This window comes from Rattus norvegicus, chromosome 3 (assembly GCF_021556685.1).
Source record: "Rattus norvegicus strain SHRSP/BbbUtx chromosome 3, alternate assembly SHRSP_T2T, whole genome shotgun sequence".
In the NCBI taxonomy this organism is placed as follows: Eukaryota; Metazoa; Chordata; class Mammalia; order Rodentia; family Muridae; genus Rattus; species Rattus norvegicus.
This window is the reverse complement of record NC_141536.1, coordinates 70,127,786-70,259,888: the sequence shown is the minus strand read 5'-3', so window position 1 is coordinate 70,259,888 and position 132,103 is coordinate 70,127,786. Positions and strand designations below refer to the sequence as shown.

The 132,103-nt window shown below is 36.2% G+C and overlaps 10 protein-coding genes and 2 pseudogenes across 10 annotated transcripts; 3 read left to right on the top strand and 9 right to left on the bottom strand.

The window, feature by feature from the left end:
- Positions 1 to 6,098: 6,098 nt before the first annotated feature.
- On the bottom strand, positions 6,099 to 7,037 carry Or5m5 (olfactory receptor family 5 subfamily M member 5). The gene is given in 1 exon segment (NM_001001125.1): positions 6,099 to 7,037. A coding segment is annotated over 1 exon segment (939 nt).
- An 8,468-nt stretch (positions 7,038 to 15,505) lies between these two features.
- On the bottom strand, positions 15,506 to 16,480 carry Or5m11 (olfactory receptor family 5 subfamily M member 11). The gene is given in 1 exon segment (NM_001000300.1): positions 15,506 to 16,480. A coding segment is annotated over 1 exon segment (975 nt).
- A 6,327-nt stretch (positions 16,481 to 22,807) lies between these two features.
- On the bottom strand, positions 22,808 to 23,782 carry LOC147995557 (olfactory receptor 5M11-like). Its single transcript, XM_087655036.1, has one exon. The coding sequence runs from the start codon at positions 23,780 to 23,782 to the stop codon at positions 22,808 to 22,810; it is 975 nt and encodes a 324-aa protein (XP_087511162.1).
- A 16,445-nt stretch (positions 23,783 to 40,227) lies between these two features.
- Positions 40,228 to 41,151, bottom strand: Or5m13b (olfactory receptor family 5 subfamily M member 13B). The gene is given in 1 exon segment (NM_001000299.1): positions 40,228 to 41,151. A coding segment is annotated over 1 exon segment (924 nt).
- Positions 41,152 to 45,521: 4,370 nt separating this feature from the next.
- On the bottom strand, positions 45,522 to 46,460 carry Or5m13 (olfactory receptor family 5 subfamily M member 13). The gene is given in 1 exon segment (NM_001001124.1): positions 45,522 to 46,460. A coding segment is annotated over 1 exon segment (939 nt).
- On the top strand, positions 64,528 to 65,481 carry Or5m12b-ps1 (olfactory receptor family 5 subfamily M member 12B, pseudogene 1; annotated as a pseudogene).
- Or5m10 (olfactory receptor family 5 subfamily M member 10) lies at positions 76,293 to 77,228 on the bottom strand. The gene is given in 1 exon segment (NM_001000298.1): positions 76,293 to 77,228. A coding segment is annotated over 1 exon segment (936 nt).
- Positions 77,229 to 78,672: 1,444 nt separating this feature from the next.
- LOC147995556 (U2 spliceosomal RNA) lies at positions 78,673 to 78,853 on the top strand (annotated as a pseudogene).
- Positions 78,854 to 86,935: 8,082 nt separating this feature from the next.
- Or5m10b (olfactory receptor family 5 subfamily M member 10B) lies at positions 86,936 to 87,883 on the bottom strand. The gene is given in 1 exon segment (NM_001000297.1): positions 86,936 to 87,883. A coding segment is annotated over 1 exon segment (948 nt).
- A 3,343-nt stretch (positions 87,884 to 91,226) lies between these two features.
- Positions 91,227 to 92,180, bottom strand: Or5ap2b (olfactory receptor family 5 subfamily AP member 2B). Its single transcript, NM_001000296.1, is given in 1 exon segment — positions 91,227 to 92,180. A coding segment is annotated over 1 exon segment (954 nt).
- A 13,479-nt stretch (positions 92,181 to 105,659) lies between these two features.
- Or5ap2 (olfactory receptor family 5 subfamily AP member 2) lies at positions 105,660 to 106,613 on the bottom strand. Its single transcript, NM_001000934.1, is given in 1 exon segment — positions 105,660 to 106,613. A coding segment is annotated over 1 exon segment (954 nt).
- Positions 106,614 to 115,603: 8,990 nt separating this feature from the next.
- On the top strand, positions 115,604 to 116,536 carry Or5ar1 (olfactory receptor family 5 subfamily AR member 1). Its single transcript, NM_001000295.1, is given in 1 exon segment — positions 115,604 to 116,536. A coding segment is annotated over 1 exon segment (933 nt).
- Positions 116,537 to 132,103: the final 15,567 nt, after the last annotated feature.

The following is a 132,103-nucleotide window of genomic DNA, read 5'->3' as shown; positions in this document are numbered from 1 at the left end:
AAGCAAAGAAGTGCAGGCTGACAGGAACCGGATGTAGATCTCTCCTGAGAGACACAGCCAGAATACAGCAAATACATAGGCGAATGCCAGCAGTAAACCACTGAACTGAGAATAGGACCCCCGTTGAAGGAATCAGAGAAAGAACTGGAAGAGCTTGAAGGGGCTCGAGACCCCATATGAACAACAATGCCAACCAACCAGAGCTTCCAGGGACTAAGCCCAAAGACTATACATGGACTGACCCTGGGCTCCAACCTCATAGGTAGCAATGAATAGCCTAGTAAGAGCACCAGTGAGTGGAAGGGGAAGCCCTTGGTCCTGTCAAGATTGAACCCCCAGTGAACGTGATTGTTGCGGGGGGAGGGCAGTAATCGGGGGAGGATGGGGAGAGGAACACCCATATAGAAGGGGAGGGGGAGGAGCTAGGGGGAATGTTGGCCCGGAAACCGGGAAAGGGAATAACAATCGAAATGTAAGTAAGAAATACTCAAGTAAATAAAGATAAAAAAAAATTTTAAAAATTCAACTTCATCCCATAATCACAAAATATTACTTTTCAAAGTAAAACCTGGTCTTAAAGAATAGCTTTTGAAGGGAGAAAGGCAAAACTAAAGCAAAATATAAAACAAACAAATGGCAAATTTTCCATGTTTTCATTTGCTCTCAATCTGGATTAACTACTGAGATCAGGGTGCAATTTTAGTTAGTTTTCTGTAAAATGTGCTTCTCTCTCTCTCTCTCTCTCTCTCTCTCTCTCTCTCTCTCTCTGTGTGTGTGTGTGTGTGTGTTTGTGTGTGTGTGTGTGTGTGTGCGTTGCTTTCTCTCTTTCTATAAATATATGAGTGATAGGTAGATAGAAGATAGATGATCGATGATAGATTGATAGATAGATGATGTATGTGCTTACAAGTATAGATATAAATTTTATTTCAGCATGTATTTGAGAAATGCCTGTATATAAAATGTCAGCTGGCCTTGAATTTACAACCTTCCACTTGGCCATGTGACTATTTATTTAACATTTAAAACACAAATGCCCAGCCCCTGAACCTTGGTACAATACATACACATAGATAAGTCAAAATATACAGGGTTATATAGTAGTTATCGAGCCACAGTTGACACTTTTGAATAAATGCTTGCAGTCCATGAGAAACAAAACAACATGAGCAGTTTATAGAGCAGCACTTTGGCTATTTTCAAACCACTCACCTCTAAAGAACTATGGAGGTAGGAAAACCAAAATGGGCCTTCAATGCTTATAAGGAAAATGTTTGCTTGTATATATATATATAGACTTTTTTCTCTACAGCATTAAAAAAAGAAAAAATCTGAAGTCATCAATCCCTCCAATTACAAGTCCCAGAAGGCAGCTGGGTTATTTTAACCTGGGGGTTAGGAAGAACTGAAGCATCTCTCCAGGGACTTCATCGTTCTGGGTAAGGATCTTAGAACCGTTGTCCTGCATGAGCTGGCATTATGTAATCAAGCAGCCAGCATTAATGTAGGGAAAACATATTCCTTTCAAAATTACCAATGTGAGGTCATTTTAGAAATTTTGTTTGTTTATTTTATATTACTCTGTGCTTAGTAAAATGAAAGAACAAATGAATAAAAATAGAGAAATTTGAAACAATTTAAATTAATTGAGAAAACCTCTTTAACTTGTTATTTTCCTAGGTTAGGTTATACATTCTATAGTCATTGAAGTTCAGAGGTTATGTATTCTTTGTGTTTGTGTGTGTGAGAGAGATATTAGTAAAGCAACTTAGCTTGAAAATATCATAGTTAACAAATTAAGAGGAAATATGTCCACAGAACATTTCACACTCATCCTGTTTAACTCACCCAATTTTTCTTGCAATCTAATAATCCATAGTTTGGATACCAATCAAATTTTCATTAATGGGTTTTTCTTCTTCAGGAAATTGTGACCTCATTCTTCATATGATAAAATTCACATCCCAATTTTACTACACAATACAGACGCTGCATCCTCAGGATGAACATTTTAAAGCATTTAGTATATTAGTTCTCTTTTTTACTCACAAAATACTTCTAAACTGTTCTAATTTTCTCTCTTATCTCAAATTCACATCTGAAAAAACAAATGTGTAGGTTCTGCCTGCTGGTAAGATGGATTCTATTTTTCATAACTGTGATTACTGCCTGACAAAACAATGTCAGAAAGGAAGGGTTTACTTTCCAGTTCAGGTGAAATTCTATCTTAGTAAGGAAAGTGACATTGCTATCCATATAAGGTCAGCAGTCCGAAAGGGGAAGAGAGAAGAATTGAGTGTTATTCTTGCTTCTTCATTTTTATTTAGGATAGAACCATAGCCCACAGATAGACAGTTAGCGCTTGTCTCCTGCCCCAGTAAACCCAATCTAGAAATAACCTCAATAACATGTCAATAGGTCTATCATCCAGTTATTTCCGATCTAAACAAACTATAGTTGCTTGTCTTTTGTAATTATGCATTCCTATTTGGAGAAAAACCACAAGAAAAGTTTACTGTAAGCTAAAACCCCTTTATTCACATACTGAATTAGTTTCTACTGGAAAGCTGGAAGGCTACAGTGATACCTTGAGTTTCATAGAAATAGTGTCTCAAGAGCAGTGCGCTCTCCTGAACATAACATGGCTGTTGAAACTGTGACGTCACAATAGCCGTGTTACCTACACAAGATCTAGTGGTGATCAATTCAGAATAAATCCCAGTATAGAATATCTCCATCCCCTTCTCCCTACCTTACTAAATAGCTGTTCACAGTACATTGTTACCAGGAACATCGTTTCTTTATGGATGGGATAGCAACTGGCAGGATTCTCATCCTCTACTGTATTGCCCACACCCATGTACATATAGGCACCTCTAACTGAATTCACTAATTATCAGAAACAAGTGAAGATGGAGCAAAGTACATTGGCAGACAACACAGAAGGAGTCAGAGTTGTGAGATAAAGGAAGGTGAGATCATATGTGGTTTTATATAAGTCTAATATTTTCAAAACTAAAGAAAATATTAAGAGGGTTTAAATATTTTCCATCCTCCTCCACAAAATAGAAACTATTTCTTTTTTTTTTGTTACTCTTTATTTACAATTGTGAGAGCCAACCTTGGGATTCTTTCTCCAGCTACAGGTCTGGTTGTACCTGTCACTCTTCTTTCTGTTGTCACTGATTCGTAACAGGAATTACAGGGGAATAATACTTTATTTTGGCTTATGGTTCCAGCGGATATCATCATTGTGGCTTATACTTTCAGTTGATACAGTTCATAAAGGCATGGCTCCAGGAGTTTGAAGCAACTGATTACCTTGCGTCCGTAAACAGAAAATAGAGCCAGATGAATGTCTGTGTGCAGCTGTTTTCTCCTTTCAGTCTGGATTCCAGCCCATGGAATGGTGCCGCCTACATTTAGGATTATTTTTTTCTCTTCAGTTATCCCATAAAATTAACTGGCACATTCAGTTTTGCAAAAATCTTATTCTTTCTCCTTCTGTTTATTTGGCAGCTCAAAAAAACCCAAGTGGATGCACCTAATCCTGCAGAGGCTTGATGCCCCTGGGTGGGAAGACACCCAGGGTGGGGCACTTTCTCAGAGGTGAGGTAGAGGTGGGGAGAACTCTGTGAGGGGGTTACTGAGGATGTAAGTGAATAAAATAGTTAATTAAAAACACATAAAACAGATACTATCTCAGTTTTGCTAATGATTCTCTCATTAAGATTATACTATTACCTCATATTTATTAGGTACGATTAAACAGCAAGTTTTCTGGCCTACAGAGTAGTAAAAGCCTTATTTTTTGGTAAAATATGTTCCTGTATAAACTACTCAGCACATTGAGGATGACAATGTGGTCTGTATTAAAATCTAGTTTAATTTTGTCTGAGAAACCACACTGTGGCAAAACACATTGATTTTCTCCATTAATGCTTCTTAATAAAACAAAAGAAAATAAAACAAAATAAAACAAAAACAACTAGACTACTACTAATTCAATTTCCAATACACTTATTGGCAGCCAGATGTGTAGCCCTTTTGCAGTCAAATATCCATGAGAGTTTGATTGAATGAGAATGTTAAGAAGGGGGAAACCAACTCCTGAAATTTGCTGCTGTCACACGCAAATAAAAAGATGTTATGAATTTTAAAATGTATGTTTTTTTCTCTTCTTCATATGAGCATGTATGTATACGTGTAAATGTTTTCACATCAGTCTCCTAAAACATCTGACATAAAATGTATGCTATGCTTATAATATTATATGTACCATTATAATGTGTACCATTAAATTATATGTACCATTAAATAGTGTCTTTACAATGAAAGTATAGAACATATATAGACCCTGAGATCTAAAAAAACTAAAAATTAGGAATAATAGTGTGACTGGTTTTGCAAAATTACATGACTGTTTAGATAGTACTATATATAAGTTTTTAAGGAGAATCAAACGAAATAGTAAATACTGTAAAATCATCTTTATATTTTTCAGAGAATGTATTAACAATAGGATGTTCAAAGTAGAGATATTTGAAGTATATCACTTGGCATAAATAATTGTGGGCCTTAATATAGAATGCCTAAGCTGAAATTGCCACTTTTTTGTTGAGCCCCAAACAGAAAACTTTGAAAAACCAAAAAGAAAGATTACTTCTATTGAACAGAATAAGGACATTCTGTGGGTTTCTCTTTTGTGTTGATATCCAATCCAACAAGTGCAGTTCCAAATTGATGGCCCCGTACACACCTGGTGAAACGGAGCAAGTCTGTGCCTTAGCCATAGGGTTGACTTTACTATACTGAGAAGGAGTTGACACTACTTAAGCACTTGGACATTCTTGCATTATAACACCCAGATAATTGTATCATCTGCTTTCATTCTCCTTACACTGTTAGAATTTCTACAAATAAACTATCCCAAGACTCCTGAAAACTCTTTTGATAATAGTAGCAATGCATACCCATAGAGAGACTTAGGAAACAGTGGCTGTCTTTGTTAGCCCACAGCACAGCAAATTTACCAAAACTGTAACTTAAAAGAAAAATATTGCTTTCTTTAGCATAATAAATACTTTAAAAGAAAATTATAAATCATTCTATTCATGGTACACAATACTGGATCATATTAAAACTGAGGTAAAAAGATCAAATATTGGTCCATTCTAAAATCGATAGATTAGTAAAGAAATAAGGAAAGATGTAAGGAATTTTGGTTCTAGAAATGTGAAATGTCGCTAGTTAATTCTACAATAAAAAGTTTATGAAGGCAAAAGATACTGCTCTAAAGAAATCTTTTCGAGTGCCTGGATCTAGAGTTAATACATAGCATCTGGAAAGGTTGTTCAGCAGTTTAAAAACATATTAGGTCTTGCAGAGGACATGGGGTAAGTTCTCAGCACACATATGGTGGCTCTGGTATTCCCCTTTGGTAGAAAAGTGTTTTACTGAAAGTGATTCTTACAAGTAGGAGGAAGTAGGTAAATGGAAGGCATCAAAACATAAGAGGGTAACTAAGCACACCTACTGAACATCCTGTGATATACTACAATCCCATCACATCTACCAATAATCTTGGACTATACAACGACACTCTTGCAAGAAATCAGCTTTGTCCTTCAAAATATGTTTTGCCAATTTTGTGTCTATGTATACAAACATAATTACACATTTATTTGTGGATATATACTTTCTTTTTCTAAAAGTTTTTAAAACTGTTACTAGTCTGTCTGGGCACTATGAATGAAGATGAAGATGAAGGGCAGAAATACTTCACTCCTTTTCACTTTTATATTTATATTAAAATTGGATATTTTACTGTAATAAATGTATAATTTTTATAATGTAAAACTAATGTATAAAGACATGAATGTAAAAGGGTACAGTAATAGAATAACAGTCTCCCACATTTACACATGTGTTGCACTTCCACACAGTATGTAAACTGTTAATCTTTTATACCTTTTTATTATGTACTTTGAATAAAAGAATATGGATTTTCATCTTGTGTATAAAGTGAATTTCTACAAAAAGTTGGATGTCATTTTCATAAACAAAATTTTTATTTAATTTATAAAGACAGGATGATTTTACTTTGAAAGCACATTTCTTCTGACCAGCTTCCGAAAAGCGTGTTTCACATCCTTATTCCTCAGACTGTAAATGATAGGGTTCAACATGGGACTTACAAAAGTATAGAACACGGCAATTATTTTGGACTGCTCCACTGACTTGTCTGTGGGAGGTCTAACATACATGCAGAATAGAGTCCCATAAAACACAGTCACTGCCACCAGGTGAGACCCACAGGTAGAAAAGGCTTTGCGCCTACCTTCAGCAGAACGCATCCTCAAGATGGCAATGAGAATGAACAGGTAGGAAATGAGGATTATGAGCAACGAATTGGAGAGGTTAAATCCTGCTACCACAAACATCGATGTTTCCTTAATGAATGTGTCAGAGCAGGAGAGTCTGATGAGAGGAGGGTCAGCACAGTAGAAGTGGTTGATAATATTGGAGCCACAGAAGGTCAAGCGATATGTCCACATGGTTTCCATCAGGCCACTAAGAAAGCCATATATATAGGGCCCGGCAATCAGACGCACACATACCCCTTTGGACATCTTGCTGCTGTAAAGCAAAGGGTTGCAGATGGCCATGTATCTGTCATAGGCCATCACAGCTAGCATATAATATTCAGTAATCACCATAGCAATGAAAAAATAACACTGGACTAAGCAAGCCGCATATGAGATGGTTTTCTTCTCTGCTAAAAAGTTTACCAGCATCTTGGGGGTCACATTAGTAGAATAGCACAAATCCAAACATGACAAACTGGCAAGAAAGTAGTACATAGGGGTATGCAGTCGTGAATCTATCCTGATCAACACCATCATGCCAAGATTCCCTCCCACAGTGATCAGATAGATCACCAGGAAGAGCACAAAAAGCAAAGGCTGCAGCTCTGGACGATCTGTTAATCCCAAGAGAATAAATTCAGTCACCATGGAGTAATTGCCTCTGACCATTTTCTTAGGTGCCAGCATGCTGACTTAGATGAGTCAAAGAAGGGTAAAGGAAATGCATGTTAGACATTTTCTCTCTTTTCCCCTTTCTCTTATTATTCGTCCACAAATAGATATTGCTAAGCTCTGAGAATATTAGAGCTAGTACATTAGATTTTTCAAATCTTTAAAAAAACAAAACAAAAACAACCTTTTGTTCTCTCTCTCTCTCTTTCTCTCTCTCTCTCTCTCTCTCTCTCTCTCTCTCTCTCTCTCTCTCTCTGTGTGTGTGTGTGTGTGTGTGTGTGTGTGTGTGTGTGTGTCCGTCCGTCCTTGCCTTCCACATTGTTTGCGACAGGGATTCAGCATCTCTTGCTGTTAAATGATCTGACAAATTTGCTTCTCAGGATTCTACTGTGTCTCTGCTTCTCATATCAACACTGGAACACTGAAGTTTACAGACTGTTATCACAACCAACTTAAATGGATTCTATGGAACAAATGTTTCATATACATGTGGTAAAGTGGTTAAGGCAGGTTCTTTACCCACTGAGTTATCTCTCCAGTCTAGGCTGGTATGCTTAAGTAGATTTCACATTGCCCCAATTTGCTAACAGCACAGGTATAGATCATGCCTACCCAGAAAGGATCACAAGGCTTCCCAGGTTCAGGACAAAACAGAAAGTGTGGTCAAGAGCCTGTTACTATTTTTCTTGTGGAAAGAATGAGCAAAGCAGGGTAAGAAAGCTCAAGATTGACTAGTTTGAATAATTCCCTTGAACTCTGACAGTTTAGAAACTATCCTGGTCCTATATCCAAGGATGATAGTTCAGAGGAGTAGTAGAATACTGGAGGCACTTATAAAGACATTTCTTTAATTTGTTTGCTCACATTCAACTGAGTGTTCTACTCTCTCTGGTAATTAGCTAACCTAAGAAGGGCAAGACAGAGATTTAGGGTGAAAGAGGTAATCATGACCCAGTAATAGGTCCAATTGGGATAAACTTCCAAGTACACATTATAGTTTGTTATGAAACAGTGGTCTCCTTCTTAACAATCAGGAAAGATTTACCAGTGACTCACACTGTGTGTATATCTAAAAGCCCCACTTTGGAGAATTTAATCCCCTTGTGTCAAAAAGAAATAAAGAAAGCATGGAATTAAAGATACCAGAAGTAAATTCTCTCCAGATCTATTTTGCTACTATAATCTTAATGTTTCATAATATAACATTACTGTTGAAATGCAAAAGGATGAAGTTACAGACAGGATAACCAAGACCAATATGAGCTACTAAGTAAAGGGTTTTCATACAGCACGTGGTATGACACACGTGAAGGAAAATTTCACCACAAATACTTAGGTCATGGTTTCATTTTCTTATCAATTTACTTTTTCATTTGTTCTCCCTGCCCCCAAATCAAATGTTTCACAACACATGACAAAATTTGGCAATTCTGTTCTGGTGGTGGAACAGAAATTTGAATTTAACCTTTCTAATTAAATGCAGAAAAAGTTCAACTATCTTTGTTGTAGTAAAGGGAAAATTAATGAAAAGGGATGTAATTACTATCAATCCAGAGGGCAGAATGTGGTTTTGTAATTAACAAATTATATTCTCAGATAGTATCAAGTCAGTATCATCTCTAATTGATAAATACATCAACACATTAATGGTTGGGACACTCTATAATGTATTTTAATTATTGATTTTGGTGCTATTTTTAGGCTTTTTTAAAGTTTTAAAAATAAATTGTATAGAAGAGTAAATTCAATTGACTAGCACAGTTATTTATTCAATCAATCACAGTAAGCAAGGTGGTGGGCATAAGAGTCAACTAAAATGAGCCAAAGAATAGTTTCTGTGTAAACAGTTACTCTGACTATGAGGTATAATTTTTACTATATGCTAATGTGTGTCCCATGTTCTAATACACTATGGCTATGAGGTTACTATTTTAAGTTTCTGAATCCATTATTTTTCAGCAAAATCTACCAAAATATTTTTAGAAATTAATTTTATATTTCAATCTGTCCTCAATCAAAGAATAAAAAAAAATCTGCAGACCTGTTCTACTATGGTACAGTAATTGCACATAGTACCAAACCTACCAGCTATATATCTCAAATACATAATCTGTTCGCGATAGCTGAATCAAACACAAGTACAAATTATGTTGATGGCACACTCAGAATGCTGCATACTTAATTAAAATAAGCTAATACACAAGTGACTACATACTAGAGCACCACACATACTGGAGAGGAAAAACAAAACAAAACAAGATGACCAATAATGGCTTTTGCTTTCAAAAAGGTGGTTGATGTCACACAATAAGGGTGAAGAAAGTTATAGTTAAATGTCATAGTTCAATATTATGTGTTTGATCTAAGTAGGTATTTCTGTTTAAAATAAGGATAGACATTGAGGAATGATGGGGCTGATCTGGGAATTGAGGCATTTTTAATACTTTTCTAGTAGGACAAGAGTAGAACTCTCAAGAAAGTTGACCATTTCATATGGAGGCATTCCAATGAGAAACTTTCAGTTGAAATGGAAGCTATTTGTTTATGTATATGAGAAATATCACAAAGATATCATAATAGAAAACAGCAGACAGCAACATACTTATAAATAGCCCTTTCCTTATGGCATTGTTATCTACCTGAAATTTAGTAACTATTAGTCAGCATGAATACTAATAAGGTTCTTAAATATGCATATTCTTTATGAAATTAAACTAAATAGAAATATAACCCATCATACAATTTTACTGGCACTATAATATCAACTTGCATCTAGTTAGTTAGAAAAATATAAAAAAATGGTAATTTAGTTGTCATTTATGTTTATTTTCTATATTAAAACTAATTACAATATTTGGAAAAATATATAGATTGCTTTTAAATAGAAAAGACTCTTGTGGTAACTCAGTATGTTGTGAATATATAGGTAATACTTCAAGTGACTGATATCGATCCTACCAATGAGAAAGACAGAAGTCACAATCAACAATCAAAAACATCTATAAAATCAGATGTACAGATTACATTTGTATCTGAAATACTACCAGTTGAAATGCACATATCTCTTTTCTGGAACTTGTTTACATGAAATTTTATGGTAGCAGAGTAGCCTAGAATGTTAGCATCACTATTCCATGTGCCCACAGTCTGCTGTACAAAAGCTGTTCTTTAGTCATATTAATTAGATGAAGTGGGAGAATACTGGAAATTTTAGTCAAGAAAGGGGACATAGGAAAAAAAGGAAATAGTTTCTGAATTAAAAATCCAGTAGTCTGGCATCTAACTACCAGGCTGAGCATAGAGATATACAGAAGTTAGTGAAAAGAGTTAAGAAAATGGTATTGTGGGGCAGGAGAAATGGCTCAGGGCTTAAGAACACTGTCTGCTCTTCCAAAGATCTGAGTTCAATTTCCAGCAACCACATGGTGGCTCACCACCATCTGCCATGGGAACTGATGCCCTCTTCTGATGTGCTTGAAGACAATGAAACGATACTCGTATAAACAAAAATAAATGTCTTAAAAAGAAAATGGTAATGTAAGATAGAAAATAAGAATGGAGAAAGATAAGCCAGATAGTTATGCACCATATAGTTATTATTCCTATAAACAACTTCCTGGGAGTGTACACTCTTGTATGCTTTACCATGATGGATTCCAATACCTCCATTCTCTCCTAGTTTTCCACTGCTACACTTCCCAAATAAAGGGCACGATATGCTATTACCTTACAATGAACAATCCTGGCTTCTAGGTCACTTTAGATAATCGAGATTCATATAATTGTCTTTGTTGTTAGTGAAACTCTTTTATTTTTTTTTTTAGATTTTTTTTATTAACTTGAGTATTTCTTATTTACATTTCGAATGTTATTCCCTTTCCCGGTTTCCGGGCAAACATCCCCCTAATTCCCCCCTCCCCTTCTTTATGGGTGTTCCCCTCCCCACCCTCCCCCCATTGCCGCCCTCCCCCCAACAATCACGTTCACTGGGGGTTCAGTCTTAGCAGGACCAAGGGCTTCCCATTCCACTGGTGATCTTACTAGGATATTCATTGCTACCTATGAGGTCAGAGTCCAGGGTCAGTCCATGTATAGTGTTTAGGTAGTGGCTTAGTCCCTGGAAACTCTACTTGCTTGGCATTGTTGTTCAAAGGGGTCACGAGCCCCTTCAAGCTCTTCCAGTTCTTTCTCTGATTCCTTCAACCGGGGTCCTGTTCTCAGTTCAGTGGTTTACTGCTGGCATTCGCCTCTGTATTTGCTGTATTCTGGCTCTTAAGATTTCATTTAAATCACATCATCTCCCATGACAGGGTCACCTTCTTTCCATAATATTTTGAGTTAGCAATTGTGCATTATCAGAGATTGAGCAGTTTTGAAAGTATCTGCCATTTCTACCGTATCTACCTTTCAATTTTGAATCTACCAATTCTAAACTCATACTTTCTAGTGTGCTTATTTCTCTCTTTGACAATTTAAAGGTAAACTTTTTCTTAAAAATATATATTTAAATTTTGCAAGAAAGAATAAATCTTGATGTATCTTTTTTGATTTTTTATTAATTATTTTATTTTTAAGACTGTAATATAAGTACTTCATCCCTTCATTACCTTTCCTCATTTTAAACTCCTTTCTTCTTTTTCAAATTTATGCCCTTCTTTCCTATTAATTTTTGCTGAAAGTGTTTCGGGGATATTAGAGAATTTACTTTAAAATATTATAATATTACCAGTGTAGTGAACAGCTAATTTCTTCCATGTGGCCATTAATTTTTGAACTAATTATTGAAATGCAATTTGGCAATAAGAATGATTATCACAAACATAAATTCAATAAATTTTTAGTATTTTTCAATAATCAATCTAACACACATACTCACTTACTTCAGCAAGATAAGACCCTAGACTACTATTCAATCAGTTTTGCTGGAACTTGACTCTTCATCATAACTATGCAAACTGAAACAAAAAGAAAAATTAGAAATACAAAAGTCATGATATTCCTTCCTACCTGAATTCAGAAAAACTTTTCACAGAAACAGAAGAGGTCCAACCAAGGAACTGCTTAAAATGATTTATGCCCTATTTGTAACTTGAAGAGTTTATTCCCAAAGTATTTTTTAACACACCCCAAAGAAATAATTAAAGAAACGTAGTAATTGGTTTAGACACGTATTCAATAGAACCGTGGGATTTGAGCGATGGAATTGCATCACCTGGTTGTCATCTTGAGCTACATATTTCATGTGTTTATAAATTGATTCTCAGAGGATGCTTTGTTATGAATCACTATTTATTACAAGAAAATAGTTTCAACAATTAGTACAATGTTTTGAAATAATTCATGGACTTTAACTTTTTATGATTCTTTCAAAACAAGAATTTTGTACTGTAAATCCTCTCACGATTATGAAAAGACTAAGTAGTCACATTACAAAATGAATAATTTTATTGTCTTAATGATTTATTAAACCAGCAATATCATATAATTAAACATAATGAAATTATTAAAAAGCAAGTTTATACAACATAGACATCTCCTAGACATATTAAAATTTAAAAGTACCAAAATTTAAAAACATCAAGTCTGTTAATAAATAATACATTCAGATTTGATTTTCTGTCAAGGAAACAAATTATATCAATAATTTTCTCATAAACTAAAAATGTGAGAATAGTCATAGATGTATAAATTTGGTTCCAAACTCCTCAACTTATGATAGATGAGGAGTATCAGCAAAGAAACAATCAGTAAAGTCATATATATATATATATATATATATGTATATATATATACACACACATATATATATATGTGTGTGTGTGTGTGTGTGTGTGTATCTGTGAGTATTGAGAACTCATACTTACTTTACATTCATGAATAATGTTTTGAAGTTTAAATTCAACTTAATGAACAGAGGAAAGAATGACATATGGCAAAGTGCAGGATAGATATAAACTAACCTCTATATACAATAAATACTTATATTGCAATGCCCGTATTAATGTAATATACTGTGTACAATAAAATAATGAATGAAAATTACAAAGTATAGCCAGCTTTAAGACTAGACATATGGGCTGGGGATTTAGCTCAGTGGTAGAGCACTTACCTAGGAAGCGCAAGGCCCTAGGTTCGGTCCCCAGCTCCGAAAAAAAAAAAACCAAAAAAAAAAAAAAAAGACTAGACATATATAAAATATGTATCCCCAATAATGGGGCACAAAAATGGACATCCATGTACAACTTCACAAAATGGCTCTTCCAGGACAAGAATGTTCAACAAGGAAGAAATAAGACCCACGGCTCCAGCTGCATATGTAGCAGAGAATGGCCTTGTTGGAAACCAATGGGTGGAGAAGCCCTTGGTCCTCCAAGGCTGAACCCCCAAGTGTAGGGGAATGTCAGGGCAAGGAGGCAGGAAAGGGTGGGTGGTTGGGGAGGGGGAACACCCTCATAGAAAAAGGGGGAGAGGAATAGGATAGGGGGGTTTAGGGACTGGAACCCAGGATAGTAAATAACATTTGAAATGTAAATTTAAAAAATCCAGTAAAAAGGAAAGAAATGAATGAAATGAAAGTTAAAAAGTTTTACTTACAGATGACATACGAAAATATTAAAAAACCTATAAAATAAATAAACATACTAAAGTCACTAAGATAGACTAATCTTCCAGACAAAGCAGTAGCTGACATTTAAGTGTACCTACAACATATTCTTGCAACACGCACATATGGAATAAGCAATGTGATATAAGATATAGTCCTGAGTGTTTTTTTTTTTGCACTTCACCACTGAGGGACACCCCAGTTCTTCTCTTTATTATTAAAGATTTACTTTTTTATTAACTTGAGTATTTCTTATTTACATTTCTGAATGCACATATAAACTTAAATTGAATTCTGGAGAATTTTATAAAATATTTATAAGAAATTCTGTTTTCTTTGGTATTTCCATAGGGAATTAAAAATTAAGCATTCAAAGTGTTTCTAAATGAGCAATAACAAAACAACATATAATGATCTTAAGGAATAATTACTTAATATACAATGGGAAGATTATATGAGTGATTGGTTTTATCTTATTTTAATGGGGAAATAGAGCTATTGACATACTCATCTCCCTTAGACCACAAGATATTCTGAGAGAAAGAAGATCTGGCCTGCTCCTTTAGTTCATCTTTAGCCCTGATCCTGAAGCTTTGATATTTTATATTGCCAAAGAAAGTGCTTAATTCGTTTACAGAAAAATCATCCCTGCCAACAAAACAAACATTCTAAAACTAGTAATAGAAGAACCAGTCAATGCAGTAACATCACTGCCTGCTATGATTTACAGCTACTCATCTTGTGTGTGTGTGTGTGTGAGTGTGTGTGTGTGTGTGTGTCTCCATTTCTGATTGTAGTCATAATTGTCAGACCAACATATTCTAAACTGTCAGATGAAGACGAAGTCAAAAGTGATCTCCCAACCCTGAATCTTAACAGAAAGTAAGCTTACAAAACTCGGAATCCTGGATTCACAAACATACATACAAAAAGTATAATCTATGAGTTTCATGGTTCTTGCATGGTTCCTTCTCCACAGAAGCACAAAAAATCATTATCGTGATGCATGTTGCTCATTTTAACTACTAAATAGGGGGAGGAGTACAGATCCACCATCATTTCTTAAAAATCCTTCAGCAAAATGGCTGATGGGTCTATCACTGAAAGGTATTTATCAGAGAACCAGTGTGTCCTGTAAACTCTTTTAAATAACAAGTTCACAGCAGGGATACAGGCAGAAAGCATAGCTCTCAAAGTATTTACTTTAAATACTTTTCAAATAGCCTCTTTTCAAATACAATGTGCTGCTTAATCCAGGAGCCTGTGTACAACACAGATTTGAAGACAGATATTTGAGGTGGACTGATTCACTTTTTCAATATGAACTGCCGTGATATCTATGTTACTAGTTTGCATCAATTGCTGTGCTCTTTGTTATGAAACATCTCCCAGGAGTAACTTAATAGAAGAAGGACTTATTTTGGTCGTTATTTAAGAAAGGATAGAGTCATGGTAGGAAGACGAAGAGGCAGGAGAGAGATACATTAGTCACAGTGTGCTCACACTCCGAAAGCATGAGTTGAATGACTGTATATATGACTTCTCTGTTCATTTTCATTTAGTTCATGTGGCAAGCAAGAAGATGGTTCTGTGTACTTTCAACAATTATATTTTTCCTCAGGTTAACTTCTGTAGATGTACGTACACAAGTGTACAAGAGAAAAAGATATGTCTCCTAGTGATTTTTAATCTAATCAAACTGTGAAAATTAAATATTATTGGTCCATGGTACAGGTTACAAATCAGGACAAAAATTAGACTAGATAATTTATTTAAACAAGGAGAGCATTTAATTAGGATATAAAATATATGGCCACAGAGAATATAAAAAATGATCAAAACTCATATTTTTGTCAGGAAACTATTGTTGTCGTTTATTGAATGGAGGAAGAAACAACGCTGTCCTGATAACTTTTTGCCCGAGTATTGTTTTCAAGGCCTGCTTTACGTCTTTATTCCTCAGACTGTAGATCAATGGATTCAGCAGTGGACTCACAAAGGTGTAGAAGACGGCTATTATTTTGGACTCCTCAACAGTCTTGTCAGTGGGTGGTCTCACATACATGCAGAAGAGAGTCCCATAAAAAAATGTAACAGCCATCATGTGGGAACCACAGGTAGAGAATGCCTTGTGCCTTCCCTCAGCTGATTTGATCCTTAAAATGGCAGCAATAATGAAGGCATAGGACACCAGGATTAATGTGAGGGAGTTGGAGAGATTAAAACCAGCTGATATTAACATAGCATATTCTTTAATGTAAGTATCAGAGCAAGACAGCTTAATGAGTGGTGGGTCAGCACAGTAGAAGTGGTTGATGACATTGGATTTACAGAAGGTCATTCTGAAGGTCAAGATGGCTTGGAGTAGTCCATCTGAGAAACCATAGGCATAAGGACACATGGCCAAGCAGATGCAGACTCGCCTGGACATTTTCACACTGTAACGAAGAGGATTGCATATGGCCACATAGCGGTCATAAGCCATGGCTGCCAGTATGTAAAACTCTGTGAGGAGAAGGGCAATGAAAAAGTAGCACTGGATAAAGCAGCCAATGAAGGAAATTGTCTTCTTGTCTGATAAGAAATTGCTCAACATCTGTGGGGTGGCCGTTGAGGTGTAACACAAATCCACAAATGCCAAGTTACTGAGAAAGAAGTACATAGGCTTGTGAAGGCGGGAGTCCAGTCTGATCAGGGCCATCATGCCCATGTTGCCTAAGACAGTGACAAGGTAAACAAACAGAAACAGCACAAAGAGGAGAGGCTGGAGTTCTGTGCGATCTGTGAGCCCCAGTAAAATGAATTCTGTGATTTTAGTGCTGTTTGTGAGGAGCATCTCCTGAGATCTGGGTCTCTGCATCAAGTTGCAGAAACAAGGAAGATATGGAGATGAAAGATGATACTTAAAATCATGCTTTGCTTAAATCCTGTTTTCTGAAAAATATGACATCTAAAGCAAATTATATAGTAATCCTCTTTATATTTCTTCAACGACCCCCTTTACTTTGCTTTTCATTCCTCTGGATTGTGCTGTATACAACTATGAATTCTGTATGAATCCATACATCTAGGAGTGAATTTTTGCTGCATCTGTCCTATCTCTCTGAACTTCTTTTGCTTCCCAAACTATCTGTTCTACAAAATTAACAATATTTAATTTTCTTTGTGAGGTAACTCAGACAGACTTCCTTCATATATGAATCTGATACAGTCTCTTTAATTTCATGTTTCTAGGACATCCCATACACCTATGTATTCCTGTCCAGTTTTTGTATTAGTATTCTAGTTGTAAGATCATGGTCCTGTTAAATATTATACCATGAACATTCAGCATATATTTATACTCTGATTTATGAGTAAAATTTAAGCAAAAGATTTCACGGAAGGAGGAATTTTTGCCAATGCAAAGAAATCCTGGATGGTTTAGTGATGTTGTGTAAATGTGGAAATACTTACAACTTAAATAATCTGTGTGGAAAAGCATTTTTTTGGAAAGCTTAGTATTCAATTAAATTCACAGCTTATTTCAGCATAGCGAATTGAAATAATTTGTTCTTTGATAGAATTTATCATAGGGAAGGAAGAAGTTACTCCATTTGTAGGATAGTATATTGAACTCTAGACATTTATGTTATAAACATTGGCTAGACCAAAAAAATTGCCATATAAATAATAATCTATTCTAATCACTTAATGAAAAGACTTTTGAATTTCGGCAGTAGATTTTTATATATATGAAAGAATAAAATTCTAATTTATGTTTTTTTATTTTGTGATAACTTGATAGGGATATTTTATGGGCACTAAGAAAGAAGTGCATGTTTGTGTACTTTTTTAACAGAAATTATTAAATATTACTGTGATGAGTAATTCGAGTGTTTCTTCTCACATACTTATTTAGTATATAATTTTGTGAGTAAATTCTTAAACTATGACTTGTGAATTAAGATAGTTATTATAAGTGCATAACTCAAATAAAATTTTTATATTTTATGACTAATCTAAATGCCCAATACATATTTCAACTAAATATAACTTTTAACTAACATTAACATTACTTTACTGATAACTTATTGCTAGTAATAAATATCCAAAATGATATAAAAGCAAAGTTGTGAATAAGAATGTGATAATTCATTCCTACCTTGCACAGGAAAATTTTCTCTGACACCCTAGCAACCCAAGCAAGAAGCTGCTGAAAAGTTTCTATATACAATTTATAACCTTGAGTTTTCATCTCCAAAATTATCTTTTGACATACCCCCAAAGAATTAATTAAAGAAATATAATAATTAGTATGGATACACATGAATACACATCATAACCCAGGGAATTATATCACCTTGCAATCACCCTCTGCCAATTGTTTCAGTTGCTCAAGAATTTACACTTAAGGGAGTTTTTTATATGATAAATCAGTATTTCTTTCAAGAAGATGAGTTGAATATTTAATCATGGTATAGCATTACGACATGATTCATGGACTTTGGTGTTTCTGAGATTTCTCTCAACTGCAATGTGTGTTATACAAACATTTTCAAAAATAGCTGGAGCTAAGTTATTAAATTAAAAAATTAACTGAGCTAAATCATTATTTGAAAAGACTATCATAGAGTTATAGTAGAATTAATTTAATGTAGCAATTCTCAACTTTTCTAAAGTTGTGACTCTTTAATACAGTTCCTCATGATATGATGACCCCTAATCATAAAGTATTTTTGTTGCTTGTTCATAAAGTCTTCTACTACAGTGAATCATAGTGTCATATACAGGATATCTGATATGTGACCTCTATGAAAGAATTGTTTTTCCCCAAGAAGTTTGTTAACATACATGTTGATAACCACTGGTTTAATGTGTTAGGCTTAGATATGAAGAATTTATCTTTTATGGACAACATAACATGAATGGAATTTGACAACATTTAATTTATCAGGCAACACATGAATGTAAAAGATAAATAGAGGAACAAAGTAAGAATGAATACATCTGGATTGTTTCCAGCTTCTGGCCATTATACATAAGGTTGCTGTGAACATAGTGGAGCATGTGTCCTTGTTATATGTTGGAGCATCTTTCGGGTATAGTGCAATAGGTGAGTCATCAGGTAGCACTAGGTCCAATTTTCTGAGGTGCCATCAGACTTATTTCCATAGAGGTTGTACCAGTAACCAATCCCACTAGCAATAGAGGTCTGTTCCTCTTCCTCCCGATCCTTGCCAGCATCTGCTGTCACCTGAGTTTTTGATCCTAGCCATTCTGACTGGTGTGAGATGTAATCACAGGATCATTTTGATTTGCATTTCCTTGATGAATAAGGCAATAATAGCCAAAAGCTGGAAACAACCCAGGTTTCCCTCAACACCAGAATGGACACAGAAAATGTGGCACATTTACACAATGGAACATTACTCAGCTATTAAAAACAATGACTTCTTGAAATTCTCAGGCAAATGTATGGGACTGGAAAATATCATCCTGAGTGAGGTTACTCAGTCACAAAGGAACACACATGACATGGACTCACTAATAAAGAGATATTGGGCAAAAGGCTCAGGATATCCATGATACAATTTACAGTCCATATAAAGCACAAGAAGAAGGAAGACCAATGTGTGAGTGCTTCAGTCCTACTTAGAAGAGGAAAAGAACAAAATAATCGCGGGAGGTAGAGGGAGGAAGGGCCCCAGAGGGAGAGAGGAGGGAGAGGGAAATAGTGAGACAGAATCAAGTTTAGGAGGAGAAGGGAGAGATGTACAGAGGATCAGGAAATTGAACAGGTATGTAGCCGTGGGCTTGGGGAATACTAGAAAGTCCCAGATGCCAGAAAAACAAGAGACTCCCAGGATCCGACAGGGATGACATTAGTTGAAATACCAAAGGAGAGAGAGAACCTGCAGAGACCATTTCCAGAGGTTAGGCACGCCCATAGTTGAGGGATGAGGTGACCAATATTAAGCCAGAATTGCTCCTATCTAAAGGAAATGCAGGGACAAAGCGGAGCAGAGATTGAAGGAAAGGCCATCCAGAGACTGACCCACATGGGGATCCATCCCATCTGCAGACACCAAACCCAGACACTATTGCTGATGTCACAAAGTGGTTGCTTACAGAAGTTTGACATAGCTGTTCCTTGAGAGGATTTGCCAGAGCCTGACTAATACAGATATGGATGCTCACAACCAACCATCAGACTGAGCACTGGGACCCCAATGGAGGAGTTTGGGGAAGGACTGAAGGAGCTGAAGGGGTTTGTAGCCCCATAGAAAGAACAACAATACCAACCAACCAGACCCCTCCCCCAAAGTTCTCAAGGACTATACCAAGAGGAGTACACACGGAGGGACCCATGGCTCCAGCTGCAATTTAGGAGAGGATTGCATTGTCCGGAATCAATGGAAGAGAGGCCCTTAGTTCTGTGAAGACTAGATGCCCCAGTGTAGGGGAATATTAGGGTGCTGAGGAAGGAGTAGGTGGGTAGGAGGTTGGGTAGGGAAGCACCCTAATAGAAGCAGGGGCTAAGAGGGTTGTGATAGGTTTGCGGAGGGGAAACGGGGGAGGTGGATAATATTTGAAATGTAAATAAATAAAATAGCAAAAAATAGAATAAATATATTTCCACATATTTGTGGAGATATTATCCTCCATTTATAATATAACAAATAAATATAAAAATACATTTCTAACATTTAAGCTAAGTAATGTCAACTAAAACAATTCTACAATACATGTATCTCCTAATGCACAAACATAGTCTGCTCCTAGAAATAATGTGGAGTGCCACAAAAGTTTCCGTATGATACCAGAGTAAATGGGGACTGCTTTCCCTTGCAGTTTTTAATCTCATAAATTATAGCATATAAGAATAGACTCAAATGAAAGCTTGTGATCAATTTGATAAAATTTTGACAGAAAATCCCTAGGGCAGGTAATATATAAATCCCATTAGCTACCTGGAAGAGAAGAGTAAAAGAGTATAGAAGAAAAACATGCCATATTAGTTAATCTAACATGTAGGTTAGCCACATGGTGCATAAGCAGCCATAGAATAGGGTGTGGAGCTCTAAAGAAAAAGGAAGAAACCCTGTAATAACAGAAAAAAATTCTTTTCCTCTATCCAGTATCTACAATAAAATGACATAGGAAATGAGTAAGGAAAAGACATATTTTTCTTAGAACTCAGAAAGAGGTTCATACTCAAAAGGACCTCTTAGACAATTGTAAGGACTAAGGTAGGGGCAAGGAATTCTAGAAAGGAAAAATACATTATCTCATTGATAATGTATTGGTTAAGATGATTTCACTTTTCTAGGGTCTCCTGTCCCTGGTGATCATTGACCTTCCTAACTGGATTAATTCTTCTGTGAGGAGACATTGATAGCTTTATATACAGGGAGATTTCCTTCTTTGGGATAGGAATGAAGGATATGTAACTTTCTTTAATAGTTACATAGTTTAATCAAAAGTAAATCACTATCTTTAATAGAACTTCAATAATACTGTAACTATTTTCAATTCATTTTCACATCAGGTAGACAAAATATATTAACAAATTTCTCATTAAATAAAATCATTAATCATAGAACCAATGGTACATGGGGAAATTCTATTTCACTATCTATACTCATTGAAATTGAAATGTACCTGAAAGGATGAAAAATCTAGAAAGATATATACGTGTGTGTTTATGAAAAGTTTATAGTGGACCACCAAAGGACCTAATACTAAGAGGAAAAATAAAAACTTGTAAGTAGCAGAAAGGTAAGCAATATTCTCAATGTACATCAACTATTTGTAGTAAAATATTTTGATACAGTACAATGTATCATACATGATGAAAATATAAAATAAAATAATTTTAAATGTGTATTCTGGTTATATATTAAGTATGTACCCATTGTAATGAGGAAAGAGAAATGGCTACCTTCTGTGTCCTCAGCATCATACAATCACTAAAAATGTTCAATAAGGAAGGATAAAGAAATGAAACTAATAAATGTGAAGAATCTGCTCACAAGTGACAATGACAACTGTTAAAAAATTCTAGAGAAATAAATAAAAGTCCTTAGTAGAATTAGTACAAACCTACCTCATTTGCACGACAAAATAAGCATATATTTATCATGACGTTTTCCTCATTTTAACTAGTAAGCAACTGGAGAAGTACAGATGTAGCATTGTTTCCTCAAACTCCTTCAGGTAAAAGTCTACTGGATTTATAAATGGAAGGCACTTAGTTGAGAGCACGCTCATCCTGTTAACTCTTACAAACATGTGACCTGTAGAGATGCAAGCAGACCCTTGGCATAGCACTTGGAAGTTTTCACTATGACTAGTTTTCTCCCAAGTGATCGAAATATGACCCATATTCTCCAAATGTGGTACCAATCTCCTTAGGATTTATTTACAAAACAGATTTGAATACAGATCTGAAGTATAATGTGAATCTATGATTTAACAGCTCCTGCAATGATATCTGTGTTACTATTTTACATCACGGTTGTGCTCTTTTATGTAAGAAAAGGGCTTACAGAAGGACTTATATGGGGTCATGGTTTAAGATGCTATACAGTCCCAATGACCAAAAAAGCATACAGGCAGGAGAAAAGTGGTTTGGTTGTTTTGTGTCCACACTAAGGAAACATAGGTTGAATTACTGTGATGTGTTTTCTTCTATGTTTCTTTCCATAATGTTCAGAATTTCAAGCATTTTGTATGGTGCAACCCCTTTTCTGGATATGTTTTCTTGGCTAAATTGAATCTCTCTAGAGATTCCTATAGTGGGAAATCAAGGAGTGTAACTCCTAGGTGATTTTCAGTCTAGTCAAAGGCACTATGCATATGGTCTACCACTCTTATATGAATAACATGATGATTGAGGTCAAGACTAAATAGCAGAACACATTTTTTCCAAATATTTACCAATCACATTGTGTGTATATGTGTGTGTGTGTCTGTGTGTGTCTGTGTGTGTGTGTGTGTGTGTGTGTGTGGATGTATGTGTTGGTGATGTTATTTTAAAAGGAATGAAGGATATGTGGAGGTGAAAGGTGAAAATAGCTGTTAGATATGAGAATATTACATACATGTATTCATGTACGAAATTATAAAAACAAACAAAATAAAGACCAAAGGAGAAAATACAACTACTTTTGACACAAAGCTATAGTAGTATTTTATTAGAAAATAGAGGCATTGATGACGTCCTGATAACATTTTGCCTGAATATTGTTCTCATGGCCTGCTTTACATCTTTATTCCTCAGACTGTAGATCAATGGATTCAGCAGTGGACTCACAAAGGTGTAGAAGACAGCTATTATTTTGGACTCCTCAACAGTCTTGTCAGTGGGTGGTCTCACATACATGCAGAAGAGAGTCCCATAAAACAATGTAACAGCCATCATGTGGGAACCACAGGTAGAGAATGCCTTGCGCCTTCCCTCAGCTGATTTGATCCTTAAAATGGCAGCAATAATGAAGGCATAGGACACCAGAATGATTGTGAGGGAGCTGGAAAGATTTAAGCTTGCTGATATTAACATAGCATGTTCTTTTATGTAAGTATTAGAGCAAGACAGCTTAATGAGTGGTGGGTCAGCACAGTAGAAGTGGTTGATGACATTGGATTTACAGAAGGTCATTCTGAAGGTCAAGATGGCTTGGAGTAGTCCATCTGAGAAACCATAGGCATAAGGACACATGGCCAAGCAGATGCAGACTCGCCTGGACATTTTCACACTGTAACGAAGAGGATTGCATATGGCCACATAGCGGTCATAGGCCATGGCTGCCAGTATGTAAAACTCTGTGAGGAGAAGGGCAATGAAAAGGTAGCACTGGATAAAGCAGCCAATGAAGGAAATTGTCTTCTTGTCTGATAAGAAGTTGCTCAACATCTGTGGGGTGGCCGTTGAGGTGTAACACAAATCCACAAATGCCAAGTTACTGAGAAAGAAGTACATAGGCTTGTGAAGGCGGGAGTCCAGTCTGATCAGGGCCATCATGCCCATGTTGCCTAAGACAGTGACAAGGTAAACAAACAGAAACAGCACAAAGAGGAGAGGCTGGAGTTCTGTGCGATCTGTGAGCCCCAGTAAAATGAATTCTGTGATTTTAGTGCTGTTAGTGAGGGGCATCTCCTGAAATCTTGTTCTGTGCTTCAGACTGTGGAAACAAGGCTGACATGGAGATATGAGATAGCCCAAGGAAACCTAAACCCCATGATAAGAATTATTGGAATCTAAGGAGTGTTTCCCCCTTGGAAGAACAAACGAATTTGTTATCAAGTAACAAATAGTGAGCTCTGAAATCACACATACCATACTAGGTTACTGACTGAGCAGTTATATTCATGTGTATGGGAATACACACACAGAGAGAGAAAGAGGGAGAGAGAGAGAGAGAGAGAGAGAGAGAGAGAGAGAGAGAGAGAGAGAGAGAGAGAGACAGAGAGAGAGACAGAGACAGAGACAGAGACAGAGACAGAGACAGAGAAGACAGAGACTGACAGACAGACAGATAGAATGACAGACAGAGAGGGAGAGAGAGAGAGATAGGGAGAGAGGGAGAGAGGAAGAGGGGAAGAGAGAGAGAGACAGACCACATTTTGTCATATGTAGGAAAGAAATAATCTCTTTGGAAGGAAAATATATGAATTGCAGGATATTGTGTAAAATTATGTACATACTGTCAAATGTATCAGGCTTTTTCTCATATTTGCAAGCCTAAAGTTCCGACCTGAAAATAGAGCTTAAACACTTAATAAGTGTTGTTTTGATATATTAGTGGCAGTAACCATGCTCACATGGTCTCCAACCACATACCAACTTATGATTTTAAGTTATTTTCAGTACATATGATAACAAATTTCATACTCACAGAACTCTGCTGTGCAAATGCAAATATGTCTCTCATTAGTCTTAAGAAAATCAAGATAATTAGAATGCTGTTCATCTGAGAATGGAGGTAGGATGTGATTTACAAACATAAAATTATTTTGTTTTGATATCTGCTTTATTAAATGTTTGGAACCTGGACCATATTCTGAGATTCTGTGAGATATATGATGTGACCAGAAAGTCCAAATCCAACTCTTTGCAGAGAAAATAAACAGCCATAGCATTCTTGCACAGTACAGGGGATGAACTGCATGGCAACTTCCCTTGTTTGATCATAGAACTACTTTACATCTTTCATTAATCTTAACTTAATATATACATTGTAATATTATAGTCAAAATCAAACTGCTGCTTCTGCAACAACTCTTACAGTCATCATTAATCCCTCAGAGACACAGTGACACCCAACTGAGGCACTGTGAGTACCTAGTGAGACTTCCATGTGCCATGATTTCTCATCTGAAGAAGTGAGTTTATATTAAAGAAGATATTAATGGTGACATTATCTGTTTCTTAACCACTATGTTGTTTCAGACTCTGTTATGTATGAGTTTCTCCATTTTGTCAGAGAGCTATAAAAAGAGACCATGGCTTTGACCCAATATAGGCTAAATCTGTCTCTTCAGTGACACACGTTGTTTCTCTATGGTATTTGATCCTTAACTCTCTTAACCCAAATAATCCTTCTTAGTGTTCCTGTTAAATATTTAACCAAACATTTCACTATAAGCATCAAATGTAGATGATGAAATAAAAGAGTTTTTGATATTAGAGTTGTGGGAATCTGCCTAAAGTGTTGCATATTAAACCTAAAAATAAAACACAACTATATGAGTCACATCATCTCTCAAATTTCAGATTGCAAATGTTGCAGAGGAAAACAGGACCACAGGAAGGAAACTGAGGGAAAGTTCTCCCAGAAGAGCCTGATTAAAATTATTTTATGCTCAAGGTTATAAATACCCATGATAAGACACAGAAAGTGGAAACCCATTAGAGGCCAGGTTTAACATTAAGGCATCCTGTGGGAAAACACAACCTTTGATTAAGTAAAACAGAGTTTCTTAGTCTGTCAGGATTGGAGGATTGGTGAAGGTAAGTTTTATCCTATATGCCCTCGCCTAAGTGCTAGAAGGTATACGGAACAAAGCTAGAAGAAGATACTTTACTGAAAGGTGCAAGGTGACAGCACCTCAAAGAACTTGTCATTAAGAAACAGATTGTTGGAGGATGTGCCTGGTACCTTGAGCTAGAATCAGCTACAGGGTCTGTTGACTGGCATAAGCAGTGATATCTGTTTCCTCTGCAATAACATTGATAATCAACATATTAGGCTATTATAGACTGTAGAACTGAATTGAACATCTTTTAAAAAAAGTGTAGGCCCTTGCAGTTTCTGTAGTGAATAGAAATATATAGAATTCTAAATAAATGAATATCCCCTCAAGAAGCCAATGAGGAACTTAAATGATACTATAAATATATTAGACTAAAGCAGAAGATAGTATACTTTAAGAAGAGATTTCTAGGAAGGAGGTATAAATTACAGAAATACAGTTACTCTTCTTGGCAGTATCAGTGTTGTTTTTGAACTACAGCCTTTGCACCATGCCATGTTCAACCACTTATCCTCAGTAAATCAAATTAATAGTACAATGCAGAAAAAGGTCATTTGTTTACTATAGCCACTATGAGAAGAGCAAAAACAAACAACAAACACTCTAAGTTTTTTGAGGAGTCCAGAGCAAAGATTAAAGTTTAAACAGAGGGTTAAGGGCATACAGATCTAAACAGTCCTGATCAAGATGTTGTCCTGATCACTATTGTCAGTGCCCCTCAAGTTGGGTCATTTTCCTTCACTCAACAGAAGGTTCTTGAGAGAAACTTCCCATTTCTTTAGGGTCCATTGTTTCCATATTCCCAGAGCCAATTTGAGAGACATATATATCCTCCCAGAATATAGAGTGTGAGCTTTGAGTACATGAAGTCAGATACAGAAAATGCAAGCTAAGTGTTCCCAAGAAGCAAAAGTGATTAACCCTTGAAAGGCTGCCAGTTACTGTCAGTGAATTTGTTGAACTTTGAAATCTATTGTGAAAGTGGCAGAGTGACATGGAGGGGCCCATGGCTCTAGTCACATATGTAGCAGAGGATGGCCTTATCAGGCATCAGTGAGAGAGAGGCCATTGGCCTTGTGAAGGCACAATGCCCCTGTGTACCAGAATGCCATGGCAGGGTGATGGGAGGGAGTGGGTAAGTGGGTGTGGGAACACTCTCATAGAGTCAAGAGGAGGGGGAAAGGGATAGGAGATTTCAGAGGGGAAATTGGGAAGTGGGTTATCATTTGAAATGTAAGTAAAGAAAATATCCAATTAAAAAGAAAGAAAAAAGAAAAGAAATTAGCAGAATGGACAAACAAATGGTTTTATAAATAAAACAACCAAAGATAAATTAGTCTTAGAGATATGCACTGGAAAATTCTGTGATTGTAAAGGAAATGTTAAAATGTTTCCAATGAGCACAAGACATATACCTAACTATTCTTGAACAAAAATTGTTACAGTATCCTAAAATCTGAAGTCAGTACATAAGGGCCCTTGTTAGAAACCCAGTTTATACCACTTATACCTGGTCTTTCTCTATTCTTCTTTAGGTGTGCTGTTATTCACAGTAATTATCAAGATTCCTGCTTCCCACTGATTTTCAAATTCAAAAAAATCATGTTAAGAAATTAAAGCTAAGAAACATTTTTTGCCTGATTTAGAGACAGTTGTTTTCGTTTGAATAAACCAAGGGAGTAAAAATACAAGACTTACTTCTGGCTCTGACATGTATCTGACTTTAGAAGTTTCTTGGTGCTGCTATAAACTATAAAATATACCCCTACTTATACTTGCATAAGAGAATGGGCCACCCTAAACCAACCTGCAGAGGGACTAATATGCACCACTGTGAGTCTCACACTGGGGACCAGCTCTCTTGGCTTTAATTGCAACATTTTGGATACAGAAACTAATTGGCCATCTCAGTCATTGTATTTTCTACAATTTCATACTTAAAAGTATCTTTAAAAGGAGCTCTGCAGAGGACACAGTTTATCTTGATTACCTTTTTTAATGTGCTAAAATACTTGAGGTAAACTCAGTCATTGCTATCATTTTCTGAAATATTATGACATCCTATGCTTTAATGATTCCAAATAAGCAATAAAAAAAGAGCATTTAATTTAAATTGAATGTCTAAATAATATAAAAATAATTATAATAATAAATTTATTATAATAGTTTATGATATGTGAAATATTCAGCAGGTTAAAAATCTTGCTTTCAATTTTTATGATATGATTCTGATCTCTAAGAATCACACATAGTTTAAGAAAAGAATAGATTTCTCAAAAGAACTTTGAGTTCGCAATGGAAACCCATTGCATGTACATGCTTATACACATTAACTCCATGCTTATAAATAAATCTAAAATCTATTTAAATAGCAAAACCAAAATAAAATAACCACTTAAGAACTTATGACCATTCTTTAATACTCTTCTCTTTGTGTATATGTATTTGTATTAGTTATTTCACTTAAATTAATAAATGGAATTTATTTACTCAAATATAATATATATACATACACAGTTGAGACAATGCCCAGATATATTATGTTATTAATATATACATATATGTACACTCATTTAAATGCATGCATAGGTATATTAAATATACAAAATATCCAGACTATAACAGACTTAAATATTATCAACTTTTATATGATATATATGTTTCTGTATCAGTCTATAATATGTACATATATAAAAGAAGAGTATATGTTGTTTCAGAGCTTGTTTTATATTGATATTGTGTTAAACTTTGTCTATGCATGCCTTGCCATCTGAGTTTAATTGGCATCATGAATTCCATAGCCATAGCTTCGTAAGCTAAATAGTACCACTTTAAATGTTAAGCATTTTCAAGGTAAATTGCCCTAAATTCTCTAGATGATGTAACTGCACCAGGCCCTGAAGGGCCTGAACAGGCCCCTAAAGGCACTGAACAGCTTAAATAAAAGGTAAACATGGGTGTAGCATAATGCTTTCCTTCTCTTTGCTCTTAGCCTTTCTACAAGCTCTAAGTATGCAAGGGAGGTGTCTTTCATACCTCCTTGCTGCTTAGTGGTCCCATAGGTCATGTAATTTTTGTCTAGTTTGACTTAGAGATTTATTTTTCTGGCTCACATTACCATGTATGAAGCACTTGAGCCTGAACTGTAAATGTACTTACTTCCCTTCTAGTTATTGGTCATAGAGAACTTACAGACTTTTAAAACAATGTCGACTTTTGTCATTACTTTTTGTCATATGCTAGAACTTGATGGTATGATCTTATCACTGGAAAGATCACTCACTGTGATTAAGTACATGGAGAGATCAACCTAGTATCTACCTGGAAGTTTCTTGCTACTGTCTAGTGACAATTCTCTAGTGACAGAAAATTTTGTACAGGTTGGTGAAAAAGAAAGTCATAGAAACTCAGACTCATCAGGAAACATTTATTTGGTGTCAACAATCAGCTTAGCAAGGTGCTTATTCTTGCAACAAATGTTATTTGGATATCAATCAATTTCTGATTAAATGTAAGTCTCACTCAAAAGGATGGGACTCATGACTGTTACTGTAAACCTAGCCATAAACCAGTGATGAGATAAAGGTCGGAAGCCTTAGGTCAGAATCCACTAATATTAGTTGATAAGTGAACATAATATCTTTGAAATAATTATATTTACACTCATTAATTAGTGTATCACATAGATTTAATCAGAGAGCATTCTTCTTTTCAGTGGATGACGTTTTACAGAGTCTCATAATCACATAAAACCATACGTCAATTAATGAATGTGCTTTTCTAATAAATGTTCAATCTGCTTAAGTTATGGAATAAATACTATGTCTTGCACATGTTGCAAAGCCAACAGAATCCATACTGCATCTTCACTCACGATGTTTGAAGGCTGGACTAAGAGGAAGACATCAATTATACTGTGATATAAAATGCTAAAAGCCTATGTGACCTTTCACTTACTTCAAAACACCTTACCAATGCAAAATATTTTTCCCTGTAATTTATCACAGTGGTTTACATATATACTTTATTCTAGATATTCATTTAACAATCAAATAGGTTCTTGCCTTGGGCTTTGTGTTTACTGTGAGTCTGCATTAATGTTCCTCCATGAATATCCATGCGACTATGTCTCTACTCGAGCCTCTCTAAAATATTGTTTCCAATTAGAGCTGTACCCCTACTCCATCTTACTGTACACATCATCTTCTTTGTCTTTTTGCAGTAAATCCTGACATCTGAAGCATACATATTTTCTGATTTTGGAACTGACCCAGTTTGGCTACGAAAGAGAACATGACTGAGGTACTCAGCAAATATGAGGACTCCCTGCTCAGTAAACACTCCTATGCACAAGTAATTCTGTAGTGGTAGTCATCAAAATAAATGTGTACACACCAGCTAAATTTAGGCTGAAATTCAATTGTTCTTTTTAATTTTCTTAGCACCATTGCTACATAAATGAAGTTTGACGAATCTATTGAAGAAACAATCGGTATCAGTTCTAAAAGCAACCCAGATGCTTCCATACATTTTACAGATGTTTTCTTCCATAGAAAAAAATTAAATCTCATTTCAGAGTCTACATAAGAACTTTAAAATCTTTTTATTAAGAAAACATTTAGTAGTCAATAAATTGATACAGTAATTCTACAATAAAGATCAGATATTATATGCAGACTGTCACATGCATGAAAACTCGATGCCTTAAATGCTTTGCAAATTTAGGTTTTAGAGGGTTATGATGGTTGGAATTTATAGGTGTAACTTCTACATTTCTAGGAGACAATATGGCTGTTACTCTATGCCCTTCTAACTTTTATAACCCTTGGCCTACTCTTCCACAAACCATAAACATACCAAAGTGGACACTGAAAGCCCAAAAGGCCTCAATGCTCCAGGCAAAGATCCACAGAGAACTAAAGAATGCTGAGTGTAGGAGCAATAGTCTTCCCTGCAAAGGGGGACACCAAGTGCTTATCTGATATCAAAAATGTATCTGAAGGTAGACCTACAAGTAACATTGTACAGATCGAGTAGGTTCAATATATAACTATATATGCTTACATCTATACATAAACACATGTAATAACAATGTAAAAGGAAGGCATTGGGAAGAAAGTAAGGATAGGTATATATAAGGACTAGGGGAGAGAAAATGAAAGAAGAAATGTTGTAATTATACTATAATCTCAAAACATTAAAAAGAGTTTAAAATTTTAATCGAATGTAAGTAATACAGAAATTGAAAAATCATTTTATAAAATATTAGAAACATATTCTGTTGTATATGTACAGAAATTGGGAGCAGTACAAACTCCTAAATACAACATTATCTCTTCATAAGAGGACATTTATTAGATTAAGATTAATGAAGGTAACTTGAAAATAAATAAACAAACAAATAAATAAATAAAAGAGAAGCATCTTCAGAAGCAGACTTTTTACTTAATTAGAACAATTGAAGGTTCATAGTCTCCCCCAAAAAGTGGATATTGTGCTTGTACAGCATAGGAGTCTTAGGGATTTATAGGATAGAAAGGCAGAAGTTCAGGGATAGAAGAGTCCATCTGCATGTCAGTTCTCCTGAATGTGGTACACATCAGCCATGTGGGAGGTGAACTTCCTTGGCATTAGCTTACCCAGGTGTTATCAATAGGGTCAATTTTGCTATCCAGAGCTTCTCAGTGCACTGGAAACTTTTAGGTCATTAACCCTTCAGAACTAACAGTCAATCAGCATATAAAAGTACAACTTGACAGAACAAGTCACTTGAATTGTATTAAAATTAAAATATTCATACAACAAATGCATCATTCAAAGACATATTTGTGAAAATTTGTAGACACATCAAAATATTGGGACCAAGTATAGTATATTGAGAAACTAATGCAAATGTATTTAAAAAGATAAAAGAACTGCCTGAGAAGTGGTCAAAGATCATGAATACCAAGTTAAAAGAAGACATAATTGAATTAATACTAAAATGTTAAAAAGTATTTATTTTCATTTAGAATAATAATCTAAAGAAATGAGAATATAGATTGAATCCTCCTAATTAGAGAATAGTTAAGTAATTTGAAAATACCTGTGTGTTGTTGTAAAAATTTTTTTTAAAAAAAGGTTGTTTTTTACCCCCACTAGATCTGGCACGGCAGTGCCCCAAGATACCTGGTAGATATCTTGCCAGAAACACACATCCCAACTCCATGGTGGCCCAGTGTCTCTGCCACCACACACTATCCCCAACTCAATTCTCCACAAGAAATAACACATAACAAAATAACTTCTGATCCAACAGATAAGAGATAATTGCCCACCTAAACATACAAAGCCCTATGCACATCTATCCCTTAATAATATTCATAACAACCTGGAAATACACAGAGTGGAATCTTAACATCAGCCTCCATGTTCTCCTGGTGGCTTCTTCTGCCTCCCCATTCCTCCAGTCTCCTCTTCTTCCCTCAAACTTTTCTCCTGCCCATCCTTGCTTCTCATCCAATGACAGGCCTCGTTCTATCTTGTACCTGCCTCACCTGTATGACATCATCCTACACCTGTGCTTTCTGGAAGGTGGTAAAACAACATTTGCCTATTCTTAGTAATTTGTGATGTTAAAGTTTTTTGAAGAACAGTGAATTTTACCATGAATGTGGCTTGTGATGCAGAGGTAACACTTGATTGAAAAAACTATCTCTGGCACACATTTAGGCTTACCTTATTTAATTTCTCACTGTGTTTTCATATTATCAAGAAAGTGAAAATGTTCAATGATACCTGATGCATGAAATATTAAAAAAAGGGACCATCCCGCTCTAATGCCAAGTACTCTGGCCCCAGTAGTCTCGCATCCTCCATGGCCAGCTCCATGCAGCACCGGCCCACCTTGCAGTTCTCTTGCTATGGATTCTGCTCACATTCCCAGCCTCGCAGCCTCCATGGCCAGCTCCATGCAGCACCTGCCCACCTTGCAGTTCTCTTGCTATGGATTCTGCTCACATTCCCAGCCACTCACGCCCCATGGTTAGCTATCACAAATCTCCCATAACCTGGTAAAATCAAAACTCTAGAGATTTTTCATTCATCAGTCAGATTTATATTAGTAAATTCTCAGTCCACAAAATGACCACACAATGAACTCAAAGCTCAATTAATAGAAACACATGCTACACTCCTAATCATCTATACTTATGGCTTCCAGGACTGTGTGGTAATGACTCTTCTGCCTCTCCTATAGGTTCCATCTTGTCTCCTTCTCTCCATTTCTTCCTCTGTGTCTCTGTACTCTCTGTACTCATCTCTAAAATTCTCAACCTACCGTCCTTTTCCATTGCCCAGTCACAGGCTCCCACCTTATCTTGTGCCTGCCAGCACCTGCATGTAGACAGCAATCCATGTTTCCCTATTTTTCCAGTTGAAAGGCTCTTTTCTCTCAAATATAAATTGAACACAACTATTATCATTGTGTAAATTATAAAGTTTAAGATACCTCTAACATCTAGTCCATCATTTTTTGTAAATTAAATAGAACACTCTGTTATCTATCCTAACTTTAAGGGAAATGCAAATCAAAACAACCCTGAGATTTCACCTCACACCAGTGAGAATGGATAAGATCAAAAACTCAGGTGACAGCAAATGCTGATGAGGATGTGGAGAAAGAGGAACACTCCTCCATTGTTGGTGGGATTGCAGACTGGTACAACCATTCTGGAAATCAGTCTGGAGGTTCCTCAGAAAATTGGACATTGAACTATCTGAGGACCCAGCTATACCTATCTTGGGCATATCCAAAAGATGCCCTAACATATAACAAAGACACATGCTCTACTATGTTCATCGCAGCCTTATTTATAATAGCCAGAATCTGGAAAGAACCCAGATGCCCTTCAACAGAGGAATGGATACAAAAAATGTGGTACATCTACACAATGGAATATTACTCAGCTATCAAAAACAATGACTTTATGAAATTCATAGGCAAATGGATGGAACTAGAAAATATCATCCTGACTGAGGTAACCCAATCACAGAAAAACACACATGGTATGCACTCATTGATAAGTGGATATTAGCCTAAATGCTGGAATTACCCTAAATGCACAGAACAAATGGAACTCAAGAAGGATGACCAAAATGCAGATGCTTCACTCCTTCTTTAAAAGGGGAACAAGAATACCCTTGGGAGGGCATACGGAGGCAAAGTTTAGAACAGAGACTGAAGGAACAGCCATTCAGAGCCTGCCCCACATGTGGCCCATACATACACAGCCACCAAACTAGATAAGATGGATGAAGCAAAGAAGTACAGGCCAACAGGAACCGGATCTACATCTCTCCTGAGAGACACACCCAGAATACAGCAAATACATAGGCGAATGCCAGCAGCAAACCACTGAACTGAGAACGGGACCCCCGTTGAAGGAATCAGAGAAAGGACTGAAAGAGCTTGAAGGGGCTTGAGACCCCATATGAACAATAATGCCAATCAACCAGAGCTTCCAGGGACTAAGCCACTACCTAAAGACTAGACATGGACTGACACTGGGCTCCAACCTTATAGGTAGCAATGAATAGCCTAGTAAGAGCACTAGTGGAAGGGGAAGCCCTTGGTCCTGCCAAGACTGAACCCCCAATGAACGTGATTGTTGTGGGGAGGGCAGTAATAGGGGGAGGATGGGGAGGGGAAACCCATATAGAAGGGGAGGGGGAGGAGTTAGGGGGATGTTGGCACAGAAACCGGGAAGGGGAATAACAATTGAAATGTAAATAAGAAATACTCATTAGTAAAGATGAAAAAAAAAAAAAAGAGCATTGACTGCTCTTCCTAGGAAGCTGAGTTGGCACATCAGGGATCTCACAACTGTCTGTATGTCTAGTTCCAGGGGATTCGATGCCTTCTTCTAGCCTCTGAGAGCACCTGCATATATATAGCACACACTTAAACAGAAGCATTTATATACACAAACAACAATTTAATTTAGAATCTTGAAATAAGAATACAAAGGAATTGGAACCCCCCCCAAAAAGACTTATAATTTCATATCTGTTATGTCCTGGTTTTAGCTTGTATACTATTTGAAAACCATCCTTCAAATATATTCTCTCAATGCCAAATAGCCTGGGTTGGCTTTGAGACTATAACTAGTCTTTTAACTCCATCACAAATCAAAGAACATTATCTGAAAATATAGGAAGCCTAACACAGCTTCCAGAACTGAGATAAGTTGTAGCAACAGCTGCCTACCTAGACAATCCCAGTATGTCAGGAAGTTGGAGCACTTGTCTTCAGCCTTCTGGCCCAGGATCATCTGACAAACCTTAGTGAAATAGGGATTATTAAGGACTAACTTATTCTGTCTTGGCAGAACTAAACTGTCCTAACCTGTAATTTGTGTCCTCTCAAGAACAGTACAGATCTGTAGAAGAAATAGGAAATTTCTGTCCAATGGCTACCTAGCCACAAAGTACCACCTCACCTGGAGGTAGAGACTCAGTTTTTTCTTTGAATCCACAAATGGGGAGCTGTTAGGAGCATATACGTCTCAACAACAAATGAATAAATAATGAATAAATAACATAAAATGTCACGTTTTGTGAATTTCTGACGTTTTTGAAAACTATCATCTATGTAAAATAAACTGGACTGTTGTCCATTAACAACTCTTACTATTTCTAAATAACATATCTTATGAGTACCTAGGCAATTAATTCAGAGCCAAGATTTGCTATCTGGCGTTTAACTCAAAAGCTTAATTATCTCAGATCAGTTTATGGTAACAGTTATAGAAGGATTTGGTCTAAGCCTTGTATTCTTAAATGTATTGTATAGGCACAATGCCTACATGAGAATAATAATCTTAATCCCAACTTTATATCAATAAGAAATTCATAACAATGAAAACCTTAAATTTGTATCAAAATAAATTCTGTACTAAAGTAAGAAATTATAACTTCAACTTAGTAACTATTAAAAAGATTTCTGCCAAATGAGATTATGGCTACACAATCATTTCTAGCTATTTCGTCCCTGTTCAAATTACGGTCATTTCTAAATTCCCCAGAAAGACAATCATAGAATAACCACCTCTAGCCCCCAAGCCCAAGGAACTGGAACTATGACTCTTTATAACTACTTCCTGCTGAATATGGACGTTGAAATATCTTTGAAGTGGGGGAAGGGTAGTCTCTGATGATGTCTGCATCCTGACTGGATCCAGCTGAAAGTCCCTGTGATGAGGAGTTCAAGCAAGTCAGTTCAGCATGCCTGATGATGAGACTCAGCAGGGCTGTGTAGTCTGTAACATACAAATCGCAAAACAAAATTTTAGTATCATCAAGATATCTGTGTGAATTATATTAGTCTGTGTAGAGTGTTCAGACTAATTAGGATGAAATTCTGCTCCAATCATAAGTCTTCATTTGTGCCATGTCTATTTTTTGTTTGATTCATCTGAATTTATGTTCAGGTGGTCTGCCTCTATCAAATCTCATCCATATAACTCTGGAAGATGTGTAGACACTAATCACCTTTTCTAAAAATGCAAAGACGAAACCTTTCTCCCAAATCAACATATCATTCACTCGGCAACCAGGAAAGCTTGTATCTTCCCTTCTCTTCCAGAGGTATAATAGAGTAACCAAAAAAACTCCTAATCCCACTCATTTTGATAATAAAAACAATGCAAAACAAATGAGGTGCAAAACAAATGAAGTGCTAAACAAATACTGTATGAGCCTATTTTTAGGCTTGTTCTAATTTTTCATGCTAGGAAATTAACCCAATATTCTCATGGAGCCCATGAAAAAAGAATATGACTTTCCTGCAGACTGTATTATACCATCTATCTGTCATGCTCCCTACCTGGAACCACAGACTTCTATTTATCAATACCTTTTATAATATCTATTTGTTGCGCTCTCTGCCTTGAGCCACAGACATCCATCAATACCTGTTCATAGCAGGCAATTCACTGCTCTCTACTTAGGAGTCAGTAAATTTTCCCTATTCTAGTTACAAACCGCAGGCAAAATTCTCCAAGTGTTTTAGACAAAATCTGTATATAAATCTATCCTAAAAGCAAATAATCCCAGTTTTATAAATTGACAGTTCAATGTCTGCCCCAGGAAGTAGGCAGCTTCCATTCTCCAGCTCTCTGACTCAGAGCAGCCATCTTGTTTCTTCACAGCCGGGGACCTCAGAACCTGTGAGCTGAGTTTGCCCCTGTGTTTCTTTGTTTAAGGTCCCTGTTCTTGAATGACCACATGACTTCTCCTTTCACTGAAAACCACCTCTCCCCTCTGCTCACTAAGAACAAAGTCTCTAACTCTCAGGCTAAAAATCTTAAATTTCTAGTGGATTCCTGCCGGTCACATTGATATCATCTATTGCGTGAAACATAAAAAATTGGCAATCCCATGCTACCACCAGCAAGGTACCGGTGGACAGGCTGACCTTTTGGAATGGCTTTTGGGATGGGAGATGAGCATGGAGGCCCAAATATAGGTAGCAGAGGCCCCCGGTTCAGGTGGTGGATCCACTGGGACCTGCTATCAGAAGATTTGACTTAGAATGGCATACAAATTAGGAAGCTAGTTGCTGCCAGCAGCAATTGTGTTACCTGTTGATTTTAAACTAAGTTTGTGTGTTTTCCTTCTTGCAGCAACTCAGCTGGGCTCCAGAGAGAAAGGGTACGGTGGCAAAACATGTGTTTGCAGAAAGTACACCCCCAAAACCCGTGGGAATTTGGAAGCATGGGACTGGCATGGCAGCAACCAACCATGGGAACTTAGCAAGCCAGGTGGAAAGATTTTATAGCTGGGATCAGACAGTCTACCAGGCTGAGAACACGTCAGGCCAGCCTGTCCACTGGTGCCTTGACAGCAGTAGCGTGAGATTGCCATTTATATATTTTACGCTACAGATACTTTAAGAGTAGAATGAAGAGATGTATCGTGTGTTTTATTGGCGTAGACTATATCAATAAAAACTGATTCTGTATGAATCAATGTGAATATACTTTAAAATGTTAGTTAAAAATTAAACAACTTGAAGAGACCCAGTTAAGTCATCTCTATCTGGATTTATTTAACTCAAATAACACTGTCTAATTCTTCAGATACATAAACACCTACCAACTGATGTAACTCTATATAGAGTTAAGATACACTAAGTTACAAGAAGCATTCACTGAGAAAATTTAACATTTTAGCATCAAAATATATTAAACCAGTTTTACAGTTGCACCGAAATCTTTATTTGGGTGTGATAACAATGGGTTCATTACATTATTTCACTTTTCAGTTAAGGTTAAAAATTAATTCTTATAGACAATTAATAAATAGATCCCAAAAATTAATTTAATAATGCAGGCAATAACAATTTCATTGCACTTAGATAACAATCTAACTAAGTCCTAAAGACCAAATTATAAACCAAAAAATTAATCATAAATTATATGATAAGATGTAAAAATAAAAAGCATTTCCAAATATATAAAATGAAAAATATACATATATTTTATAAAGTAATAAGATGATTCTATCTTTGGTTAAGTTATCATCTGCTAGTGATATGAGACAATTCGAGCCAGATTCACTGGTCCCAAGAGGAGAGGAAATGCTACATGGGGACAAGAAGCAGGAGAGATGGAAGAGAAAGAGAGAAAGAACACACACATTCAACAAGAGAGACAAGGCAGGGAGAGGAAAAGAGAAGAGAGGCTGTTGTTGTAAAAATATAAAAATAAAAAAGAGTATTGGTGTCTTTTACCCCACTGGGTCTACACCTCCTTGCCCCAAGGTATCTGCTAGATATCTTGGCAGAAACACATCCCAGCCGCACACTTTCCTACACTCAAACCCTCACATAAAAGAACACACAACACAATAATCTTAGATCCAATTGATAAGATATAATTGCTCACTTAAACATACAAAGCCCGGTACCATCCATCCCTTAGGAACATTGATAACAACCTGTAAATACACAGAGCAGAATCTTAACATCACCTGCCATGGCTTCTCTCCGTCTCCTCCGCCCTGTCTCCTCCTCTCTCCCCTAGTCTCCTCCTCTTCCTTCAAACTTCTCTCCCGCCCATCCTTCCTTCTCCTCCAATGACAGCCTCCTTCTATCCTGTACCTGCCTCACCTGTGACATCATCCTACAAGAGACCAAATCCAAAATGTCTGGGTTTAATAGAAAAGAGATTCTGGGGGAGTGGAAGACCAGGACTGGAAAGTACAAGGTAAAGGGTAGGATGTGCCAGGTAGGGACTGAGGTATGCCAGGAGAACCTAGAGGCCATACCACTTTGGTATGTTAAGTAAGCACCTCAGCCCCTTGTCCTGGGTCTGAAATACAATACTTTTACACCTTTAGGATAAAAATATAAAATAAATTTAACGAAATGAAATATAAATATTAAAAACAGAGAAAAACAATGCATATAGCCTTATGGTAATAGAACCTGGAACGATCAATGAGTAAAGTAAATTGTGACTATGAGGTCACAGATCAACGGGAATGCCCATGCATTGCTAAGGTTAAAACATCAAAGGCAGGTATATACAAAGCATAGTCAAGGGCTGTCTAGCTCTTCTGGCAGAATAAAAATGTTCTAGAGAATCAATTCTGCTCTCTCTTTTCTACCACACGTCTGTAACAATGGTTCACCACTCCCAACCTGTACTGAAATGTTACCTAGAAATCACATGCTGGGTAAAGGAAAGGCCTAAGAGTCTGTGTTAAGAAAAGGGGGAGTTCGTATCATTAGAATAGATTGACAACATGTCAGTCTATTTTGCAAGAGAAGCTAGAGGTGAGGCATTGAAGACTGTCAGGACTACACAGTAGCTTGACCAAGAATTCGTAAGTACTCATAATTCCTGCAATGTATATAAATGTACCATTCATTTCCTAATCCAAAGGACAGATTTCGTGAGCCACTGACTTGTTTGTTTTTACTCCTTAAGGAATGGAGGAGAGGTTACAAACTGAGGCTTGTGCATAGCTGTAAAGGTACTACAAAGCATATCCAACACAAACTTTTCATTTCAAATGAACACCCGACGTACAATGATGCAAGTGGCTCACTAACTTCATTTGAAAGGCACATTGTAAAGAAATCATCAGTTAAATACATAAAAGACTTTAAATTGCCTTACAATTTGTATCAAATAAACAAAAATTCTACTTTCCGTGAATGAAAAAACTGCAAAAGTTACTAAGCAAAATTATAACTCAAATCATTTTCATTCTCAGAATATGGGAAAATTACACATTTTATAACTCTGGGTCAGTGTTAGTACAATAGATACATTCATTTTCTACATTAATTACAAATAAACATTGTTCCTGCTCCAGTTTCTGGATAATTATGCTACAAAAAATTCACTGGGATTACATTGTAATCTCCAGTGAACAAATTAATACACATTAGTAAATTTGACAGGTGAATTAAGAAATATAAAATAAAATGTGTGGCATAGAATGTTAATTCATTTAAAACACACAGTACTTTGTTGGATAATAACATTTTACACATCTGTCAGCATTTCTCAACATTCATTTCTGGATAACTTTTCTTATTGCATTTTTCACATCTTTATTCCTCAGACTATAGATGAATGGGTTTAACATAGGACTTACAAAGATATAAAAGACAGCCACAATTTTCCCTTGTTCTACAGATGTCTCAGAGGGGGGCCTAAGGTGCATGCAGAACAATGTTCCATAAAAGATGGTAACAGCTGTCAGGTGGGACCCACAAGTAGAGAAGGCCTTGCGCCTCCCCTCTGCTGAACGGATTCTCAGGATAGCTGTAAAGATGAAAATGTAGGAGATGAGGATGATGGTGAGAGAACAGCTGAGGTTGGATCCTGCCACCACAAACATGGCAGTTTTTTTCACATAGGTATCTGAGCAAGCCAGGACCATGAGTGGTGGGTCTGCACAGTAGAAGTGATTGATCTCATTGGGTCCACAAAATGTTAAACGAAGCATCAGGATGGTCTGTATTAGACCATTTACAAAGCCGTAAATGTACTGCGTCATCACAAGAGAAAGACAGACACCTCGAGACATTTTGCTAGTGTATAACAAGGGCTTACAGATGGCAACATAACGGTCATAAGCCATCACTGCAAGCATATAGTAATCTGTGATCACCAGGGAAATAAAAAAGTGAAATTGAGTCATGCAGCCAATAAAAGAAATGTTCTTTCTCTTGGATAAAAAGTTAACCAACATCTGAGGGGCAACAGTGGTGGCATAACAGAGATCTACAAAGGAGAGATGGCTGAGGAAGAAGTACATGGGTGTGTGAAGCTTGCTGTCACTTCTGATTAAGAAGATCATGCTCACATTACCAGTCACCGTGATGAGGTAGATGAGGAGGAATACCACAAAGAGCACAGGCTGAAGCTCTGCTCGATCTGTCAGTCCTAGGAAAATAAACTCAGTCACTGCTGTGTAGTTTTTCTTTAACATTTGTATACTTGGGACCAGACACGGATCTTTCTAAAGAGAAAAAAAATAAATTTAGATGATCAATGCTGTACACATAACATATGTTTCCATGTGATTCTGAGTCTTCTTCCTTCAAACTTGTAAATATAATGTCTTAGGGAACTGGAAATGGCTCAGAGGTTTCAAGCACGTGTTCCTTTTATAGAAGTCAAGGTTCAGTTCTGACCATTCTTATAATGTTTCACTACCATCTGAAACTTCAGTATGAGAGAATATAGTACCCTTTTTTTGCCTCTGCAAGCAACGGTCACACACATGCTGCACATACCTACGTGCAGGCAAAATACTAATACACATAAATTAAAATAAATAAATCTAAAACAAATTAAACTAAAGCAGTTCAGGAAAGTATAGTTGATATTTTTAAAGTCTCCCAAATCCACATGGAGCTATGTATATATGTGTGTGCGGTGTGGGTGAGGGGTATATGTGGGTGCAAGTATTTTTAGTGTTTACTATGTGTCTCCTGAACATAGGAGTTTAAAATGATGTTTTTATCCAAATATGCTTTGGATATGTGCCACAAAATGTTAGCCACTGAATTTTACTTTGTTTGCCTTAGCTAATTAAATTGGGGAATTTAACTGAAACACGACAGAGATCCACATACGCGTGAGACCTAGCTACATAGGTTTTGAACCCAAGTTGTCTTACAAATTGTTCCTTCACTCTTCAACAGGAGCTCCTCATCCCAAATAGCATACCTAATCCAAAATAGCATAGCAGGACCTCTTTCTTAATTTTTTATAAAGCAAACTTATTTTCTGCATTCTTTTCTGATCAGACAGAAAAATGATCATTTTGAGGGAGGTAACACTAGTCAATATTAAGCATTTACATATATTGCATACATGAGTGAATTAAATACACATGCCTGGGTACATAAATATACATGTCCATACATTGGTAATTTCACATGCTCATGAGAGGCACTGAAAACTTTCTGCTAGTATGGCATGTAATAATGATAGAACAGTGAGAATCAAATCCTCAGGTCATGAAGATTTTCTGTATCTTCATCTCAGTCTAACACTTATAGAAGGTTTTAATGCCAAAACATGAATTCTATACAGGTTTATAAAAGCATAAATGTGCTATTCTTTTAGACAATTCTGAATTGATTATTTTTCAAATCTACCTGAGACAATACTGCAGACATTAGTACAGAAATGAACTGCTCATAGACACCATTTCTTGGAACACTTGCATTTTCTTTGATAAAGTATGTCACATGTACAGGTTTATAACCTGACTCCTATATGATAACCACAATTCCACTGACAGAGGAAGCTATTTAAGCACTAAATAAAATACCACATAAGGGTTCTTTTGTATTACATCTTGATGTTCTACAAATAAGAACCTTGGTTTTAATGAATATGGTATTTAAATACAAAATAAGTCATATTAATAAATGAATGCTTACTCTGGGAAATACAGAATATATTCAGAAGTGATATTATAAAGTCATTGAAATAGAATCCAGTTCAGTCTTTAATTATTAAAGTGCATATCTCTACATTCTAAAATCTATAAAGAATGCTCTCTACTCCTACCTGTTAAAGGAGAGTAACCTTACAATGGAGCACCAATCTGAAGAAGCTGAATAGTTTATAAGAGGAAGCCTCATAGAGCCAATTCTCCAGGGTTCAATTATCACTTGTAGTAAGTCGTAAGGGATTATGAATAACCCCTATCTTCCTGTTCTAAGACCTTAAATCCATTGAGAGCAAAAGTTGTGTCTGCTTTCCATAGTCATCAGGGATTCAAACCATCCATGCATGGTGAACCAAAGGACTCATTAAGTATTTTATCTTGTGCTAAGTACCTTTATTTTTAACATTATTTGTATGTAAATAGTAATGACTGCTGATAAGGGTCATTATCAGCAGTGATGAGGTCCCTGTGAGTTTATCCAATGCTGAGTGGTCAACCCTGAAATCATATACATACAAACAACACTAAAGCAATTTACAGGTTATATTTGTACATTCATATGTTTTTACAATTTAGAGTAATGGACATCATAAGCTGATCAATTTGGTGTTTAATTAAAGCTGACTTCAAATTTAATGAGAAGATCCGGGGAAACGTTATAGGTAGAATAAGAAAAATAGCACACTGTGTCCTTATCCCCTTCTTGTCTCAACATGAACACGCTAAGGTCTCCTTGTCCATACAATGAACATTTTCCTGGGTGTTTGTGAAGAAGACAGTACCATGAGACGTTCTTTCTGGTACCAGCTTTTAATGGTTCTGGAACCAATAGCTACTCTCTTTGCTTCCTGGGTCCTCAAAATGGGAAGTATTTTCTGACATGTGTCCTGTTGCTTCATCTTTATTAAACTGAGTTTTTAAGATTTCCTTTGTTATCATTTATTATTGGATCCTCTTAAGATCAGAGAATAGAGAAGAAAATTATTTTAACTCTATGACTCCAATTTAAACCACAGTGACACATGATTATGTATTTAATAGACATTACAGTGATGTAAAAAGGGTCACAATCACTACTTTCTATTTTGATAAATTTTTGGGGTGTTTCTGGCTTGCCATTGTCAGAAATTATAGGCACATATGAATCACTATCTGTATTATGACACATTTGAAAGTCATATGACAATCAACTGTTATAATTACTAAAAACATGGCAGGCAAAATAAGTTTGACCATGTTGCTTAGGAATGACTTTCTTTTCTGTATTGGTGTCACCTAGATACAGCAGAGCAAAGGTTGAATATACAATATCAAGGCTCACAATCTCTTGCATAGGGAGGAGTGCAAAGTGAAGGAAACAAGTGGTATTGGCAGGAGTACTAGTTGGCAAAGTATTGACAACATGCAAAAAAAGTGGAGATGTTTATACACTATGAACCCAAACCAGCAGCACTTTTTCAGATACATATTTAGAATCACATAAAGTGCAGGATTTCATAGCAACAGAAAAGTGTAATATACAAGTGTTCCTTCAGAAGAGAATAGATGCATAGCTGTGAATAGATAGTATATGGAAAGAGACACAGAGACTGTGAGCAAAACAGAGCACCCAATTGAATTAGTGTGTATAAGTCTAACGAAGATAATGGAATTCTCTATTGCAAAAGAGAGTAATAAATTTCTTTCTGTGAAGTTTGAAATCTACCAAAACTATACTATATTAGTCTAGGGATATATAAAGAAGTAGTTACTAAGGTAATTCTACAGAGGGACCAGAGATTGATAAGCATTTACTGTAGAAAATAGGGAGAGAAAACATCAGAGAGAACATCTGTTTTAAAAACAATGTAATAATATATGGATATCTGATGAAATGACTGGGATTAATAATGATAGGTTTTATATTGTTGGCTGTGAGCTATAAATTGTTTCAAATTAAAGAAATCCAGTCTTACTATAATTGACCATTATTGGTGAATATTACCTTAATTGTGTGTGGAATATAATTTCCTAAATACAAACAATGTAGTAGGGTGAAATATGAGTCATTTGTATATGTAAAGTAAAAAATATGTTGTGTTGTAAATATGACACAGCAGTTAAGTGCTCTGATGCTCTTACTGAGGACCTGAGCAAAACTTCTCTCACAGTCAAAATACACAGTGACCATCTGTAAACGTAATAATATTAAAATAGAGAAGGGATGGGGACATGTCAAAAGACAAGTCTACAATCCATGAACAAATGAGACAGTTAAAATGTAATAAGTTTTCCACTTAATACCTGTATATTAATATATCTAAAATATCAAATTACTATTTATTTCCAAATTCTAAGTAATGGTCATAGAAAAGTAAAGAAGCAGAGGCTCACTGATGGGAATGCATGCTCAATAACAGATAAATACTAAGCCCTCCTAATGGATATTTGGCATTTCCATAAAGATGATATATATATATATATATATATATTCAATAAGATCAATAAAATCATTTGAGAGATCTATCTGGGTGTAATAATGTGAGATGTATCCTTGAAATTTTATAAGTTAACAAATATAAAAAAAATCTTAAAAAGAAAGACCTGACATACTATGGTCAGAAAATTTCAGACAAATAAGGAAACTACCACAGCATTTGGGCAATTCTACCTTTGCTAAAATAGTTCCAGTGTACCATATTGACTTTATAGAGTAATGACAATATGTCTGTCCAGTTTTAGAATTTATTTTTTTTTAATTCATCAAAATGAAATGTAATATCTATCTTACAAGTTAGCATTCACTGCTGTACAATATGACATTTGTAAGAGACAGAATTTAAAATAAAAATAACAGAAAGTAATTTGATAATTTAAAATGGTTTAGAGAGCAAAGGTGCTGCAAACCTCTCAACTTACTTCAAGAACACTTCCTTCTTAACAACTTTCCTTATAGCCCTTTTCACATCTTTGTTTCTGAGGCTATAGATCAAGGGGTTCAACATTGGGCTTACAAAGATATAAAAGACAGCCACAATTTTCCCCTGTTCTACAGACTTCTCAGAAGGAGGCCTGAGGTACATACAAAACAAAGTCCCATAAAAAACAGTGACAGCTGCCAGATGGGACCCACAAGTAGAGAAGGCCTTGTGCCTCCCCTCTGCTGAACGGATTCTCAGGATAGCTGTAAAGATGAAAATGTAGGAGATGAGGATGATGATGAGAGAACAGCTGAGGTTGGATCCTGCCACCACAAACATGGCAGTTTCTTTAATATAAGTATCTGAGCAAGCAAGGACCATGAGTGGTGGGTCTGCACAGTAGAAATGATTGATCTCATTGGGTCCACAAAACGTTAAACGAAGCATCAGGATGGTCTGTGCCAGGCCATTTGCAAATCCATAAATGTATGGTGCAGCTACAAGAGAGCGGCAGACGCTTCTGGACATTTTGCTCGTATATAACAAAGGTTTGCAGATGGCCATGTAGCGATCGTAAGCCATCACTGTAAGCATATAGTAATCTGTGATCACCAGGGAAATAAAAAAGTGGAACTGTATGAAGCAGCCTATGAAGGAAATAGTTTTTCTCTTTGATAAAAAATTAACCAACATCTGAGGAGTAACATTGGTGGCATAACAGAGATCTACAAAGGAGAGATGGCTGAGGAAGAAGTACATGGGTGTGTGAAGCTTGCTGTCACTTCTGATTAAGAAGATCATGCTCACATTACCAGTCACCGTGATGAGGTAAATGAGCAGGAATACCAAAAAGAGCACAGGCTGAAGCTCTGCTCGATCTGTCAGTCCCAACAAAATAAACTCGGTCACTGCTGTGTAGTTTTTCTTTAACATTTTGTCTTTCTGACATCAGCCAAGGCCTGTAAATTAAACAAAATTGCCCTATTTTTTTCCATTTGTTCATTGTCCCCATCATGTTATCTGGTATATATTTTGTTCTTTCTCAAACTGTTAAATAACATAAAGAAATAGCATAATAATCTTTTAACTGGTGTTATAAATATCTAAATTAATAGAGAAATGGTAATAGGTAACAGAAAGATAGATGATTTATCAGTAGATAAATAATAGTCAGATGCTAGACTGATTACTAAACAGACAGCAGCTAGATAGGTACATAGATTAGAAAGAAAGATAGATGGATAGGAGATAAGAGATGATAGATAAATGAAAGATAATATATCATAGATTAGAAAATAGATAGATAGATAAATAGATAGATAGATAGATAGATAGATAGATAGATCGATAGATAGATAGATAGATAGATAGAGGGATGGATAGATAGATAGATAGATAGATAGATAGATAGATAGATAGATAGATAGATAGATAGAGGGATGGATAGATAGATAGATAGATAGATAGATAGATAGATAGATAGATAGATAGATAGATAGATAGATAGATAGAGGGATGGATGGATGGATAGATAGATAGATAGATAGATAGATAGATAGATAGATAGATAGATAGATAGATAGATAGATGGATGGATGGATGGATGGATGGATGGATGGATGGATGGATGGATGGATGGATGGATGGATGGATAGATAGATAGATAGATAGATAGATAGATAGGGATTGTAGTAAATGTAACTTTTACAAATTTTGTTCTATGATTTGAACTGCTTACATTGATTTATTTTAAGAGGCGAGTGATTTGCCACACTTCTGCTGACACCTGAAATGTTTCTGATTTTGAATTCTACTTTGGTCACCTTATATTCTACTGTATCCATACGGAAGTAGGACTATAGCTCTTTGTTGTTGTTGTTGTTGTTTGTTGTTTGTACTTCTTTGGTTTTCTTCTCTCTTTTTTTCTTTTATTTTTTTAAATTTTTATTAGATATATTTCTTCACTTACATTTCAAATGTTATTCCCCTTCCTGGTTTCCTGTCCATAAGTCCCCAGTCCCTCCTCTCCCCGTCCGCCATGCAGGTATTCCCCCTATACATTCCCCTTATTGCCCCTCCCCATATTCCCCTGCACTGGGGATCCAACCTTGGCAGAACCAAGGGCTTCCCCTTCCACTGGTGCTCCAACAAGGCTATTCACTGCTACATATGCAGTTGGAGCCCTGGGTCAGTCCATGTATCATCTTTCGTTAGTGGTTTAGTCCCTGGAAGCTCTGGTTGGTTGGCATTGTTGTTTTTATGGGATTGCAATCTCCTTCACCTCTTTCAGTACTTCCTCTAATTCCCCCAAAGGGGCTCCTATTCTCAGTTTGGTGGTTTGCTGCTAGTATTGACCTCTTTAGTGGACATGCTGTGGATATTTTTCTCAGGAGAGATCTATATCCGGTCCCTTTCAGCATGCATTTTTTACCTCCATCAATCTTATCTAGTTTTGGTGGCTGTATATATCTGGGCCACATGTGGGGCAGGCTCTGAATTGCCGTTCCTTCACTTGCTGCTCTAAACTTTGCTTCCGTATCCCCTCCTGTGAATATTTTCCTCCCTTTAAGAAAGAGTGGGAGCATCCTCATTTTGGTCATCCTTGAGCTTCCTGTACTCTGTGAATTGCATCTTGGGTAATTCGAGCTTTTTGGCTAATATCCACTTATCAATGAGTGCATACCAAGTGTGTTTTACTGTGATTGAGTAACCTCATACAACTCTTAATGAGAGAGGTACACACAGTCTAGAGTACACTTGATCTGAGCATCATTATGAGGAGCAGAAAAATACATCAGAGTGAGTAGGTCTGCTGCTTCAGGTTCTGCTCCTGTCATCAGGTAGTAAATAAAGTTGGGTTTATTCCAATTACACTCAATTGGATATTGGCTCATTTTTTAGGATTTACTTAAAGGTCTTTTTGAGTCATTTAAAACCCCCACTCCATGTACCTATCCCACTTGATGGACAGATGAGTAATCTAATTCCACTGGGTTCATTTCAATATTTTGATAGTCAACAAAGCAGTTCAAACTGTAGATCATAATTTTCAGAGAAGTATTTTTAGTATGTGTTAAATGAAATAAAGTGCTCTAGAGAAATTTGTAAAAATTATGTTCTAAGTTTTTTCCTTCAAGTATTGATCCTGTGTTCATGATTCCCCTGAACATACAGATGTAAATGTTATATGTAGGAAATTGAACCTATATAAACAGCATATAGAATTATGAAATCAAGATCTCTTCACATGCCTCTCTTAACTCCCATAATGCTTTTCCAGCTATGATTTTCCACACTCCCTTCCACCCAAAGTAATACTTTATCAGCAAATATTTCTTAATTTTTAATACACTGTTCAAATTCTCATTTGCTCAGTACATTTTGCTCATATAGAAAATAATTTGTGTGAGACAATAAAATGTGTCTTACCCTTTTCATGTATACATAACATATGTGTGACTACACTCCATGAGTAATGAACACACATGTTAATATACTTATAGACATACCTTGGTAGTATTCAGTGTTCATGATGGGCTGATGTTGAAGGCAAGAAAACACAATGTATCTGAAGTCTCTGGTGAAACAGCAGGGGACAATATGACAGTGTAGAGAAGAGAATACTGATTTGCCATGGCACCACTGATTATAACTCTTAAATGTTTTAAAAATATAGAAGACTCAATATAAGTTCCTTACTATAAATTGTCAGAAATAATAGCCATATTAACTACATAATGAGGTAGCATGTATGCAGTTCTGAATTATATATCTTTCCATTTTAGGGAGAGTGACTATGAATGTGAAAAACACAAAAAAATTGATATCATCAGTAAGGGATATACACAAACTTATGATGTTGTAGGATCTGGTCCTCTGGTATTGTTACAAGGACAATACCAACAGAAGCAAGTCACTTTGTAAGGTGTTTTTTGAACTGACATGTAAAATTTATATATTACAGCATTCCATTTTGTACTTGGGGACTTTAAAACTATTGATTAGGATAATAAGATAAAAACAAATTTCTTAACTTAAAATTCTAATTATTTTATTCTTTTCTTATTTAATAATTATGTTTGGTACACAGATAAATTTGGGGGATACTAGAATGGTATTTTAATGAATTCATTTATTGAAATACTAAGATTCAAAATAATCAATATCATCCCTCCTTTTCTCTTTTCCTATAAGGAAAATGAAGTAATGAAAGCTAGGAGAGTTTTGAAGTATATATTCAGTCCTTTAGGAAGGGAGCCTTAATTTTGAGATAAAAAAGTCACATGGCTTCATACAACATATATGAATATTTGTGAATGACATACATACATTTGAGCATTCCAGGTCTGGTACTCTTGAAATTTACTGTACCTTGAAAATATCTCACACTTGTGCTTCGTATGTGATTCAACCCTCCAAAATAATTAGAGAATGTACCCTCATTAAATGTACCCGTGATTAATTTTAAATAATCAGTAAAGTTTAGAAGTGTAACAATGTACAATTTTTTAGTCAAATGGTTGGAGAAATAATGACAGTATTCTTTTATTATAGTGTAATACTGTGAAGTCAAAAGTAATCACAAAGACTACCGATGGCCACTTCTGATAAAGCAAATAACAATAAACATCAATGCTGAGACTCAGCAGAATGCAAGCATGCCCAGGTGTGTGCACTTCCCTCCCTGAATATAAGTCTTAGATCCTTTTGTTCCTAGTTGCATGTCTTCAGTGACTCAGTAATATCATTGTGTCTTGATTTCTCTAATAAATCAATTTTATGTGAAGAAGTTAGTTCAGGAAAACCTAACATATGTCAAATATTTAAAATGTTTCTTGAAGTAACTGGAATCAAGATGGAGATAAAAGGCCATTAGCGGGATTCAGAATCAAAGCAATGATTCCTTAAGGACAAAGGCTGTGGCTTTTATGTGGCTATAGATAGATCAAGATCTAGATTAGTGTTTTTCTATTGGAAGCAGACAATAATATTGATAGCTAGTAATGCCCTCTTAAGTCTATCTTCTTTACTATTATGCAAGTACACACCTCTAGGCCATTTATCTGTGAGTACCTTGGCCAGAGAGGAATAGTAGTGGTTCAATATGATTCATTGTTAAAACAGAAATCTAGGTTACAAATCAAATTATTTTATCAATTCAGATGTTTGTTTCTCTTTCAAACCATAGATATCCTACCTGGAGAAGCAGAGTAAGTTCACAATGATAGTATTCACATGCAGACAGTAAAGATTTTTATAAGAAAATTGTTTCAGAGGGAGCAAATCCCTATGGATCTGTTATTTCTTGGCAGGAGTGATTAGTATTATAAAAGCTCTGAGTATGGTAAAATTATTGATGACATGAGTTTGACTGCTCAAGTCATACAGGAATCAAATCTCCAAGGAATGGTGAAGCAAGGGACTTATAATTTACATTTGTTTATAATGAATATTTTATACTTTTGTCTTGGGAAATCCCCACTTCCCTTGTTTGCAATCTGTAAAATATCGTCACACACATTAGAGTCTGAAAAACTATCAGCTAAGTTTTCCTAAGTTTTGGGCTATCTATTTATTCTAAAACTGATATTTACTTTTTGGTGAAAAGAGAGAATTTAACATAAATAAGTTGACAATTTATACTACGACTTTTTGACGCTGTGCCTTTTTGCCTTTTTGGCTCACCTTCCTATCTTTCCCCTCTCAGCTGCTGGGACCTGCCCAGTGGAGAACGTTTGGTGTTCAGCTTTACTCTGACTTTTCTTAAAGAAAGACAGCAGTAAGATGTCAATAAAGGGGAGGAGAGACGAGTAGCTCCATTCCATTCTTGGGCCAGCATAAGAATGCTAACACAGTCAGGAGTTTCTAAAATCTCAGTACTAGGTATTTATCAGAGAAGAAAGTGGCATGGGATTTTTCTTGTTGATGCTCTTTTCATTTGTTTTATTTTGTTGTTTATTGCTTGTTCCAACTTCCAAAGAGCTTTAGGAATAGTACCGATTGGACTTGCCCTCTGCCTCTGTGGATTCAATTTCTTTCAATTGTATCTTCAATCCTATCCCATCATTAATATTTTTGTTGTATTCCTTCAAGCTAAACGAGTGCAGAAGAATTTTCCTTTATCCTGTGTGCTTTACCCAGGCCAGGCCAGAGTGATATTCAATAGTTCCTCAGTAAATGTTGTAATGGAGACATTAGCAGTCATAATAATTTTGTTTTTGTTAAAAGTTCAGGATATTTCCTTGGTGATTGTGGTTGAGGTTAAAAAGAGATTGATATTTAATGTGTATGTATATATTGCTTATATGTATATATTTATGTATACCACAGGTCTTCCTGGCACCCCCATAGGCCAGAAGAGGGGGATGAATCCTTTGAAACCAGATTTACAAAGGGTTATGAGTCACTATGTGGGTGATGAAAACCAAGCCAATGTCCTAAAGAAAGTATGTGACTTAATCATTGACCCATCTCTCCAGTCCCTACAAAGGCCTTTGAGTTACTTTTCTTCTGGATCCAGACTAAATTGAAAGTTAAACATAGAAGGCAGATTTATATTTGCTGACAGCATTCACAGGAATTCCATAAGAATATCAAGGTTCACAACCATAACCTATATTTAGAAGATGTAGCACAAACACATACAGGCTTCTGTGATAGTTGCTTTAGTCTCTGTGAGCCTGTATGAGCATTGTTTAGTTGCTTCTGTGGGCCCTGTTCTCATTGTGTCCTTGAACCCTCTGAATCCTATCATCCTTCCTCTCCTTCTTCTGCATGGTTCCCTAAACGTAGCTTAATGCTTGACTGTGGATCTGTGCATTTGCTCTCAACAGTTGCTGTGGGAAGCCTCTTTGATGATTATTGTGCTAGACTCCTCTCCATGAGAACAGCAGAATAGCATTGGGAATGATTTCATTGACTTTTTTCCTTTTTGGTGCTTTCTTAGTTCTATGGTCTATCTAACACAATGATTAGGTTTAAAAATTAATTCATCCCAGGCTAAAACACAGTCCTCCCTGAAGTAACTTCAGATAAACTTTTCGTTTTGTATTGGATATTTTTTATTTACATTTCAAATGTTATCCTCTTTCCCAGTTTCCCTTCCATAAACACCTATGACATCCTCCTCCCACTTTGTCTATGAGGGTGTTGCCCCACTCAACCAACCATGTCTTCCTGCCTCCCTGCCCTGTCATTCTCCTACAATGAAGGCTCCAGCCATGGCAGGACCCAGAGCTTGTCCTCACATTGGTGCCTAACAAGACCATCCTCTGCTACATATCCAGCTGGAATCCCAAGTCTGTCCATGTGTACACTTTGGATGGTGGTTTAGTTCTTGGGAACGCTGGTTGGTTGGTACTCTTGTTCTTATGTGGTTGCTAACTTTTTTAGTTCCTTCAATACTTTCTCTAACTCCTCCATTGGGGATCCCATTCTCAGTTCAGTGTTAGCTGTGAGCATTCGCCTCTGTATTTGTCATAGTCCGACAGAGCCTCTCAGAAGACAGCTATGTCATGCTTCTGACAGCATGGGTTTCTTTGCATTAGCAATATTGTCTGGGTTTGGCAGCTGTATGTATATCGCCTGGATCCCAGGGTAGATTAGGCTCTGAATGGCCATTCCTTCCCCCTCTGTTCCAAACATTGTCACCATATCTCTTCCTATGCAAATTTTTGTCCCCCCTTCTAAGAAGGACTGAAACATTTGCATTGTCTTTCATCTTGAGCTTCATGTGGTCTATGGGTTGTATCTTGGGTATTCGGAGGTTTCCGGCTAATATCAATAACATCTCAGTGAATGCATACCATGTGTGGTGTTTTGTTGTTGTTGTTGTTGTTGTTGTTGGGTTACCTCATTCAGGATCATATTTTCTAATTCCATCCATTTCTTATGAATTTCATGAAGTCATTATTTTTGATAGCTGAGTAGTACTCCATTGTGTAGATATACTAATTTTCCATTCCTCTGTTGAAAGAGTGTCCGGGTTCTTTCTAACTTCTGGCTATTATAAATAAGGATATTAGATGCATAGTGGAGGCATGTGTCCTTGTTATGTGTTGGAGCCTCTCTTGGGTATATACCCAAGAGTAGTATAGCTGGGTCCTCAGGTAGTATTTTGTCAAATTTTCTGAGGAAACCACAGACTGGTTTCCAGAATGGTTGTACCAGCTTGCAATCCCACCAACAACGAAGGAGTGTTCCTCTTTCTCCACATCCTTGCCAGCATCTGCTGTCACCAGAGTTTATCTTAGCCATTCTGACCGGTTTGAGGTGGAATCTCATGGTTGTTTTTATTTGCATTTCCCTGATGACTAGAGATATTGAACATTTCTTTAGGTACTTCTCAGCTATTCCATATTCCTCACTGAGGATTCTTTGTTTACCTCTGACCCCAATTTTTGATAAGGTTATTTGATTCTCTGAAGTCTAACTTCTTGAGTTTTTTGTATATATGGATTAATATCCTATGTCAGATGTTCCCAATCTGTTGGTTGCCATTTTGTCCCAATGACAGTTTCCTTGGCTTTACAGATGCTTTGCAATGTCATGAGGTCCCATTTGTCAATTCTTGATCTTAAAGCATAAGCCATTGATGTTCTGTTTGGGAAAATTTCCCCAGTGCCCATACATTTGAAGTTATTCCCCACTTTCTATTCTATTAATTGGAGTGTTTCTCGTTTTACTTGGAGGTCCTTGATCAACTTGGACTTGAGTTTGTACAGGGCAATAAGAATAGATCGATTTGCATTCTTCTACATGCTGACCTCCAGTTGAACCAGAACCATTTATGGCTCTGCCAGAATATGACAAATACAGAGGCAAATGCTAGCAGCCAACCGTTGAACTAAGAGTGGGGTACCCATTAGAGGAATTAGAGAAAGTATTGGAAGAGCTGACATGGCTTACAACCCTATAAGATCAACAATACCAACTAACCAGAGCTCCCAGGGCCTAAACTACCTCACAAAGAGTACACTTGGACAGACTGATGGCTTCAGCTGCATATGTAGCAGAGTATGGCATAGTTAGGAATCAATGGGTGAGAAGCCCTTGGTCCTAACAAGGCAGGACCCCACAGTGCAGGAGAATGCCAGGGCAGAAAGGTGGGAAGGGGTGGTGGTTGGGTGGGGGAACTTGCTTATTCAAGAAGGGGGAGGGGTTTCATGGATTGGAAATTGAGAAAGGGGATAACATTTGAAATGTAAATAAAACAATATCCAATTTAAAAAAAAAAACAGAAGAAAAGGCTATCTTTTTTTCCACTGTATGGTTTTAGTTCCTTTGTCAAAGATCATGTGACCGTAGGTGTGTGGACTCATTCCTGGGTCTTCCATTCTGTTCCATTGATCCACCTGCCTGTCTCTGTAGCAATACCTAACAGTTTTTATGACTATTGCTCTGTAATACAGCCTGAGGTCAGGGATGGTGATTCCCTCAGGAGTTTCCTTATTGGATTTTTTGTTATTCCAAATAAATTTGCAAATTACTTTTTCTAATTCTATGAATAACTGATTTGGAATTTTACAGGAATTGCATCGAATCTGTGGATTACTTTTGGCAAGATGGCCATTTTATTATATTAATCCTGCCAATCCTTGAGCATGGGAGATATTTCCATCTTCTGAGATCTTCAATTTCTTTCTTCTGAGACTTGAAGTTCTTGTCATACAAATCTTTCACTTGCTTGTTTAGAGTCACACTGAAGTTCTTTATGTAATTTGTAACTACTGTGAAGGGTGTAATTTCCCTAATTTCTTCTCAGCCTGTTTATCCTTTTAGTAGAGGAAAGCTACTGAGTTGTTTGAGCTAATTTTATAGCCAGTCACATTGATAAAGTTGTTTACCAGGCTTTGAAGTTCTCTTGTGGAACTTTTGGTGTCACTTAAATATACTATCCTATCATCTGCAGATAGTGATATTTTTACTTCTTTCTTTCCAATTTGTATACCTTTGACCTGCATTTGTTGTCTGATTGGTCTGGCTAGGACTCTGAGTACTATATTTATGGGGAGGGAGAGATTGAACAGCATTTTCTAGTTTCCGATTTTGGTGGGATTGCTTCAAGTTTCTCACCTTTCAGTTTGATGTTGGCTACTCATTTGCTATAAATTGCTTTTGCAATGTTTAAGTATGGGCCTTGAGTTCCTGATCTTTCCAAGACTTTTAACATGAAGGGGTGTTGAATTTTATCAAATGCTTTCTCAGCATCGAATGAAATGTTACAGTGTTTGTGTTTTCTTTGAGTTTGTTTATGTAGTGGATTATATTGCTGGACTTCTGTATATTGAACCATCCCTGCATCCCTGGTATGAAGCCTACTTGATCATGAGGGATGATCATTTTGATGTGTTCATAGATTTGGTTTGCAAGAGTCTCTCTTCTGTCTCTTGTATTCTGTTGCTGATGCTTGCATCAATGACTCTTTATCTCTCTCCTAGGTTTTCTATCTCTAGGGTTGTTTCCCTTTGTGATTCCTTTGTTGTTTCTATTTCTATTTTTTATCCTGGATGGTTTTGTTCAATTCTTTACTTGTTTGTTTTTGGTTTTCTGTAGTTCTTTAAGGGATTTTTGTGTTAACTCTTGAAGGAATTCTACTTGTTTACCTGCGTTATTCTATATTTCTTTAAGGAAGTTATTTATATCCTTCTTAAAGTCTTCTATCCTCATCATGAGACATGAATTTAAATCCAAATCTTCCTTTTCCGATGTGTTTGTATATCCAGTTTTTGCTTTGGTGGGAGAAGTGGGCTCTAATGCTACCAAGTAGTCTTGATTTCTGTTGTTTAAGTTTCTGTGCTTGCCTCTCACCATCTGGTTATCTCTGGTTTTAGCTGGTCTTGCTGTCTCTGACAGTGTCATGACCTTCCTGTAAGTCTGTGTGTCAGCATTCTGGGAGACAGACTTCTTCCCAGGGATCAGGGTACCAAGAGCTGTGTCACCAGGTCAGCTTTGTGTGCACACAGAAACTAATAGGATCCTTTCCCAGACTTCTCCTGGGTTCTTGTGTCCTGAGGTCTCCAGGTCGGTGCCTCAGATCAGAAGTGGTGGTCTTACCTCTGCTTTCAGGTGTGTCAGAGCTCCTGCATACTGGCTTTCAGCTCTGTGTGCAGGCAGAGACCGAAAAGATCCTCTCCCTGACTTCTCCTAGGTTCCTGTGTCCAGAGGGCTCTAGGCGGGTTCCTCTTGGGCTAGAAATATAAGCAGAAGTTGTGGTGTCCCCTGAGCTCTCAGAATTGTCCACACTTCTGAGAGTACTGCTTTCTCCCCGATGGGATTTGGGTACATAGACAACAACACAATTATTTTCCTTATTTGTACACCAGGTTACTGTTTTCCATGTATTTTCATCTGAAAATTATTTGAGCATTTTGTAAAATGTTTTGCAAGAACAGTCTCCGACTCTTCTGGCAGACCAGGTGCTATTGAGTCAGTTATCACTTAAAACATTTCACATATGGAAAAACAAACAGTTCCTTGGGAAATAAATACCCATTTTTTAAAATTTTTTTTCATTCTGTTTTCTAATGTGCCTTATTTTGTTTCTCTACTGCCACCCATCTTAATAAGTACTTCACAAGGTCAAGTGTCTCTGTTGGTTAGATATACTTGTGAACATTCCTAGCTACCCAGATCTAACAAAGTCTTCATGGTGATCATCAAAGAGTCTTCTATGTTAAGTTAACTCTGTGATATAACAAGTATAATATCATAGCTCCTCTTCCTCATATGTGAAATTTGGACATCAATATGAGTACCAGCAATGACAAAAGCACAATTAGGAACTTTTAAATAATCTGAATCTGAAAATCACTTTGGTGTGTTACTCAAAAAGTTGTTATATATATTTACTTTGACATATCTGTTGTATTTACTCATGCTTCAGCAGTTATTTTGTGTGACTTTTATGGAGTATCTTCTGACTTTACTAGGAGATATGATCTCACAACAATTTCCCTGATCCTCTGGGTCTTACAAATTTCTTCCACAATATACCCTGAGCCATATATGCAGAAGATTATTTGGTAAATGTATCATTTTTGGACTTGGCTCTACAACTCTTCATGTTGATTAGTCATGATTTTCTGAAACCATCACTGTCTGCTTTAAGTCCTCAACCCAATACAAAGAACTACAAGTAGCTAAGGAATGTAGAAGTCAGCATATATAGTCTTCTCCAGAGAAGACTGCATTGCTTGCTTATCCAACAAAATGGTCAGCCATGAAAACACATAATCAGTTAACATTATACAAACAGCAGGTTGTATTTATGAATATATATGAATATCATATATATATGTGTGTGTACAGTTAAACAAAAATTATTTTAAAAGCAGGCATGAATTTGAAAAAAGGGAATAAGAATATATGGGGTGGGAGGTGTTAGAGGGAGGAGAGGGATGGGGAAATGATGAAAATGTGTGTGTGTGCATGTTTGCGCGCGCGCGCGTGTGTGCGTGTGTGTGTGTGTGTGTGTGTGTGTGTAGAGGAATTGTAATCCAGAAACATGGCTGCTTAGTTGCTAAGGAAGTGTTATTGAACCCTCAAAGACCAGTCAGGAGTCATGCAATCATGTCAGGGGCCTTTATTCAAGATAAATCTTGGACTCTGCTCACCACCACATGTAGGATTCTGTTTACCACTGATGTGCAGGATGCTTTTGGTGGGGAAGTGTTTCTAGTTTGGTAAATATGTAATTGGAGAGCTACTATAGCCTTCAGCATAATTGGCTGGTGCTGGGAGTCAAACTACAGACTTAACTTCTGTTTCCCTCTGCATTAGGCAGTTATTAGGCAGGGGGCTGGGCTTGTTGGGGATTAATCTGGAAATCCTGGATTTGATGGGCGAGACTAACCTGGAGACAAAGATCTTGTTGGGGTTAATCTAGAAATTGGAGCTTGGTTCAGTTTTTGTTCGGAGCTTACTTGGAAACTGGTGCTAGATACTGGCCTGTTAATTTGAGTGCAAACTTAGATCAAGTTCTCTAAGATCAAGTTTGAACCCAAAAATTTGGTCCCTCACCTGCTCAGAAAAGGGATCACATACAAAAACCTTCAAGGTCTATGTGATTCGAGGGGAATGCAGATACTATTTGGATTATAGTATGATCTAGGTACAATAAAGATATGCCCATACTACATACCTTTAAGGAAAAATTAGTTTACAGAAGGTAGCAGCCATGTTTGAAAGTAACATCTACGTGAGGGGAAGACAACGATAGGATAAGCTCAGCTCTTGAGAACAGCACAGGGAAGAGAAGCTATTGAAGAGTCTTGCCTGTAGTCAGTGAATCAGAAGTGAGTGCAGTGGTACAGTACAGTGGATCTATGCTTTTTCCTAAGTCCATGTCTTTGAGAGCAGCTCAGGAGAGACAACTGAAATGAGAGAATAAGAAGGAACCAGAAGATTAGAACAAATTGCCCTTGTTAGCTGTAGCAGAACAATTCAATCAGAAGATGATAGAAACCAGATTTAAGAAGAGCATGAGTCAAAACAGCTTGCTTGAACAACTCAGCCAGAGTTTACAAAGAACTAGAAAGAGTGAGCTTATTCATCAGTAAGCCTCAGAGATGACAATTACATGTGGCCAATGGAAGCAACTTTTACACAGATGCATACACATAACAAGAGTTAAAGTGGAGTTACCTTGTACAACAATACCCCTACTGAACACAAGAGGCTACAGAAATGTACAGGGCCAGGAATGGGATATTTGTTTTGTAGCTGTTGACCAGTGAGGTTCCACAGAGCTCCAATAATTACAGGTTACTGCTATTGCTCTTAATTACCTTCTAAAATTTGATGATACAACTCTGTTGAAGAATATACCATATCCTTAAGTCATAGAAGATGGAGAAATCAAGTTAACACCCACCTGGAAGTCATCCTTGATTTGCTTTTCCTTCCCTACTTATTGGTATGCTTGTGCTAAAGGAACAGTCTTTATTTTTTCCTTTTATAATCATCTACATTTTTTAATGTCAAGCATTAATATGAATTAAAATTTGGGGAGGAACATTATCTTACTTCCAGGGAAGTTATACTATTGCTCCAAAAGAATAATAACAGTCCATAATAATCCTAATACTTTATATCTAGCCAATAAATTCCAGAGTTTTAAGTAGATTTCTAATATATGTATAGAGAAAATATTCTATTAATCAGTACTTCTCTAAAATTATAAATATATCTTTATATAAATGTCTCATGTAAATGTGCCAAATATCTTAATTTCTAGTTGAACTAATTATAATTAAACACGTAGTAACCTTTATTTATGTAATATTTATTAACTAATCACTAACTGAATATCCAAATTTTTATGCATATATCTACAGAGATTACCAAGATAAGATTGATGTTAATTCTGTTTTCAGGGTATTTATAGAGTATTAAAACATAAAGAAGAGTTACAAAATGGCATACAACCTTCAATGAGTAGAAATTCAGAAAACAAAATTAAAATTCTTTGTGAGTATTCTATTAATAGAGTCATGGAAAAGTAGTCTCATAAAAAAAATAAGAAATAATGGGAGGAATATCTTCAACTTTGCCCTTAAAACAACCTAAATACCAAAGTATTTTTAAAAGGTACTCCAAGCATTTAATTATTAAGTCATAAATTAAAATTCATAGCAATGTAGATATCCCCCATTGTAAATAACTGCAGAGGGAATCATATTGATTTCCCTGATGATTCCTTGATTAATGCTTAGATAGGTCCATTTCCCCAAGGTTAATTATTAAGATATAAAGTCTCCCACATTTTTTTGGTGATTCTCAGAAATCATTGTCTCTCCATCGGTAAGTCTGATTGTCCCATTGATCAAAAACTCAGAGGACATAGTGCTTGATTTCTTGTTATTTTTATCTTTATAAACAAAAGAATGTCTAGAGACCTCAAAAATTGTTATGATGAAATAATAGCATAAGCAGATAGATCCAGAGTTTCCCAAGGAGAGGCAGACATGACAGCGTATGGACTTAGAAGGAAGACAGAAGGTGCTACAAGGAGAGAAGCGGGCAGACATCTCTGCTAAAGCCTTGATTTAGAGCCATTTCTGTTCTGAGTTCTAGTTAAAACTAATAAGGTTTTATTTTTACTTACTTTTTGACTTTTCAAAGCACAAAAGCATAAAATCTCGAACAGAAATGTATATTTCCACTGAAACATGCATTTAATTTATTTTTTAAGTTTCTACTGAGAAAAGAAATTCCAAGATAAGTGAGTAAAACTAAAGAGAGAAACAAATGGTGAAGCTCATTTCTTCCTCATTGCAAGAAGCTCTTTTTGTGGAGGCTGATCATGAAACATGTTGATATATTGAACCCAGGCAAATGAATTATGCTTTGATCAAAGACATGTTCCTGCTATGATGTGTGTATATATGTGGTTTTATGTATGTATGTATGTTATATATGTATGCACTTGTGTGCATGAGTGCCTGTGTACATGCTTGTGTGCATTCACATACCTGTGTGTATGTGTGTGTGTTTGTGTATGTGTGTGTATGTGTGTGTGTGTGTGTGTGTGTGTTGGTGTTTTTAAATATAAGTTCTCAACCAAGAATGATATCCTAGGATTCATTATGTAGCCCAGGCTAGTATAAAACTACTGATAATCTTCTTGCCACATCTTCCTCAGTGCTAATATTGAAGGAATAAACAATAACACAAGGCTCATTGGGTCAGTCTCCTCAACATTGATACAGGTTTTAAACTTAAAACTGAATCACCTCTTTGTTAAAATTCTCAAAACTTATTCTCTGAAGCGTGGTCTGTGCTGCTACTATATTGACATCATACAAAGATTTAATTCTTCTTCTTTGGAGTAACTGAAGTACTTTCATGAAACTAGAATAATTTAATTATTATACTTTATATCTTTCATTTTCTCACTCATATTCTGCTTATAATGAAGAAAGTGCACTGAATAAAGAGAGTATTTCAACAGTGGGATTTGTTCAAGTCCTGGTATATCATAGTGTATCTAAAAAATCTCTATTCAAGCTTACAAGACACAAAAGAATACTATAGGGTCCCTTTTGAAATCTTTATTTTTCAATTTTAGAACTCATAGAGAAATATTCTATGTGCATTGATCTAGAACATTTTACATTTGGGGAGATTTTCTAACATGTAACAATATATTAGAATCCACTGAATAGAGCAACCATAAATTGACAGAATAGAAGCACTTTGTGTCACTACTTAAAACTGTATTCAATTAAATAGGTTATCTCAGCTATATAAGTCAATTCTTGATCTACTCTTATACAACACAATCACATAGAAACTTGCTAAGGATCTCATTCTTTTGTGGTTGTCCACTGTGGACGAGGTTATTAACTCAAGCTCTAGATCTGCTTCCAGACTGATAACCACTGGTCCAAAAGTGAATGTATGGTTTTATTGAAATGAAAAGTAGTTAGAGCTTTGGTTTTTTTATTGAGTATTTTATGTATTTACATTTCAAATGTTATCTTCTTTCTCGGTTCCCACCTCTCTCACACCCTCTCCCCCAGCTTCTATAATGATGCTCTCCCTTCCGCCCATCCACTCCCAACGCACCACCCTGGCATTCCCCTACACTTGGCAATAGAGCCTTCATGGGACCAAGGGCTTTTCCTCCTATTGATGCCAGACAATGTCATCCTCTGCTTCATATGCGGCCATGGGTCCTTCCATGTGTACTCTTTGGTTGGTAGTTTGCTCCCTGGAAGCTGTCGGGGGGTCTGGTTAGTTGGTAATGTTGTGCTTCCTATGTGATTGCAAACCTTTTCAACTCTTTATCTTCTTTCTGTATCTCCTCCATTGGGGGCCCGTACTCAGTCTGATGGTTGGTTGCAAGCATTCACCTCTGTATTAGTAAGGTTCTCGCAGAGCCTCTAGAGTAGTTACAGTTTAAAGGCTGTATATTTGATTGTATATTATGTCTCTTTTCCTGGATATGTGAGATGTGATACCATGAAAAATGCTAGCTTATATTTTCAAAACCGATTCAGGTTTAATATTTTTCTAGTAGTGTAACAGGATATTTGTTAAGGATTGATTATTAGGATTGTCAAGCACCATAAGAACTAGCTTCATTGTTTAAATAAATACATATTGATATTTTTCAAATACACTCTTCACTTGATAGCCAATATTTGTAGCTATTAAAATGTCAGAGATTTAAGAAATGTACAGGCCTAGGAAAAAGAAATAGCCACCAGGAATTAGAAAACTATCTTATTGGTTGTTTAGTCCCTGGGAGCTCTGGGAGGTCTGGTTGGTTGATATTGTTGTTCTTCCTATGGGGTTGTAAACCCTTTCAGCTCTTTCAGTCCTTTCCCTGACTATTCCATTGGGGTCCCCGTGCTCAGTCAAATGGTTGGCTGTGAGCATCCACAGCTGTATTTGTCAGGCTCTGGTAGAACCTCTCAGGACACAACTATTTCGGACTCCTGTCACCAAGCACTTCTTGTCATCCACAATAGTATCTTGGTTTACTATCTATATATGGAATGGATTCCCTGGTTGGGGCATTGTCTGGATGACCTTTCCTTCAATCTCTGTTCCACACATTGTTCCCATAAATCTTTTAGACAGGAGCAATTCTGGGTTAAAAATTTAGAGATGACAACCAAACATTACACATGGAGGGATGAGCCATGGCTCCATGGCTCAAGCTGCATATGTAGCAGAGGATGGCTTAATCTGGCATCAATGGGAGAAGAGGCCCTTGGTCCTGTGAAGCCTTGATGCCCCAGTATAGGGGAATGCCAGAGAGGTAAAGTGGGAGTGGGTGGGTGGGGGAGCATCTTCGTAGAAGTAGGAGGAGAGGTGATGGGATAAGGGTTTTTGGAGGAGAAACTGGGAGAAGGGATAGCATTTGAAATGCAAATAAATATCTAATAAAAAATAAATAGAATAAAACTGCCTCATTGATGCAAATAATCATTTATTTAATGTATGCTATGATATAATCCAGCACTTGTTCATGTTCTGGATAACAATACAAACTAAAAATTTGCCCATATGCACCAACAAATAGTTGAATAGAGAATCACACATTAAAAACATAAATAATTCAGAAGGAAAAATGGAATATAGATATATGGATGATGGGCTCTAAAAATAACTGCTTGGCTGTCACTATTTCCTGGTTTATGTTTGCTGGCAGTGACCACAGAGTCTCTGTGTAATAATTTAATGGTCACATTTCCTTATTTACCTATAGCAGGAACTACATGTGTAGAGCAGGAATCCTATTCCTTATTGGGGACACTAAGAGTAAATTCAATTCTCTTGTATTATAGCAGAGTTTAGGATGAAGGTGGATAGAAGCCAGAACAGCACAGTTTAAGAAATGCAAATCCTCCTATATTTCATGTGATAGTAGGTACAGTAAGTGAGCTATTTTGAAGAGGAAGTTCTTCAACTTCAGAAGTAATTTTAACTTTCTCTTTTGTTAACCCATGTGCACTCACACATGGAGCCAAATGTAGATGTAAGCTATATATGATGTATATGTATATGTGTATATGTAAGCATATATGTATATATGTTCAATTCTCAACTACAATGACTCAACATGAAAGCAGGTTCATGGAGATTTAATAGTAACAGAACAAAGGAAGTTATAAATTAGAGCATTTTAAAAATGCATTGGTGGAAACATAGGTGTAAAGTAAAAATAAGCAAAGGAATCTCATCTCTAGGCCTCAGAGGCTGTTTGATTACAGAGAACAGGTTTAAATTTAGTACATTATGAAGGGTTTACAGTTTCAAAATATTAGATATTATATAGATGTAGAACTAATGATATACCACATGAAATTGTAATCAGACTGCATCCCAAAGTCGAAGAATATATGTGTTAGTTACTCAACTGTTCTAACAGCCTCTTCAATATTTCCCATACATTCTTCTAAAGAACATTTTTGTTTGAGTAAGCACTGGCTTGAGTTTTTACAAACAATCTAATTATTCTCTCTTACTCATTTCTCTGTTAGAGACTATGAAGGCATACTCAGGTGCCAACCACAATGGCACTGAGGCAACTGAGTTCATTCTTCTGGGACTAAGCACCCAACCAGAACTGCAGCCAATTCTTTTCTTGGTGTTCCTCACGATTTACCTCATCACACTGACAGGAAACTTTGGCATGATCTTACTAATCAGGTTCACTCCTCGGTTGCAAACCCCCATGTATTTTTTCCTGACACACTTGGCATGTGTGGATATTTTTTACTCAACAAATGTCTCTCCTCAGATGCTTGTTCATTTTCTATCCGAGAAGAAGACCATTTCCTACATTGGGTGTCTGACTCAGTGTTTTGTTTTTGTCACCCTACTCTTGAGTGAATATTATATGCTGGGTGCCATGGCCTATGACAGGTACATGGCAATCTGCAACCCCCTACATTACAGCACAAAAATGTCCCGGCCAGTGTGCATTTGCCTGGTTACTTTCCCTTACTTCCGGGGTACTATGGTAGGCACAATGCAGGTGATATTGACTTCCTTTTGTGGACCCAACACCATCAACCATTTCTACTGTGCCGACCCTCCCCTTTTGATGCTAACCTGTTCTGACACTTATGTCAAGCAAACTGCCCTCTTTGTGTCAGCTGGGATTAATCTGACAGGTTCCCTTCTCATCATCCTCATCTCCTACATGCTTATCTTCGTCACCATCATGAGGATCCGTTCCAGTGAAGGGCAACAAAAGGCTTTCTCTACCTGTGGCTCTCACCTGACAGCCGTCACTATGTTCTATGGGTCCCTCTTCTGCATGTACCTGAGACCAGCAAATGAGAGGTCTGTTGAGCAAGGAAAAATCATAGCAGTATTCTGTATTTTTGTGAGTCCCATGGTGAATCCATTTATCTACAGCCTGAGAAACAAGGATGTGAAACAGGCTCTGAAAAGAGTGTTTATGAGAAATCTCTGCAAAATGGAGAAAAGCTAAGCACCTTTACTCTCCTACTGAAGCAAAGTATACCTTCAGTTTTAAAGGGTTCTATAAAAGGGAATAGCAATCGAAATGTAAATAAGAAATACCCAAGTTAATAAAGATGAAAAAAAATAAAATAAAAGGTTTTATAAGTTTGAGAAAGAGGGGAGGAGAGGAAGAGGTAAAAATTATATAAATATAATACATTTATAAAATCACTCAAAATTATAAATTGATGTTTTTAAAAGTTCTCTGATTTGTTTTACTTGAATGCATTTTGTTTTACTTGGAATGGCAAGAGTATGATTTTGAGCATATAACGTGGGATCTAGTGAGAATATAAATGCAGTTATAGATTTGAAAGTTATAGGAAGAATCGATTGAGAGGAAATGCAATCCCAGACATCATCTCTGGTGATTAAAGATAGCCTGAATTTATTCTTGCTTGATAACGCTCCCTACCTATATTCATCAGAACATATGCTCTTCTGTTCACTTTGTACCAATATTGAGTAACATGTAGAAACATTTTTTACCCAAGGTGAATTGCAATGTATTTCCTAAATTTTAAACATGATTTCTACTAATGTGATGACCATACAATACATTTTAGCATATAAATTCTTTTTAATATTTAGGTAACTTTTTTTTTCCACGTCCATGTGTATACAAACAAGTTTCTGTTTCTAGCAGGTTACTAAACAGAAATTATCAGCAAAAGTAACAGATAATCTTAAGCAGTATTCCCTGATGCAGATGAAAAACGGGGAGTACTTGCTGTCAAACATTAATCAAAACTGTGAATTATTCCTCACTTTTTGGAAGATAATTTGCACCAGAATTAATCAGCTGAAATTTTAAAATATTGAAATTGTTTACATTTATTTTTTAGATCATATTACACATTTTTCCCTCTATTTTTCTTTTATTGAGAATGCATTTTAAGGGCTTTGCCAGGCTTGAGCACCACAAACAAAGACCAGGCAGATTGGCCCTCCCATTTTCCTCTCCCACTAGATTACTTTTCTAGAGCTAACAGTCAAAGTCTATTCCTTTATTTGCCCACTTTCATGTGTCTGACTAATTCCTGAAGCTGATCATCAAATTCCAACTATCAGAAGATCAAGGTCTGGGCACGCAAAAACTTTATTACCTGCCCATTGAGAATTTACCAACTCAGTATAGCTCACTCTAACACTCACCTCCTTTTTTTTTTTTTTTTTGAATTGTTTTTTACTCCATCTTTATTAACTTGGGTATTTCTTATTTACATTTTGAATGTTATTCCCTTTCCCGGTTTCCGGGCCAACATCCCCTAACACCTCTCCCTCCCCGTCTCCCCCCATTACCGCCCTCCCCCCAAAAATCAGGTTCACTGAGGGTCCAGCCCTGGCAGGACCAAAGGCTTCCCCTTCCACTGGTGCCCTTACTATGCTATTCATTGCTACCCATGCGGTTGGAGCCCAGGGTCAGTCCATGTATAGTCTTTGGGTACTGGCTTAATCCCTAGAAGCTCTGGTTGGTGGGCATTGTTGTTCATATGGGGTCTCAAGCCCCTTCAAGCTCTTCCAGTTCTTTCTCTGATTCCTTCAACGGGGGTCCTATTCTCAGTACAGTGGTTTAATGATGACATTCGACTATGTATTTGCTGTATTCTGGGTGTGTCTCTCAGGAGAGATCTACATCTGGTTACTGTCTGCCTGCACTTCTTTGCTTCATCCATCTTTTCTAGTTTGGTGACTGTATATGTATGGACCACATGTGGGGCAGGCTCTGAATGGGTGTTCCTTCTGCCTCTGTTCTAAAATTTGCCTCCCTATTCCCTCCCAAGGGTATTCTTGTTCCCCTTTTAAAGATGGAATGAAGCATTAGCATTTTGGTCATCCTTCTTGAGTTTCATTTGTTCTGTGTATCTAGGGTAATTAACATTTGGGCTAATATCCACTTATCAATGAGTGCATACCATGTGTGTTTTTCTGTGATTGGGTTACCTCACTCAGGATGATATTTTCCAGTTCCATCCATTTGCCTATGAATTTCATAAAGTCATTGTTTATGATAGCTGAGAAGTATTCCATTGTGTAGATGTACCACATTTTCTGTGTCCATTCCTCTGTTGAAGGGCATCTGGGTTCTTTCCAGATTCTGGCTATTATAAATAAGGCTGCTATGAACCTAGTGGAGCACGTGTCTTTGTTATATGTTGGGGCATCTTTTGGGTATATGCCCAAGAGAGGTATAGCTGGGTCCTCAGGTAGTTCAATGTCCAATTTTCTGAGGAAACTCCAGACTGATTTCCAGAATGGTTGTACCAGTCTGCAATCCCGCCAACAATGGAGGAGTGTTCCTCTTTCTCCACATCCTCGCCAGCATTTGCTGTCACCTGAGTTTTTGATCTTAGCCATTCTCACTGGTGTGAGGTGAAATCTCAGGATTGTTTTGATTTGCATTTCCCTTATGACTAAAGATGTTGAACATTTCTTTAGGTGTTTCTCAGCCATTCGGCATTCCTCAGCTGTGAATTCTTTGCTTAGCTCTGAACCCCATTTTTAATAGGGTTATTTGTCTCCCTGTGGTCTAACTTTTTGAGTTCTTTGTATATTTTGGATATAAGCCCTCTATATGTTGTAGGATTGGTAAAGATCTTTTCCCAACTGTTGGTTGTCGTTTTGTCCAAACAACAGTGTCATTTGCCTTACAGAAGCTTTGCAGTTTTAATCAGATCCCTTTTGTCGATTCTTGATCTTAGAGTGTAAGCCATTGGTGTTTTGTTCAGGAAATTTTCTCCAGTGCCCATGTGTTCGAGATGCTTCCCCACTTTTTCTTCTATTAGTTTGAGTGTATCTACTCACCTCCTTTTTTAAAAGATCTTTTCAAACCATATCTTCAAAGGTCCATATTGCTCTTTCTGCCCAATAAATATTTAACCATCTTATTTCTTTGGCTTGTGTAATAAATGAAATTTATGTAGAAAATCAGAGTTTGTGTTGCTGTTTGTGGTCTATGCCTAATCTGGGATCGAGAATTGAGCCCCCAGTAATCCTTCATATGTTTAATACAATATACTCTGATTATGGATTCCCCTCCCCCATCTCCTTCAAGATCTTCCCCTCCCATTTGAATGCACACACTTTCTGTCTCTTCTAGAAAGCAAACAGGCAGATAAAGGATAATAATGAAATAAGATTGAAAACATATACAAACAGACTATAATAGGACAAAAAATAAACAAACCAAAAAAACCCACAGATACATATATTCATATTCGTATACTATTTAATCTAGCAATGAACACTTTGTTATATGTCCTAAATCCTTCGTTCTCAACTTTCATAATACTTCAACCCTTTAATTCAGTTCCTTATTTTGTGATGACTACTGACCATAAAATTACCTCATTGCTACTGCAGAACTATAATTTTGCTGCTCTTATGAATCTTATTGTAAATATCTGATATGTGACTGCCAAGACCACAGGTTGAGAAACACTGTCCTAACAAGAAATCTAACAAAGTTACCTGAATAAAGCAAAATGGGTTCAACAGAAACAAAACTGGAATTAAAATTGAACTTTTTTTAGAAAAGTAATTTATTTTCTTTGCCTAAGACTTTATTAATTTAGTGCCAGGAGCCATCTAATACTTGCTAAAACATAGCAGGTAATTTTCCTGAGGCCAAGGTCAAAGAGAGAACATTTTAAGAAAGATTCCTGGTATATACATATATATATATATGTATATATATATTCATATTTATAAAGCATATATTAATATGCTTTCCTGATATATATATTTATATGATATATATTTATATGATATATATATTTATATGATATATACATATATATAACAATCACTAGGTATTAACCTACCATTTTGGGTACAGTTTTTTGGGTGCAGATCAACAAAGATGTACTACCTTGCAGTGGATAGTACAAAGACCTATAGATGACTTCTTAATTCTTAATGATGATGCTATAAGAATCCCTAAAATTGTACTAGTAATTAGTAAGTCCTTTATAATAAGACTTCTAGTAAAGTTCACTTTGATATGAAAACTGCAATGAGAACTTTGCCGGTTTTTATGTGTCACAATTTATTTGCTTCTGAGATAGAAAGTGGGCATTTACAACTCAGAGCACATTCTAAAAGGTTGCAAAATAATTAAATAAAGGTCATGAAAGGCAGCTAATGATTTATTGTAGGTACAAGGACAAAAGATAAAATATTGACTAGAATTTATCTGTACAAAGCTTCAATGATAACTTAGTTATGGTCTTTAAACTCTCCATGAACCTATAGAGTTAATGACAGGAGCTTGTGACAGATAATACATGTCTAGGTTCAATGAAAATGTTTGTAAACATCTCTGTTGTAAACTTCTTACTCAATTTATTATTTGAGTTTGTTTAACATTTAGTGAAATTTTGATTTATAGGAAAAGGATGCTTGGGAAAACCATGTGATCTATTCCGCTAGAAAATGTGCATAAAAGTAGAAACAATTACATTGCATGGTATTATTACATCAGAACAAGAGGGGAGAGCAAGATTAGAAAGAGAAAGAGTAGAGTAACTTATCAACTATTAGAACAATATGCAGAATGCAGAGAAAAACAAGAACAAAGAGAAACTGCAGAGAGACCAGAAAGAGTAGACAGGCTTCTTCTTTCCATAGGATGGAATAGATTGTTTCCTTACAGCAAGGCAGGCTTAGTACTAAAGAAAACAGTTTTTCTTAGACACTGGTTTAATTCATTTAACATTAAAAGGAAAGAAGCTTATTCTTTCTCTTCTTTCTCTATGCCATAAAGATTATAGCTCATTTTTCATCTAGAATGAGTTTTTCTATACTGACACTTGGTCTTTTTCTCCATATGCATATGTAAGTATGGATATAGGTGTGCGTGTGTGTGTGTGTGTGTGTGTGTGTGTGTGTGTGTGTGTGTGTGTACAATTGTGAAATAACTATATATCTGTGTCCAACTGGAATGCATGAATATGCATGAACATGTATGCATGCTTTGGCAAATTAATGTTGTAAGTTTATGAATATTTGCTTGTGTAAATGTTTTTCCTTCTGTGAGTGACTGTCTTCTCCTGGTTCAATAAAAATCTGTCGTTCCAAACCTCCCTCCATTTTAACAAGGGAGAGGGGAAGCTTCTGATTAAGAGAGAAAAAAAAACCTAGAAATTTACCCTTTACTTGATACCCCACTGTTTTAGGATGAAGTACTAAATGCCAGAGACTATCCAGTTTCTGGCATCAGAATAATTCAGACAGTTGGGCCAACTACCACTACAAAGTACTTTAGAATAAAACCAGGTAAAAGTTTTAATATTAAAAGACAATCTTAATTTATCACAAGACCAAGTCTTGCTCTCTCAGATGCTCTTTCTCCTTGGCTACTTTCAAAAGGCCCCAAGGCCTGACACTATTACTGATGCTGTGGTGTGCTTACAAAAGGGGGCCTATCATGACTTCTTTCTGAAAGAGTCAGATACAGATATTTGCTCCCAACCAATGGACAGAAGCCGTTGACCCCTCTGTTTGAATTAGGGAAAAGCTGGATGAATCTGAGGAGGAGGGTGACCCTGTAGGAGGACCAACAGTCTCAATTTAACCTGGACCCCCAAGATCTCTCAGACATTAGATCACCAACCAGGCAGTGTGCACCAGTTGTCATGAAGCCCCCAACACATATACAGCAGATAACTGCAGGGCCTGGGTTAAGTCAGAGAAGATCTATCTAACCTGCAAGAGACTGGAGACCCCAGGGAGTTTAGAGGTCAGGTGGGGAGGGGTGAGGGTGGGAACAATCCTTGTGAAGAGACTGGAGGGGGAGGCAGGAAGGAGGTAAGGAATGTGATCAGATTGTGGAGAATAAAATCAGGAGTGTAAAAAATAAAATAAAAAAACGTAGAAAAGAAAGGTCAAGATTGCTGAAGCTAACCTCAGGCAAAAATAAAAGTAATTATGCTTTACATTGCATTTCACTTTTGATGATTAAAACAAATGATTTGAAAACCAGTAACCATATCATTAAATATCACTCACAAAGATTTTATGTATAATTACTTGTATTTTCTCATATTTTAATAGAACTAGTGAGGTAGTATATGCCTAACACTCACACTATTCAATGAAGCACATATTTCACACACAAACATAAATAAAAATGCATAATAAAAACTAAAATTAGGTAAACCACTTGTAGTAAGAAAGGTAACGTGTCTGAAAGTTTGTTGGGATTCTCAAAGACATAGAGGATGACATATTTTTTTAAATATCAAGGGGATACAGATCGGAAAAGAAGAGGTCAAAATATCACTATTTGCAGACGACATGATAGTATATTTAAGTGATCCCAAAAGTTCCACCAGAGAACTACTAAAGCTGATAAACAACTTCAGCAAAGTGGCTGGGTATAAAATTAACTCAAATAAATCAGTTGCCTTCCTCTATACAAAAGAGAAACAAGCCGAGAAAGAAATTAGGGAAACGATACCCTTCATAATAGACCCAAATAATATAAAGTACCTCGGTGTGACTTTAACCAAGCAAGTAAAAGATCTGTACAATAAGAACTTCAAGACACTGAGGAAAGAAATTGAAGAAGACCTCAGAAGATGGAAAGATCTCCCATGCTCATGGATTGGCAGGATTAATATAGTAAAAATGGCCATTTTACCAAAAGCAATCTACAGATTCAATGCAATCCCCACCAAAATACCAATCCAATTCTTCAAAGAGTTAGACAGAACAATTTGCAAATTCATCTGGAATAACAAAAAACCCAGGATAGCTAAAGCTATCCTCAACAATAAAAGGACTTCAGGGGGAATCACTATCCCTGAACTCAAGCAGTATTACAGAGCAATAGTGATAAAAACTGCATGGTATTGGTACAGAGACAGACAGATAGACCAATGGAATAGAATTGAAGACCCAGAAATGAACCCACACACCTACGGTCACTTGATTTTTGACAAAGGAGCCAAAACCATCCAATGGAAAAAAAGATAGCATTTTCAGCAAATGGTGCTGGTTCAACTGGAGGGCAACATGTAGAAGAATGCAGATCGATCCATCCTTATCACCCTGTACAAAGCTTAAGTCCAAGTGGATCAAGGACCTCCACATCAAACCAGACACACTCAAACTAATAGAAGAAAAACTAGGGAAGCATCTGGAACACATGGGCACTGGAAAAAATTTCCTGAACAAAACACCAATGGCTTATGCTCTAAGATCAAGAATCGACAAATGGGATCTCATAAAACTGCAAAGCTTCTGTAAGGCAAAGGACACTGTGGTTAGGACAAAACGGCAACCAACAGATTGGGAAAAGATCTTTACCAATCCTACAACATATAGAGGGCTTATATCCAAAATATACAAAGAACTCAAAAAGTTAGACCACAGGGAGACAAATAACCCTATTAAAAATGGGGTTCAGAGCTAAGCAAAGAATTCACAGCTGAGGAATGCCGAATGGCTGAGAAACACCTAAAGAAATGTTCAACATCTTTAGTCATAAGGGAAATGCAAATCAAAACAACCCTGAGATTTCACCTCACACCAGTGAGAATGGCTAAGATCAAAAACTCAGGTGACAGCAAATGCTGGCGAGGATGTGGAGAAAGAGGAACACTCCTCCATTGTTGGTGGGATTGCAGACTGGTAAAACCATTCTGGAAATCAGTCTGGAGGTTCCTCAGAAAATTGGACATTGATCTGCCTGAGGATCCAGCCATACCTCTCTTGGGCATATACCCAAAAGATGCCTCAACATATAAAAGAGACACGTGCTCCACTATGTTCATCGCAGCCTTATTTATAATAGCCAGAAACTGGAAAGAACCCAGATGCCCTTCAACAGAGGAATGGATACAGAAAATGTGGTACATCTACACAATGGAATATTACTCAGCTATCAAAAACAACGAGTTTATGAAATTCGTAGGCAAATGGTTGGAACTGGAAAATATCATCCTGAGTGAACTAACCCACTCACAGAAAGACATACATGGTATGCACTCATTGATAAGTGGCTATTAGCCCAAATGCTTGAATTACCCTAGATCCCTAGAACAAACGAAACTCAAGACGGATGATCAAAATGTGAATGCTTCACTCCTTCTTTAAATGAGGAAAAAGAATACCCTTGGCAGGGAAGGGAGAGGCAAAGATTAAAACAGAGACTGAAGGAACACCCATTCAGAGCCTGCCCCACAGCTGGCCCATACATATACAGCCACCCAATTAGACAAGATGGATGAAGCAAAGAAGTGCAGACCGACAGGAGCCGGATGTAGATCGCTCCTGAGAGACACAGCCAGAATACAGCAAATACAGAGGCGAATGCCAGCAGCAAACCACTGAACTGAGAATAGGTCCCCCGTTGAAGGAATCAGAGAAAGAACTGGAAGAGCTTGAAGGTGCTCGAGACCCCAAAAGTACAACAATGTCAAGCAACCAGAGCTTCCAGGGGCTAAGCCACTACCTAAAGACTATACATGGACTGACTCTGGACTCTGTCCCCATAGGTAGCAATGAATATCCTAGTAAGAGCACCAGTGGAAGGGGAAGCCCTGGGTCCTGCTAAGACTGAACCCCCAGTGAACTAGACTATGCGGGGAGGGTGGCAATGGGGGGAGGTTTGGGAGGGGAACACCCATAAGGAAGGGGAGGGGGGAGGGTGATGTTTGTCCGGAAACCGGGAAAGGGAATAACACTTGAAATGTATATAAGAAATACTCAAGTTAATAAAAAAAAATAAAAAATAAAAAAAAATATTCAAATTACAAAAAAAAATGTCTGTACAATAACAAATTGTCATTCTCAAGACTGAATACTTACAAAGAATCATAGAGATTTAGCAGATTGTATGCAGATTGTATTTATGTATTGAGAGAGAGAGACAGAGAGACAGAGAGAGAAAGAGAGAGACAAAGAAAGAGAGAGAAACAATAAGAGAAAATGACATGAATTTGAAAATAATCTAGGACTGGTTTTGTAGGAGGCTTTGTAAAAAGGAATGGGTAGGGAAAGTGACGAACTTATAATGCCAAACCTACTAAAAATAATTTTAAAATAAGTATAGAATTATTATAGAATAAGTATAGAATTGAGACAATGAATGTCTTGTAATGATTATAAAATATACATATCTGGACACTGAATCTGTTTCATGGCTGGAAATGGAAGCAACACTGGAAAGTTTGGTGTAAGTAAAAACTGAGTAAATAACTTAAGTCATAAAAATTAAGTAGGACCAGGGATCACATTACAAAATGACTCTTTGTCATTCACTTTCCTCCACTACTGACAGCACATACCACCTTTTCTTAACTCTCACTGTGTTATAATACTATTGACAAAACACAGGACAAATACACACACACACACACACACACACACACACACAAACACACACATATATATATATATATATAATATATATTAAATTGTAGTGACAAAAGTTCCCTCACTTTTCTGATATTATTTTTTTCAAAGAGAAATCTTACAGAACTTTAGACTTATTCAGTGAACCAAGACTCTAATATGATTCAGCTTTACAAAATCTATAGATAATTTATTTACATTTTTGCATTTTTGCAGCACATTTTTCATTTTTGCAGCAGTTTCCTATAATATCTTTGTATATACTTTTAAAAGAAAACAATAAAGAATCCAAGAGTTAAGGAAACCTAGTAAAAGGCAATTTATATTTTTCACCAAACAATAATCTACTTGTCTAATAATGAATGAGTTAATGTAAATGGAGGATATAACATTCTACCTTACATTTTCTGCTATTGAGTCTGTCACTGATTTTAGTTTTTAGTACTATAATTTTATCTAGAAATCAGATTTCATTGACTCTGGATCTTCTCTTTTATAAACTTAGCCAATAACAATAATCAAAGTTAAAGAGGCAATGAATGTGAGAGTGAGTCAAAAGCATGGCATGGAAGGGGTTTGAGGGGAGAAAGGAAGTAATTATATTTTCATTAAAAATGAAAGTTATCACAAAAAATACTATTTCACTGACTGTAAAACTCAAGCACTTTGAGACTATGTTTCCTCCTGCTCCATGTCCCAAATGAGGCATTCTTGGATATGCAAAAGTCAATGAATATAGCATATTGGCCCAAATTATCAAACTCTAATTGTAAGTGATTATTCTGAAAAAAATATGAAGAGGATAAGGCTGACTGTAGCTGATGAATACTCTTAACAATACATAAACAGATGTAATTCAGTAGAACATTTCCAAGCTTGGAGAAGATTCCTAGTATCACTAAATTGACGATGATTTTGATACTATGGTTTGAGAAAACTAACAGAAATCTTAGGATGATAATCCATATCTTTTATGTTTATGTGAATGCTTAAATAATTATTTAGATATCAGACCAAATTCTTTATCTAAGACATTGTATCAGAAATGATCTAATGTTTCAAATTGTAAAAATAATTCTGGCATATGTTTTTAACAACATTATTCAAAGAAAATGAACTGTAAGTTTACACTGATCATAGATATATGATCATGTATACCTACACAGAGGCAAGACGTTGTATGGAAACATTGAACACTAAGAGCAGACTGTGTTGAAGTTTTCTGCTAATGAAGGTATTTCTCAATGCCAGCATCAAATATTTTGCCATATATTTCCCTTAATTTCAAGAATAAATGAGGAAAATTAGTTAACAGAAGTTCAGTTTGAAAATGTTATGACGAAGGCAAATGTGTCCCTTAAAATGACTAAGTTAAAGAATACACAGTGATTTCATCTAAACACCTGCATAAACTGAAGTTCATTGAAGAAATTTTCCTTTAATGATCTGTTTCATGGCATTGATGACATCTTTGTTCCTTAAGCTATAGATCAAGGGGTTCAACATTGGACTCAAAAAAGTGTAAAAAACTGCAATTACTTTTGACTCTTCTACAGACTTCTGTGATGGAGGTCTTAAGTACATGCAGAAAAGGGTTCCATAAAATATGGTGACTGTTGTCATGTGGGAACCACATGTAGAAAAGGCCTTTTGCCTTCCATCAGCTGAACGGATCTTCATTATAGCTACAAAAATGAAAAGGTAAGATAGAAGAATGATAGCAAGGGAACTTGAGAGAGTAAACCCAGCAACAACAAACATGGCCATCTTTTTGACATGACTGTCAGAACAGGCTAGCATGATCAGAGGGGGATCTGCACAGTAAAAGTGATTGATTTCATGGGAGCCACAGAAAGACAGGTGGAAAGTGAGCAGAGTCTGAGATAGCCCATTCAGGAAGCCAAACACATAAGGAAATGCGACGAGAGAGACACAAACATTCTTGGACATCCTGGTACTGTAATGCAGAGGGCTGCAAATAGCCACATAGCGGTCCAGTGCCATTGAAGCAAGGATATAAAACTCAGTGATCACCAGAGCAATGAAGAGGAGACACTGTGTGAAGCATCCAGCATAGGAGATGGTCTTCTGGTCTGAGATGAAACCATGCAGCATGTTTGGGGTAACATTGGAAGAGTAGCAAATGTCTACAAAGGAGAGGTGGCCAAGGAAGAAGTACATGGGTGTTTGCAGGTGGGAATTGGTCCTGATCAGCACAATCATACACAGGTTTCCTGTCAGCGTTATAAAGTAAATGACCAGAAACACCACAAAGAGGATCCTCCCCAGTACTGGGTTGTCTGTGAGTCCCACAAGAATGAAGTCCATCATTGCAGTATGGTTTAGGCAAGTCATTTTCAAGATGAAAATAATAATGAATGCAAGCAATATCTTCTCCTCTGTCCTTAATTCCACTCACTTTTTCACATCATTCTATTCATCTGAATAAAAGTAAAACACTGTCAGTGTGCAGCTCACCTTTTCTGGGTTATTTTTCTCCCTATGTCTTGTGATATATCTCTTTCATTCTCTCTGCATGAATTATACACACATGAATGCATGCACACACACACATACAGAGAAAGAGTTGTGATTCCCTTCCTCCATATTTTCCTCTTTTCATATAGATATCAACTCATATTTTTATGCACATCTCTGTTTTGAAATGCCCTACTTTTTTTTATCTTTTCCATGCTTTCTGAAGAAAAAGAAGTAAACAGAAGATACAAATAAGATACCCAGCTGCTTATTTCTGTCATTAATACTGACTAGTGATAAATTTTGGGTTTTTCATTTCCCTAGGCATGATAATATCTCATTTCACATACAAAATAAAATAAATACTAAATTCATATTTTTTACCTACAAACCATAGATGTCTCATTTAACTTTAGAGTTATAAATGGAACTCAATTTATAAAATATGTCTTTTACTATGTAACAAAGATTCAGATTCAAATACTAACCTATCTTATTCATGTACACATAAAAGTGATATTCTGTTCTGTCCCATTATAGAAGTTTACAACAGTAAACAAATTCTGCCCATTGCTGGGACACATATTATACTGTAGACATTAGCCACAGGTAAAATTATACAAATTAAATGAGTCATTTTTAGATTTTAGAAAACCCTGTTTTATGAAGATAGCATTTACACCATGAGTAAAAAAATGTAATTATCTTAGACCAAGTGTAGATTTTTGCTTTTAATTTTGTTTTACCAAATCCATCATGAAAATATAAGCTGAAGTCTGGATAGGTATTTGAACAATGTCCTCTTTGTCATTGTGTGCGGAGTTGGGGTGAATATGTAAAAGTACATAGCTTAGTCTTTAGACATTATATACTTGGACAGTAATGTGTTTGTCCTCCAACTATATATTTGAAAAATATATATATGACACAGATTCTTTGGTGACACAGAAATACCAACATATAAACAGAATGGTCAAGGGAAATTCAGGAAATATATTTTCTACAGTGATAAAACAACAAACATTCAAGTTACAAGTTTACTTACCAAACACAGAAAATAAGTACCTGTGGATATGTATACACTACATATTACATAAACAAAGTGAAGATATTTATAATGTGATTATTCAAAATAGTCCCATAGGTTTCCAACAATAATTATAAAGATCCAATTAAAGTAGTCATATTCTCAGAGGCAGAACCTTAACTCTATGGCTTGAGGAAATGATTTTCCTTTGAGGCCAAAATCTTAAACTAATTTCTATGTACAGAGCTTGACATCATGTGCACAAAATCTCAGCATAGTTAACAAAGTAGGCTTGTATCATTTTAGTCTTTTGACTAAGAACAAGTGTACTATCTCTTTTTGTCAGGTTACCTGTTATATCCTCAGTATGGGAAAATATATTAAATGGATTTTTGGAATTATGATATTAAAAGGGAGATCATACCATCCAGTCCACATGTCAACCTGAAATATTTTGAAAAAAGACTAAAATTAAGTAAATTTTGTGTGAATAATTTTGATATTATAGGCAAATAACATAAGGATCCCATTTATTTTTGTTGAGTATACTACATGTACAACTTTTGTTTCTTAACAACATGATCTTAGTGTAAGATCATGGAGAAGAGGTTAGGCTGTATGAGTGATTTGAAGAAAAACATTGAGAGAAGATACTGCAAATCCATAAAACTGGAGTAAAAGACTTGATCAAATCTGGGACACTTTTTAAATCAGGGCGTTGAGGACACTGGAATTAATTGGACCTGTGGAGTTATTGTTGTCAAGACACTAAGAAACAGAGATAAATCTGAAAAATATAATTCACAAACTGAATGACTTATAGTATGGTTATTGAAAGGAAATTTAATAATAGATTCAAGAAGGTATTTCAGGATATTTGCTAATCCTGTGAACCTCAAGATTGTGTTATTTATTGAAAAAAAAACCCACCATGTTTCTAGTTGTGTTGTGGCATACACTGAGCACATAATTTCACTCTGGCTGCAAAACAGACGTACCCTTAATATACACATTTAATCTTAATCAATGAAGGTAACTTGTTTGGAAGAAAGCAACCAAGTTTGAAAGTGATGTGTCATTGAATGACAAAGTGATAAATCAGAGAAAACTCAGACAGAACAGGATGTTCCCAACTCTCATGAGAAGAGAGGAAAGGAACAGTATCTAAGAGAGAAGGGAAGAGAGGAACAAAGGAAGGAAGGAGTTTTATTGGGAGAGTTTTACAGAGACAGATCACAGAAATAGAACAAGCTACCTAGATATGAGTGAATGCAGAAAAAGCCAGAGAATGAGGAACCAGAAGAATAGAACATATTGCCAAATAAGAGTTTGAAGCCAAGCGAAGTAATTCAGTAAGAAACTGAGAGAAACCAGATTGAATCAACCATCTTGGAGAGGGATTCTGAGCCAGAACTGCTGAGTTGAACTAGCCAATTAGAGCTCAGAATGAACTAGAAATGGTGATCTTATTCAGCAGTACATCTCAGAGACTGAAAGCATTCTAGACCTAAATTAGATTAAATGGAGGCTAGAAGCTTCCAGGACTAGGCCTAGTTTACCAAATGGAGGCAGAAAGCTCCCAGATAACAATTACATAAAGTAAGTTAAAAAAATTTATAAGAAGGCTTGAAAACTATTTAACAAAACATTTCTAAGTGGGTGAAGAAGGAGCTAAATGTTTTCATTTCAGGTGTCTTTCAATGAGCATAAGTCAGACTGTGTATCAAAACATAGTGCAACAATTATTAGAGAAACATCCTCAAAATTTATACCATACAAATGTTTTATGAGAAATCAGCAATCATTTCTATATTTCTATATAAAATATGTGTTTTTCTCATTGTAAAATTAGATAACTCAGCACCTGCCAGGTGAATCCTTTTCCAACCTGAGTATGAAAAGCTTTCTTGGCTTCCATTACAATATAAGATGAAATTAGTAAAAAGTGCCATCACTTAGATTCCAACACTCTACTGGAGATGGGGAGAATAGAGGCTACTATTACTAATAAAATTTCCATCTAAAATCTCAAACGAAGAAAATACCAACAAAGAAGTTCACACAATATGATCACAGAGGAATTCCGACTCACAGCTTCGATTTCTGAACAACTATGTTTCTCTCCTCTCAATGTTGTCTTACAAGTCTCCTTAACTGATTAAGCAGCTGAATAAGTAAATCAGTTTAGATAACTTATTTTACAACAGTGATTCAGATTATTATTTTTCTTAATAATAGACACAAGAGATCAATGAAATAACAGTACCTCAAATAAAAGCTTAGCTACGCCCATAGAGAAAAACACCAAATGAACAACAAAATTTTTAACTTCCTAAACTCACAATGTAAATTTATTCCTATTCGAAAGGCAAAATGACAAAAAGCAATCTACACAAACTCTTTTGAGTCACCTTTCTGTGCCCCAGCCCCCCATAGAGGCAGGAATCACTACTCAATGAGAGACCACACATAAAGGTAAAAGTTCAACCCACACAAACCAGAAGACCAGTGAGGAAACAAACCCATGAACATAACACCATTCAAGAAAGACAACTGCACAATCTGGTACCTTACCTTTAAATACCTCAAAACATATGTCTGCAGTCCAGCATGAGGGTGCAAGAAACAACCACCAAGGCATAATGTCATCGCAAGAACCCAGCTATCCTAGTCTAACATGACAGAAGCAAAGGTAAAAGACCATAAATCCAACTTTAGGAAGATTGAGGTCCATAAGGAGGACTCAAATAGATACCTTATGGAAATTCAGGAGGTCTCAATTGGAGAAAATTAATGAAAACCTAAAAGAAAGCCAAGGGGAAATAGAAAACAAAGTTTTTGAGTTGAAGGAAACAAAATTGTTCAAGACCCACAAACAAAAATAGAAGTAGTAAAGAAAACACAAACTGAGGGAATTCTAGAAGTAAAAACTATACATACACAAACAGAAAGGACCAACACAAGCATCACCAAAAGAATACAAAAGAAGGAAGAGGGAAATCTCAGGTATTGAGTCACTTTTCTACACAAACACAGCCAGTTAGACCAGCACCATTTATTGAAACTGTTTTCTATTTTCCATTGTATGTTTGCCTTCTTTGTCAAAGATGAATTGTGCATACGACTGTGCTTTTATTTCTTGGTCTTCAATTCTATTCCATCGATCAACCTGCTTGTCTCTGTACCAATCTCATGCAGTATTTATTACTACTCTGTAGTAGAGCTGGAGGTCAAGAATGGTAATTCGCCCAGCCATTCTTTTACTGTTAAGAATTGTTTTTGCAATTGGACATTGAACTACCTGAAGACCCAGCTATGTCTCTCTTGGGCATATACCCAAAAGATACCCTAACATATAAAAAAGACACATGCTCCACTATGTTCATAGCAGCCTTATTTATAATAGCCAGAAGCTGGAAAGAACCCAGATGCCCTTCAACAGAGGAATAGATACAGAAAATGTGGTACATCTACACAATGGAATTATTACTCAGCTATCAAAAACAAGGACTTTATGAAATTCATAGGCAAGTGGAGGGAACTGGAAAATATCATCCTGAGTGAGGTAACCCGATCACAGAAAAACACACATGGTATGCACTCATTGATAAGTGGCTATTATCCCAAATGCTTGAATTACCCTAGATGCACAGAACACATGAAACTCAAGACAGATGATCAAAATATGAATGCTTCACTCCTTCTTTAAAAGGGGAACAAGAATACCCTTGGCAGGGAATAGGGAGGCAAAGATTAAAACAGACACAGAAGGAACACCCATTCAGAGCCTGCTCCACATGTGGCCCATACATATACAGCCACCCAATTAGACAAGATGGATGAAGCAAAGAAGTGCAGGCCGACAGGAACTGGATGTAGATCTCTCCTGAGAGACACAGCCAGAATTCAGCAAATACAGAGGCGAATGCCAGCAGCAAACCACTGAACTGAGAACGGGACCCCCGTTGAAGGAATCAGAGAAAGGACTGGAAGAGCTTGAAGGGGCTCAAGACCCCATATGAACAACAATGCCAACCAACCAGAGCTTCCAGGGACTAAGCCACTAGCCAAAGACTTTACATGGACTGACCCTGGACTCTGACCTCATAGGTAGCAATGAATAGCCTAGTAAGAGCACCAGTGGAAGGGGAAGCCCTGGGTCCTGCTAAGACTGAACCCCCAGTGAACGTGATTGTTGCGGGGAGGGCGGTAATGGGGGGAGAATGGGGAGGGAAACACCCATATAGAAGGGGAGGGAGAGGGGTTAGGGGGATGTTGGCCTGGAAACCGGGAAAGGGAAAAACATTCGAAATGTAAATGAGAAATACTCAAGTTAATAAAGAAAAATGGGAAAAAAAAGAATTGTTTTCGCTATTCTGAGCTTTTTAACTTTCCAGATATATTTGAGAATGTATCTTTATATGTCTTAGAAGAATTGTGTTGGGAATTTGATGGGATTACTATATTAATTCTGCCAATCTATGAGCATGGGAGATCTTTCCATTTTCTGAGATTTTCTTCGATTTCTTTCTTGAGAGACTTGAAGTTTTTATCATAAAGACCTTTTACTTGTTTGGTTTCAGTTACCCCAAGATATTTTATATTATCTGTAGCTATTGTGAAGGAAGTTGTTCCCCTAATTTCTTTCTCAACCCGTTTATCATTTGTATAAAGTAAGGCAGACACGGTGGGGACACGGGAAGGGGTTGGTTGGATGGGTTGGGGAACATCCTCACAGAATAAGGGGTAGGGGAAAGAGGATGGGATTATGAAAGGGAAACCAGGAAAGGAAGATAACATTTGAAATGTAAATTTAAAAAATCCAATTAAAATAATGTTTTAAAAAAAGGATCCCTTGAGCAAATATAACTGGAAAGCAATTCAACAAGAGATACTCTGTCAATTAATAAAATAGACACCTATATAGGAAAACCTCCAATAGCCTCAAATAGACAAACAGACAGACAGACAGACACACACACACACCACACACACACACACACACACACACACACACACACACACACGAGAGAGAGAGAGAGAGAGAGAGAGAGAGAGAGAGAGAGAGAGAGAGAGAGAGGAGTAACAAATTCTACATCTCCAGTAATGCATTGAAGCTGATGTAAAATGATTGCAAGGGAAACCCAGGGCAAATATGATAGCTTATATTCTATTAAAGACAGGTTAAAAAAGGTATACAGCAGGATAGCAGTCTCAAGTCTTGAACTTTTTTATATTAATTTTGTTTCATCAAAATTAGTTGCTTTTGTATTAATTTTAATAGGATACAAAGTAAGTTATTATTGTGAAATTTAACAAAGACTGAGTCCAGCTTTGAGTTCACAACTTCCTGATCCCTGTGTCTTCCCTCCTGTCTATAGTATGAGTCTGAATATGTTCCTGCCTGGTGGCTGACTTGTGTACCTGTCCCTGTGTGTGTGTGTTTCTGTGTTTCTAACAACAGGTTTCATGTCTTTTACTAAACAGCACAGAAATCATCCCACGGGAAAGGAATGGAATGCTTTACAGAAAATGTAAATGGAATTTTCAAAGGATTAAATCACCTGCTCCAACTGACCCAGACAACAAACTGCACTAGAAACACCATTGTTTTTCAATATTGATTCATATTCATAATTGTTGCTTTCAACTTATATGGTAGATTTTGGAAGATTGCTGTCACCCTCTATGTTTGCTTTCAGCAAATGAGACACATGCACTGTTCTTGGTCAAGGGCATGATGGATTTGTTGTTGTGTTTTGAGTTTTGTTTGTTTGTCTGTTTGTTTTTGTTATTCCCTTAAAGGCAAATTAAATGAACAGGCTAAGTACATAGAAGGCTAGCGGTCTTAAAGCTTAAGTGACCTGAAAGTATATTATTAACTGACTGTGAGGCTCGGCAAAATACTGTTCTTTTAGAGATTTTTTTCAGAACATTGCATCATCACAGAAAGAGGTTCACAATCATGAATATGCAGAACAGATTATTGCTGTTGAAGGTGATTGTGTTCTTAACGCACATGTACATTTCAAATTTCAGATACTTTTTTTCGTAACTTTACTTGAAACCTTACAAGTAAATAGCTTGAATTTAAAACTTTCATTGGGGAATGCAATATTTTAGATAATTTTAGACATAATTCAGTTGATTTTTACTAATTTCATTTAATTAAATTAATTGCTTATTCTTAATTTTTAAGTAACATTTAAAAATAGTAAATTTTATTATTAAATTTGAATCATGTTTATTGCTGCTCTTAATATTTACCATCTATTTGTTTCTCTGATCTCTATTCCTCATCTTTACTATTTCTCTGCCACCCCAAAATAATTCCCCATACACTATAATAACGGGTGTGTGTGTGTGTATGTGTGTGTGTGTGTTTGTGTGTATGTGTTTAGATCAAGACTCTGAATTTGAGAAATGTGATATTGTGATAGCTTTCTTTCTAAGACTGACTTAAGTTGTCTTTTTCAGAGAAGTCATCTTTCTATATATGTCTGATTCACTTCTTTCTTGTTTTATGAGTGATTCATAGCAATTTTTTCCAATATTGTTATTATCTATAATTTCTGTGTATTAATCAATTTCAATTTATAAATTATTTGTATTAACAATAAGCAATTAATATACTTAGTTAAGTCAAAAATTACAAAAATTTAAAACTAATATTAGCTTTGTAAATGTTTGTATAATACAGTTTAATGTTGATATAATATATTTTAGTAAACTATTCTGATATATATAGACAGTATTTCTCCTACATTTGGGAAAGTCTGTAAATACAAGATAACAAGTCTTTGAGATACAAAATGGCCATTTCATACCCCTACACCTTCCTCAGCTCTGACAACCTTCTATATAATTTATAGGTAGATATAGTATATATCAACCTGTGATAATCAAAAATTAAAATCATTCAAAATTCAAACAATAAGAAGGTTCAAAGGTTAAAATATTTTCTGGATTCAATCATGGGGACCTAAAGGGTGAAAGAAGAAACCAATTTTTATGAACTGTATTTTGAACTCTGCCTACTGGCCATGGCATACATGTAATACTCTACTCTCCACATAAGCACAAAATAAACAAAAGGAATTATTTTTAATATACAAATTCTAAATTCAATAGTCTAGCCTAAATGAAAAGAGAAGATATATACAAAGAGATAAAACTATAACAATATTTTGTACATGAATGTAGTAGTTAAATGACTTGTATGAGTATGAAAGGAAAAAACATATAGTGAAAAGTATATATTAATTATGATTCCTTGGGACTTTCATCATTTTAAATTTGTTATTCCAAATTAATTTTTTTGTTTTTATACAGATAAAATGACAATTACTAATTAAAAATGATGAATTATGTTTCATATAAATATAGACATCCTACTCATGAAATGAATGTTGATATATAGCATAAGATTTTAATGTTGCCTTATAAACTTTATCAAAATATACAAAAATGAATTTATTCATAGCTAAAATAAAAAAGTATCACCTACCTTACTCAGTGTTAAACTTTAGACTCATAAATTTCTTATTTAATTTATCCTAGCCACCTAGCTTTTTTATGGAGTATGTATTTATATAAAAAATGCAGTTTAAATAGTCTATCATAACCAAATTTTTATTTACATGTGAAGCAAATATTATTCTATTCATAGTGTACAAATTTATCATGATAACATGAAACCTCAGAAAAGTATACTCTAGTTATTTCTTTAAAATAAAAAAACACCATGGCCATTATAACCATCTTTCAAATTTCACTCCCAGCAGTAGAAACATGGTGTTACCTTATGAGACCAACATCCTCAGCATGCCCTCCACCATTCTGGTTTGTTGGGAACTGATAAATACCAAACCGAGGGTATCAAAAGGAGAACAGAAAAGAAATGTGCTATTTTATGATTGAGGGACCTTGTGCAAGTAAATTAATTTCTGTGCTAAAGACTGTATGCCATAAAGACACAATCACTAATTCATTATTCATTAACAGTGTGAATATCAAAACTTAATACAAATTAAGAATTAAAGGATATTTTGAGTAATGTTTTTTCTTTTGCTTTTATGCCCTTTAACTGATAAATCAGTCATCAAAGCAATCATTTTGTAGTGTTCTTCGTAGTAAAAAAAAATCACCATTTTAAAAAAAAAACTAAAAAATTATTTATTCTTTTTTAAACATTCTAAATTTTCAAGCATGTCATCATTCATAGGGTATGGCTTATTTCCATTAAGACATTTTAATTAGAAACTATATTTCATGTAAATTAGGACAATCTTTCTATCTGAGATCCTGAAAAGTAAATACAGAGTATCAAAGACATCTGAAAAATTTATAATTTCAACATATAGTTTTAGTAAAAAGTATAGCTAGAAGTTGTAGAGTACGAGTAAATTAGTTACTATATATATATATATATATATATATATATATATATATATATATATATATGCTGTCATACAAACCGTAAGTTTGAAGCACTAACATTTTCCTACAAAGATACAATGTCATCAGAGATGTCTGCTAATAACACATAAACATCTTCCTAAACCATAATTTTCTGACAGAACTTTCCCTTGATCACCTGTTTCATAGCATTGATAACATCCTTATTCCTCAGGCTATAGATCAAAGGGTTTAGCAATGGACTCAAAAAAGTGTAAAACACCGCAATTACTTTGGACTCCTCTACTGACCTCTCTGATGGAGGCTTTAAATACATACAGAAAAGGGTTCCATAAAATATGGTGACTGTTGTCATGTGGGAACCACATGTTGAAAAGGCTTTCTGCCTACCTTCTGCAGAACGGATCCTCAAGATGGCTGCAAAAATGTACAGGTAGGAGAAAAGAATGATCGAGAGAGAACTTATGAGAGTGAAGCCAGCAACAACAAACATGGCCATCTTTTTGACATGAGTGTCAGAACAAGCTAGCATGATCAGAGGGGGATCTGCACAGTAAAAGTGGTTGATTACATGGGAGTCACAGAAAGACAGGTGGAAAGTGAGCAGAGTCTGAGATAGCCCATTCAGGAAGCCAAACACATAAGGAAATGCAACGAGAGAGACACAAACATTCTTGGACATCCTGGTACTGTAATGCAGAGGGCTGCAAATAGCCACATAGCGGTCCAGTGCCATTGAAGCAAGGATATAAAGTTCAGTGATCACCAGAGCAATGAAGAGGAGACACTGTGTGAAGCATCCAGCATAGGAGATGGTCTTCTGGTCTGAGATGAAACCGTGCAGCATGTTTGGGGTAACATTGGAAGAGTAGCACATGTCTACAAAGGAGAGGTGGCCAAGGAAGAAGTACATGGGTGTTTGCAGGTGGGAATTGGTCCTGATCAGCACAATCATACACAGGTTTCCTGTCAGCGTTATAAAGTAAATGACCAGAAACACCACAAAGAGGATCCTCCCCAGTACTGGGTTGTCTGTGAGTCCCACAAGAATGAAGTCCATCACTGCAGTATTGTTTAAAGATGTCATTTTCTTTCGCCTTGCAAGTCGAAAGTGACAAGAAATATAAGCATTGCCTTCTCATCTAAACTGTGTGTTCATTACTGATTTCTTAATGTGTATATGTTGATCTGAAGCCCAATTCCTCCTCATCGATTACTTCCAAATGCCTACCTTGAATGCCCAACATACATTTTTTTGGTGTTCTGTCATTTTTTCTTTTCATTCCTATTCTTTTTGATCACACAAGCAGACAAGACAACAAACACAACCAATTCTCATTGTATTTCTTTTTCTTTATCACAAATGTATGTTTATTCATCATAAACAAATGCTTTCATATACATATTCTTCTTAGTAATATCCATGTAAAATGAATTTCCATAATTTTAATATTTGAACTGTATTGAAAAAAATTTTAAATGTATGTCACTTAGTCATTGCTGCCAAGCAAATGGGAAATGAAGGGGTGTGTGTTTTTAGTCTTTGAAGCCACCATATCCTGTACCCTTAAAGCCATAATAAAATATGACCATCCAATATATCATGGTATTTTTGACTCACAGTTGTCAATAAGAGAACAAAAACTTTCTGAAGTTCTGCAGTTTTCTTTTAATAAATTATATTAATCTTTCAAAGTCAAGGAATAATCTCAACCATGGTACCCGTTGCTTGCATTTTCATTTTCAGGACTTGTAGAAGGAAGAGTAGCAATTTCTGGTCAGCCAGGGGATAATTAACCAACATAACAAAATCACATTTCCAAAGTCCAAACCACCACCACTAGTAACAACAATAAACAATAATCACAAAAGAATTGTTCCCTCTATGTTAGATGTTTATCAATAATTAACTTCTATTCACTGAAAATTCCATTTGTGCCAGTATTCAACAATATAAGATTACCCCAATTATCAAAACATGTTTTCGTACAGAGTGTGTGATGCAGAGCAAAATAGACACTATAAAGCTATGTAATATGTTGTCAGATGAAAATTAATTATGATAAAAACAAGGGTGGAAAGGTTTCAGATGGAAGAGAAAATCTTCCTTAGAGGGAGTAATTGAATGGTCAAAAAGATATTCAAGTGACTAAAATAAAGCCTATCACTGGAGTGTGGAATTTGTGTGTGTGTGTGTGTGTGTGTGTGTGTGTGTGTGTGTGTGTGTGTGTGTGTGTGTGTAAAATGTTCTTATATTCTAACTTATCCATAGTTAATTTCTTTCTGGAAGAATCTTAAATATGGTGCCAATGTCAGTTTAATCTACCATCTAGGATTTCTATGCATATGTGATTTTTTGTGATAAAATTGCCTCAATACTAACTTTCAATATATTTGTTTATTTGCTTCTCATACAAATACAGCAGATACATAAGAGTTCACATATAATATTGGATACTTTAGAATATTTATGATATATCTACATATGAATAAAGTGATCTAGACCAATTGACATTATATTTTCTATAATGACAAATAACAATTTATATATAAACACATGAATATATTTTAAATATCAAATACAGAATTCAACCTACCTGAAAATGCTGACCTATTGCACATCCTAAGAAGTAGGAAGATTTATAATATATTTTCTTGATTAACTCCCTAAGTGTCTAAAGATACCATTAAAGATCAATTTAAATATTTTTTGATTCTCAAGGGCATAATTTTAATTTGATGCTGTGAGGAGTTGTATTCACCCATGAGGTCAAAATCTCTCCCTAACATATGTAATATGTAAACAACTCTCTCTCTCTCTTTCTCTCTCTCTCTCTCTCTCTCTCAGTGTTTGTGTGTTGTTTTAATCTATTAATTTAAATAACAAAAGACATAAATATAGTCATATGATGTTTTGTAAAGTAGTATAAGATTCCACCTAGACTCTCTCAGCTTTCTCTGTACTCACTAAAGAGAAGTCATCCCATAAGATTGAGGAGTAAGATAAGATAAATGACAGTTTTGAGGAAACATTACTGAAAAAAAAAGTAGGGTACAAATACAGTCTTTTACTTGATACCCATTTCTTGAAATTCATTGAACTCCATTTTTTTTTGTTTTCTTCTAAATAATACTATCTCTACAAATTTAATGTAAAATAGTTTTTCTCTCAGTCAAACAAATTAAATTATCCTTTGAATATTTAGTATTATGATGATGAGAAAAAGAATGCTAATCATTTTCAAATTATATTTCTTCACAGTGGCTGAAGCTGTATTCCACAGACCTGCAATAATTCAAGCCAACTCTACTTATTCTGTGAAAGACAAGAAATATCACAAAACTAAGACACTGTAGTTCCGGTTAATTTTTAAATTATAGGAAAAAATGTATAATTGTGATTTTGATGTGGATTATTCCAAAGGTAAAGAAATAAAGTACACAGATATGTCAAGAATAATTCATGTACATCTGTAAGAATATGTCTATGATGATCTGAAAGTGTATGTATTATATCTTTATTTTTTATTGAAGTAAAAAATAAATCTTGGCTAAGTGAAAAAATTAGACATTAAAGGATATTAGAAGACTATGAAAGTTTGCCTTGATAAGGTAAATTGTCAACAATTCTCTCTAAAGTTATTTTCAGAGATATGACAGTATTTTTTTGGATCATACAGGATAGTAATGTTTTTCTTCATGGTCTAAGGTGGTTGATATGTTTTAAAGAAGCATTGATGAGGAAGTTACTCAGTTCTATATCTTCACAATATCTACTTCAGTGTGGCATATTAACACAGCTGTTAGTTGTCACATTGTTCCAACATTGATCTTCTCCTACATCAATGAACAACATAATATTCACTCTTATTATTTCACAAATTTTTACAAGAACCTCTTGATATTCTGGAGGGAATAGAGATAAAACTTTGAATTCTGTCTTCAACATGTTTTAAATAATTTAAGAAAACCAAATATTTCTGCATTATTGCTGCAGTTCCCATTCTATAGTAACATCTGGTAAAAGTGTTTGTATTACATATTTTATTCTTTAGATTGATATGAGAAAATAGAATTAATATTGGTACTCAATGTCCAGAAAACTAGTCAAATGTGCCTATCATGGAGGAATGATTTATTTCTCATATACTATATATTTGTGCAACTCAAAAACACAGCTATTTTCCACATAGAGATTGACTATACAAAAAAAATTGCGTTGGAAAGACAGTTCATACTCTGAAACACAGAACAACATTTACCTAACATATGTATTTGTGGGTTCAATAGGCATCTTTATGACATGGAGGTGATGAAGAAGCATGTTTAATGATAATACATAATCTTGAACATGTTGAAACAACTGAAGATATCAGCATTTTTAAAAAGTCTATTACATTGTGCATAACAGAAGGATGGAAAACATAGCCTTATAGAATGTGTTTCTGTATGATTTTTTTTACTGCCTCTTTCACATCTTTATTTTTTAAACTGTAGATGAGAGGATTAAGCATGGGGATCACTACTGTATAAAACACAGAGACGACCTTGTCTTGCTCCATAGAGTAGCTAGTAGTAGGTCGCAAGTACATAAAGAGAATTGAACCAAAGAAGATAGTAACAGCCATCAGAGGGGAGGAGCAGGTGGAGAAGGCTTTGTGTCTTCCCTCTGCAGAAGACATTTTCAATATGGCAATGAGGATGCACAGGTAAGAAATGAGAACAATGAGAACACAGATGAGAACAGTAAAACTGGAAAAAATCATGATCACAATGCCATTGGTATGGATGTCAGAGCAAGAGAGTTTGAGCAAGGGTGGGGTGTCACAATAGAAATGATTGATCTTATTAGAGGCACAAAAGGACAGTCTGAAAGTCATTCCTGTGTGGATGGCTGCATTGCCAAACCCTGCTAGAAATGAAGTAGACACCAACATGAAACAAATTCTCCCAGACATGAGAACTGGGTATAGGAGAGGACTCCAGATGGCCGCATAGCGGTCATAGGCCATCATGGCTAACAGGAAGCATTCAGTTCCCAAGAAAGAGCCAAAGAAGAAGAACTGGGTAGCACATCCATTGAAAGAAATGCCCTTATCTTCAGCCATGAGGTTCAGCAGCATTTTAGGGGTGACTGTAGATGAGGAAGAGGCATCAACAAAAGAAAGGCTGCTAAGAAAAAAGTACATAGGTGTGTGCAGACAGCGGTCAATCTTAATCAGGGCCATCATCCCTAAATTACCCACCAGTGTCACCATGTAGATGATCAGAAACAATATAAAGAGGAAATGTTGTAGGTCTGGATTGTCTGAGAGGCCCAGAAGGATAAATTCTGTCACGTCTGTGTCATTTTTATCTTGGATTCCTTTTACAGTTCTGACCATCTGTGCTACAAAATAAAAGAAGTTACAGCATTCCATTTGGCTAGATGACTGTGTCATACTTACATATATATATATATATATATATATATATACACTAACGTAACATATATATCACATATAAATATTAAATAGTGAAAAGTGAGATCAGTGAAATTTTAATGTGTATGATATTAAGTCAAAAACATTGTTTGAATATTGTATGTCAGATCCTAAGTACCTTGAGACAAGTACTTTATTTTCCACTAACTTCGACTACATTTTATATCATTTGTGCATTAATTACAGCATATCATTATTTGGTATTATGTCTACTATGATTATAATTAAGCCTTTATTTCTGGAGAAAATTAACATATTTTTTAAAGCACAGAATGTTCCTTCACAGTCCTAGTGGAAGAATGAAAAATAATAATATTTGTAAAAAAATAATCAATAGCAAGAAAGGCAGCAATTATCTTTAAATTAAATATTGGATTTGTGAAGTAGGGAATTTTTAGAAAGCTAAGGAAAAAAATGAAGATAACCTCATACAGCCAATAGGTTTTCAATAACATCTTAAATTTAGAGAATTATCAACTGTACAATCCTAGCCTATTAGTACCTAGAATTTTATTAATTGGATGATCATATTGTAAAATTAATATAAAATCTAGATCCAAAAGAACTGAAAAAATTCTCTAAGATATAGAAGCCTATAATTGAGAATTACAGAACTACAACAGACCCTATTATAAGTCAAGCTGAGGACGTTATTATGTACTGAATATCTCTATGATGAAAAATGAAACAGCTGCATGTTTTCTGCTTAATGAATAAACCGTGAGAAGAGAAGATAGGTATTAACCTTAACCCCATTTATATGTTATACAAAATGTATGTATAATACTCACTCATTATGTATGTAATTCTCACTCATTGTGCCTTAGACTATACAATTTTACACTTTAATTTTCAGTAAAAAACAAATCTGATGATGATGATATTTACTGAATAGTAAAACACAAAACACCAGAGATAATTTAATGATTTTTTGAGCAATACGTTGGGTTAATATAACAACTTAATAATTTGAAATTTAAATGAAAAAAGTCAGGCTACTCATGCAAATAGCATGGAGAAGGATAAAGTACTAAAAGTAGAGGTAAAGCTCAGCTATATCATTCTAGTCAGTAAAATTAAATGAAACATTTCTTTCATTTCATTAAAATTAAAAATTAGAAAGCAATAACTACCAGTACATTGTTTCAATTATAACTAAATAGTATATTACTAATATTTTAACAACCTGTATTAAAGTAAGTATAAACACGTTTTACAATATGAAACAAAGCACTTGATTCTCCATCACTCACAGGAGATGGAAAATTCAAAGAATAGAACATACTCTACTCTACTCTAACTAGTTTCTATTATGTCAAGATCCTAAGACCTAATAAAACTTTTTATTTCCATTGAGGAGTATAACATCTGCGCCTACAGTTCTACATGAGTCTCCATTCAAGTCAGTGGTGAAGATTTAGTAGAAGTTGTACGAAGCCTATGCTTGTTATCATCTTCATGTGTTAAAGTCAAAGAAATATGGGGCATTCACTTTCAGTGTTGCCTCCTAAGGTATAACATACGTTCATGGTACAACACAACTTTCCTTTTTTCAACATCATATTACACTACACCTATAGATCACTGATATAGATGGATGGGTTCTTTCTTGGAGTGATAGTCACCTGTGAACTTCAATAATAATGTCAGAAACAAGAAAGAATGCATCTTTCTGTTTTCTCATTCCAACACCACCTCTGAGAGTACAAATATAATAAAAGCAAATGAATTAATAAAATACCCCAGATGTGGTAAACGTACAAAAAGGAACAAATACTAGGAAACTTCACATATTTAATGTGTAAAATTTTAATGACTTACTGCACCTTACAGGCTTGCTAAGTGTTCGTTGTGCTATTTCATTTAAGACTCAGGAGATTGAACACTGTTACCTCCCCTTTGTAGAGAAGAAATTTAACTTATGAATCATCAACTCGCTGGGAATAACCAGCTTCATCCTGATGGATAGATTCTACATGCATACTCAGTCTCATTCTGCTAACATTTGTGATCGTTCAAAATGTCAACGACTAATGTCAGCACTTGTACAAAGAATACCCCATAGTTAATTCTCAGAGCTTCCATAACTCTCTAGATAATATTTAGAATTACAGTAAAATTTGACATATTTTTGACAAAATCATATAATTAAAGTTGCTGAAAATACTTTGTTAGAATTCCCAATATTAAATAACCTTACATTACCCAAACACGAGTTGTCTCTCATAGCATGAACAACAAGCCTCCCCCTTAAGTATTTTACATATTAGTTTTTTTCAGTTTCTCTGCAATATTCATCTTCATGCTGTTCTCAGTCAAACTGCTATCCAAAGATGAGTTCTTGTTTTAAATTTCCAAGTTTTTTTTTAAATAGCTGTAAGATTTCCGTAGCTCATTCTTGAAATTTATAAAAATGCTCTTACTTATGCTAGGCACACTGACACTCACCTTAAATCCAAGCAACTGGGAGGCAGAAGCAGGCATAGCTCTGTGAGTTTGAGTCTAGGCTGGTCTACATAGAGATTTCCAAGACAGCTATGGCTACATAGATAGACTCTGTCTCAAAAGGGCTCTATATCATAGCCTTTATACTGTTTTATCTTTGCAGATAATGTAAAGTATTTTAGTAAGGAAAATGTGTGTAGCATTTATATTGCTCAAGGCTATTAATACCCTGTCAGTGAGTAACTTAAATTCATAAGATTGTAAATTTTTTTCATATCAAGAAGCCAAAAGACTAAATATCTTTACATTGTTTCATTACCATTTGCAATTCATTGATTGTGATTAGGTCTGTGTGCCTCATTTTCTTTCTTGCCCAAATTCCTACACATCATCAACAACAAATTAGATAAAAAGCATAAGTCCATTTTTAGGCAAGGCATGCTCTTTGATTAAAAAAAAATAGTGTTTCAGACAAATTTAAGAGACTGTCCAGTACAAGGATAGGATACAATCCTTTTCTCTGTACTTGACAGGTACTCAATTCTGTCTTTCACTTACCATATCAGAATACAGTACCTTTGAAAATGCAGTATCACTAATAACGTGTTCAGAATGGTGAGCAATTCTCACCCCTTAGAGTCTTAGGAAATACTAGACTATTCTTATTCATTTAAGTAGGATATACTTGATGTTCTTTCATCTCTAGGGACTCCATCTCCTATGTGCCTCATTGTAATCTATTGCTTTTCCCTGATGAGATTAAGAAAATCTCAATTCTCTTTCATATTGTTTTGCTTTACTCATAGGGTACCAAAGTCCAATGTTGAATAATCTGGGGTTCTGAATTCATAACCTCTATTCACTATCTGTTTTTTGTTTGTTTGTTTGCTTGCTTGTTTGCTTGTTTGTTTTTGTTTTTGTTGTTGTTGTTGTTGTTTTGGTAATGACTAGAGCTGCTGTGATTAGGAATTATGAGTCCTCAGAATGTTGGGGTGCTGCCATCTTTGTTCTCCTCCCTGAGGTTAGGAATATGAGTTGTAAGGTACTAATTACAGAATAGCATGGTGGGAACTGCCGAGTAGTTGAGAAGAAGGATGCGTACACTTGAGTTCTGGCCCTTCAATCACAAACTGAGTCTTTAATCCCTTTTCCCCTAAACATCTCCATTATTCTTCCTTACATCATAGGTGACTTGAGAAATCTAATAATGTAAGTGAGGTGACACATTCAGTCCATAATGATCACAGGTATCTTAGAAACTCCATAGACATAATTCTCCCTCTTTTCTGAGTAATAAACAACCATCAACTTACTTTCTCTAGACTGACACCATTAACATTTATACTATCCAAATACTCCTTTCCTACATATGACATGAATATAAAATATATTTATCAAAATAAAATGATGAGTGCATTGATAGTGCTGTTTGTGGAGGTTTGTAAAGGGAGAGGGAGGTGATAAGGTTGATTGCAATTCTAATTAAAAATACATTTTAAAAAGAAAATAACTGGCCCTGAGAAGACTGACATCCCAGGGTAATTATCATTCTCCTGCTGCCTCTCTGCCACCTCCACCAAACTCCTGAACCACACAGGTAAACTTCCCTTCCCCCACCCATTTTCTTTGCTCTTTGAGTTCTGTGGGCCAAGGCAAACTGCACTGAGTAGCTTGCCATCCCAGAGGGGCTTCTGTTCTCCTGCTGCCTCTCCTCTACCTTCACCAAACTCCTAAAAGTACAGGTAGGTTTCCTTTCCTTGATTCATTTTCCTGTTGATTAAGCACTGTGGTCCAAGTCAAGCTGCTTTGAGCAGGCTGCCATCCCAGGGTGGTCTCCATTCTCTCACTGCCCCTCCCCCACTCCTCTATCAGACCTGAGACCATGAGCCATACAGATTATCTTCCCTTCCCTTACCCATATATCCTACTCTACCTGAGCCCCATCATCCTTCAAGTCTGCAACGCCACCTGAACCCATGACAGATAGGCCTCCATGGTCCCCTCGACAGCCTACCTGTCTCACAGAAGGTCTGCCATAACTATGAACATAGATGAAACCCCCACCACAACCCTCTTGCAGCTGGGACCCTCAGAGACCAGCAAACATGGGATCTATCCTGCTCTCCCTAAGCAACCTGTCTTCCTTCTGGTCTACACCTATGCCTGGAAGCTTGTCAGAATGTAATTTGACACCCAGTTTACCTACCATAGTGAGCCCTAGCTATCCTAACAACCTGAAGTGCAAGATTCTGACTTAAAAATTCCATCTCATGAAGATGATAGAAGTATTAAAAGAGGATGTGAATAGCTCCCTTAAAGAAACATGGAAAACACAGGCAAACAGGTAGAAGTAAATAAAGAGTAAACAAATCCCTTAAATAAAGGAAAATATAATCGAACAGGAGAAGGAATTGAACAAAATGGTCCAAGACCTAAAAATGGTAATAGAAAAAAAAGGAAAAATGAAATCACAAATGGGGGCAACACTGCAAATAGACAACTTAGGAAAGAGAACAGAATTTATAAATGCAAGCATCATTAACAGAATTCAATAGATGGAAGAGAGATGCTCAGACATAGAAAATACCTTAGAAGATATAACAACATTGATCAAAGAAAATACAAAGTGTAAAAAGTTCATGAAAAATTATCCAGAAAATTTCGGACATAATGAAAAGACCAAATCTAAGAATAATACAAATAAAAGAAGGTGAAGTTTTCTATTGCAAAGGGCCAAAAAATATCTCCAACAAAATCATAGAAGAAAATGTCCCTAACCTAATGAAAGAGATGGATATAAACATCCAAGAAGTCTATATAACAACAAATAGATTAAACAAGAAAATAACCCCCCTGCTAAATAATAATAAAACCAATAAATGTACAGAACAAAAGAAGAATATTAAAAGCGGTAAGGCCAAGGTAGAACTATAAGAATTATACTAGTTTTCTTAAAAGACACTAAAAGCCAGAAAATCTAAAGCAGATGTCATGTAGACACTAAGAAATCACAGATGCCTGGCCAGGCTACTATACCCAACAAAACTCTTAATTACCATACATGGAAAAACAAAGATATTCCATGACAAAACCAAATTTAAACAATATCTTTCTACTAGTACAGTGATACAAAGGATACTAGAAGGAACATAAGGAGGGTAACTGCACCCAAGACACATAAAATTAAGCACCTCACCACAAACCCAAAAGAGAGAATTGCAAACACATAATACCACCTACAACAACAACAAAAAAATCAAGAACTAATAATCAATGGTCTTTAATATCCCTCAACATCAATGGACTCAGTTTCCAGTGAAAAGACACAGGATAAAAGAATGGATACTTGAACAAGATTCATCATTTTTGTGATTACAAGAAACACCTCAGCCGCAAAGACAGAAACTACCTCAGAGTAATGAGTAAAAAGTTATTCAAGCAAACCATAACAAGAAACAAACTAGAGTCACCATTATAATATCAAATAACAGAGACTTTCAATCAAAAGTAATCAAAAGAGATGGGGAAGGACACTTCATACTCATCAAAGAAAAATCCAACAAGATGAAGTCTCGGTACTGACCATCTATGCCTCAAATGCAAGAACACCCACATTTATTTTTTTTTAATTAACTTGAGTATTTCTTATATACATTTCGAGTGTTATTCCCTTTCCCGGTATCCGGGCAAACATCCCCCTCCCCCCTCCCCTTCCTTATGGGTGTTCCCCTCCCAACCCTCCCCCAATTGCCGCCCTCCCCCCACCAGTCTAGTTCACTGGGGGTTCAGTCTTAGCAGGACCCAGGGCTTCCCCTTCCACTGGTGCTCTTACTAGGATATTCATTGCTACCTATGAGGTCAGAGTCCAGGGTCAGTCCATGTATAGTCTTTAGTTAGTGGCTTAGTCCCTGGAAGCTCTGGTTGCTTGGCATTGTTGTACATATGGGGTCTCGAGCCCCTTCAAGCTCTTCCAGTTCTTTCTCTGATTCCTTCAACGGGGGTTCTATTCTCAGTTCAGTGGTTTGCTGCTGGTATTCGCCTCTGTATTTGCTGTATTCTGGCTGTGTCTCTCAGGAGCGATCTACATCCGGCTCCTGTCAGTCTGCACTTCTTTGCTTCATCCATCTTGTCTAATTGGGTGGCTGTATATGTATGGGCCACATGTGGGATCACCCACATTTATAAAGCTCAAAACATACATTCAACCTCACACAATAATAGTGGAGGACTCTAAGCAATGGACAGATCGTGGAAACAGAAACTAAACAGAGACACAATGAATCTAACAGAAGTTATGAACCAAATGGATTTAACACATATTTACAGAACATTTCATCCTTAAACAAAAGAAGATACCTTTTTTCATCATCTCGTTCTCAAAGGAATCTTTTCCAAAACTGACCATATACCCAGACACAAAAGAAGCCTCTCAACAGACACCAGAAGATTGAAATAGCCCCATATATTCTATTGGATGACCCCAAATTATGGCTGGATTTCAATAACAACAAAAGCAACATAAAACCCACTTATTCATGAAAACTGAACAACTATGTCCTGATTGATAAGGGAATGAGTAAAGAAAGAAATCAAAGACTTTCTAGAATTCAATGAAAATGAAGACACAATATAGCCAAACTTATAGGACACAATGAAAGCAGTCTTAAGAGAAAAACCCACAGCACTAAGAGATTTCATAAAGAAATTGGAGAGATCCCTATACAAGCAACTCAACAGCATACCTGAAAACTTTAAAAAGGAAAGAAGGAAACACACCCAAGAGGATTAGAGAACAAGAAATAGGCAAACTCTGGGCTGAAATCAACCAGTAAGAAAAACAGAGTGATAAAAAAAAAAATCATTACCAAGAGCTAATACTTTGAGAAAATCAACAAGATAGATAAACCCTTAGCCAAAGTAACTAAAGGGCATGCAAACAGTATCCAAATTAACAAAAAAATAGAAATGAAAAGGGAGACATAACAACAGAAACATGAAATTCAAAATATCATCAGAACCTACTATACTCAACAAAAAATGGAAAAATCTAGATGAATTGGATGATTTTCTAGACAGGTGCAATATACCAAAGTTAAACAACAATCAGGTAAGCTATCTAAATAATCTCATAACTTCTAAGGAAATAGAAATGGGCATTAAAAAAATCCTAAACAAACAAACGAACAAACAAAAAAGCCCAGGGCCAGATGATTCTAGTGAAGTATTCTACCAGACCTTCAAAGAGCTAATATGTATATTCCTCCAACTTTTTCCCAAAATAGAAACAGAAGAAACACTACCTAATTTATTCTTTAAAGGCACAATGACTATGGTATGTAAACCACACAAAGACCTAGGGAAAAAAGAAAATTTAAGATCAATCAATAGAAATACTCAATAAAATAGTCACAAAACAAATCCAAGAACACATAAAAATCATAATTCACCATGATCAAGTAGGCTTCATCACAGGGAAGAAGGATAGGTCAAACTGGAAAATCCATTAACATAATCCACTATATAAACAAACTCAAAAAACTTACGTGATCATTTCATTAGACACTGAAAAAGGCTTTGAAAAATACAATATCCTTCATGCTAAAAGCCTTGGCGATATCAGGGATTCATAGCACATACCTAAACATAATAAAGCAACACACAGCAAAACATCAGCCAACATAGAATTAAATGGATTAAAATGTGAAGCAATCTCACTAAAATTAAGGACAACACAAGGCTGCCCACTCTCTCCCCATCTATTCAGTATAACACTTGAACTTCTAGTTAGGGCATTTGGACAACAAAAGAAGATCAAGGGGACATAAGTTGAAAAAGAAGTCAAAGTAACACTACTTGAAGATGATATGATAGTATATATAAGTGACCCGAAAAATTCTACCAGAGAATTCGTATAGCTGATAAAGAACTTCAGCAAAGTAGCTAAAATTAACTCAAACAAATCAATAGCCTTCCTTTATACAAATGGTAAACAGGCTGAGAAAGAAATTAGGGAAACAAGTCACTTCACAATAGCCATAAATAATATAAAATATCTTGGTGTAACTCTTACCAAGTAAGTCAAAGATCTGTATGACAAGAACTTCACGTCCCTGATAATAAGAATTAGAATAAGACCTCAGAAAGAGGAAAGATCTCCCATGCTCATAGCTCAGGATTAGCATAGTAAAACTAGGCATTTTACCAAAAGCATTCTACACAGTCAGTGCACTCCCTATCAAAATTCCAACACAATTCTTCACAGACATGAAAAGAGCAATTATCCACTTCATATGGTAACACAAAAAACACAGGAGAGCCAAACAATTCTCAAAAATAAAAGAACTTCTGAGGAATCATTTTCCCTGACCTCATGAATATACACCTAACCTTTGAGAGACTTGAGACCCCAGAAAATGGGGATTCGTGGTCTTTGACAAATAAGCCAAAACTATAAAATGGAGAAAAGAAAGTCTCTTCAACAAATTGTGCTGTCCTAACTGGCAGTCTTCTTATACAAGAATGCACATTGATCCATATTTATAACCTTGTAAAACCTCAAGTCCAAGTGGATCAAAAACCTAATCATAAACCCAGATACACTAAAACTAATAGAAAGGGGAAATGGCTTCAAAAGAATTGGCATAGGGAAACATTTCCTGAACAGAACATCAATGGCTCAGGCTCTAAGATCCAAAATTGACAAAGGGGACCTCATGAAACAGAAAACTTCTGTCACTGTCAGTAGGACAAAATGGTAACCTACAAATTTAAAAAAGTTCTTCACTAACCCTACATAGAAGACTAATATCCAAAGCATATAAAGAGCCAAAGTTAGACTCTGAACACAAAACAAACAAAAACAAATAATCAAATTTAAAAATGGATTGGCCTCTAAAAGACCCAATTAAGTAGCTCAAAGAGTCAGAAGCTGTTGACCTCTCAGGTTAAATTAGAGAAAAGCTAGAGTAAGCTGAGGAGGAGGGTGGCTCTGTAGGAGGACCAGCAACTCAGCAACTCAACAAAGCTGGACTCCTGAGATCTCTCAGACACTGGATCACCAATCAGGCAATATACACCAGCTGACATGAGGCCTCCAACACAAACACAGCAGAGGACTCCCAGGTCTGGGTTCAATCAGAGAAGATACACCTAACCCCCAAGAGACTGGAGGCCTGAGGAAGTTTAGAGGTCTGATGGGGTGGGGACATCCTTGTGGAGACTGGGGAGTGGGGAGGAAGTATGAGATGTGGAACAGTCAGGTGTTGGACTGGGAGGGGAATAAAATCTGAAGTATAAAAATAAATGAATCAAAAAATTTTTAAAATGAGATAGAGAGCTAACAGAGAGTTCTCAACAGAGGAATCTTTCATGGCCCAAAAGCACTTTAAGAAATGTTCAGAGTCCTTCATTATCAGGGAAATACAGATCAAAATGACCATGTGATTCCACATTATACCAATCAGAATGGCTAAGATCAAAAACTCAGGTGACAGCACATGTTGGGGAGAATGTGGAGAAAGAGAAATATTCCTCCATTGCTGGTAGTGCTGCAAACTGGTACAACCACTGTGGAAATCAGTTCCTCAGATAATTGAACATAACTTCATCAGGATCCAGCTATACCACTCCTGGGCCTATACCCAAAAGATGTTCCAACATATAACAAGGACACATGCTCCACTATGTTCATAGCAGACTTACTTGTGATAGCCAGAAGCTAGGAACAATCCAGATGTCCCTCAACTGAAGAATGGATACAGAAAATGTGGTTCATTTACACAGTAGAGTACTACTCGGCTACTTTGAACGAGGACATCATGAGTTTTGCAGGCAAAAGGATGGAACTAGAAAATATCATCCTGGGTGAGCCAACCCAAATCCAAAAATGATATGCATGTACTTTACTCACTGATAATTGAATATTAGCCAAAAATTACAGAATACACATAATACAACTCTAGGACCCTAAGACATTTAACAAGAAGGAAGACTCAAGTAAGGGTGCTTCAATTCCACTTAGAAGAAGTACAAAATAATTATGTGAGACAGAAGGAAAGAGGTGCCTAAGTGGAAGAGGGAAGGGTGAGAAGGAAAAAGGGACCAGATCAGGTATGGAGAGAGAGAGGAGAAAAGTCCAGAGAGTCAAGAGAATAAATATAAATATGTACCTGCAAGGATTTTGGATGGGCTCTCTAGAAAATCCCAGAGAACTGGGATATGGAAGGCTCCCAAAACTCAATGTGGATGACTTTAGCAGAAACAGGTCTTCTCTTTTGTATTTGTTTTTTGGGGGGGGATATTTTATGTACTTAAATTTCAAATGTTATCCCCCTTCTCCCATCTCAAATCCCCTCTTTCTCCTCCCCCTTCCTCCATGAAAATGCTTCCACTCCTATCCACACACTCTGACCTCAACACTCTGTCACTCCCCTACGCTGGGGAAATTAGCCTTCACAGTAACAAGGGCTTCTTGTATTGATGCCAGACAATGCTATCCTCTGCTATATATGCAACTGGAGCCATAGGTTCCTCCATATGTACTCTTTGCTTGGTGGATTAGTTCCTGGGAGCTCTGGGGGTCTGGTAGGTTGATGTTATTTTTTCCTGTGGGGTTGCAATCCCCTTCAACTCCTTCATTTCTTCCCCTAACTCTTCCATCGGGGTCCCCTGCTCAGTTCAGTGGTTGGCTGTGAGGATCTGCATCTATGTTAGTCAAGTGCTGGAAGAGCTTCTCAGAGAAGAGCTGCACCAGGCTCCTGTCTGCAAGCTCTTCTTGGTATCAGCAATAGTGTTCTGGTTTGGTGTCTGCAGGTGGGATGGGTCCCAATGTGGGACAGTCTTTGGATGGCCTTTCCTTCAGTCTTTGCTTCATTTTTTGTCCCGAATTTCCTTTTAATAGGAAAAATCCTGCGTTAAAGATTTTGAGATGGGTGGACGGCCCCATTCCTTTACTGGGAGGCAATGTCTATCTACTGGACATGGTCTCTTCAGGTTCTATTTCCACGCTGTTAGGTATTTCGGCTAATGTCATCCCCACTGGGTCCTGTGAGCCTCTCCCTTCACTGGCATCTGGGACTTTCTAATGGTTCCTCTACACCACCATCCCACATGCCCTAATGCTACATATTTCTATTCATTCTCCTGGACCTCTGGACTTCTCTCCTGTCTCTCCCTATACTTGATCTTGCCCCTTTTTCCTTTCCCTCTCCCATCTCCCACCCAGGTACCTTCCTCCCTCTGTCTCCCGTAATTATTTGTTTCCCCTTAAGTGAGACCAAAGCATCTACACTTTAGCCTTCTTTCTCATGCACAGCAGCCTTGTTATATTAGCTAGAAGCTACAAACAATCCAGACATCCTCAATAAAAGAGTGAATACAGAAAATGTGGTACATTTACACAATGGAATACTACTCAGCTTTTAAAAATGATGAGGTCACAAATTTTGCAGGCAAATGGATAGAACTAGAAAGTATCATCCTGACTGAGATAAGACAGACCTAAAAGGACATACATGCTATGTACTCAATGATAACTGGATATTAGACCAAAAGTTCCAAATACCCAAGATACAACTCACATACCGTAAACTAGTCTTCTTCCTTGAGGAGATGAGATAAGTGAAGGAGTAGATGTCTTATAAATTTAACAAAAGGACCGGGGTTTTATTCATAGCTGAGTGTCCTATGAAGTATATATCTTTTGTATTTATGCCAAAATTAATATAACCTATTAAGTTAATGCAAACAGCAAACTTTGAGTTCAATACAAGGGGCTTGTTTATAAAATGGGTAATAAGGAAACTGGTCCTTAAACATAATTTAAAAGATACAATTAGAAAAACAAAATATTATTGTTAGAAGAGAAGGAGGGTATTTACAGTTTTCTCATCTTACAATATGCAGCTATTTCTTCTGATTGTCAAAACAAATTTAGTTCCCACCATACTACACACACACACACACACACACACACACACACACACACACACACACACACACACACAAACCTTACTTAGGAGAAACAATTTAATTTGACAAATATTTATTGAAAACTACCTGAATGTTTTAGGCAGTATAATAACAGATAAAACACTGTGATTCTCACTTGAAAAACAGTAATAAATAATTGACAAATTGAACAAACAATTGCTTATTCTTGCTCTATCCCTTAATTAATGTAATACCTGCCAAGATTCCTTGTTGTGTTTCATTTAAAATGATTGAATACAGAATGCATGGAGCATGCTGCTCTCTACAGCCATTCAGTGCTGTGCAGATCACTCAAAGTGTTCAATGTTTGCCTTAGTTGTAGGCATTTGAGCAAATGACAATCCTCATCTGACTTCCATGATTGGAACTGTGCCCTGCTAGAAAAATTGCCTAACTTCAAAAGATGAATATTCCTACTACCAAACTGCAGGTAAACAGGCCATTGTGGAAGTAGAGTTTAAGACGAGAAAGAAGTACCAAAGCATAATTCTTTATGTATTCATCATGATCCATCTTGTCTGTCTAATTCTGCTTTTTCCTGATAATATAACCCGTTAACCATTCTGAAAACATCCCTTTGTCTCAAAGATAATCTAAGAAGCCAAAATTAATACATAAGAGAAAGAGATCTCAGATACACATATAATATAAATGCAAGTATGTATATGCATACATACATATTGAAGGAAATTGAGTTACTGCAATTACCTAAATATATAACCTGAAACTGAAGCACATGCCAAATAATTTCCATAGCCACACTTCCTCAAGTACTGTTTTGATTCAACAAAGTGCCCAGGTAGACATGTATATGACATGAGAAAATTAAGATAAGTATTATCTGAAATCATCAATTCTACGCCAGAGAAGGTTGTAAGCAAGTATGTTATAAAACATTTAAAAATATAATACAATCAACACAGGGTGAAAACATATACCCTGGCTTCAAAGCACACAATTCTGTAAGATTTTCTTCACTGCTTTCTTAACATCTTTATTTTTTAAACTATAGATGAGAGGATTAAGCATCGGAATCACTGCTGTATAAAACACAGAGACAACTTTGTCTTGCTGCATAGAGTAGCTAGAGGAAGGACGCAAGTACATGAAAAGAATTGTTCCAAAGAAGATGGTAACAGCCATGAGGTGGGAGGCACAGGTGGAGAAGGCTTTGTGTCTTCCCTCTGCAGAAGGCATCTTCAATATGGCAATGAGGATGCACAGATATGAAATGAGAACAATCAGAACACAGCTGATGACATTGAAACTAGAGAAGGCCATGATCACAATGCCATTAATGCGAGTGTCAGAGCAAGAGAGTTTGAGCAAGGGTGGGGTGTCACAATAGAAATGATTGATCTTATTAGAGCCACAAAAGGACAGTCGGAAAGTCATTCCTGTGTGGATGGCTGCATTGCCAAAGCCTGCTAGAAATGAAGTAGACACCAACATGAAACAAATTTTTCCAGACATGAGAACTGGGTATAGGAGGGGATTCCAGATGGCTGCATAGCGGTCATAGGCCATCATGGCTAACAGGAAGCATTCAGTTCCCAAGAAAGAGCCAAAGAAGAAGAACTGGGTAGCACAGCCATTGAAAGAAATGCCCTTATCCTCAGCCATGAGGTTTACTAGCATCTTAGGGGTAACAGAAGAAGAATAAGAGACATCAACAAAAGAAAGACTGCTGAGAAAGAAATACATAGGTGTGTGCAGACTGCGGTCAATCTTAATCAGGGCCATCATGCCCAAATTACCCACCAGTGTCACCATGTAGATGACCAGAAACAATGCAAAGAGGATACATTGTAGGTCTGGATTGTCTGAGAGGCCCAAAAGGATAAATTCTGTCACTTCTGTGTCATTTTTATCTTGGTCTCCTTTTAGAGTTCTCACCATCTGTGCTGCAACACAAGAATTGTTAGAACATTGAATTAGTTTCTATGACTGTAGAGTATAGATGATATAAAGACTAATGAATGTAACAAAAAACACAAATACACACATAAATTTTTGATACACACAAGTACTTACAGAAGAGTGAAATATTAAGATCAGAGTCAAAAGTACTCTCTGACTTAACTGTCTTTATTATTAATGATTAACAAAACTATAAATATTTATACATACAACTGAAGAAACATGGCACATGTTACTTAACTTACTAACTTCTCTTTCTCAGTACATCTAAAGTAACTTAAAATATTAAAAGTTAACAAAGTGAGTCATATGTAGCAAGGAGTTCTTGAGGTCATTCACATTTTATGACCAATAAAAGAAATTGAGATTATCCTAATACAGACATGAGATTTATGTCAACTAACCATCAGGAAAGTTCAGTAATCAACTCTAATGATTAGAGAACCAGAGTGTAGGATGTGTAAGCATTCATGATAAAAAATGTAAGCAGCCAATGAAGTTCAAAGGTTTTACTCGGTCACAAGACCACAAAGAAACTATTATAAAGCAGGTAAACTATGAATAAGACTTATGTACTAGATCACTCAAGCTTGCAGAAAGGATTTCCAATAATTTTACTATAATAAAAGACAAATGTGTGAATATACACATATATAATTCTAAAACTGATTTAACAGTTACATGAATGTAAACATTATAAAAATAAGTAGTTAAGACAAATTTAGTTAACAATACTAACAACATGATAGGGCCAGAACACATAGTATGTAGAAGAGCCTGTGACAATAGCAAATTAAAGGAATAGTCTAATATTATAAAGTATAACTTAAAATCATCTTAAACCCTACAACATAAATTGAAGTCAAATGGAAGAGAAAATATGAAAAAGAAAAGGAAAATTCAAAAGAGATGCAGCCTTATCACCCTATCAAAAACTTAGACAACACTCTCAACCATATGGACACTTCATAGTTATTTCAGAACACATCTTTCATATCTCATATTATTTATTAATATATTAAATTGATATAACCTGCTTAGGAAATTACAGTTCAATATGCCAGTCCTCTCGCTCATCACTCACTGAGAAATGTTACTTGGCACTTTCTAAAGTGAAATCACAAGGCCAACATTATCCAATACCTTACTCGCAGTGAGGATGAACATGCAATTCAGTATCTGCATCTGGTTAGAAGATTCTGTCTTATGGAAACATCCATTTATATAGATCTATATTGAAAAAATAGCTTCCATTGGAACTGACACTCAAGAGTTAAGTACTATACTCTCATATTTTCATATTTACTAAAACATTGTTGAGGTGTCATTGCTTCTGTTATACATATGAGCCTTACTAATCAGTGATGGGGTTTTAATGGGTACTATGCCAAGGGTATCCATTAGAGTGTATGTGTGTTTGGGGTGGGGTCCCATCTAACTGGTAATATATTTTGTCATAAAACCGATATTGTAATGATATAGCATTTTTCCTTTCTTAACATGATGTTGCCCATATCAGTGATTCACTGGCATAGACAAACTTTGAGCATATCATCTTCACAGTCTAGAGAGACTGCTCAGTGGTTAACAGCACTGGTTGCTCATACAGAGAACAAAGGTTTAATTACCAGCATTTACACAGTAGCTTGTAACCGTGTATAATTCCAGTTTCCATGGATACTGCACATATCCATACATGCAGACTGAACACTCATGAATATAAAATAAAGATAAAGACATTTAAATATAATTTTGTCTCTGAAAAAGCAAAGATGAATCACTTTTGTTAAATTTCCAAACAATTTTCATGACAGTAGAAATCTAATAAAAATAGCAAAAATGAAAAGCCACAGTAGCGCTAATAATGATGAGCAGAAAGAAAATTTTCAGTAAGAGATAGCAAGTATTGTAATGTGCCAAGTATGCTTTTATGCCTATTCTCTACAAGCCCCATGTCAAATATTTTAGTTATATTATTTTTTAAATACATAGAGAATAAGCACAGAGCAAATCTAAAGTACAAATTAATAACATTCCAGGTCATATAGCTACCTTTATGGATCATAAATTTATACTCAAATTGAAAATCTACTGTAGACAATATTTGTGATCATTTACAATAACTCCATGAATGTTGATGTGGGGACTAGTGCCCAGAGAATTGGTAGCTTAATTTTATGTGCTCTGTTCAAACTTCTGAATTGGCTTAGTTACAGTGAAAACTCACAGATCATCTGGGGATGCAGATCGGTGGTAGAACACTGACTGAAACATGTATGAGGTCTGGGTCAACCCTAATTGCTGCTCCAAAAAATCATGCTGTCTCCCGAGGAACTATGGCTTTATATATTTATAGAAAAATATCATCTGTTTACATCTTTACTTGTGAATCATGCTTTTCTGTCTTTTTCTTTTACTTCTTATGTAAATCCTTCCTGTGTTTAAATTGAGACTAGAGATATTCCCATATAGTCGCTACATGGCTGGAATTACAGGGGTGAGCCACCAAGCCTCATATTCCTCCATTCTAACAAAGATATGTCCTGCTTCTTCACAATACGCTTCCTGCCTTACAGTGACTTTGCAGTCAAACCCAGAAGTCCTGACAATATTCAACAGGACTTTCCATGTTTATGTCTATCTGAAAATAACTGTAAGGTATTCTAACATTCTTCTTGAATTTAAAATGGCAAAAAAGGGAGTATGTAGGAGAGTTTTGAAGAAAAAGCAAAGAGAAATGTTGCAATTTTATTACAATCTCAATATAAAATAAAGACATAATTTTTAAAAATAATCTAGCATCACATTATTTCTTGCTGTTTAGGTTCATTATTACAACTGCAGCTTGAGCAGAGCAACACAAATGGGCATAGAGTTAATTTAACAGATGTTCTCATCTCTCAGCACTTTGGAATTTTGAATCAGTTATAGCACAATGACTTTTGCTTCACATCAGAATATTTAAAGCATTCCCCTTACCTTACCTAACTCCCTGACCTCTTTTGATCCCACTGTTGCTGGTCTTTGCCAAATTCACAAGCAGGCACAGCTTCAGCAGGAGCACATGTAGTGACCTTCGTGAAGAAGTTGTTGAACCTCTTGACTCAACAAACAAAAATGTTGAGACTTTTCTTCATGTCTCCTTAAAGGTGAACACTCCAACTTATCATATTGCGATGAAGTTGCTTTCAAAAGAGACTGTCAGTCACTATGGTCACGCTGTGTGTGGGCTACAGTTGGCTGGAACTTCAGAACACACTGCATAGTGTTCACACTCATTTTAAGTAGGATCTGGTTCTCATTCCATGTTCTCTGGGAATTGATTCTCTCATGTGGCATCCATATAATCTACATATTTCCTCTCTGAAGTTAAGAAAACATTAAATCTCCTTTGTATTTCTTTTCATCCCCCTTGAGACTCCATAGCCTACTGGAGAATAATTTTTTGAGTACTATGATTTTAAGCACCATTTTGCATCATTCCTCTGTACTCACCAAAAGCTGGGGTTATGTCTGCTTGGAAAATTGTCTCTAGTGTCTCTTTCTACAAGAAAGCTATGTACACACAAGGAATCAGGTCTTTGGATGGTATTTAGGAGTGGGGTGAAGGAGGCACTGGGCAATTGAAACCCCAAGGGTTGTTTGGGAAGATGACACCTCAGTTCTATGTTTCTGTGACTGTGTGCGTTTGAATGTTTCCTAGGTCTTTCTTAGCTATATCATTTCTAATGACTATGGAGACAAAAAGAATGAATGTGAATTGCAATTAGTACACAGAAATAATTAGTAAAGAAGATTACACGTGCACAGTTATTTAAAAAGTCATAAATTTGTGATAGAGTTGGGGGACAAAACAGGTATTGGAGGGAGAAAATTAAGAGGTGAAAAAGATGTAAATAACACTCTCCAAAAATTAAAATAAAAAACAACATTCACTCATACTTAAACCCATTTTAGGCACATATCAAAGATGTTCATAAATATGATTATTAAAATGCAGAGTGATATGAAGTTTCCTTGTAAGACCCTGAAGCTATATTGAATACACCTGATATCTGACTTGATCATTCCAATGGGTGACCACAGCTTGGACTACATAGGGAAATCCTGATTTGATTTATTGTTTTAAGGTCCTGTATCACTCATAGAGGAACTATTCATATTCAATATGAAAACTTCGATGATTTTAGACATTTCAGTCATATTTACCAAAAATGTAACTAATGGACTCATAAACCTCTGTAAATTTTGTCTTCCTTTTCTAATTACACATGATACTTTTTCTTTAATACATTAATGTCATTCTGTAAGAAATGGCATTTTCAATGGATTTTCAAGATTTACCAGAAAGCTTTCTCATTCATCGCCTAAATCATACCACACGGGGTCTTAAGCCTTGACAAAAATCCTGAACCTACATGGCATGGTGATGCACATCTTTAATTCCAGTACTGGGGACTGAGAGGCAGGCAGGTTTCTATGAATTCAAGGACAGCCTGGTTTACATAGGGAATTCCGCTCTAGCAAGGGCTGCAAGGTGAGACCTTGTATCAAAAATGAAAGGAAATGAAATTAAATAATATTTGCTCCTTACAACAAATCATCATTACAGTACAGTATCGTCAAATAAACCTCTTCTTGTTTTTATCATCAATCTCAAAGGAAAAGGAAAGTAAAACTCCTTAGGGGGTGGCACTTATGCGTATCTCTGAGTCTCTGGTGAGTGTTGTAAATCATTTCATGATGCTTCTTACAGCAAAATAATGCATACTCTGAAAAATAAATACCTCCTGCACACAGGCACAACAGCAGGATGAACAAGTGGCTCCTGAAACAAACACCAAGAGGACTCACATCCTTTCAATTAGTCACAGAACATTCACTCAACCAGACATCCGTCTAAGAAGAAGAATGCTTCAGCGTGCTACCAACATGTCGAAAACAGGTTAGCTTTCTATTGGACCAGGACTAAGAAGAGACGTAATCTGGCCAGTGCTGCTCTGACTACCAGCTCTTATGGTCCTTATACCACCCTCTAATAACAACAACTCACAGGTCTGCTTTTAATGCTAGCTATTATTAGGAGTTAGAATCTAGAAAATGATAGAACTAAAGGTCTTCACCACCACATCCAATTCACAGATCATAAAGTCCCACTAAAAACAGCAGTTCACAAACCAAAAACAACTATTGCAAATGCTGTAGCAGCATCTCCAGACACTTAATACATGTTCTTTTCACAAAAACTTTGTTTTTAGCTGAAGTATATAAATCTAAAATGCATTTGCCTACTACACACTTCAACAGTAAGTTTCTACACTTTGCTTAAATATTTCTGTTTGTGGCTAAAATGTGAACAATATTTTATTTCCCAATCGGCTACTGTTTCTTCAGAGGGACTGAACATTCATTACTTGAGAAAAAAACTAAATAAGAGTGTGTGTATATGTGTGTGTGTGTATACAAATATATACACATATATATGTATAGTGTTTTTGTGTGTACATAAATGTTAATATATACAGGAACATAAATATAAACATAAGTGAATACATACGTATATATAGATATATAGATATACAGATATATAGATATATGTTCATTTAAGCTGAGTCTGAATATCCCAGGTACTTCCTACTCATTTTAAAATTTAACTGACTTGGCTTAGAATTAAAATTCTCTTCTCTTAGCAGTAAAGACAGCAGGTGATGTGTCACTACTATAGATAAACTGAATACCTTTTGAGAATTATGAACATGAACTTATGTTAAATTAAGAATTAATCCTAGTACACAATATCCAAATGCATTTCATATGGAACACACAGAATTATTGCATCAGCACCATAGATATAGTCTAACTGAATTTTGCACAGTATCTTTAAGATAGATACTTTTCTTCCCATTAGCAAGTGAAAGTCCATGAATTCAAATACTCTTCTGGGAACCACTAGCAGTAAATGGTAATGCCTGTACTTCTCTGTCCACAACACAAGAGAACAAGCAACGTACTTTGTGGTGAGTGAAGTATCTGCTCATATTTCGCTCTCTTTGAATAAAATATTGAATCTGTAAATAGGGAGAGATTTACTGTAAATCACTTTGTTCACTTGAGTGACATAGCCCCATGTGGTTCTAAGACTTAACTCATTGCAAGGTATCTCTTACTACTGTACACGTGACAGTTCAGTGATATGAACTGTCAGACATAATGTTTGGGTCTGGGTCTTTATCCACATCAGTATACAATTGACTTTTTTCTTTCAATAAGACTATTTCATCGCTTGCTGAGGAGAAAGGACATCCTAGAAAGGGTTAAGCTACTATATGTGCATAAATGTGTCTGAGAGTGGTCACATACTTGCCACAGTTCATGTATGAATGTGAATGTAAATGTGAAAGAAGAGCTTCAGGTCTTGGTCCTTTAGCACTTCATATGCCAGACCAACTGTCCCATGAGATGCCAGGGTTCATCTGTCTACCTCCCAGCTGTCCTAAAAACACTGTGGTCTAAACACAAATCTTCCCTATTGGGTGGAAACCACTTTATCCTTGGAGCCCAATCTAAAGTCCTGTTTATTCTTCTTACTGCTGCTACTGATGGATTGTTTTCAAATTTCTAAATGAGGCATCCAGGGCAATGAATGAATACCATCTAGAAAATCATCCAACCCACAACCATATGATCAACTAAAGCAAAATGTGACTTTGCAAATCCCCTCAAAAGAATCCCTAAGAACACTGACTTGTGAAATAATACATGTTTTCAAATGCAGAAACTAAGTTAAGTGTTATCTAATTTGCTTTTGTTTTCTTCTTGACTTTTTAGACAGATATATTGAAGAATAATTGACATCAACTATACCTAAAGTGCATTCAATTTGGTATATTTCAGTATGTGTACTCAAGCATGAACTCATCGGCAGAAAGGTAAGCTTTTTTGCACTGCTACCACTTATCTGTGAGTGTGTGTGTGTGTGTGTGTGTGTGTGTATGTATGTATGTATGTATGTGTGTGTTATATGCCTGCATTCCATCACTATTAATGAAATTAATCTTTCATTTTCTACATTTTCCGAAATGGGATAATTCAAGGTATTCACATTTTATGTCTTTGCCCCCTGGGTATAATTACTTTTGTACTCAGCCTGTATCACAAATATATCAATAGTTTTACCTTTATTTTTAATCAAGTAGTGCTGCATCATGTGCCCACACTATAGTCTATTAGACATGTCTCCTATGCATGAGCAATTCATTTGTTTACATTTTTGATGGATGATTCATAAAATCAAGATATAGGTTTATTTTTATAAGAGAGTGAGTACTTGTATACTTTGCATTTCTACTAACAATGATAAAGACTTTAATTCACTTATTGTCATGTCAAAACTTGTACCAAAATTCCATTATATATGTATACATATATACATATTTATCAATATTTCACTTTTGTTTAATTTATATTTATCTACATGATTATTTGAGCATTTTCTTTTTTACATATTAAAGTTATTTATAACCAAACACAAAGTTCTGTGTTATCAAGAATGATAAAATTTTATAATCATGTTTTAAAATCTTATGTCAAATTTTAAATGTATATTCAATTATAGAAGGGTCTGTGTGTGAGAGGGTATATATGGATGAGCATGCACATGCACGTGCCCAAGTATATGCAGGTTCATATAGAATTCAAAAGATGAACTGAAATTTACCAGAGCGAGAGTTGCAGGTGCTAGTAAACTGCCTGATATCAGTGTAAGGAACCAATCCTCTGTGATATCAGTATGTGCTCTTAAGATATGTACCACCTTTCCTGACCCCAAATTAGAATAATAGTTTTAGAAAGCTAAATTTTACGCTCTAAAAATGAGACTCACAAATAACATAATAGACAACATTCACAACTGTCTTTATATTTTTATTCAGTCATCACATCCATAGAAAACTCTGAGCTCTTCTTACTGATTTCTTAGGCTTCTTTGTAAGTTAAAAAAAATAAGCTATTGACCAAAAGGTGCTCTCCAAATGATTTCTTATAGTTTGATCTTTCCATTCTGCTTATTAATTGATCTAATGGAGGTACCAATGTACACAATGGACAAAGAATGAGTTGTCAGATATGTGTGTGGAAATCAATGAACTACTAGAATAATGTATATCTTGTACATTCTTCTTTGTTGTGATTGATCTTGTAAACTGACCTTGTTTTAAAAAAATCAGACCTAAGGATACAACTTGTAACTAAATTCTAATCTTAAAATTTAGTCTTATCTACAATGAATGTCCACAATATCATAAATGCTTCTCTCCCTCTGCTTCCACTTCTTTGTTAAGCAGCAAACCACTGACAGAGCAGTGTTTCTCTCTTCAGGTTTTTGAAGCCATTATGCCCATTTCTAAATTACTTTCTACTCTATCTTACTTGATTTCATCCTGTTTGGCTTGCCTGCTGCCCTTAATTCTATAAGTGAACAGACAGCTATCTAATGAAGGAGGGAAATGACACATCAAAAATGTGTATTCCTGTGCTTTGTTTCAGAGAGAAGAATATCACACCTCATCTTTAATGCTAATGAATACAGTGGATAATAACAAAAACAAAGTCAAATATCTGGTTTTGTTTGTAAATGACCACAGCTTACTAAGGGACTGAAGAGGCAGAACTTGCTCTCTCATGAAACTCAACATCTTCCATGTATGTGTGCACTTGGAAAAGGACACAAAACCTTGACTAAAGTCCTCTGAGCCACTGAATAATCCCTGAATTGAATGATTGGATAAAGGGCTGAGTATCTTCCAAAGAAAGCCTTTTTTATTATAAAAAATAGTCTATAATATCCTAAGCACATAATTGCTTATTTTGGGTAATTCCAGTGATAGGAACTCATTAACTAAACACGCACACGTGTTCACACACACACACACACACACACACACACACACACACACACACTGCTTAGAACAATGCATAAAGAAAATCACTCAGTAGTGACTGAATTTATCTTTATGGGCATCACTCAAGACCCTCAGTTGCAGATCATCTTTTTTGTGGTCTTCCTCATTGTCTACCTGGTCAATGTGATAGGGAATGTTGGCATGATCATCCTGATCATAACAGACAGTCAGCTTCACACTCCCATGTACTTTTTTCTCTGCAACCTCTCCTTTGTCGACCTGGGCTACTCATCAGCCATTGCTCCCAGGATGCTGGCTGATTGCCTAACAAAGCACAAAGTTATCTCCTTTTCCAGCTGTGCTACCCAATTTGCTTTCTTCGTAGGTTTTGTGGATGCTGAATGCTATGTCCTAGCTGCCATGGCCTATGACCGCTTCGTGGCCATCTGCAGACCTCTCCACTATAGCACTCTCATGTCCAAAAAAGTCTGCTTGGTCCTAATGCTGGGCTCTTACTTGGCTGGCCTGGTGAGTTTAGTGGCCCACACATCTCTCACTTTCAGCCTCAGTTACTGTGCTTCCAATGTCATCAACCATTTCTTCTGTGAAATTCCACCACTCTTGGCTCTCTCTTGCTCAGATACCTACATTAGTGAGATACTGCTCTTTAGTTTGTGTGGATTCATTGAATTCAGCACCATCCTTATCATCTTCATCTCCTATGCTTTTATTCTTATTGCCATCATCAGAATGCGCTCAGCTGAAGGCCGCCTAAAGGCTTTTTCGACCTGTGGGTCTCATCTTACTGGTGTCACCCTTTTTTATGGTACAGTCATGTTCATGTACCTGAGGCCAACATCCAGCTACTCCCTGGACCAAGACAAGTGGGCCTCTGTGTTCTACACAATTATCATTCCTATGCTGAACCCCTTGATCTACAGTTTGAGGAACAAAGATGTGAAAGCGGCTTTCAAAAAACTGATTGGAAAGAAACCTCAATAATTAAAAGGATTAAAATACAATTATCTAAAGGTAAAAAAGTTAGCAGAAGGAAATTGTTAGGATACCAAAAGTGTAAAATCCTTACTGAACATATCTCAAACTTGGAAAAAATTTCTAGAATGTTTGCAATGTAAATCTCATCAAGTTTCATTAGCAACTGTGAGAGGTGGAAATTACCTCATTTTACAGATAATAAAATTAAGGCACTAGCAAATCAACAAGCTTGTCAAAATTAATGGTATATAAGCTGATCCAAGGACCATACTTCCCATCATAAACACTTAGGTTATAAACAACTAGCATTCAATTCTGTGACGGTGAGCTATGTAATCTTCATCAAGTTACCTGATATCTCCCCACTTTACCTTTTAGCATTAAAAACTTAATGTTCGTGAATTCTATACCTTCATGTAATGTGTTTCAATAAAATCACCTCCCCCATTTTCTCTCCTCCCATTCCTCCTATATTTCTTGTTTTATTTTTCCCTCCAAGGTTCACATTCACTTCTTTTAAATCAGTGAGTTTGCTTAGTGATGTTCTATGTGCAGTGATGTATGACCCTCTATTGGAGTATGGCTAGTCTCCGAGGAGCTGCATTCCGAATGAAAACTTACACTTCTTGCCCCCGGCAGCCATTAATTGCTAATAGCTCCTGATTTGGGAGTGAGACTTCATGACCAATTTCCCCTTCTATGCTGGCATTTTCTCTGGCTTAATGTTGTGCAAGTCTTGTATGCACAGTCACAAGCACTGTGAATCCATGTGTGCATCAGTCTTGTCATAGCCAAAAATAGTGTTTCACTATAGAAATCCTCCACCTCTGAGTCCTACAGTCTCTTTCTTTTGTTCTGTGACAATTCCCAAGGCTTGAAGAGAGTGAGTGTTTAGACAATAAGACACTGGATTGCTCAACTCTAAATAGCAAATCTTACAACATTTAAACTTGGCACCATGTCCCTTACTACTTTCCCATCATATAAATAATGTTTAGTATGCAATAATTACATATTGTATTTTTGGTTTATAAGTTGCCTATCTGTATTTATGACTGTCCATAATCACACCACCAATGTGTGATAATAAACCGAAGGTGAATTTTCTTTTTAATTTTTAGGCTGCAGTTGTAGATTGAAGTATTTTCATAAATCCATACATATAAGACAATTATAGACATAAATTCAATCATCATGGTTTTGATCTCAATCCTACCAGCTCTGTCAATTAAATCTTTTGATCTCTATATACATCAGTTTTTTATCACTATAATGAAGGCTAAATTCATATTTTATTGATACTATGAGTTTGCATAATTAATAGTTCAATAAATTCTATAGGTTTAAAAGGACTCAGGTCTTTCAACTTTTGGACATTCTTACAATAATAATTAAAGTAATAAATATATTAATCATATTCCCCATAATAGGTTGCAAAATTCATAATCATTGGTCTTCTCTAAAACCACTGATGATATTGCTTCCTTAGTGGCAATAAACCAAAACTGAATGAAATGGCTCTGTATAGATATATAAAAGAGAGATTCAATTGCACTTGCCTTGTACTTGATCTATCTGAACTTATGTGAGAATATTTAAATCTGTGGTAAAGATTGATGGAAAATACAAGAAATATACTTTATTTTATCCTCCTAGATAAATACAACAAATGCAAAACAGGAAAACTAATGATAAATATTTAAAAAGAATGACAATGTTTATCAATTCACAAAATATAAGTTATCTTCTCCAAAAATGAGAAAAAATATTATGAGGAATATGGCATTTGAATCATCTTTAATGCTTCGGCCAAAAAGTTAAAAGCAAGAAAATAAACTAGGTAGTTTATACTAGCCACATAAGGTATGATATCAGAAGCAGTTGTTTGAGCTGATTGTGCTGGTGAGAGCTTCTTGGCAAAAGTGAAATATGTCCTCATTATCTGGTAACAATTTAAAGACAAGAAGTTAATTCCTTCAGAAGAAAGGAGCTTGTAGCTTACAAATAGTTGAGAATAGTCACTGTTCTCCAAAATCATGTCACATAGCCACATTACAGCACTCTGCCTTCCAGAAGCCTATGCTTCAGACTTTATTCTAGCATAGAATTTTGCTCTCTGTAAATTCTTCCTTATTCCAGCCACTGTTCTCCAAACTCAAGAAATCCACTTAAAACACACAAAGTCTTATTATACATTGCACATCCATCATCACCTCTTTATAACCCATTCCTAGTCTCATCATCCAGGATGTTCTCATCTGTAACAAAATGAGAACTAGGTAAGGCAATGTTCTTGGAGGAAGATTTTACCCATCTTATTGGAGACAACATTGATTGTCACCAAATATTCTGGAGAAAATATTAATAGTGCTGTCTCTCTCTCAGACACATACTAGAACATCTGGAAATGTTCTAGCAGAAATCTACCATATTTTAGTAATTCTATATTAATAAATGCTGATATTTCAATGTGCTACAATAATGTTGTGTACATAATTCTGCTGCAGCTCAAAGCATCTGTACTTTAACAGAAAGGCTCCCTTGGAAAACTGGGAAATATAAAGGGAGGATTAAGAGTTTGGAAACATTAATTATGCATCACAGGTTCATCAACCTAATGAATGTTCATTCATCCTTAGAATGGAAGAAAGCCAATGGAATCCAGTCCAAATTCTCATACTAGAGAAAGATATGAACACCTAAAAGTCTACCTGCAATCATTAATTGATTGATTGTGATAAAGACTGAAATCTGAGCTGCATACATGTTTTAGAACTGTAGCATCAAGCTACCTTCTCTGCCTATAGCTCCACTTCATGAAATGATGAAACTGGAGTTAGGGAAACACAATGGTTTTGATGACCATGTTCTTAGTCTATGATAGCTTAGGTAAAATTAAAAGAATTAAACAAAAATTTCAATTCTGTAGAGCTCTTGTGTAATTACCACAGCTGCTGCTGATTTAGGTATGCAATAACCAAGTCTTATCCAGAGCCCTCTTCCCCATCTTCCAGGGGCACTTTTTCTGCCTCTTCTTCCCAGATGTTCTCTAGCATGAAGGTAAGGTGTGTAATCAAGATAGATGCACTAGAGGTCAACCCATGCCACACCCAGCTCCCAACAGCCAATTTCCATTCACTCTCATAGCCCTATCTCCCTGGCCTCCCCCAAGATTGATCCACCACACCATTTCCCTTTCTTCCACCCAATACCCTCCCTCCATCTAGCTCTGATGACTATTTCCCCTTCTGGATGAGATTCAAGTATCCTCCCTTGTGGCCTCCTTGTTATTTAGTTTCTTTGGGTTTGTGATTTGTAGCATGGGTATCCTGTACTTTATTGCTAATACATACCAAGCATGACCTTTTGTATCTATCTGGGTTACCTCATTCAGGATGTTTTCTAGTTCCATCCGTTGTCCTGCATTTAATGATGTTTTTGTTTTTAATAGTCGAGCAGTATTTCATTGTGTAAAAAAAAAGAAATGGTTTCTTTATCCATTCTTTGGTTTGGAGACATCTGACTTGTTTACAGTTTATGGCTATCATGAATATAGTGGCTATGAACATAGAAGAGCGAGTGCCTTGTGATTTGGTAGACATCTTTTGCGTATAAGCCCTGGAGTGGTACAGCTGGTCTTTAGGTAGATCTAGTCCCAAATATCTGAGAAAAGGCCAGATTGATTTCCAGAGTGGATGTGCACTCCCACAATGGAGGATTGTTCCCCTTGCTTCCAATCCTTGCCAGCATGTGCTGCCGCTTATACTTTTTATATTATCCACTCTGATGAGGGTAAGGCAGAATCTCAAAGTCCTTTTGATTTGTATTTTCCTGGTGACTAAGGATGTTGAACATTTCTTTTTAAAAAAAATGTAATAAGCATTTATTAACATTTGTTGAATTAAACAGAAATGAATGAGTTGAACTCTAAGAGGAGAATAGTTAAATTCATTCAATAATTAAGTAGCCATTCTTGCATGTCCTATAAATATAACTATATTAGACTTCTGTTTATAAATTATTACTTCCAGTAATAAAATATGCTAAAGAATATTAAATAAATAATTTGTATGAAAATGTGGAGAGAATACACATGAATATGTACATATACATGATTATATGACACAGCTAATATTTAGACGTATGTCAGGGTGCTTAGTGTGTAATACACTTCAATAAATATCAATGAAAATCATACAGCTTTCGTGGGTGAAAACGTGAAACTGACTTGTTCATTTTCTTATCCAGTGAACTGTAATTCCATGCTTACTGTATTGCGCCTGGGATAGTGGGTAACATAGTAATGTTTTCTCCTTCACAGTCATGTGTCACCTTACCATCCTTGCCTGGCTGACAAAGAAGGAGAACAGAGAAATGATGCAGAAGCCTTGCACTGGTTGGACTTAAGACTCTGGATCCCTGAACTGCTAGAATGGGAGCTATCCCAAAACCTGATGCTTGTACATGGGATAAGTTCTAACTGGGCTGCCCTGTCTGGCCTCAATGGGAGAGGAAACACCTAGTCTTGCAGAGACTTGAAGTACCAGGATTGAGGGAAGGCCAAGGGGGGACCTCATCTGCTCAGAAATGAAGGGGATAAGGGAAGAATTGTGGGGAACTACTGGGAGGGTTTCAGTAAGTGGGATTTAAAGTGAATAAGTAAAAAATTAAATTAAATTAAAAATAAAAACTTACACACACACACACACACACACACACACACACACACACACAAATGGTCACAGAAATGAAAAACTCATTTCTCATGAGTCGTCTATCCTTGGGTATGGAAGAAACTGGTTATGACAGGGGCAGAGGTTAAACTCTTTGGAAAGGAGAATTTGCAGAAGATCTCAAACAAGTGTAATTAGAGGGAACTCTTTCTGGAAGCCATAGCAGTACACTCAGTACCAGACTTTACATCAGCAGCAGTGAAATCTGAAGTCTGTAGATATTAATTTTTTTTCTGAAGTGGATATCAGAATATGATCAGAAAGTAGAAGAAAAGAAGTATGCTGTGGAAACTTAGACCCAGTAGAAATAGTAAAATTGGCAATTGTAAACTGGCTTCTACATCCCTGTTGAACTTTTATGTTTTCAATTTATTAGATGAGTAAAAATTGCATTTTGCAGGTAAATCATTTCAAATAATCATTTTTAAATATGGTACATACTATATAAAACATCCCAATAAAACACCCAAAATAATTTTTGAACAAATATATGACCAGTGTTCAGCTAAATTGACAACACATTGCAGTATGCTTTTCTGTCAGTAATGTATCATTTACTAATATATTTAAATTGCACAGTATATCCAAAATCAGTTTGTACATTAAATAATTGCTTCCTCCAATGAAAATTCAAAGTTGTGATGGAATGTTAATGTTAGTTGCATTAAATACACATTGAATTCTATGAAAAAGTAAGGAAAGATTTGCCATTTAAACTCCAATTGAATGTATGTTAAAATATTTTAGAGACTCTTAATATTTACTGTTATATGATGAACGTGTCTTTAACTGCTTCTCAGCCATTAGAAATTTCTTTGTCAAGAATTGTCTGTTTAGCTCTGTATCCCATTTTAAAATATTTTATTTATTTTACACTCCAGATTTTATTCCCCTCCTGGTACACCCTCTGAATGTTCCATATCCCATACCTCCAACTAGCCCCCATCCCAGTCTCCACAAGGATGTCCCTACCCCTCACCTCACCAGACCTCTAAACTCCCTGGGGCCTCCAGTCTCTCGAGAGATAGGTGCATCTTCTCTGACTGAACCCAGACCTGGGAGGCCTCTGCTGTATATGTGTTGGGGGCATCATCTCAGCTGGTGTATGGTGCCTGGTTGGTGATCCAATGTCTGAGAGACCTCGGGATCCAGGTTAATAGAGATTTCTGGTCCTCCTACAGGTTTGCCCTCTTCCTCAGCTTCCTCCAGCTGTCCCCTAATTCAACCAGAGTGGTCAGAAGCTTCTGTTCATTACTTGTATGCAAATATCTGCATCTGATTCTTTCAGCTACTTACTGGGTCTTTTGGAAAGCAGTCATGATAGGTTCCTTTTTGTGAGCACCCCATAACCTCAGTAATGGTGTTAGGTCATTGGTCCTTCCGTTGAATTGGATCCCAATTTGGGCCTGTCTCTGGACTTTTTTCTCAGTATCTTCTCCATTTTTATCCCTGCATTTCTTTCAGACAGGAAAAATTGTGGGTCAGAGTTTTGACTGTGGGATAGCAACCCCACCCCTCACTTGATGCCCCATCTTTCTGCTAGATGGGCTCATCTTGCTGAGGTGGGCTCAATAGTTCCCTCTCCCCACTGTAGAGCATTTCATCTAAGGTCCCTCCTTTGAGTCTTGAGAGTCTCTCTCTTCCCAGGTCTCTGGTACATTCTGGAGGGTCCTCCCAACTTCCTTCCTCCTGAGGTTGCCTATTTGGATTCTTTCTGCTGGTCCTCAGGGCTTCAGTCCTTTTCCCCCATCCAATACCAGAACATGCCCCCTCTCCCTGCACTCCCATTCCCATTCCATCCCCTGTCTTTCCCTCCCTCCACCCTTGTGGTTGCTTTTTTCTCTCTCTCAAGGGAGACTGAGGTGTCCTCACTTGGGCCCTTCAGCCTGTTGGCCATTTTGAGTTCTGCGGACTGTACCTTGGGTATTCTCTAAAGTTTTTCTGGTTTTTTGTTTGTCTGTTTGTTTGTTTGTCTGTTTGTTTGTTTGTTTGTTTGTTTGTTTTGGCTAATATCCACTTAGTGAGAATACACCGATACACCGTGCATGTCCTTTTGGGTCTGAGTATCTCTCTCAGGAGGATATTTTCTAGTTCCATCTGTTTGACTGTAAAACTCTGGATGTCCTCATTCTTAATAGTGGAGTAATATTTCATTGTGTAAATGAACCACATTTTCTGTATCCATTCTTCTGTCATCGGACATCAGAGTCGTATCCAGCTTCTGGCTCTCACAAACACGGCTGATGGTAACACAGTGGAACACGTGACCCTGTGGCATGGTGGGGCATCTACACCCAAAAGGGTATAATCCCCAAAATGGTATTTCTGGGACTTTAAATAGGTCTATTTCTGATTTTCTGATTAACCTCCAAATGGATTTCCAGAGTGGTTGTACCTGTTTGCACTCCCACCAGAAATGAAGGAGTGTTCTTTCTCCACATCCTCATCAACATGTGTTGTTACCTGAGGTTTTGATCTTAGCCACTCTGACTGATATAAGGTGGAATCTCGGGGTAGCTTTGAATTGCATATTTCAGATCACTAAGGACGTTGAACATCTCTTTACATCCTTCTCAGCTATTTGAGATTCCTCTGTTATGAATTCTCAGTTTGATTCTATATCCCATTTATTGATTGGGTTGTTTGTTATTTTTGATGGTTAGCTTCTTGAGTTCCTTATATATTTTGGATATTAGCCCTCAATCAGATATGGGGTTAGTGAAGATTTTATCACAATAAGTAGGTTGCTAATTTGTCTTATTGACTATGTCCTTTGCATTACAGAAGTTTTCCAGTTTCATGAGGTCCTGTTTATCGATTCTTGATCTTAGAGCATGGCCCATTGAAGTTCTGTTTAAGAAATTTCCCCCTGTTCCAATGGGTTCAAGGCTCTTTCCCACTTTCTCTTCTATTAGATTGAGTGTATATGACTTTTAGATTATTTGGTTGGTTAATGTCTAGCTTCTTCTGTTCTTTATATATTTTGGATATTGGCCCTCTGTCAGATGTAGCATTGGTGAAGATTCTGTAGGTTGTCATTTTGTTCTATTGACAATGTCCTTTGACTTAAAGAAGGTTTTCAGTTTCATGAAGTTCTGGCATGGGGGAGTCTCCAAGGGTCTATGAAGATTATTCTAGCTGAGACTCCTAGCAGTGGAGGATATAGAGCCTGAAGTGGCCATCTCCTATAGCCATAGGCAGGACTCCCAGTGCAGGTATATGGATATCAACCCACCCACAAAACTTTTGACCCAAAATTTACAAGAAGTGCAGCAACAAATTGAACAGAGACTGAGGAAATGTCCAACCAACCGTCGCCTACCTTGAGATCATTCTCATGGTCAAGAACCAATCCCTGACACCATTAATGACATTCTGTTATACTTGCACGCAGGAGTCTAGCATAGCCGTCCTCTGAGTAGCTCCACCCAGCAGCTGACCAAAACTGATGCAGAGACCCAGAGCCATACATTAGAGAGAACTCTGAAAGTCTTGTGGAAGAGTTTAAGGAAGGATTGAGGGACCCGGAGAGGATAGGGACTCCACAATGAGTCAACTAACCTGAACCTTTTGGGGGGTCCTAGAGATTGAACCACCACCCAAAGAGCATACATGGACTGGACCTACCCTCCACCCATGCATGTTTGTAGCAAATATGCAGCTTGGTCTTCACGCAGGTACCCCAACAACTGGAGAAGGGCAGTTCCTGACTCTGCTCCCTCCCTGTGGATCCTGCTCACCTAACTAGGCTGCCTTATATAGCACGAGTGGGAAAGGATGTCCTCTGTCCTGAAATATTTGATGTGCCAGGCTTGGATGGTACCGAATGAGTAGCTACCCCCTTCTCAGAGGACAGGGGATTAGAGATTAGGGCAGGGGCTATGCGAGTGGAAGAATGGGAGGAGAAGGTGGGGCGGCGATTGGGATGTAAAGTGAATAAATAAATTAATTAATGGAAAAAGATAGATTATATTCATGCATAAAATTTTCAAATAAAACAATAAAAACATGATAATATTAGTATTATAATATTGGCCTTAAAATTAACCTGGTAAAAAATACTATTTGAGGATAAATTATGATAGATTTATGGTTAATTTACCTTTGTAGATAATATATGGTCCATAGGTAGACAAATAAACTGGAAAATAGATATATTTATCATAAAATGTATATTAGCATAAATACTATCTCATGTTATCATACCAAAGTTAGAATCTTGAAATTATACTTTTGTTCTTTAAAAAAAAATAACCTCCTAAAATGTATAGTAATACTGATCAACTAAGGTCTAGAAAAAGTATAGTTCATGACAACAGACTGTATTTTGTTGATGCTAGACTTTGTTGAAATAATCCATTTTCACTTTTCTGAGCAGTCAGCAAGATGGCTGAAATGGAGCAGAAGAAGAAGCACCCCTTACACAAGTTCACCAACCGTGATATGCACTTTGACCAACTGCTGGATGAGTAATTGTACATGAGCAGCTGATGCAATTGTACAGTGCCCACCAGAGGTGGCACCCTGAATCGTGGCCTGCATTGGAGGCAGCAGTCCCTATTCAAGTCTTTGAGAAAGGCCAAGAAGAAGGTGCCACCCATGAGTAGCCAGATGGGTGAAGACCCATCTGAGGGACATGATTGTTCTGCCTGAGATGGTTGGCAGCATGGTGGATGTTTACAATGGCAAGACCTTCAACCAGGTAGAGATCAAACCAGAGAAGATTGGGCACTACTTGGGCAAGTTCTCCATCACTTACAAGCCCATAAAGGATGGCTGGTCTGATATTGGTGCCATTCTTGATTATTCCTTTCAAGAAGCCAAGGCCAATGAAGACTTGCTTTTTGGTCAAAAAAAAAAAAAAGAACAAAAAAAAAAAAAAACAAAACAAACAAAAGACAAAAAAAGCAACAAAAAAACCCATTTTCACAAACACAGCTAACATTTTTTAATCTCTTAAATGGAATTGGGCACAGTAGAATGAGATGCCCATTTAATAGACTAGTAAATCTTGGCAAAGCTACTAGAGAATAAGAATAGGGAATACAAGAGATGTATTTTAAAAAATGATAATGAAACCACAATTTTAACAATAATTATTTTACAATATTGACCCATAATATGTAAAAATCAGTATTAGTTAATAAACATAAAGATGTTTAAATTATAAAGTAAGTGACTACATAAAATGTAAATATTTTAAGCACCAAACATCATTGAATGCTATATATATTTTTTCTCTGCAGTCTTTATATTGCCATGTCACACACATGTACTGGGAAATTACACATTAGAAAAATCGATGTAGTGAAGGATGAAAAGGCCATCATTTTTGTCAGCTTTAAAATGGGTTTCTTTTTGAAAAATGGCTTATGTATAGTGAATAGATAGTATTCATGCAGTATTTCTAAAATATTGGGTTTCTCTCTCGTTAGAAGAAACAAACATAAAAGGGATTAAAAAAAATGTGCTTGGCATGACCTAGATGATACCTAGTTCAGTTCCCCTACTGTCTGGATTACTTAGTTTACATTATTGTACCTGAACATAAATTGTGGCTCTGACAAAAGAAAAATTAACAAGAAATGAAGCTGTTACTAACAGACTCAAAGATGGAGGAAATCATTGCCTTCAGTTGTTAAGCCACCAGCTTTGGGCCAACACATGGCCTTTTCAGTGTGAGAGAATGTTTTAGTCAGAGCTGTTAAGTTAGGAGACAACCATTTTTTGTTTGTTTATCAAAACAAAAAATCTAACTCTACATATCATTGTTAGTTTTTAGTTTCTTTTTGAAAAAATAGTATAATTGTTTCTAAATTATCAGCAATCACATAAGTATATCTCTAATTTTGTGATATTTGGAAAAATTTAAAATGTCATCCTGTCATTTCAACCAATTATTCTGAAGAAAATGTATCAAGCATGTAAGTTTCTTTACTTGATGTGTATGAGAATGTATATAACATTTATTTGTAAATCATAGCACATTCTAAATATTATGTTTCTGACTAACGGTTAAAGTCTTCATTCATGATTGCCTTTTCTATTTTGCTTGCTAAATATTTAAAATTTATGTTTACGGTGACCACCTACGGCATTAGAGCTGTCTTCTTGCTGATTGACCCTTGAATTTAGGTAGAAGAAATGTTTGTATTATACGTGCTAGATATTACTAAAATTAGATCCAGTCTTTCATTCTTAGTCTAAAGTGTCCCCCTCTCCTTACTCCTAGAAGTTCTTTTCCACATCCCTTCCCATTCAGATCCTAATTGACTATGTCACTCATTAGGAAACCAGGAAAGGGAATAACAATTGAAATGTAAATAAGAAATACCCAAGTTAATAAAGATGGAGAAAAAGAAAAAAAAGAAAAAAAAAGAAAACAGACATCTGGGGACCTGACACTTCCAGTTTCTAGCTGGATCTTGAATCCCACTGATCCCTGCCCAAAACTCCTTGCTCCCCAACCCTGTGGGAGAGAGAGCTGATCTCCCAGAAGTGCGGGCAATCCTGAGACTGCAGGGCAGGAGAAACTGCCACTTCTGCCCAACTTTGCCCACAACCCTGGCCCAAGAGGAAACTGTATAGTGCACCTGGGCACAGGAAGATAGGGGCAGTCAAGCTGCAGGAGCCCTGCGGTCCAGACCATGCTCAGATCTGAACGACCTGGTCAAATAGCTCCCTGCAACCAATTCCTGTGGGAGGGAGAGCTAGACCTTCAGAGGGGCAGACATGCCTGGGAAACCAAAGGAGATTACTCTCTGCCCTCATTTCTGACTCTAGAGGAAAACTCCTACCACCATGTGGGGCCCCTGTGCACAAGGACACAGGAGAAGGAGAGGCAGGCCCTTCTGATTCCCACCCAGAGGGACAGCTCAAAGCCAGTGGACAGGAACAACTACAAGCCTGAGAGCAAAACACTCTGTTCCCATAACTGGCTGAAAGAAAACAGGAAAACAGGTCTACAGCACTCCTGATACACAGGCCAATAGGACGATCAAGCCACTGTTAGAAGTAGCAAAACAAGGTAACACCAGAGGCAACCTGATGGCTAGAGGCAAGCACAGGAACCTAAGCAACAGAAACCAAGACTACATGGCATCATCGAAGCCCAATTCTCCCACCAAACCAAACACTGAATATCCAAACACACCAGGAAAGCAAGATCTAGATTCAAAATCACATTTGATCATGATGATGGAGGACTTTAAGAAGGTCATAAATAACTCTCTTAAGGAAATACAGGACAACATAAGTAAACAATTAGAAGCCTTTAAAGAGGAAACACAAAAACCCCTTAAGGAACTACTGGAAAAAAAACAACAAAACAGGAGAAGGAAATAAACAAAACCATCCAGGAGTTAAAAACGGAAATAGAAACAATAAAGAAAGCATATAGAGAGACAACCCTGGAGATAGAAAGCCAAGGGAAGAGATTAGGAGTCACAGATGTGAGCATCACCAACAGAATACAAGAAATAGAAGAGAGAATGTCAGGAGCAGACGATTCCATAGAAATTATCGACACAACTGTCAAAGATAATGAAAAACAGAAAAAGCTACTAGCCCAAAACATACAGGAAATCCAATGAGAAGATCAAACCTAAGGATAATAGATATAGAAGAGAGTGAAGACTACCAGCTCAAAGGACAAGTAAATATCTTCAACAAAATCATAGAAGAAAACTTCCCAAACCTAAAGAAAGAGATGCCCATAAACATACAAGAAGCCTACAGAACTGCAAATAGATTGGACCAGAAAAAAAAAAAAAAAAAAAAAAAACTTCTCCCATCACATAATAGTCAAAACACCAAATACACAAAACAAAGAAAGAATACTAAAAGCAGTAAGGGAAAAAGTCAAGTAACATATACAGGCAGACATATCAGAATCACACCAGACTTCTCACCAGAGACTATGAAAGCGAGATGACCCTGGACAGATGTCATACAGACCCTAAGAGAACACAAATGCCAGCCCAGATTACTGTATCCAGCAAAACTCTTAATTAACATAGATGGAGAAACCAAGATATTCCATGACAAAACCAAATTTACAAAATATTTTTCTACAAATCCAGCCCTACAAAGGATAAAAAGTGGTAAAGCCCAACACAAGGAGGCAAGCTACACCCTAGAAAAAGCAAGAAACTAATTGTTTTGCAACAAAACAAAGAGAAGACAAGCATACAAACATAATCTCACTTCCAAATACGAAGATAACATGAAGCAACCATCACTATTCCTTAATATCTCTCAACATCAGTGGACTCAATTCCCTGATAAAAAGGCAAAGATTAACAAATTGGATACCTAATGAGGACCCAGCATTTTGCTGCCTACAGGAAACACACCTCAGGGACAAAGACAGATACTATCTCAGAGTAAAAGATGAATAAACAACTTTCCAAGAAAATGATCTGAAGAAGCAAGCTGGAGTAGCTATTCCAATATCGAATAAAATCGACTTTCAACTAAAAGTCATCAAAAAAGATAAGGAAGGACATTTCATATTCATCAAAGGAAAAATCCATCAAGATGAACTCTCAATCCTAAATATCTATGCTCTAAATACAAGGGCACCTACATACATAAAAGAAACCTTACTAAAGCTCAAAGCACACATTGCACCTCACACAATAATGGTAGGAGATTTCAACACTCTCATCAATGGACAGATCATGGAAACAGAAATTAAACAGAGACATAGACATCCTAATAGAAGTTATAAACCAAATAGACTTAACAGATATTTATAGAACATTCAGGGTACTTTCTCTAAAATTGACCATATAATTGGATACAAAACAGGCCTCAACAGATACAGAAAGATAGAAATATTCCAATGCATCCTATCAGACCACCACAGGTTAAAGCTGATCTTCAATAACAATAAGGAAAGAACACCCACATAAACATGGAAGTTGAACAATGCTCTACTAAATCTTAACCTGGTCAAGGAAGAAATAAAGAAAGAAATTAAAGACTTCTTAGAATTTAATAAAAATAAAGGTACAACATACCCAAACTTATGGGACACAATAAAAGCTGTGCAAAGAGGAAAACTCATATCTCTGAGTGCCTGCAGAAAGAAACAGGAGAGAGCATATCAGCATATCAGCAGCTTGACAGAATACCTAAAAGCTCTAGAGCAAAAAGAAGCAAAAACACCCAGGAGGAGAGAAGGCAGGAAATAATCAAACTCAGAACTGAAATCAACCAAGTAGAAACAGAAAGGAGTATACAGAGAATCAACAGAACAAAAGCTGGTTCTTTGAGAAAATCAACAAGATAGATAAAATCTTAGTCAGACTAATGAGAGAACACAGAGAGTGGGTCCAAACTAACAAAATCAGAAATGAAACGGGAGACATAACAACAGAGCTGAAGGAAATTCAAAAAATCATCAAATCCTACTATGAAAGTCTATATTCAAAAACCTTGAAAATCTGGAGGAAATGGAGGAGTTCCTAGACAAATACCAGGTAAGGAAGTTAAATCAGTTCATGTGGATCAAGGACTCCACATCAAACCAGATACACTCAAACTAATAGAAGAAAAAGTGGGGAAGAATCTCAAACACATGGGCACTGGAGAAAATTTCCTAAACAAAACACCAATGGCTTAGCTCTAAGATCAAGAATCAACAAATGGGATCTCATAAAACTGCAAAGCTTCTGTAAGGCAAAGGACACTCTTGTTAGGACAAAACAGCAACTAACAGATAAACCATTTAAGCAACCCCACAACTCCTAAAGAAATAGAAGCAGTCATTAAAAGCCTCCTAACCAAAAAGAGCCCAGGTCCTGATGGGTTCAGTGCAGAATTCTATCAGACATTCATAGAAGATCTCATACCAACACTATCCAAACTATTCCACAAAATTGAAATAGATGGAGTGCTACCAAATTCCTTCTATGAAACCTCAATAACTCTTATACCTAAATCACACAAAGACCCAACAAAGAAAGAGAACTTCAGACCAAATTCCCTTATGAATATCGACGCAAAAATACTCAATAAATTCTTGCGAACCGAATCCAAGAACACATCAATCACATCCATCATGATCAAGAAAGCTTCATCTCAGGTATGCAGGGATGTTTTAATATATGAAAAACCATCAACGTAATCCACTATGTAAACTAACTGAAAGATAAAAACCACATAATCATTTCATTAGATGCTGAGAAAGCATTTGACAGAATTCAAACTCCTTCATGATAAAAGTCCTGGAAAGACCAGGAATTCAAGGCCCATACCTAAACATAGTAAAAGCCATATACAGCAAACCAGTTGCTAACATTAAACTAAATGGAGAGAAACTTGAAGCAATCCCACTAAAATCAGGGACTAAACAAGGCTGCCCACTCTCTCCCTACTTATTAAATATAGTTCTTGAAATTCTAGCCAGAGCAATCAAACAAGAAAAGGAGGTCAAAAAGACACAGATTGGAAAGGAAGAAGTCAAAATATCACTATTTGCAGATGATATGATAGTATATTTAAGTAATCCCAAAACTTTCACCAGAGAACCACAAACCTGATAAACACCTTCAGCAAAGTGGCTGGGTATAAAATTAACTCAAATAAATCAGTAGCCTTCCACTATGCAAAAGATAAACAAGCTGAGAAAGAAATTAAGGAAACAACAGCCTTCATAATAGTCCCAAATAATATAAAGTAACTCAGTGTGACTTTGACCAAGCAAGTGAAAGATCTGTATGATAAGAACTTCAAGCCTCAGAAGAAATAAATTGAAGAATATCTCAGAAGATGGAAAGATCTCCCATGCTCATGGATTGGCAGGATTAATATAGTAAAAAGGGATATTTTACCA

Coding starts and splice junctions, on each gene's coding strand:
- LOC147995557 (XM_087655036.1), bottom strand. CDS start 23,782: ATGCCCCTCACTAACAGCACTAAAATCACAGAATTCATTTTACTGGGG.